Consider the following 142,568-nt stretch of genomic DNA (forward strand, 5'->3'; position numbering starts at 1 on the left):
CCTTTATAAGTACCACTGGTGTGTACAGTGTAGAGAGCGGTATTATTGTCTGACCCTTCACGGATGGTTGAATAAGAAAGGACACAACTGTGTCATTCTTAGTCGATCAGACACAGGACTGACAGCTGATGAACACTGAGAGTTGAGTACAGGAACCAGGAATGTGAAAATAAACAAAGGCTGCTGTGAAAAAAGAATCCTTCTATGGGATTACAATTTCAGGTGAAAGGTAAACTTTGATGTTTGACAACTATCTTGACTTTGAATCGTGATTTGTGTGTAGTTGTGTAGATGTTTTTGGTTTGGATGTGATGATTCTCCAAATCTAGTGTCCAGACAAAAGTATGATGTTTGTCCGAACCATATTAAGTGTAAGCACATACATAAATGGAGAGCATAACCAAATGTGGAAGACGGCTAGGTAATTTCTCTTACAAAAATATCCCTATACAATGCAGCAATTGTACTTTCCGTACATAGTTGAATTTTAGAAGCTGTGATTAAGGTTCCTAGGTAATTAAGTTACTTTGAAAGGAGTTGCATGACACTGGGTAACACTTTGAGTGAAGAGGGCATTGATAAATATTCATAACCTTCATAATACATTTATAATTTACATGTTCATTTTCCCTATTTAAATGGCATCAAAAGCTTTAAACTAAGATTCAGAGCTGAAGTAAGTCACCACCTGAGTGGTAGAGATTTTCTGAACTTTTGGAATGTTAATATCATACAAGGTAGACTTTACACTGTTAACTGTACATTCATTATCATAGCTCCTAATTGTTTAAGCATTAAACATCAAAATAAATTGATAAGCCAGTGACTCTTGAGAATACATTTACAGTATACATAAATATATGAACACTGTCTATAAAACTGAAGATATGTATCACAGATGCACAATAGAGATACAAAATGTAATATGTACACAGTTCTAGAATGTAGCTTAGAATAGAATAGACATAGATATATAACTATTGATATAGTTTCAGTTGTTGTTCTAGAAATAAAGAGCAGTTATGGAAAACAATATCATAGTGAAAACATCTGAATATATCATATTTAAACCATACCACTGCTTCCTTTGGATGTTATACCTCTTCAGGAAACTGCATTCTCCTCAACGCCCCTCGCTTGTCTGCACTGAATGAGTTAGTCTGTATTTTCCCTCATTCTGGAGTTTGCAGGAAGACCCTGTGTAATGTTTTCTTCAGGCTCAACCAGACTCAGCTTGTCTAAGACCCTGTTTTACTGTTTTAGATGTGAATATTCTTATAAGTGCTGTGTTTGAACAAAAGGTTCAGGTGCTGTTGCCCTGAAATTTTTTCCCGTACCTCAATTGTTGTGTTTGGCTTATTTCCCATTCCATGCTACAATAAGAAAACATACACAGCCCCTTTATTATTCTATAGTGTTTCTTAATTTCGAATTTGGATTCAGTTTCATTGATGTTATGGTTGACTGGTTCCAGATGTGCCACATTACGTAATTAAGAAATTCTATATGTTACTGTGTTCCACCACTATGTTCAGTATGTTCAGTAAGTATGTTCAGTATGTTCAGTAAGTTCATTATGTACAGTTTTTCACGATTGCTAATATATATTTCTTGAAACAGTCATCCATTTTCTCAAAACTGTAAACACAAAATCTCATCTTCAAGAACTATTTACAAAACCTCTGAATCCTCTTGCAAAATGAAACTTTCGCCTCAAAACTGTTTTACCTGTGCTCAAAATCAAACTTTCACCTCAAAACAGATTTACCTGTGCTCAAAATCAAACACTGCTCTCAAATCATAAACAAAATGATCAAAATGATATACACTATCAAGCAGTCAGTAAACAATACACCAAAAAATAGAAAACACATTGTTCAAAACTTATAGTTCTCAGGGGAAAGTACATTTGTAGTAATCTCAAAACAAATTTCATATTTATCCGTCATTGTCTTTTACGTAATGAACGAAAACATGTTCTATCATAGTAGCTCAAAATTGATCAGAAATTACTACTCTGCTTTGCTCTTTGCAATTTCTTTTGTTCTTTCTCCTCCTTGTACCCCTATACAGTGCTTTACCCTGCATCTCACGACTCACAACTCACTCTTGTTCTTTGTTGATATGAATCTGCAACCAGTCAAAATCTATTGAGCAGTCAGTACTGTTACTGTAACAAATGGAAAGCACAATGTTCAGGGCCATAGCATTTGTTCATTACAGCCTACAAGGCTGGGTCAGGCCAGAGCACTTCGTTGACATCACAAGCAATATTTTCCCACCTTCAACAACCTGTTTGCTCTCTGAACTGGCTTATATTGGTTGTGTCACATCATTTGAAACAAGTGAAATCAATTTTGAGTGGTTGTGTTTAGTCAATGACATGTTTTCTCTATTTGTATTTGATTGTTGCCATTTGTGTTTACCAGTATGGATGACATGTGAATTAGAGTGCAGAATGTGTTTTGAGAATGAGAATGTGTTTAAAGTTTTTCTGAAAAGTCTATGTGAGATCTGCAAATGTGTTTTACCATGTGAAATGGTTTAAGGTATTGACAACAGACTGCACAATTAGCTACATGAGTTCAGGCAAATGAGAACTTTGTTCAGCCAATGGGTTTTAATGTTTTAGCAATTGAGAAAAACTGTAACAGTCACAGTGAAGACACACCTTATTTTGTGTAACCTTTTTTCGAACAGCTTAGAAATTGTGTACACTTTTTATTGAGGACAAATCTTTCTCTTCTTAAATGCCCTCAATCTTTTTTAACCGCTGGTTACACTTTAATACAACCATCCTTTAAAAGCTAAGTTACGACAGCAAATGGTTAGTAAATGGTTTGAGAACAGTAATAAAGGATCAGTAATATAATGAAGTATTTACTTAATTTTCTAACCATCTGACATCTTCAGATGGTTGTTTAATTGTTTGCACATCATTTTTACATTACCTGCAAAGAATAGTTATAAAACTTAACCCAAACTTAACAAAAGAAGTGTCAACGCTGGACATGCAATACTGTAAATTTCAGACTGATTATTCATGACATTAAAAGGTATAGAGGGTCCAGGGTTGGAGAACCATTGATTACACTGACGACACTCACACAACAATGACGAACAGGCTCAGAGTGTGTCAGAGATAAATGGCCGTTGGGTTTGAGTGTTAGCGGGGTGAGTGGGCTGTCTGGATAATGGTTTCGTTGTTGTGGCCAGGGAGCCACAGTCTGCAGTTCCTCAAGCTGTGCTAAGTGCTAGCGTAATACACCAAATACTCTATTCAGAGAAGCAGAGAACGGATTGATATTTCTAGAAATATCACAAATTCAAGCTAATAATTAGTGCTGTCAAACGATTAAAATATTTAATCGCGATTAATCGCAATTAATCGAAACATTTTTATCTATTCTAAAATCTCCCTTGATTTCTTTTTGTCCAATTATTTTTCTCATTTTAATGCTCTTATCAACATGGAAAAGTGTATTGGATTGCTTGGTGCAAATGTTTTTTTTAAATTGAAAACAACATCAATCGCCTGGCTTTGACGAGGGGGCGGAGAATTCGCATCAACTGTGTGCTTGGCCATCAAGTGGTATTTCAGACTGGACGTGCTGCGATGATAGCTCAGTTCACAACGACAAAACACACAGATCACTTTGGTCTTGTCAATGGAACCATTTGGCAACTTTTTAAAAGTAAACTTTCCATTCAGAATCTTATTGGCATCCATTTCGGCGTCTCGCGCTCGCCATCCACTCAAAACGTAACGTTAGCCTACTACTCTTTAGCCGGCTCGCAAGGCCAAACAAGTGAGTGCGGCGTGCCTGTTGTTTTGTTTCCGGTCTAGCTAGATCTGGTGTGGTGTTGTAGTTTTTCTAACGTCAGTAGTTGTTGCAACAGCGTCTGAAAAAAACTACAACGTTTGCTAGGCCAAAAAGAATGTTAATCGCGCGCTAAAAAAATGTACGCCGTTAAAATGGGTTTGCGTTAACGCCGTTAATAACGCGTTAAACTGACAGCACTACTAATAATGTAAACAAATGTGTTGTGTATGCTATTCATTATCTATGCTATCACAATGATAAAAAAAAAAAAAGATTTCACCATTAAAAAAAGACTGCTCAATTCAGAGGTTGATGGTTATTACAGTTTTTCTCAGTCGCTTTGGTGCATTTCTCACATCACTATTTACATTTGCACAACAGTTAGTTCAACCTCCACAACATTTAGTCATTTGTAGTAGCAGTTTCTCATTCCTTCCAACAAATTGCAAGTGCGTTTGGACATGCATCAATTGCTTTCATACAACTCTCTGCTGTTTTATAACATTATCATTTGCTTATGTCATGTCAGTCAAAATTAACTATACTTGTGAATGCTGAATAGTCATTCCATATAAAACTAATAGTCCTCATTTCATTGTTTGAGTCATTATATATAAAAATGTTGAACTAGTTGTCAAAATCTGTCAAGCAAATTTTACAAGGTTTTTTTAAATCTTTTTTTTCCTGAAAATGTCTCCTAAATTGAACCATTTCTCTCAGGTGAATCTCAGCTTTCACTGATGAGAAGGGGTGTGTGAAGTATCAGTTGCAACCAATGATAAGCCACTTCTCTACAATCACTGTCAGAGCTGAGTCCCATAAACCCCCCCTTTACAAGCACATATGAACCAAGCAGGACATAGTGTGTACCATTTCTACAATACTGTTACACAGAAATGGAAGGTCAGCCTTGAGGAAGAGGGGTGAGGGTGCGGGGAGGAAGCGGACAAAACAAGGGAAGAGGAAGAAGAGGCCAAGTACGTAGGCGGATCCCTGATGTTGTTGTTGCATGTTGTACTGCAATATTGTTTATCGTTGTGCACAGCTGTACCCAAAGGGAGTTTATATTTGTTATAAATAAGGGTGTATTTTTTCGTTTGCACAATGCTGTGAACAAATTAGAATTGCAAAGAGCATATGCAGTAAAAATGTGAAACATACATATTCAGTGTCTTGTACTCATTTACCTCCCTAAATACAGTAATGTGTAACTTTACTGTATTTTTCAAATGGCTGTGCAAATAGTATATAGTGCTGTCTTGAGCATTTTCAGGTAGTGTCACCAAGATCTGACTTTTTTGCATTGGAAAATATTTACAGAGTAAACTGTCATAATGAAAACATGACAAAGCCATTTGACTATCTTGTTCATAAACAATGGTGTCAGGACTTTTCATCTTGATGACACTGACACTTTCATTGACATGAATACTTGCTTTTGAGGAATGAGTTATCCATTTTGAGCAAGTGACACACTTTTGCAGGTTATCAACTAGGTTTTGCAGTTTGTACTAATTGTTTTGAGAACTGCATTAACTGTTGTGCAAATGTAAATAGTGATGTGAGAAATGCACCAAAGCGACTGAGAAAAACTGTAAGTCAAAGTTTGTGTTACACCCATGATGTGTGATCACATTTTTGAGCTTTTGTTAGTTAGTTATTTTTAGCAATGTTTTGTGAAATATGGCCCATAGAGGCCAATAATGAGGAAAAAAACTGAACATTTCAGTGTTGTTGCCAGTAGGAACTAATGTGGCGCTGTGTTTTCATCAGGGACTCTGCAGACTGGTGTTGGTGCTTCCTCAATATGCTGAGCGGAGCGAGAAGGCAATAAGAAGCACCTCTCGTCTGGTCTCAATTATTTTCCTGTTTTTCAGGATATTCTTATCTGTCCATTGGTCCTCTGACCTTTAATATTTGCATTCATTGTCCTTTGCCTCATATTCTGTTTGGTTATTTAGTTATGTAACTATATTATCTGGAAGCTATATCGTCTCTTGCCCCAAGCTGTGCCCCTGATTATATCAGATCTAATTACCTGCACCAGAGGGCACATCTGATTACCTGCACCAGAGGGCACATCTGATTACCTGCACCAGAGGGCACATCTGATTACCTGCACCAGAGGGCACAAATCTGATTACCTGTACCAGAGGACACACATCTGATTACCTGTACAAGAGAGCACAGATCTGATAACCTGTACCAGAGGGCACAAATCTAATTACCTGTACCAGAAGGCACAGATTTGATTACCTGCACCAGAGGGCACAAATCTGATTAAATGTACCAGGTACAGATCCATTACCTGTACCAGGTAATCAGACCAAGACCTGGGGCAACATGGCACTCTGAAAGCCTGTGGATGTGAGGAACAACATTTCTATTGCCAGAGAGCTTTCATCCTGTCTGACAGTCTGATCTCAGCTATTACAGAGACATCCCTAAATAACATGGAGGATGTTGATTTTCATCATCTTCCATGATTTCAGGGTGGCAGTAAGTAACTTCTAGGGATGATGGATGCACAGGTGGCAGACAGAAGGTCTAATTATCATGAGGCAGCTAATGAGACATCTGATTAGGGATCAAAGTGATAGAACGGAATCTCAGGCATGTTATCAATTCAAGCTTAACTGTAAATTAGTATGGTTGAGATGGACCTCTGGGCAGTTTCAGACGAATTCAGAAAGGTGTTTTGCCTGGCTTGTTCCATTCAGGTGTTGTTATTTTTATCTTATTTTAATTAAGGTATGGCCATCTTGCTTAAAACACCATCAATTATTTAGTGACCTGGATATGTCTAAGAAATGACAAGGTCAGGTTTCACACCACTAGGGAGGTGGTTGTTATAATTCGCATAGTCGTGGCTGCCACACCAAGAACATCAATCCTTTTTCTTCCTCTCAGCCCTGAGGCTGTTAAAACAATTTAAACGTGGGGTGGCCTGGTGACACGTGCCATGTAGGCTGAGGCCTTAAAGCAGCGGCATGGGTTCCATTCTGGCCGGGGTTGTCTTCTCTCTCTCTCCCTCCTACGTTTCCTGTCTATTATCCAACAGTCTGTGCAATAAATACGTATATATGTACAGCGGTAATAAAGATTATATAACCAAATAACACCCTCCTGAGGAGGCTATCCGAAGCTGTCGCTGGTTCACAGGTTTAGGGTATTAAGAAAAAAAAAAGAAAAAGGAAATGTTCCCTGAATCCAAGCTACAACGAGCAGGACATCGTCTATGATAAAAACAAAAAAACAACGCTCATTAAAGTTACTGAGGATTTAAAGCAGTTTGACAGTTGACTGTTAAAAGTAAATAGAATAGGATAGAGAAAATGCGTAGACTACACTGGGAAAATTGCTTAGGACTCATTATCAATATAAATTATCCCCATAACGATCACATATTGGACTCTTATTATGATACTCTTTTTTGTGTAATAAGAACCCTTTCCTCTACTGACTTTCCCACACCCATGACTAGTCTGCATCACCTTCACAGTCCTTGGTGATGCCTCTACTTGGAAAGGCCAGATTTAGCATGAAGAGATGGATCAATAGGAAGATAGCATCAAAAACGTGGAACTGAATGGCAGGTTTAGAGGTATTGACTTTGGACGTTGGAAGCTTTTGAAAGCCATGCTTCACTAGGGCTTAGTGGGAGGATTTGGCCTTAGTGACTTCTTTAACAGAATTTAACAGGGTTCTAACCTATCAAAGTAAGAAAAAGCATTTGCCCCAGAGAGAGACATGGACAAAGCAAGTGAGGGAAAGCAAATGAGACTAAGTGCTTGGGGATAAGATCACATCAACATCTACCCTTGAATGAGACTACACACAGTTACATATATATTGGTGTTAAACATGGTCTACTATGCATTTACTCATTATCCATATCATCAGTACGACTGTCCTTCAAGACAATCACAGGAAAACTTGAAAACAAACAGTATTTATTGGAGTACGTATACCGTGTACATGTTGTGGTGCAGATCAATGTTTTTCACCCTTCCTGAACTGTGCTGAACTCTCGTGGGACAGTTCCAAAGTGAGTGGACATAATAGAAAGTAGACTGTCTCGTTGTTGTCAACAGTAGAGAATGAAGCTTATTTATGCAAGGCAGGGCCAGGACGCAATCCCATCATTCCACTAAGACAAATAAGTCCAAAATGATGGGATTTAACAAGATCAAGATAATACAAATTGTTTTATGTAAGGCAAATGCCATTTGACTAAATATATAATGTAGAAACAGCCCACTATGAACTTAGCATAGACTGTCTTCTCTGTTTAAGCTTTGTCCTCTGGGATTTATGATGGTGCACTTCTACACAGCCATCATTGAGTCCATCCTCACCTCCTCCATCACCGTCTGGTACGCTGCTGCCACTGCCAAGGACAAGAGCAGGCTGCAGCGTATCATCCGCACTGCTGAGAAGGTTATTGGCTGCAATCTGCCTACCCTCGAGGACCCTGAGGCGAGCGAGGAAGATTGTGGCCGACTCCTCCCACCCTTGTCACTCCCTGTTTCAGTCACTCCCCTCCGGCAGAAGGCTGCGGTCCATCAGGACCAATACCACACGCCACAAAAACCGTTTCTTCCCTTCCGCTGTTGGCCTCTTCAACAAGGCCTAGGGTTCACACTGACTTCATGACTCAATGCCCTTAAAACAACACTGCTTTTTGCCCTGGACAATACAATCCTGTACCATTTGTATTTTTTTACATTTTATTGTATAGTTTATTTTAATCTAATTCCATTGCTAGTTATGTATGTGGGGTTATATAATACAAATAAACGTACAATTCCTTTAATCACAACTTTATTACATTATGCATCAATGAGAATCTAACCTGATTCATAAAACACATTATGTTTACCATAACTTTTTATTAAACAGCCCAATGGCTCTAGTTAAGCAGTCAGATCATAACACTTTCCAACTGTAGCATCTTTCCCACACGGTCAAGACAGAGGCTGAAGTGTAGATGGTCATGTCGTTGCGTGGGATCGTGGTGTGGGGTCCTGGCGTAGGGTTGTGGTGTGGGGTCCTGGCGTGGGGTTGTGGTGTGGGGTCCTGGCGTGGGGTTGTGGTGTGGGGTCCTGGTGTGGGGTTGTGGTGGCGTGGGATCGTGGTGTGGGGTTGTGGTGTGGGGTCCTGGCGTGGGGTTGTGGTGTGGGGTCCTGGTGTGGGGTTGTGGCGTGGGATCGTGGTGTGGGGTTGTGGTGTGGGGTCCTGGCGTGGGGTTGTGGTGTGGGGTCCTGGTGTGGGGTTGTGGCGTGGGATCGTGGTGTGGGGTTGTGGTGTGGGGTCCTGGCGTGGGGTTGTGGTGTGGGGTCCTGGCGTGGGGTTGTGGTGTGGGGTCCTGGTGTTGGGTGGTGGCGTGGGATCGTGGTGTGGGGTTGTGGTGTGGGGTCCTGGCGTGGGGTTGTGGCGTGGGATCGTGGTGTGGGGTTGTGGTGTGGGGTCCTGGTGTGGGGTTGTGGCGTGGGATCGTGGTGTGGGGTTGTGGTGTGGGGTCCTGGTGTGGGGTTGTGGCGTGGGATCGTGGTGTGGGGTTGTGGTGTGGGGTCCTGGCGTGGGGTTGTGGTGTGGGGTCCTGGCGTGGGGTTGTGGTGTGGGCTCTTGTTCACATGGCCTGGCGGATCTTCTCTAGGCTCTTCTCGATGTTGTCGATAACCTCCACGGCTGCCTGGGGGATCCGGGTGCCCGGGCCGAAGATGCAACACACACCACTCTGGAAGAGGAACTCGTAGTCCTGCACAGGGAACATGGGAGGGGAACAGAACATAGGTTCTCAGATCTAGAGAACTGTGGATTTGTAGTTTGAAAGAGACAATAGATAAGCAAGACGTGTACATACAGTATAGGCTGGCTACCGTACATATGCTGTCCTGAATCTTATATCACAACCAGCCCCTAGAAATATCTACAAGGATATAATTCATCGACCAGATCAGACAAAAAACGACAGGGGTGCTAGAAACCTACAACTACAAATCTTGTTCTGTAACACCATTCTCTTCTCATAAAAAAACAAAATGACTACAACTAAGATTATTAATGCAGCCTTCTAAACAAGAGGACATCCAACATGAATACAGTGATGATTCCTACTCAAGTTGTTTACACTTTTCCCTTTGTAGAAGACAAATAAAGCTTCTTTTAAATTGATTACGTAGGTACAGCCCAGTCGAATGTTCTACTGACAAGAGCTAGAACAAAAAAAGGAGCATCAATTAAAGTAACATTGTTAGTCAACCATAGACTACTATCTATGACAACATGCCATTTCTAGGAAACTCCATGTACCCTTTCAGCGCCTAAGTACTTATCATGTTATAAAATGTTTTGGACTATGTCCATCTAACTATAACAAGTCTATAATTGACACATCTGTGTATTTGTGGTGTGGTGTGTATCACGAGGCTGAAACAGCACGTGATACCTTTCTATGAAAAACCACATATGAACGGGGAGGAAATCGCTGCTTTCAGCATCGACCCACAGTCCTGCAGACAAAAACACAGGTCGTCATGCATCACCCTTTTCGTTCTGGCAAACAAGTTTCATACTCGCAACATGTAATATCCATCGACCTCCTACCCAGGAATCAGAAGGATTATGTAGGAAGGAAGCAGAAGTATGGAGCCCAAGCCTCGCAGGGCACTCTGCAGGGGTGGGAATAATCACAGTGGATGCTGGTTCTCTGACCCATCCACCGAGTCCCTTTCTCACCAAATCTAAAGCTGACATCTACTACTGTAACACTATCCATCCTGAGATCCTGATTATAGATCTAGTCTGTGGGAGAGTAAGAGAGAGATGGAGAGAGGGGGAGTGAGTGGAAGGGAGAGAGTGACAAACTGGGGGAATTCAATTGATTCTGTAAATCAGAGATAAAAGCATTTTTCCAGGGTGCACTCACAGCTTCTCCTTAAGTTCATCATCTGGATTGGCGAGTGTGAGGCTTGGTGAAGGATCCTCTCCTACTTATATAACCTTCCTCAGCACACTGTCAAAGAACCCTTCTGAGACTAAAACCACCATTCCAGGGCTTTAACTATGAGGACGCTGTGTTGGAGAGTGCTATCCAGCCTTCCCCAGACAAGCCCCCCCCCCTGAGAAACAGCCGGAATGTAAGACTAATCCCAAGCTGGCAAAATATTGTTTCTGTTAAGGTAAGAGGACATCTGACAGGTAGAAAGAGAAAGAGAGCGAGAGAGAGAGAGAAAGAAAGGGGGGAGAAAGAGAGAGGGGGGGACAGAGAGAGAGAGAGAGAGATGACAGAGACCAAGCTATATCCGTCAGCGGGGAGACAGGAATTGACACGCGTTGATCCTCAGGAGGTCAGAGGTTACCTGTGGTGGAATGACGCCCCCGCAGATGACCAGGATGTCGGGGCGGTTCAGGTTCCTCAGCTCCTTGATGAGCTCTGGAACCAGCGTCTTGTGCCCCGCTGCCAGGGTACTGACGCCCACGCAGTGCACATCTGCATCCACCGCCTGCTGTGCCACCTCCAGCGGAGTCTGCTCTCACAAGGGAACACAGGAGAAAACCTGACTGAGACTCGCGCTAAGGATTTAAAGGTCCCATGGCATGCTGTTTTTGGATGCTTTTATATAGGCCTTAGTGGTCCCCTAATACTGTATCTGAAGTCTCTTTCCCGAAATTCAGCCTTGGTGCAGAATTACAGGCACTATGAGCAGTCCCACAATGAGCTTTCCTCAGGACGTGCTGTTTCTGTGTCTGTAGCTTTAAATGCCATGAGGAGGAGAGAGGCGGGGCTAACTGCCATGCTTCGGTCGTTTGCAAGCCATGATGTCTCGAGGAAAAATCGATATCACGCTTGCATGGTCGTAGTTCATTTTCTCATGGGCGCTCCAGATTCTCTCGGCGGGCAAAGCAGAGAAAGGGGAGGTAACCTTTCCTCTTATGACATAAGAGGAACATTTTCAAATCGGAGCGTTTGAGCTTTCATTTTCTCAAAGGCGGAGAAGAATACCCAGGGCTTGGTTTACACCTATCAACATTTTTAGCCACGTGGGGACCAAAGGCAGGCTAGGGGAACTCATATTAATGTTAAATAACCTCTGAAAGTGACATTTTCATGTCATGGGACCTTTAAGGACAAACTGTTCATGATGAAAGACAGTGATTTTCAGGTCATTTTATATTCTGGTCAGGGAGACGACAAAGAGAAGCCTGGAAAGGATCCTCAGACCAACTCAGTATGGTCCTTTACCAAGGACAGACCCTTAATCTGACAGCCGCCTTGAAAACTATTGGAGAAAAAGAGATCTGTGAAGCTACACAGGTGCAAATGAATTAGATTCCACTTAACAGCGATCAATACCTTAAGAAAAGCCTGTTTACATGTAGGTTCACCTGGAATGACATGTATTAGCCATAAAAAAAATAGCAGCCAGGTGTGAACCTACAGGGAAGCTGTCCCAAGGGCAGGCAGAGGACACAGGTTAGTGAGCGCTGGATGTGTGATGATGCCTTTTTATCAAGGATCCCCGAAAGGTGTAACAACAGGAGGAGGACGTATGTACATGTAAATACTGCCAGGTGAAGTCTTCAGAGAGATGACACACACACACGTGGCAGTTATGAAACACAGGTTCCAGTCATGTGAGAGACACACATGGGTCACACTCACCCATCTGAACAATCGTCTGACATTTCCCTTGGTCACGTACTCGCAATTTTGATGGCATTTAGGATTGATGGATTTTTCTGTACAAAAATAAATAATGACTTGGCCAGAGAAAGTTTAATCTTTGGCTGTGGTGGGAAGTAAAACAAGGTTGATGGATGACAGCAAGAGATTTGATTTAGACAAAAGTTGAGACTTATCTTGGGGACACAGTCACACACATCTCAACTGAATGTGAAGTCATTACACACTAGATTTGACACAAAGTCGTACAAAGACATGGTTCTGTCACTAACGTCAGCTAAGAGATAAGAAACCTAACAGACTGTCCGTATTGTACGTCCTGCTTCAACTTCATCCAAGACGCGTACGATTTCTATCAAAGTCGTTTATTAGATTTGCTGTCCAGACTCCAATACCACGTTATCGCTCTGTCACAGGCATGATACCGTTTAGATGTCTCACCCGAGTGTTCGGAGCAGACTCTACCGTACTAGCAGCCCCACACACACCATCAACTTGTGACCACACTCTGTAAAGAGACAAATGATCTTGAGTTCGTACTTAGGGAGCATCGTTCTAGAACACTGCAAAGGTCAATGTAAATATGAATGGAGGCCGTGAAATCCTGTCTGAGAGAGGGAAAGCAGTGAGACTGGGCTCTGGGGTAAGCAGCAAGAGATAGATTGCCATACTTCACTGCATGGAAGGTTTTCCCTTATGGTCCAGCTAATTGTCAGTCTCTCTGAAGAGGAAGAGGTTAGGGAGGCCGAGAATGTTAATGATACCTAGCCAGTAGACAAAAGGAAATGGGCACTTTTGCATGAATAAAAGGGAGGGATTAGTGATATTTTCCAAACTTGTGTGAAACAGTATCTTAACTCCAAGGTATTCTCCTTTGATCTGCAGAGCAGCTGTGTTCTTCATTTGTGGGGAATGTTTTGGCTTGGTCTTCAAAGGACTTCAGCCCTAGCGATACAACACTAGTTTAGGCTATTTTATCTTGTTAAACAGCATTAAACATGAGTATGGCTCTTTTATCCATATGTGTTTATGTCCCCACAGCTGCTCACTGTAATACAGAGTAATAAACAAAACCTAGTTGGAATAAATTTAACCTAGGGGCCCTCAGCGCCACAGATTATACAGGCCATCGATGTCTACAACATCACACAACATCTCACAAGGGAATGGGTATAGCTCAGAAGTGTAGCTTCAGACTGGACTAGACGTTGAAGGCAGGGCTAGAAATGAACGGCGTCCAGTAAATTTTCCCCCCAAAACCTTTTTCAAACCTTTTTTACCCCAGCCACACCAAGAATTGTGTTAGCCCCACCACGAAACAAGCAGGACAATTGTGTATTCTCTTGTGTATGTATTCAATTTGAAATTCAGACATTGATTTAAGCCCCTCGTCTGTATGGATTACTTAAAGTGTTGCAAATAACCTAGACCCATGTCAGAATGTCAAAATGCAAAAACACAAGAATTTACATTTTGGGACAGGTCACGTTTAGTTTGGGACGGTTCATTTTGCACTTCGGGACGGTACTGGGACAGTGAGGGGAAAGGTTAGTTGCGAGCCCTGGTTCCAGGTTCACATCCTAGTCTGGACATCCCACCTTGGACCAACTGAATCCATTATTATTAGCATTATTTAAATCAAAACCCATGAGCACACCATGAGCACTGTATGTGCTGACTCACCTGGAAGAGAGGTCCAATGTCCACATCAAAGCCCAGGTCAGCGAAGCCTGTGGCGATGACCTTTGCGCCCCTGTCATGACCGTCCTGGCCCATCTTTGCCACCAATAGACGAGGGTTTCTCCCTTCATGCTTTTTAAACTCAATAACCCTGGAAACGGCATGCAGGAAATGACACGGGCAACCTCATTAGCACATATACAGACAATGTCTGTGGTCAAGTGTCCCACCACAAAATGTCTGAATGAAAACTCATGACTCCAAATTACAAACATTGTACCGTACAAACATACTCTATACTATGAAAATGATGTGCATGATTATCTAAATACCTGACACAGCATCACTCAAAGGGATACATTTTCCTTTTAAATATAAAACCTCATTTACAAACCCCTTCATAATCAGATTAAAGAGAGGCTTCATGAAGCCATGTAACAGTCCTAGTCTCACAGGTAGTTGTCCATCTTACCGGTTGTTGGTCAGCGAGATTTCCTCGTTTTCTCCGTACTCGCTGCGATAGGCTCCACTCACCATCCTGGTGCTGGCTTTGTGCTCTCCGAACACAGTCTTCATGGCGTCTGTGATCTCCCCGACTGAACACCTGTTTAAGAGAACATGTTCCCTCGCAAGGATTATAAAGACAAACCAGTGGAAAAGGACCCAACTAGCACCATACCAAAACCATTCTAGAGCCAAGCTAGGAGCATTCTAGAACCCGACTAGAAACATACAAAAACTATTCTAGAGCCAACCTAATAGCATTCTAGAACCCGACTAGAACCATACCAAAACCATTCTAGTGCCAAGCTAGGAGCATTCTAGAACCCGACTAGAACCATACCAAAACCATTCTAGAGCAAAGCTAGGAGCATTTTAGAACCCGACTAGAACCATTCAAAACCATTCTAGAACCCGACTAGAACCATACCAAAACCATTCTAGAGCCAAGCTAGGAGCATTCTAGAACCCGACTAAAGCACGACGGGTCTGGGGTTTGAGGGCGTACCTGGCACGGGCTGCCTCTACAGCCAGGCCCAGGAGGTTCCCCTCCCGTGTGCGAGCGCACTCCTCGATGGCTGCCAGGCACGCCCTGGCCTTCTCTGCATCACGGCTCGCTCTGACCTGCCGGAAGAACCGAGCCACAACATTAGAATTACGTCTTGGACCAGCCTTTACAGGGAGGACATGGCCCGTGTCACATATTGAGACTGTATCCATCTCACAGTACACGATGAAGTGTGTAACTGTGTGTGTGAAGTGTGTGTTTCTAATTAGCCCCTGTGGCACAACAGCTGAAACTGAAATAACATCAGTTATTGGGCAATTAGGCTTGGCTGTAGATCTCTCTATTAAAGGGCTGTGCTAAATGTGTACGCCACCAGTTTCTATAAATCAATGTCCACACAGACTCTGCTGAAAACAGATAGGCAGACAGACAGACAGGCAGACAGACAGACAGACAGGCAGGCAGGCAGACAGGCAGGCAGAGAGAGAGACAGATGGACGTTCAGAGAGACTGACAGACAGACAGACAGGAAGCTTTATCACTACATAAGGAGGTTAGGTTTAATTTAAAACCAGTCTTTCTATTTCAAATCTCAACAATTAGTTCCTCAACCATCCCGCCTCTGCCTTCATTAACCGAACCTACACTTGTCTGAGCGTCTGAGCAGCCGTATCCCTGAGAGACAGAGAAGTGTGAAGAGGGAGGGATGTGAACATGATACATCTATGCTGCTCTTCTCTCAGGTCAACCCTGTTTGATTCTAAGTGACCTTTCAGGAGAGCCAGATAGACTGCAGCATTACCGTGGTAGAACCTGGCTTCCCAGGCACTGGTGCTCGAGTGCCAATGTGTACAGCTCCTAATGCAAATCAAATGGATTTGATTCTAAACTGCCTAATCCCTTTGTGCTCAACAAATGGAACAAGACTGCAAAAACAAAAACTCCAAACTTGATAGAATTTCGCCTGGAGGAGATAATCCTGCTGTTCATCCTGCTGTTCATGTCTGCCTCTCATCCAGGCAGACATCATGTAAAGGATATCACAACTTTGGCAATATGTGAAGCCTGCAGCTGTATGCCCTGGAGTAGATGTTGGCTTACAGACGCATTTTGAATCCCAGCAGTGGAGGAATTAAAATGATCTCATGTACAATAATAAGGTCAGAGTGGATGAAGCCATCTGCCTGCTAGCGGTCCAAATCCATGTTTCTGACACCAGATAGTAGGAAACAAAGTATTCTACCAAGGATAAACAGGTCAAGGCTGCAACACAAGAGGAGTACCCTTTCCTTCAGCGGATCAGATTTACACACATGCTGGACCACTGATTGGATGATTTTTATCTGATCTTTTCAGGGCCAAACAATTGCGTAGCTTTCCCCGGACAGATAAAGGACTTCATTAAAAGTAATACACAAACAAGTTTATTTCTAAAGAGCCGTTTCTTCTCATGTGAAAGCCGAACACCATAATCGGGTCTTATGATCCAAATGTATCATTGAACGGACAGTGCAATTTAGAAGACAGCATCAAGTAATGCATTGCATTTGCTATGGAGGGTTATGATAAAATGGCATTAAGGCTGAAAACATTTGGAGGGGTGCGGATTAGGTGAAATATAATCCAATCATCCAAATGATTTATTTCAGTTGCATTGCAGAGACACAAAGCCCTATTTTGTGTATATGTCTGAGTCCTTTGTATTGCTGATAATGATACAACCTCAATGTTCTAACTCAGCACAAATAATGGTATTATCTTTGTTGAGTTCAAAACCTCTTTTATTTTACTTCCTGACTCTTATCCAACGTTTCTATGAATATTTGTTTGTGTTTTTGTCAGCTGAAGTGTTGTAACTTCAGTTTAAGAGAAGACAGTGGCTTGTTGAAACATGTTTGGCTGAACCCTGTTAGAGAGACCAGCACTATATTGTAGAGCACAGCAATTCAATCTAAACCTCAATTCACCTTTCCACAGATAACCATCTGTAGCAAGGTTGACTCCTCAATCACCCTGAACCCTGATACAGCTGATAGCTTATTTTTTGGCAACATTCCTTTGCTGGTCTAATACCACAGATGGAACATATTATCTGGCGTGTTTGTTTGAACTCTTAACATGACTTCAAACAATGTTACATGGATGTGTTTGTGAGCAAAATGGTAAGACTCGTTGGAGCTGTGATGTGATCTAAGAAGACAGCCAGTCAGACAGACACAGACTCCTGTGAGCGTACGATGTTACTTACGTTCTTCAGTTTGTCGATCTGTTTATTGCGCACGCTGGTGTTGTCAATAGCCAGCACTTCCACCGTCTCCTCTGTCTCCAGACGATACTTGTTCACACCGACAATGACCTCGTTACCTGTGGAGGCCAATCATGAGGAGACACGTTCTGGATCAATGAGAGGACCAAGAACACACACACAAACACAGGTCTGCTACCTGAGCAGCACCAGCTACTGCCAGCTGAAAGCATGGGAACATCTGTGTTTGTTTTTGTCACAAATGACTAAATCCCTATTTTACACAGAGAACACACACTTAGGTGAGGTGGGTCACTTTCAAAGCTAGACAGTAGCCAGTTTGCTCCCAATGGGTTCACTTGGCAAGGAAAACTGACAGATCCCAAGTCACCTAATTTCTCCCCCTCCCCCTCCCCCCTCCCCTCCCCCTCCCCCCTCCCCTCCCCCTACACCTCCCTCCCTCCCTCCCTCCCTCCCTCCCTCCCTCCCTCCTCCTCACAGGCTCTGGCTCTGTGAAGAGGGCAGCAGCAGTTGGAAGGGCTCCCCTTGCGTGCCACACGCTGGCTAACACCTGCCATGTTCACAAGGCCAATCATCTGGCATCTGATAAGACAGCCTGGGGTCCTCGCTGGGATGAAGGGCGCAGATGAGGGAGATGGAGCAAGGAGTTCAAGCTACCTGAATGAGGCCTCCTGTGTGGGGGGGGGGGGTGGGGGGGGGGGGGTATGTGCATGTTTGGTCAAACAGGTGTGAATAGGGTGTGGGAGTCAGATGGCTGAGCGGTTAGGGAATCGGGCTATTGATCAGAAGATTGCCGGTTCAATTCCAGGCTGTGCCCATGACGTTGTGTCCTTGGGCAAGGCACTTCACCCTACTTGCCTCGGGGGGATGTCCCTGTACTTACTGTAAGTCGCTCTGGATAAGAGCGTCTGCCAAATGACTAAATGTAAATGAATACTGAGAAAACCAATGCAACCCCATGAAATAGTAAAGTGACATGATATTACAGTGATAAGAGAGAGGTTTACACTATTGACAGCACTGGGCAGAAGTCTTAGGCACCCAAGATTTGTTGCATGGATATTGTCTGTCTTTATCTGATTTTTGTCCTCTATATGTGTGTTTAGTGAGACAGGAATAAGAGCATGGATCTTGTTGCTATGGTGTTTGGATTTGGGATGTAATTTCCCAGCTGGTTAAGACAACATCACGTCGAGGCCCATTCTCCACAGAGAGCCAGAGAAGATAAATATATTGACAACTGAAATCCAACCAAATCCCTGAATTAACATGCACACACACTTTAGAGGCCCACACTTCAACAATTCCCTTATCATTAGCCTCCAAATCCCAGACACTTCACACCATCTGTGTAAACACACCCTCCACAACCCCTCAGCACACACCACACACGCACACACACACGCACAAAGTGTGTGACTCCTTCCATAGCAGGTCTTTGTAAGGCCAATGATGAACGCGTGAGACAAGGGAACAGAGTGTGCAGTAGGCAGAGCTGCTAGATTGCTTCTGCTCGGTTCCCCAGAGAGACCCCTGGAGTGGCAGGCCTTCAGGCCCTCAGGCCATGTTGCAGCTAGCTCGCGGCAACGAAATTGCGGTTAAAATTCATATATGCAAACTGTGTACAAAGGACTATGTGTAATTCCTATGAGAATGGAGAGTTTTACAGTCCACTTTAATACATATGTCCGCTTCGGCGCATTCAGGATGTGATTGAGGGCTGCTGTGGAATGTAATGGGAATCTGAACGTTTGAGTTGACGTGGGAAGACTCAGGGTCAGATCGCACACAGAGAAATGTGTGAGTAGCCTGGCGACACCTCTACCCCCCCCCCATCCCCCTCCAGTATCTGGGGACAGATGTCCCAGAGGGTGTGCTAACTTGCTGCTCTCATCCGGCACGTGTCCCACGGACAAGGCATAAACCGTTGGGCATCCGCAGCCTGCTTCCTGGCTTCTCAGGGACTGGCATTGTCAGCGACACTGCTGATGCCATCTGCTGAACGAGAGCAAAAACAGCTGGCAGTTCTGCCCTCCAACTCCGCTCTAAATAAGGCATGTAACTAATTGGTGGTTGTGCTGTTTTGGAAACTGTATGGGTCTGGGTGTAGGTCTGGAGGTTGTCTGGGGTGGGAACAGAGAGCTTGGGGTGCGCTTTAGGGCCTTATGCACGACTACACATCAACACGACTGACTGAAGAACACTCTACGGCCGCCAACTCACGACTTTCTATTGAATGTATTCGGTGGACAAAGGTCCTTACACGGTGTTCTGTCCCTTTCAAAGAAGAAAACAATGTCTTTCTAAAGAAAGACATTATCTGGTAAATATAGACATGGTTGGTGGGAACTAACCAGTAAACTTCTGTGCACTTCTGGTTCATGACTATCTGTTGTGCTTACTATAGGAGCTGCTTGTTTGTCGCTTTGGATTAACGCATGAGCTGAATGAAGCAAAATCCCCCCCCCCCCTTTCCCCCCAAAACAGTTTATTAAATATTGAGTGGATGCCTTCTGCCTGACTGGGGCCACAGTCTGCCTAGGGGGAAACACTTACCTTATAGGGTTGTGGAGGAGAGGAAGAGAGCAGGTGGGAGAGAGCAGGTGGGAGAGAGCAGGAGGGAGAGAGCAGGTGGGAGAGAGCAGGAGGGAGAGAGCAGGAGGGAGAAAGCAGGTGAGAGAGAGCAGGTGAGAGAGAGCAGGTGGGAGAGAGCAGGTGGGAGAGAGCAGGAGGGAGAGAGCAGGTGGGAGAGAGCAGGTGAGGGAGAGCAGGTGGGAGAGAGCAGGTGGGAGAGAGCAGGTGGGAGAGAGCAGGAGGGAGAGAGCAGGAGGGAGAGAGCAGGAGGGAGAGAGCAGGTGGGAGAGAGCAGGAGGGAGAGAGCAGGTGGGAGAGAGCAGGTGGGAGAGAGCAGGAGGGAGAGAGCAGGAGGGAGAGAGCAGGTGGGAGAGAGCAGGAGGGAGAGAGCAGGAGGGAGAGAGCAGGAGGGAGAGAGCAGGAGGGAGAGAGCAGGAGGGAGAGAGGAGGAGGGAGAGAGCAGGTGAGGGAGAGCAGGTGGGAGAGAGCAGGAGGAACAGTTAGGTCAGGGTGGTACAGTGTGCAGTACCTGAGTCTATGCGAGCCTGTCTGCGGGCAGCACACTCCTCTATGCGTAGTTTAGGAATGCCCTCAGCCACAGCCCTGGCCATGCCCCCCATCTCCTCAATCTCACTGATGAACTACACAGGAGAGGAGAGGACAACACACACACACACATATTAACATGGAGCAAAACTCTTCTAAACAAGTTGGGAAAACAATATGGACAAATTCTAAGCAGTGGAGCGCTGGCCCCTGACACTCCTGACCCCTGACCTTTAGGGCGGTGTTGTAGACGTCATCTGTCAGGGCCTCCATCATGTGGGATCCGCCCCAGGGGTCGGCCACGTTGGGTATCCCAGACTCCTCCTGGATGATGATCTGGGTGTTGCGGGCGATGCGGGCGCTCTTGACCGTGGGCAGACCCAGAGCCTCGTCAAACGAGTTGGTGTGGAGCGACTGGGTCCCCCCGAACACTGCTGCCATGGCCTCGATCACAGTCCTCACCACGTTGTTGTAGGGGTCCTGGAGGGGGGCACAGAGGAGACAGAGCCCTCGGGGTCTAGCACAGACACTCCACATGGAAGTGGCTCCATACAACATCCACATTCAGATCCGTCTGAATTCACTGATGCTGAAGACAATTGAGTCTGTTAGAACAGCTAATCTGATGTTACATGTCCCAGGAAGGATCCCATGGTGCCAGTGTTGGCTGCAGATACCTGTTCAGTGAGAGACCATCCTGAGGTCTGGCAGTGCGTTCTGAGGAGGAGGGACTTGACCATCTTGGGCTGGAAGTTCTTCTTGATCAGCGTGGCCCAGAGTCGCCGCCCAGCCCGCAGTTTGGCTATCTCCATGTAGAAGTTCATGCCAATGCCCCAGAAAAAGGACAGCCTGACAGGACAGAGGGAAGCAGGGAGTGAGTGTGCGTGTGACAGAGATTTGTCTAAAAACATGCATCTTCATGTCAGAGTCAAATCTTTCTGTCAAAACACACCAAAGAAACAAATAAATAAATTCAGGATTGACCCAGCCTCCAACTTCCAAGAAGATACTTTTCTCTGTGAATGACCTACGCTTGCCTCAATCAATGCCATTCAAGTTAAGGCCCTGTCACTGTAGACTGGATGATGAGGATGTTTCAAAATCACCGCCCTCCCACAAACCAGGAAGTGTCTGTGTGATTGGCAGGGGCAGCTTAGCTTAGCTCCAGTGTGCTGCAGGGAGCAAATGGAAGGAGGATAAAGGGATGATGAGGGAGGGATGATGAGGGCGGGCATGTAGTTTATGACGCATAACAGAACACTCAGAACAAAACAAAAGAGCCTGAGTGAGATGGTAAGGTCAGTGAATACGTCGTTCCTCTTCAGCACTTAGGGAGAGAGACAGATCTCACATCAGAGTTCTCCTCCCCAGAGGTCTGCAGTTCAATATCTGATCTGGAGGACTGTCACATGGCTCCCCAGGGCACAGTGAAGATGGGCAAACTCAAGACAACAGAGAGAGACTGTGGGAACATAACTGAGACTTTGTGACTATTCTGGGCATTATAAACCCATCCATTACTTTCACACATGGGTTTTTGTGAAGTTATGATCTTGATACAGATCTTATGACCAGTGCTGCGGGAAGTAGGGATGCTGAGGGCGAGTAAATAAATTAAAAAATTGAGTTTTAGACAAAAAAATGTAGCTGTATATTCGTTTCTCATATCAAGGTTGGCAATGAGCACCACGGACAACGTACAATCATTCCACACAGCCAAGCCACAATGACTAAATGTATATTTACATTTAGTCATTTAGCAGACGCTCTTATCCAGAGCGACTTACAGTAAGTACAGGGACATTCCCACCGAGGCAAGTAGGGTGAAGTGCATTGCCCAAGGACACAACGTCATCTGGCACGGACGGGAATCGAACTGGCAACCTTCTGATTACAAGCCCGCTTCCCTAACCGCTCAGCCACCTGACTCCCTATATTTGATCAGTGCTGTTAGTTCAGCATCTATATGCACACTCATTCCTGCCAGGCCCAATTACTTTAAGTCGCGGTCCCCACCCCCACCCCCGCCAACACCCCTTGTTACAAGGGGAGTCAGGTGGCTGAGCGGTTAGGGAGTCGGACTCGTAATCTGAAGGTTACCGGGTCGATTCCCGGCTGTGCCAATTGACGTTGTGTCCTTGGGCAAGGCATTTCACCCTACTTGCCTCGAGGGGAATGTCCCTGTACTTACTGTAAGTCGCTCTGGATAAGAGCGTCTGCTAAATGACTAAATGTAAATGTTACAAATTACCTTGCGACAAGGTCCCGTTACTTTTCTTCTTACCTGGGAGCAAACTCGTCGATGGTGAGGCCGGCTTTCAGCCCTGTGCGGCAGTACTCCAAGCCGTTGGCGATGGTGTAAGCCACCTCTAAGATGGCGTCTGCCCCAGCTTCTTGAAGGTGGTAGCCACTGATGGAGATGGAATTGAACTTGGGCATGTTCTGTTAGGGTTGGAAGGTAAACGCAAACCGAATTTGTCATTTGATTTGCAGAACTCAAATCGGAACTTCTACCGGGTACTTAATCAAGTTGGACAGTAAAAGTTACATAAATAAACTAAGTGGAAACAGTGGATGCCTACTTGGGATGTGTAGGCGAAGATATCCGCGATAGCGTGCATGGATGGTTCCGGGGGGAAGATATAGGTGTTGCGCACCATGAACTCTTTCAGGATGTCATTCTGGATGGTCCCTGTAAGCTTGGCTTTGGACACCCCCTGCTCCTCTCCCGTCACTATGAACATGGCCAGGACAGGGATCACTGCCCCATTCATTGTCATGGAAACGGACATGCGCTCCAGTGGGATTCCGTCAAACAGCATCTTCATGTCTTCCACGGTGTCTATGGCAACTCCAGCCATTCCCACATCTCCATGGACGCGGGGGTTGTCCGAGTCGTAGCCTCTGTGCGTGGGGAGGTCGAAGGCCACAGACAACCCTTGCTGTCCAGCTTGAAATAGAAAGAGAAACGTAGAGAGAGAGTGAGTTCGAGATGAAAGAGAGGTTACTACAAGCGGTAAGATGGAGGTGATTCAACCATAAACTACACTTGAGGAGATGACTTTAAGAGTCTTTCCGTTTTACATCAGGCGCTTATAAAATTATTGAATTTATCTTTCATTGGATTACGTTTATTTTATTCAACTGACCTTAAGAACAGAAAAGTGTATAAAAAGGCCTTTTCATTGCTGCACGAATATTTACACAATTTTTAGAGCTAATAACACCAAAAAGAACTGCAATTACTGGTTCAGAGGGTGACCACAAACACTGAAGGATGTTTACAGTCCTGGCGCTAGACGGTGCACGTGTGTCCGCGAGGTGTAAAGTATTTACCTTTGATATTATCCCTGTAAAACTTGTTGCTTTCTTCCACTGTGCTGAAGCCAGCATACTGTCTGATGGTCCAGGGTCTAGATGTGTACATGGTAGGATAGGGCCCCCTAGTGTAGGGGAAAACTCCTGGCAGTTCATCTGGGACCGCAGCAGAGTCTGACTTTGTGTAAACGGGCTTGATGTTGATGCCTTCGGGCGTGCGCCAGATCAGGTCCTCGGGGTTCTTCCCTTTGAGCTGCTTTTTGGCCAGGTTCGCCCATTCTGGATTGAGCTCCAGCTCGTCGCGACTGCGAGCGGCGGTGCGGAACTTGCGGGAGCGTGTGTGTGTGTCGGAGACGGAGGTTCCAACAAGTCGCCGAGCAGTCAGAGCTGCACATGCTCTCTGTGCGGTCAGCATGCTGGCGGCTGTCCGGAGGACTCAGTAACACATGAGACACCTGTGTAGGCAGAGGAAGAGAGTTGGTGATAATTAAAATAAATTAAAAAGTTGAAAATAGATTCACTAACAACTGTCTATATAATCTAAATATAACAGCACTCATGCATTCATTGGGGCATGTAACACACACGGTTAGAGGACGATTACATATGCGATTACGTATACCACCCCGCTAGCTTTCGCTACTATCTGTGTAAGTGTTGGTGTATTTCAAAGAATGGCTGGAAACCTGGTATAAGTCATTTGGGCGACTTTAAGTGACTTACAATAAGATAAACGTCGTGCTTGCAAAAACGTTATAACTTAGTTAAGTGACTTGCATGTTGCCAAACTGGCTGTCAATTTCATGACATTAGTTCTGTTCCTGCTTTAGCTAGCTATATAGCTAACTACCTACGTTAGCTATATAGCTAGCCTGCACTAGCTGTAAAATGCATTATTCAGCTTGAGTGGTGAAGAAACATGAAACATCCTACAATTGGATATGATAGAAGACTTTCACAGCAAGAGGGTATGTTTTCAGCTAACGCAATTGTATTAGTAAGCACACATTCTGACCTTGTATTTGTTTTGTTGTTGAGTGGCGTTGAAGTAAAGGCGTGTGTTTGCCTGACCAATAACGTTTCACAACATCAAAACTGACCAATCGCAAAGAAGTAGCGCTTGTTACACTCTGAACTAAGACACCGGATGTAAAAAAAGCAGCAAGAGAGTTTAGAATCTTAACGAGATGTATCACGCTCGCCGCTGTTCGTCTAAAAACCAAACACACGTTTTTCACTTCACATTACACTCTGCGGTTTACATGCTATCATCTAATGGAAGAACATTTTTTTTAACCAGGTATGATTTCAGCTTAGCGTCTCCAACGTAGTTGTTTAATAAACCGTAATGCAATATTCGGTTCTGACCAGATGAAGGAGGTGTTGCTTCCATTATTTATCAAACTGGTACCCTTTTAACCCAAAGATACATTAGTTTGGTTCACCATCTTACTTATTTTGACAACCATCCTTGGAACCATATATACTTAATGTTACTGTTATATTTGCTAGTGGAAGATTTAAATACATACGGCCATACATTAATTGATTGTGCCATATAGGGTTAGCTTAGCTAACCTGCTTTTCTTCTCATACAAACACACAGAAATGAGTCTGAAGTCAATTTCAACAAACGCAGTTCTCACCATTTTTTATTAAGTTGATCGATCAAATGGTTAGAAGCTGTGGCCGGTAGAAGTTCTGTACAGTACTGGATTTGAACGACCTCTGTTGTGCACTTGCATTAAATGTTTAGAAGGGATACAAAATATGCTTAACACAGCAATATCATTTATAGCATACAGCAAGATATATATTTTTGTTATCAAAGTGGCAATGCAGACAGTGGTTTTTGTTAATGCCCAGTTAAGATACAGAATATTGTCCTTCCGTAGTGTTCCCTACTTTTTTTAAACAGTAAGGCAGTATGTTTTGTTTGCAGTGCATTACGGCTTTCATCAGATAACTCTTTTGTAATTCGTTGATTCAATAAAATATACAACCTAAAGTGAAAGAAATAAACAATAAAGCCTAAAGACATAAAACATTAAGACAAAGAAGCCAAAGAAATGGTATCTTGAGTGTAAAACGTCCCAAAAAAAGAAGCTGCATCTACGTTAACAGAAGTTGGCAACAAAGCAGTATATTCTTTTAAGTGTTGAGTGGAAGAAGCTTTCAATTCAAGGAGGGGACAGTTGTTCTGTGGCGGGGTGGCCCAGTCCATTGTAAATCCCTCTTGTTGAGAGTGAGGAGTGGCATACATAGCCCCTGTGACCTTTGAACCACATGACCCCTGAACCTGAGACATCGTCACCATCACTCCAGTTTGAGCAGCTCCACATCGAAAATGAGTGTGGCGTTAGGAGGGATGACCCCTGGGTGGCCTGTCGCTCCGTATGCCATGTCCGGCGTACAGGTGATCTTAGCCCGTTGGCCCAGGCTCATCTGCAGGGTGTGGAGAGAGGAGGGAGAGGGGGTTATGAAGGTAAGGCCACTGTGCTGTGTGACACCTGTGTGTGTGTTCTACTGCAGGTGTCTTGTCTCACCTGTGCAACTCCCTCTTCCCAGCCCTTGATCACCTCCTGCCGTCCAATCTTGAACTTGAAGGGCTTGTTTCTGTCTCGAGAAGAGTCAAACTTCTTCCCATTCTGAAGCATCCCTGACACGGAGAGACCACAAAGTCTCATTCATCTTAACCATCAACAATATAAAAATAACTCTCATTGTACTGTCTAAACACCACAAACAGGAAATGCTCACACACAAGTCATTGTTACACACTAGTTAGATGTTTCTACAGTTAAGCATTGTGTGTGTTCCTGCTTCCCTCGTTTCCAAGACCAAACAAAGCCTCTCCTTCATGTCGGAAAAGCATTTCAACATCAAAGCAAAGATGAAGGCAGCTTTTAATAATTCAGGGATGTCCTAAAACCATGGACTGATTACACTGGTCCTACTTATTCTGATCTTGCGCTTGTTTCAGTGGTTTCAATGGACAAGTGAATGTGGAATATGATGCATTGGCCTGATTCAGTAGATTATTTCTGAAGTTAAGTAGGCCATTGCTAGCCTGCATCTAGACCACAGGGGAGCATGTGCTGGGTCCATGTGTGCATGTGCGTGAACTTTGCTGACCATTCAGGCATGCTGATACAATAAACCTCATTGGACACTTCCACAACAGAAAGTATGCTTTTAGCCACTGCAAAGAATGACGAACATGAGATATTTATGTATTTTTTTTAAGCACAAAAAAGAAGTGTGTTATGGCTGAGGAACCAAGTGCCATGTCCCTTAGAGGAGTAGCCTGTTATAGACCCAGCAGAAACCTTCACCTTACCCACGGTATCAAATATCAACCTGAACCCAGATACCCCAAAATATCCCGCTGGGTAAGACAATATTAATAATCAACACCAGCCTATAAGGCATGGCCGTGTATAAAGGTGGCGAGGGGATTTTAGTATCAGGTGGAACACCTCTTAATGAAGCCGTCCTTGGTCATTTACATAGTCACACCGAGATAGACGAATGATTCCACCACACGCAGACATAACATCAGCGTAAATAGTTGCCATTAAAACCAGCCAACTAGAGAGATGAATCTTGTACTGTACTGGCTGCTTCTCCCCTTACAGTCCTCCCTAAACTTAGCCTAGCAAGAGCTGATGCTTCCAGGAATCCCTGTTGCACAGATATCAGTGGGCTCCTGGCCTGGAGTCACAAGGGACATGCCTGCACGGGTCTTATAGAAACTCCCTGGTTCAGGTCTGGGTGATTACCATCTGTTAATACTCTCCCACTGGCAAACCACAAGCCCTCTGTTGAAGCCTATTTCTTTCTTAACCCTTGTGTTATCTTCGGGTCATTCTGACCCACCGTCGTATTGCGACAACTTTACCGCATACGAAAACAAATTGAATCATTTTCTTTTAACCGTTGGGCTGTCTCAGACCCCCCACATTGCAAAGGTTAAAAGAAAATTATTTTTATTTGTTTTTGTATTGGGTAAAATTGGGTAAACACAACGATAGTTCGTTATGAACCTTTGGGTCATGTGACCCGAAGGCAGCACAAGTGTTAAATCTGTCTGAGCTCTTTCATTTAGAAAAAGCCTTCACTGGCTTTTCTGGCTGAAACCAAACAAATGATCACTGTTGTGATAATTTTCAGTGGATTCTTGTTCCACTAGTCTCTGAGGGTCCAAACTGTACAGATTAAAGGGAAAAACAGTCGTGTGTCGGTGATCAGAAGACGAACAGAGAGCTCAGAGAAACGAGCCAACAAGCCCAGTGGTCGAATTGAACCGGAGCCGAGTTGGGGTGAGGTCCCTGCAAATGAGCTGTTTTGAAACAAGGCAGGGCCATTCCTTTCCTGCGGCTCAGCCCCGGTCCCAGACAGACTGTCTTAAGTAGCGTGAGAGCTCAGAGCTCAGTAGGACTCCGGCTCTATCTGGAAAAGCTGGGTGAAGGGGGGGGGGCTATTTTTACCCTGTTTACTGTATCCCTGTCTTAGCCCCTGTCTAGCAGGCTGGTCGGACAGCCTTCTCAGCCGAGGCCCGATGAAACCAGATAGCGCACGTATGCCATCTGCTTACGACACACTATCGTAGACGCGTTGGCACATCTCAGGGCTGCAAACGCAAATGTGTCGACGTAAAGAAAACCTGTTCGTGCGTCGTTTATCTTTCAGGAGATGGAAGATGAGGAGGGTGTAGGCTTTCATTTCTTCAGAGTTTAATTAGGCAACATGGTCACGGCTAACGTAGGTTATGAGCTCCAAAGATGTGCCTGGTTTAAACTTGAGCCATGACGCTTTGCTGTTTTAACTGTGAAGAAAAGAATCATAAAAAGTATGTCCACCTCTGAGGCTGTGTATCATATGTGGGATGGAGTGGGCAACAACTGCTTACATTTTTTGTCTAACTATTCTAGCTGTTCTGCTAATAGATAGAACCCACCATATATGATTCCCTGTGCGTACAACTCCTAAACTCACCACACCAACTCAGCCCTGCATTGCACCAATAATCCCCCATTAAAAACATTCCACATTCCACAGAAGACACGTTCAATCCTTGAAATGTTTGTTTCTATTTCAGTGCGACACCCTGACCAAGTGGCCGAGTGGCTAAGTTGTCACGTTTCACGGGAGCAGTGCTCAACTAAAACGTGGAGAGAGATGCCTCATTTATCTTTATGACATCATGACTGCGAGGTCCGGGGAGATCCTTGAGGAGAAGGCCCTGCATCATCCACAATACTATGATCACAAGTCATCACCTCACCCTTCCTCATCAATCACACCAGCATCGTGTTTAGGGTTCTTACCTCAACTAAACTCCTAACTGTCAGTCAGAAAGGCAGGAAGTTCCCACACTAAACCTTGTTCAGGTTCCTCCTACCGGCCTCTCTTTCCACTTAACGTTGTTAGTGTTGTACCTAGCTGTGATGACAGGGGAGTAAAAAGCAGAACCTCCAGGCAGATCTCAGTGTTTCCATGAATAGACCACCGGGCACGAGAGGGAGAGATAATTGATTTGTTCTGCCTGTTAGGACTGGGTGGGCCCTTCTGAAGGGCCTGTGTTTGACAGAGTGACCTCCAGGCTAATTTAGGTTCCTAACACCGTAGATGAAAAGCTGTCTAACAGACCACAAGGCCCTCCAAGTGCATGTTTGTATAAGCACTGAATATCTTGATGAGAAAGTAAAAACTCTGAAAAACGCTATGAAGTGGATCTGGCTGTTTCACAGCGAACCAACTATTTGCTTAGTTGCTCAGGAAGGTTATGATGTCACAACTGTGCTTGGTTTGGGATTTGAAGGATTCTCTGTTTTTAGCCATAATGTGAGTTGTTATGGTTGTCACCACACTAACACAGCGTGGTAAGCATCATGCTTTCGATAAAACCACCTGCTCCATAACACTGGAGACTAACTCAATAAGAGTTTGCAGCAAAAAAAGGTAGCTGTGTTAGGCTAATAAATCTACTTCCAGTTGGCTTGACAAGAAAGCTTCATTATTCCCTGGATCTGGCACAAACAGCTGAGCTGGATAGAGGACTGAGAGAGGCAGGGAGAGGGGGAGGAGGGAGAGAGGCAGGGAGAGGGGGAGGAGGGAGAGGCAGGGAGAGGGGGGGGAGAGAGATGCAGGGAGAGGGGGGGAGAGAGGCAGGGAGAGAGGCAGGGAGAGGGGGAGGAGGGAGAGAAGCAGGGAGAGGAGGGAGAGAGAGGCAGGGAGGGGGGGGAGAGAGAGAGGCAGGGAGAGGGGGGGAGAAGGCAGGGAGAGAGGCAGAGAGAGAGGCAGGGAGAGGGGGAGGAGGGAGAAAGAAGCAGGGAGAGGGGGAGGAGGGAGAGAGAAGCAGGAGAGGGGGAGGAGGGAGAGAGAGGCAGGGAGAGGGGGAGGAGGGAGAGAAGCAGGGTGAGGAGAGACAGACATAGAGGGATAGAGATAGGGAGAGGAGATGACGAAAGCACACACAGCATTAGCACTCCACTAATAGGGTCAACTTCCCTGCAGACATCAACACAGCAGCTCCACGGGCCTTAATATAGCCTGGTGCTGCAGTGCAGGGCCTCCGAGCCCACAGACATAGCTCTGCAGCTGACTCGCTGAGACCAATAGAGGAGCACTGCACGACAACCTCAACCAACCAAGACAATGTTTTAATCTATTAATTTAAGCAGAAACCCCCTTTCAGGTGATGTTTGGTGGGTTCTTGTTTTCTCCCTGTGTGACACTTAACAAGATCAAGTTTGGCCAAAGTGGAGTTCTAAATTTTGTGAATTGATAAAACATCCGGTCTTCAATTATGTCTTTTTGCATGTTCAGCCTTTAATCCAGATTTAATTCAGTCAGTTCCTTATGGCATACAGTCATGTAGAGTATCATCCGTGTTAGTCCCATGACCGGATTGTAACCATGGATCATGGCTACGGTAAAACTACCTGTTATTGCACATTTCTACTAATCAGAGGTTAGAATTCTAAAAAAGGTTGACGGGAGATAAACACTATCTGGGTTAACTTGTGACATGGACACTATAAAATCATCCTGTCTCACTGTAGGATTCATCCTTATCTGTAAGTCCTCTGTTCTAAGAGGAATTGTGCAGATAATTCCTTGACATAAGTTGATTAAACAGTCTGAATTTGTGTAAGTGTGGCTACTGTCCAGCTTTTGAAGTGAAACAAGTTATTGGGGCTAAATGTAAACATTATAAACAGATGGAACAACAGAAAGGAGTCTTGCTTGCTTGCTTTACCTGTGTAATGTACCACACATGTCTGGCCCTTCTTTGGAAAAGTCCTTCCTGTCAAGAAGAAAACACAGAAATAATTTCTGGCCAAGAAGGTCCTGGACTTGAATAAAAAAGATTGTTAATTCCCCCCAAATACCGACACTCCTCCACAGCCTAATCGAGTAAAAAACGAAACAAAAAATAACTGCCTTGAGACTTTCAGAAACTAATATAGCAACGTGTTTAAATCAATATAAAAATCAAACGTTGCCGAGGTACAACTATTTATATCAAGGGTATCTTTCTCGTGCGTTAGGTAAAGGTTTTGCTGGAGGCAGCATCTTGCAGAATATGCTTTTCGAGACTTCTGGAAAGATTGTTCTGGGCTAGTAGGACAAACCACCGCCGCTCACAACCGTCTAAAAAATTGTACAGGCTGTTACAGTGCGTTATTAGAGTGTAATTCCTTGCACCGCCGTCACTTGCACAAAACGCAAATTTAGAACATGAATATCGCATTATCAAGATAATCTGAAAACAATCAAACAAAAATTGCTGCAGAACAATCCCTATTCCCTTTTCATAACGAAACAGAAGCAAAGATAAACCAACTCACCATCTCCTGGAGATATTGTTTCGACGTCCACACCCATTTTGAAAAATATATAAACAATTGGATTTAAAGCAAACTAAAAGCAGGTTATATAGCTATACTGGTGACTACTGTGCAAGCTACAGTAAGACCATTCATGCACAGATCCACATCGGTCTGCGTCTGCGGGATTGTATTACACCACTAGGTGAAGATATCCCTTACTATGAGATGTTAAACGTCCGCTCAATGTCGTCGTAAACCGTACCGTTGTGAGCCAAACATTGGACAATTATTTTGTAAATAGCAAATTATCTCTAGATTAATATACACTTACGTATGGATTTGTAAAATGTACCTTATTCATAAAAAAAAAATATATATATGTATATCCATTACCTCAAGTATAATACCTTCAACAAAATACGATTTTCCTATCCTACAGCACCATCTTGTGGTTAACATCTGAATAACGTAGAAAAGTAATAAAACGTCAAATCCCATAATTCCCAGTTTTATCAAACTTTTCAGTTCCAGGTCCATCGAGAAACTATTCAAGCCGGGAAAAAGTAAACTAAACGTGGGAAACTGGTTAATGATTTGTTTTAGTAATTTGGTATTACCTGCACAAATGGGTTTATCATATTAATAAGAACGTTGACAGGTCGCAAGCCTCTGTCAAGTGTCAACGTCGTAAGTGCATTATTTATCTGTGTTCATGCATGGCTGTCTGCTAGCCGTTAGTTGCTGTCACGATGCTATGTTTATTAGTTACGAATCAATGTTCACTTCCTAGAACTTTTTAAATAAACGTGGTATTATTGCATTTGACATCTAAACAACCCCAACACAAAGTGAAGCCTTTATATTCAAGAACATCAACAGAAAGATTGGCTACGTCATACACTACGTTAGACGCTACAGGTATTAGCAACCCCGCTTGCTGTAGCCAACTGCAACGCCCCTTATGTGAGACACATCTATCCTTTACAGGTAATGTGAGGTTCCTCCACAGTGGTTCCCAGGGCACTAGTGTGTTATATACACTGATCTGCGTAGCTAAGGTCACACAGGCCTAAGCAGCTCAGTCCATTTCTCATGTAGTGGGGGGATTAAGGATTTCACCCTGACAAAGACACAGGGAAGAGGCTTTTCCTATTCTTAGTGTGTGATGGCAGCCGGGGTTGACTAGTTAGAGCTAGTTAGTCCCCTGCATGACAACCTCACCTAAGGCTTGGATTCTCCTTTCTCTTTCATCAATGTTACAGATTGAGTGATATCCTTTCATTTCCTCTCGTTTGTCGGGTTAACCTGTGCTCCCCTCTCTTGTCAGTATGGATCTGGGCAAAGCCAAGCTGCTAAGGACGGGACTGAACACTCTCCACCAGGCTATCCACCCCGTCCACGGGTTAGCGTGGACGGATGGGAAGCAAGTCTGCCTCACCTCTCTCTGCTGCGTCAACGGGGAAGTCAAGTTCGGCGACACCAACGTCATCGGGCAGTTTGAGCATGTGCTGGGGCTCTTCTGGGGCCCGCTGTGTTGCTCCGGCTCCGCGGCGCTGCTGGCCGTCCAGCACAAGAAGCACGTGACCGTGTGGCAGCTGCAGCTGAGCTCCCTGGAGCAGAACAAGCTGCTGTGCACCCAGACCTGCGAGATGAGCGAGCCCTTCCCCCTGCTCTCCCAGGGCTGTGTGTGGCACCCTAAGATGGACATTCTGGTGGTGCTGACCAAGAAGGACGCCTCGGTGCTCTTCTCCGTCCGGGTGGACAACCGCCGGGTGAAGGCGGAGATCCGAGCCAGCGGACTGATCCACTGTGCCTGCTGGACCCAGGACGGCACGCGCCTGGTGATCGCTATAGGCAGCGCCCTGCACTCCTACATCTGGAACGACATCCAGAAGAGTCTGGTGCCATGCTCTTTCTGCCCCGTCTTCGACGTGGCTGGTTACATCTGCGCCATCGAGTCCACGGGGGAGGCCCAGGTGGCCGTGGCGACAGAGCTGCCCCTGGACAGGATCTGTGGGCTGAACGCGGGGATGGCTTTCGACCTGCCCGCAGACGGTGAGCACCTGTCAGGGGAGGGCTCTCCCGTGGTCCTGCTGGACGAGGACGGCTGTCTGGACCGGAGGAGGTCCTTTAACTTTGACAGGTCCTGCATCTCCTCAAACTCAGGTCCCATGGACCTCACCCACATCCTGGCCAGACACCGGCGCTCAGACCCCAGCCCCCTCATCCACCTCCGCCGCAAGGACCACCTGACAGGCTCCGGGCAGGACTCCTCACACCTGATCCTGGTCACCTACGAACGTAAGGTCACCACCACACGTAAGGTGAGCATTCCTGGCATCCTTGTCCCGGACATCGTGGCCTTTGACCCAAGGGGCGGTACGGTGGCAGTGGCGTCTAACACCTGTAACATGGTGCTGGTCTACTGCATCATGCCCTCGGCCATGCCCAACGTCCAGCAAATCTCCCTGCAGAAGAACGAGAGGCCCAAGGGAGTGTGCTTCCTCACTGACAAGATGCTGCTGATGATGGTGGGAAAGCAGAAGTCCAACGACCCAGCCTTCCTCCCCTCCTCCAACACTGACAAGTACCTCCTGAGAATCACCTACAAGGAGCTTGTGTACGATGGAGAAGCCCCCAAAGCCTGCTCCCCGAGCCCAGGAAACCCCGATTCCCCTTCCAGCTTCCACCACGGGATTAGGAGACACTCGGAGTCCTCCAGCAAGGAGGAGCGAGAGCATGTGGGGGGGATAAAGGAGTTGGTGCTGCCTAGCGGGGCTGTAATCTCGTCTGCGTCACCCAGGAACAGCCGCAGGCTGGTGGAGGAGGTCAGGAGCCCTGAGCCCAGCCCCTTCGCCAGCTCCACAGACTTCTCCGACCGCGCCGCCTCCAGTGCCTCCTCCGTCACGGTGGAGAACTTCGACATGGATCACGTCCACCGCATGTCCTCGCTGGCCGTGTCTGGCCAGGCCAGCCGCGAGTCCAGCCGACCCTGCTCCCCGCGCTTCGACCCAGCGGACAAGTTCCACACCGACCCCACCCTGCCCAAGACCACCTGCCTCCCCAAGGAGCGACCGGTGGACCAGCTCAACAACAACATGGAGAGGATCTTCACACGGTTTGCCGACATGCAGCAGTGCCTGGCAGAGATCAGAGACTTCACCCAGAACGGGAAGAAGGCGCAGGGGGGCTACCCCAACGCTTGCGAGCCCCCCTATGTCAACGTCACATGCCAGGTATGCACTTAAGGGTGGCACATGTCTGCACATGTGGGTTCTTTCAGTTGATACTGTAGGCTAAAGACATCCTGAAATCCGAAATGGCTGAATGGATGTCACTGTAAAAGAGTTTTGTTAGAGTCTATTTGAGGTGAGACACAGGGTGAGACACAGGGTTTTTTAACCCTTGTGTTATCCTCGGGTCATTCTGACCCATCAGTCATTGTGACCCACCGTCGTATCGCGACAACTTTACCGCATACAAAAACAAAGTGAATCATTTTCTTTTAACCGTTGGGCTGTCTCAGACCCCCCACATTGCGAAGGTTAAAAGAAAATTATTTGTATTTGTTTTTGTATTGGGTAAAATTGGGTAAACACAACGATGGTTCGTTATGAACCTTTGGGTCATGTGACCCGAAGGCAGCACAAGGGTTAAGGTGAAGGTTTTATGTCATCGGATTACTGTCTGTCGGGATAACACAACGCTATGGAAAGACCTTGTATAGAAATACCTCAGATAATGGGATCATACACTTGCCTACGAGTGAATTGGTGTTTTGTCACATGTGCAAAGCTTGTACACCTGCAGACCCCCACAGGCCCACTGTGACAGCAGGTGCCAGATTATTATTTGTTAGCCAGATTAAGACATTGTTTGTGTTGCAAGGATAGTCTTCGCCACAGGGTCAAGCAAAGGAGCTGAACACCCTCATTTACCTCTCCTTCTCTCCCTCTCCCCCTCCCCCATCTCTCCTTCTCCCCCCTGTCTCCCCCTCTCCTTCTCCCCCCTGTCTCCCCCTCTCCTTCTCCCCCTGTCTCCCCCTCTCCTTCTCCCCCCTGTCTCCCCCTCTCATTCTCCCCCCTGTCTCCCCCTCTCATTCTCCCCCTGTCTCCCCCTCTCCTTCTCCCCCTGTCTCCCCCTCTCCTTCTCCCCCTGTCTCCCCCTCTCCTTCTCCCCCTGTCTCTCCCTCTCCTTCTCCCCCTGTCTCCCCCTCTCCTCCCCCTGTCTCCCCCTCTCCTTCTCCCCCTGTCTCTCCCTCTCCTTCTCCCCCTGTCTCCCCCTCTCCTTCTCCCCCTGTCTCCCCCTCTCCTTCTCCCACCTGTCTCCCCCTCTCCTTCTCCCCCTGTCTCCCCCTCTCTTTCTCCCCCCTGTTTCCCCCTCTCCCCCTCTCCTTCTCCCACCTGTCTCCCCCTCTCCTTCTCCCCCCTGTCTCCCCCTCTCTTTCTCCCCCGTCTCCCCCCCCTCTCCTTTTCCCCCCGTCTCCCCTCCTCCATCCTGTCTCCCCTCCTCCCCCCGTCTCCCTCTCCCCCCCTCCCCCGTCTGCAGAAGCAGCTGTCTGAGAACGTGTTTATAGACGAGAGGAGGCCGGTCCTGCTGTGCGAGGGGAAGCTGTGCCTGCGAGTCCTGCAGGAGCTCTTCAACATCTCCATAGTGGAGATGATGTATGGTACGTACAGCCAATCAGGGCTCACCTCCACTGCACACCATAGTGGAGATGATGTATGGTACGCACAGCATGTCAGGGCTCACCTCCACACCACACCATAGTGGAGATGATGTATGGTACGTACAGCCAATCAGGGCTCACCCCACAGCACACACTCTCCCAGCACAACCAGGGAACTGGAACCCATGTCCACAGCTTCCTCACACGTTTGTGCTGACGAGCAATTCCTCAGAAAACCAACCTCACTTGGCTTGTTTAATGGGAACTAGTACAAAAGAATAGTTGTTACGGTCAGGCTATCCTTTTCCCTTCAGGTAGGAATGGTGCATGTGTAACTAACACTATGGTGTTAGTCGTAGATGTACTTTTTAAACAGAAAGGTTTGACAGCAGAAATTGTTCTTAAGTCGAGGGAGGAATTTAATGCAGGCTATTACTGGAAGTGATTAACAGCCTTGATGAGATTACAAAGCCTTAAAAGCAAGCTGCTTACAGCTCCACACGAGAAGTTTGTGTCTTGCTTATAGAACTCTAAAATACTCCTGGTTGGTATAATCCCATCGGTCAACTGAGCAGTTTTGTTTTGTTTTCTGGTCGACCCGTTAAATTTACATTTATGCTTTTAGCAGACGCTTTTATCCAAAGCGACTTCCAAGAGAGAGTTTTACAAAGGTGAATAGGTCACTGATCATAACAACGAGATAGCCCCAAACATCGCGGGTAGCCAAACATGAAGCATACGTTGTGAAAACCAAATAAGTCCCAAAGGGAAGAACAATAACAGCATGTAGTTAGACAAGGTACAATTAAACAGCAAGAACCACAAAGTTGTGTCAATGGCAGTCATGTTGGCATGCTTTGTCATCGTACAGCGAGGCTGTGTTACGTAAAGACACAGGCGCATGAGTGGACTGGGCCATCTCTCCTGTCTGCAGGGCCGCTCTGGGTGGTGTTGGTTGCCGACGGGGAAGGCTTTGTGCCGCTGGCATTCAAGCCCAAGGAAGAGCTCACGGTCCGGAACGGGAAGAGGAAATCCCCCCTGAGGTCTCCTGGAACTCCCGAGGGGTCTTGTCCGTCCAGTCCCGTCCAGCGCAGCACCAATAACCACACCTCAGCCTCGATATAGACACCTCGGCCTCGATATAGACACCTCGGCCTCGATATAGACACCTCGGCCTCGATATAGACACCTCGGCCTCGATATAGACACCTCTGCCTCGATATAGACACCTCTGCCTCGATATAGACACCTCGGCCTCGATATAGACACCTCGGCCTCGATATAGACACCTCGGCCTCGATATAGACACCTCGGCCTCGATATAGACACCTCGGCCTCGATATAGACACCTCGGCCTCGATATAGACACCTCAGCCTCGATATAGACACCTCAGCCTCGATATAGACACCTCAGCCTCGATATAGACACCTTAGCCTCTCCTCTGCAGGGCCTCGTCATAGCACTGAGAACCCATCATCATCCCATTCTAACACGACTCTCCAACTTCACACACCCATGATCTCTGCATTTTGACACAAAAACAAGGCATGGCTGCATTCAAGGACTCTGATTTTATTTATTTTTTCGTTCACCTGAGGATATATATTTTTTTACTGTTCTGTTTAAGATGATAATTGTGCTTTTGAAATACCCACCTTTCGATCAGAATGTTTACATGTATTTTCTGAAAGGCAGTAATGAGATTACTGTCAGTGAGCAGGTAGGATGAATACAGTCATGTTTTTGCTGCTATAGCTACACTTTGCAACTCTGAAGGTTGCTTTCTGTGTTATATGACTATTTTAAATTAAAGTCTTTACATGTTTAAAAGGCATATCATTTATATACTAGATACTGTTCTATGCAAGTAGTACTACCAGTATGAGTGGCTAGGGAGGTGCGCTAAAGTGCCACTAGGGGGTGCAAGAGATTTAGAAATCAACCAATAATAAACAACTCTGGTGCAGTTTACATTATGTCATAATTGTTTGAATGGCCACAAAATTATGAACCCATGAAGAAGTCCATCTTCTAACCAAGGTAAATAGAATTTATTTTGGTATTATCATTAAATTCGATACCATTCACAGACACCAGCAATGTTGGCTTAAACACAGCAAATAGTGATATACATTCATTTATATAAATTAGGTAATCATATAATATAATACTCATGATGGTTATACATTACAGGCTCATGTGAAAATACAGAAACAAACTCAAATGTTTACATTAAAACAGGATAAAAAAAATTCTCAGTGTAACATACACTAATAGAAATCATTCCAGCTCCACACTGGAATCTGACGGTGAGGCTGGTCCAGACCCAGGTCAAACACTGCTCAGGTCCTCCAGTGTCCTGGAGCGGAGGCCTTGCTTCCTGTGGGGAACAATGATATTACATTTAGTCATTTAGCAGACGCTCTTATCCAGAGCGACTTACAGTAAGTACAGGGACATTCTCCCCGAGGCAAGTAGGGTGAAGTGCCTTGCCCGAGGACACAATGTCATTTTGCTCGGCCGGGAATCGAACCGGCAACATTCTGGGGGGGGGGGGGGGGGGCTGATGCCTTTCCAAAGCCCTGCCTTCTTAAACGTTAGGAAATGAAAGCGGAGAGCCATTTTGACATGGTCACAGCCGTGCCCTGCGAAACAGCCGTGCCCCGAGAAACAGGCGTCCGGGGCCTCGGGAGGCCTGGAGCATGCATGCACCCAGACAGATCAAACTGGCCTACTAAGAAACCATGTCAATAGAGAATCCCCACATGTAGACAATGTTTTCTCTCATCTGGGACTTAATACAGGAAGTTGGGCCCTAACCGCCAATGTGTCTCAGACAGGTCGGGGGTGGGTGGGGGGAGGGGGGGTGGGGGTAGGGAGATGGGTGGGTGGGGGTAGGGGGGTGGGTGTGTGTAGGGGGGTGGGTGTGTGTAGGGGGGTGGGTGGGTGGGGGTAGGGAGGTGGGTGGGTGGGGGTAGGGGGGGTGGGTGTGTAGGGGGGTGGGTGGGGGTGGGTGGGGGTAGGGAGGTGCGGTCCTCACCGCAGCTCCTCCAGACACAGCCTGTTCCTCAGACAGGATGTCCTCGCTGATGGGGTAGAGGATGAGGATCATCAGCCCTGTCACGATGAAAGCCACCGGGGCGGCGCCGATGAGCAGCTTCAGGGTGTAGGCCACCGCCGCTGGCTGTCTGCAGGCTCCCGTGTCGTACCCAGCAAACCTGCCGACGCGCACGCATTCAGTTACCACCGCCCACATTTACACAGATAGGGCAAAAGCAACAGCATTACACAGTAAAACGAGGGTCAAACTGTATTAACTATATTTGAGGAGAGTGTGTGTGTTTCTTCCCATTGGAACTTGGTTGCTTATCACAATTTATGCTCATGTTTTGGCTTTGTTTTTTTGTTTTTTTCTCTTTGTTTATGGTCATTGACCTCTGCACTTTTTGTAAAGCTCGCTCTTGGAAGTCGCTTTAGATAAAAGCATGTGCTAAATGAATAAATGTAAATGTAATGTAAATGTACGTCGCAATAAAGCATGTACTTGTGTGCTGTTGATATGAGTGTGTCTGCCTGTAGACTGTGACTCACTCCAAGCATAACGTGGACACGCCCAGAGAGATGCCAGCGGCAAACTTGGTGAAGAACACATAGAAGGAGTAGAAGATGGCCTCGTGTCCTTTAGAGTAGGGGTTAGCTAGCCTGAAGTCATCCACCACATCGGGCAGCATCGACCTGAGACACACACACACAAGCTAGTCAACCTAAAAGAGTTCACCTAATTCTTTTCTGGTGTGTCTGTGTGTATGTGTTAGTTGATCTGTTCCAAGGAAATGTCTACCAGGGCTAGTAAAGTAAAGTAGTAGGGAGTCAGGTGGCTGAGCGGTTAGGGAAGCAGGCTAGTAATCTGAAGGTTGCCAGTTCGATTCCCGGCCATGCCAACTGACGTTGTGTCTTGGGCAAGGCACTTCACCCTACTTGCCTCGGGGGAATGTCCCTGTACTTACTGTAAGTCGCTCTGGATAAGAGCGTCTGCTAAATGACTAAATGTAAAATGTAAATGTAATGTAAACCCACAACACTACTCCTTAATGGTGCGTGCTGCACCAGCAGCCAGGACGGCACCGTCTGTCTGACTGCAAAGGAAAGTTCAACTTTTACAGCAGGCTGAAAAGACGTCCCCTAATAACACGATTAGATGATGAGCGGAGCTCGGCCGCCCGCCACAGATGGGGATCACTGCATAAACAAACGAATCTCTCCAAATAGACACGACCCCTCAGGAGAACCTGTCATTTGGGGAGGCAGAGCGAGAGCAAAACAGAGGGCCCGGGGGAAGGGGAAGGGAGGGTTATGGGCGTCAAAGTACAGAGGACATGACTTCTCGCTGCGGTGTAGCATGTTGAGTTTATAGCCGAGGGCTTCACCGTGACATCATGGGCATGCCCTAGCGGTGTCATGGCTGAACGGATGAGGTTCAAGAGGCTCCACTACCAGTTTACCAGCTCACTATCACGAACCCGGCTTCTAAATATACTACCTGTCTGGAAATAACCTCTGTTTGCTGTACTGCTGTTGGCAGGTTTTTAATGTAATTGAATGTGTCTTTTTGCAGACACCATATCCAAAGCCTCTTGATCAGCAAGCCAATGCTCTAGCACCGAGCTGTAGGGATCTGCATACATAACTCACAAGTTACCAAAAGTGCTGCGTTCAACTGATTAAATGTAAACGTGGAACACTGAGATGTCCCAGACGGGTCGGTCACCATGGCAGCAGGAGCGAGGCGGCAACGCTGAGTCCTGAGGAAACAGCCACCACGTACGCCACCACCAGGTTAGGGATGAACACCAGCATCACTGTGAATGGCATGATCCACTGAGAGAGAGAGGGGGAGAGAGAGAGGAGCAGAGAGAGAGGGGGAGAGAGAGAGACAGAAGAGAGACAGAGAGAGAGAGAGAGAGAGAGAGAGGAAAGAGAGAGAGGAGGAGAGGAGAGGGGGGAAGGGGGAGAGAGAGAGACAGAAGAGAGACAGAGAGAGAGAGAGAGGGGGGAGAGAGAGAGAGAAAAGAGAGAGAGGGGGGGGGGGAGAGAGAGAGAGAAAGAGACAGAAGAGAGAGAGAGAGCAAGCAAGAAGAGAGAGGTGATTAGCAGTACTGGGCGAGGGTAATCAATAGTGCATCAGTAGGTATTCTTATTCACTCTCCCATCTCAAACACGACCAGCTAAAGTCAGGATGACGAGGCTTACGGTGATGCCACAGAAGGCAGCCGTCTTCTTCCCGAAGCGCTCCAGGAACCACTGCCACAGGGGATGCTCACCACCGCAGACACCTGGCAGAGCACAACACCTTCAGGAGATGCACTCACACACGGAGAACACGGGACCTTGACTTTGACCTTGGGATCGGGTGGCTGGTCAGTGGTCACGCATGCAACAGAAACGCCTTGGGGCCAGCACTCACCAGGATGGTTAGCACGATGTTCTGGAAGTGGTCGCGGAGGTCCCACTGCGTATGTGCAGAACAGGACAAAGTTGCTTTGCACCTACTGGAAACCAGACGTGAAACAGACTCAGAAACATTATCGTCTCTTCAGTTTTGTCTTTCTTTCTTTCTGCCAACTGTCGAGTCCTTGTGGAAGTTGCTGACTGGCCCTGAACCGATTCATCCTCACATTCCCTCTTTGATGAGTGGACAAGAAATGCATAAAATATACTGTAAGTAGGACTTTTAAAGGTTAAACTGAAACATTTAATCGGATTTTGAATACATCCTCATAACCACACGGTCATATATAAGCCAGGGAACATTGTGTATATTAGGTTATGTTATCATTACGTGATTAGCGTCAACATATATACAGTATAAGTAATAACATAATACGTAACTGTAAGTAGTTCTCAGATTTGAGGGATTATGTCAGCGCTTTAGGTCTGCGCTCGAGTTGAGATACTTTAAATACACTGAGTGCTTTCCTTCCACTGATCAAATCAGCATTGAACACTGTCTATTTCAGACAGCAATGAGTGCTTCACATCTATGACTGTGTGTTACGCCCATAGATATATATAAAGGGTAGATGTCTCGTCCGCGTTACCGAACAACGGAGTCGAACGTCCGCACATGGCGGCCATCTTGCTACAGTCAACTCGCTCACCCATAACATTGTGTTGATGCTACATATACTTTTTAAATGACCATAACTTGCTCAATTTCCAACCGATTTTTAAACGGTTTGGTTTGTTATCAACGTCAGAGATGTCGTTATGCCACTGCATACTTAATACTTAATAATTATGTTATTTTCTTCAAAATAGAATAGAATAATTATGTTATTTTTTTCAAAATAGAATAGAAGTATGCAGTGGCATAACGACATCTCTGACGTTGATAACAAACCAAACCGTTTAAAAATCGGTTGAAAATTGAGCAAGTTATGGTCATTTAAAAAGTACATGTAGCATCAACACAATGTTATGGGTGAGCGAGTTGACTGTAGCAAGATGGCCGCCATGTGCGGACGTTCTAGACTCCGCCGTAAGACATCTAGTCTTTATATATATATATGGTTACGCCTACCTGGATGGCCACGGAGATGAAGAGGAAGGCGGCCGTCAGGGTGAGGTACGGCCCATGCTTCATGACCAGGAAGAAGCCCTTATGGAAGGGGATGGGCTTGTCCGTCTTGGGGGCGTACGGGTCTGCAAGGAGAGAAGGAGATGCCCTTGTGTGTGGATCGAATGCAGAGCTGAGACCTTAGGAGTCATGAGAGGTGGGAGGGGGGGGGGGAGGGGGCTTGAGGAGGGTTGGTAGGGGCGGAGGCTGAAGGGGGGGGGGGGGGGGGGGCTTGAGGAGGGTTGGTAGGGGCGGAGGCTGAAGGGGGGGGGGGGGGGGGAGGGGGCTTGAGGAGGGTTGGTAGGGGCGGAGGCTGAAGGGGGGGGGGGGGGGGGGGGGGCTGTGATAGAAGGCGGGAGGTTGGGGGGAGGATTCGCTCCAACAACACTGTAACTGCCCCTGCAATGCAGTGTATGTTCTGTTAGTTCTTGATGGGGGTTTCCACACACAGAGAGCAACCCCTGACAGGTTCCCAGTCAGATCAGCAGCTCATTGACACTCATTTCACACAGGATGTGCTTTTATTCTGAGCACAGAATAAGACTGGAAAATAGTGTTGAAAGCACAAGGTAGACATTGGACCACAGTCCAGAAAGACTGTTTAAAACAGGAACAATAATACTGCACTGCACGATTCTGTAATGAGGTTAGAATGAAACAGGAGATTGGAAAGAGAACACACACACACACACATAGACACACACACACACATAGACACACTCACCATCTCTCTCTTTGACTCCCAGGAACATCACAACGGTGCAGATAAGAAACACTCCTCCTATGCAACCAGCAGCTATCATATACACCTCTTTCTGCAAGAGAACCAAAAAACCCTGGATGTGAACATATTTCTTGCTGTCTTCCTTAGGTTACACAGACACAAAGTCAGTTCTATTTCCAGCCTTCCCCAGCCTCCAGACTGCCAAACACACTTCCTTACACCTCACTTCCTGCTTGAATGTGACAGCTCAAATGTGTCAATGCTTTCCAAATCTGTACAACTGAACAAGTGTACCAGCACTTTAGATCATACTTCTCGTTACAGATTTAAGCATAAACAGGAAAGTGCCTAAATATAGATCAGATGGTTTTACGTCTAACCCCAACAGGAAGTGCTCTGCCCTAAACAACTTCATCTTGTTTGCTGTTTTTCCATGCGGTGCATAAATAGAGGAGTGGTTTATTATTATTTATTCCGAGAGGCTGGTGAGCAGACAGACTTTGTGCCACCCTTGCCCGTGACCACGGAGGAATCCAGCGGGTGACTGGAGAGCAGCTACCAAGCCCTCTGACTGGTGAGAGGTTCGCCTCCACAGGGGTTTACCCAGAATCCCATGGCACGGCACCAGCAGAGCCCCGGATAGCTGCGGTGCGACCGAGGCCAACGTGGAACAGTAACCAACGCTGATCTGGCATGATTCACCTCCCAGAAACACACTGAGGAGTTTCACTGGTGCCCCGGTCATGTTTGTGTAGGCAGGTTTACTGACCCCCAGACGGAGGTTGGCTCTCTGAGTCGGGGGGGCTCTGGTGTCGGGAGAGAGCCTCACTGTGGTCAGTGTCCGTACAGGCTAGGGTTGGGGGGACCTCACATATCAAGTCACCCTTCTCCAATCAATGGTTGAAAAACATGTGAGGCCTCCTTTCTCTTGACATTACAGACTGCAATAATAAACTACAATTCCTACGAATGCACATGAAACGGTGTTCTCGTGGGCTTCTGGACTGTGTTTTCCTTCTAACGGTTAAAAAAATTGCGTTCAGGGAGGGCAGCTTTGAAAAGGCAGACCTGATCTGGACACGAGATCACCGACGTCAGTTTCAGTCAGGATCAAACCGGAGCATCATAGGGACACCTGGGCTCAGGTCACCAACTGACACTCACCGCATGTGACAGGAAGTCCTGCGAGTGCACGAGGCTCCTGACGATCTCCGCCCCGCTGCTGTTGCCTAGGTGACCGGCAGACATGTTTTGGTGCGGGCAGTGCTTCAGGGTGTGGGCACTGGCCACTATCTGTCCCTGGATGGCAGCCCCCACTAGAGTACCCAAAACCTCCAATGTCATCCCTGTCATCAGAAAACAAAAACTAAACATTATTACCCCATGTCTTTGTGAGACAGCAATAGGTGGTGAGCAGGAAAGCATGAAGAGCAGATAAGGATGTTTGTCGGTCTTGCAGGTGGAGAGACATACGGTAAGCGGTGGCTGAGTCTCTCTCCTTCTGGTCCGTGCTCAGGAACATGGTGAGAGCAGAGTAAGGCACGTGGAAACACTGCATCCATCCGGCCAGCATCACAGAAACACACAGAGAAAACATAACTGAGTCATCGCAACACATAACATCGACACATAACCAGTAGAGAAAAACGTAGTAGTTATGACAAGTCACGTTTCTAACTTTTCTGGAAGTTCTAGACCTGGACTATTTTTCCTCTGAAATAAGTATCACTGTCGTGCACATATAGCCAATTGATATGATTTCTTCAAGATGCATTTCTCCAATGCACCAGTGGCTATCCCCTGAGTGGCCATGTCTGTGCTGTCCTCTACACCTCCTCCTCTCCTCCACACCTCCTCCTCTCCTCTACACCTCTTCCTCTCCTCCACACCTCCTCCTCTCCTCTACACCTCCTCCTCTCCTCCACACCTCCTCCTCTCCTCTACACCTCTCCTCTCCTCCACACCTCCTCCTCTCCTCTACACATCCTCCTCTCCTCCACACCTCCTCCTCTCCTCCACACCTCCTCCTCTCCTCTACACCTCCTCCTCTCCTCTACACCTCCTCCTCTTCTCCACACCTCCTTCTCTCCTCCACACCTCCTCCTCTCCTCTACACCTCCTCCTCTCCTCCACACCTCCTCCTCTCCTCTACACCTCCTCCTCTCCTCCACACCTCCTCCTCTCCTCTACACCTCCTCCTCTCCTCTAAACCTCCTCCTCTCCTCCACACCTCCTCCTCTCCTCTACACCTCCTCCTCTCCTCTACACCTCCTCCTCTCCTCCACACCTCCTCCTCTCCTCTACACCTCCTCCTCTCCTCCACACCTCCTCCTCTCCTCTACACCTCCTCCTCTCCTCCACACCTCCTCCTCTCCTCTACACCTCCTCCTCTCCTCTACACCTCCTCCTCTCCTCTACACCTCCTCCTCTCCTCCACACCTCCTCGTCCTCACACTATCAGGGCACCAGTAAGCAAGCACAGCCCTCAGTCTTCACTTTGTAATTAACACATCAGCTCAGTCAGCATTGTGGTCCAGCCAGCAGCATCCACACGCAGCCATGAGCAAAACACATGCAACCACCAGAGACAACTCAGGTCCTTTACCCTGGTCTGTCCCAGCACAGCATGTCATTTGTGGGGCCTTAATGGAATGCCATTTATAGATTTGAATGCGCTTAGGAACGACATGATACAGTAGGAGCAGGAAGATAACAAGTCAGTGACTAATCAAGAACACGATAAGACAATCAGATGATTATACTGGCTCTTGATGAAATATCTGTGTTCTTTGCATTTGTTTACTAATGGTCCACGGCTTTTGAAGTGCTAACAGCTGTCCTTTCCCAGATCCACATACACATAAAGACAATGGTGGCCCGCTAAAATTGGCAACCAGCATTTAGCCACCCAGCGGTCACTGGCCAGCCTGGATGTATACTTATCAAGTAGTTAGAATGACATGTCATTATAGGCCACCGCAGTGTGGATAATGTGGTCTACACGCTCCGGAGCACATGTTAGAGAGGTTAGCCCCACAGCCCAGCAGAGAGAGGGAGAGAGGACTGGGCTGGACCTTTGCAACAAAAGGAAACCAAAATAAATACACATCTCCCTTGAGGTCCCATATTTCAGAGCTTTGGTTTCACATCAGCTCCACCTCCCCGGTTCTTAGGTTTCCCCTCTCAGGAGCAGTTGTGGCTGTTGATGCCAGAGTCTAATACGGGTCAACAGAAACTCAAAATCATGTACTTCACTCCTTCTGTCCAGAAGGTTCCTATACCAGTTGGTACTCACAGTGATGAGGGTCTGGTAGAGGCAGTAAAAACCCAGGTACCACATGAACCTTCCGTGGGTGAAGGGAGGAACGAACCAGAGGTAGAAGTAGGACACCACCACAAACGGCGTGCAGCCAACCATCCTGCAAAGAGACACACAGTCACAGGTATCCAGGTGGTCATACACTTAACACCAATCTCTCTCAGGCAAACTAAGGACAAATATCCTGCAGAGAGGTGTGACAGGAGTTATGTCGTTTTACTATCTGGAGCCAAAGTCTGCTTTTATTTTTGGTGCGTGTCAGCGATGAATGGATGTGTTTGTGTATCTGACAGGAGGAATCTGTCATGGGTTTATGTGGAGACAGATCAGGAGAAGATGTACCACAGGATTGTCAGCCCACATGACCAGGAAAGCACTCTTAGGACAAGGCATTGCACACACACACGCACACAGATATTCCCAGCAGCGCAAAATAATTCTGCTGAGTTGTGCTGTTTGCAGGATGTGGAGGGATATGTCAGCTATGTATAATTCATATGAATACAACTAGTACATTTCATTATGGGCTAGGGGAACAGCTGGGCATGTCAAAGAGGGGGAGGAGGAGGAGGGGGGATGTGGATTAAGCCCACACTGACTTGTTTGTCAGTACACCACTGTAAAAGACAATGTTGACCTGCTTTGTAGTCCAATTAACACAGAGTTCTCCTCATTTCTGTTGCAGGTCTTCATACACAGAATGTAACACATCTAGAGTTTACCTGGTAATCCTACACTACCACTGTTGACAAAAACTTTGACACAGATAAAAAAATATTTTAAAAACTGTGAGTGAAATGTTGGAGACTACTCTATATGGCTACACCATAGGCCAGGAACTTTGACCTGATATGACCCTAAGGTGTTTGACCCCACCTGTGATTTCTACAGGTTGCCCCTACAGGTTTCCATGATCTAACCCCCTGCCCCTCTCTGCACTGCCATTCAGCCCAGGCCCAACAGAGAGAGAGAGAGAGAGAGAGAGAGAGAGAGAGAGAGAGAGAGAGAGAGAGAGAGAGAGAGAGAGAGAGAGAGAGAGAGAGAGAGAGAGAGAGAGAGAGAGAGAGAGAGAGAGAGAGAGAGAGAGAGAGAGAGAGAGAGAGAGAGCGAACAGGAAGGTAAGCGTAAAGAGAGAGAATGGAAAGACAGAGTGAGAAAGAGGTAGAGCCGGGCCAGGAGTGGCTGGTTCTAGCAGTGTCCAGCCCTGGCTGTCACACAGTGGCCTGCCCCCTCTGTCTCTCCGAGTGATTGTTCTGACAGACAAAGGTTGTGACATCACCGGGGCTGCAGAAAGGCAGCTCATGGGGGCATGAAAGGCCCACAGACTGAATGGGGACAGTTAGAATGTTCTGCAAGATGGCTCATAGGATGTGTGTGGGACATGGTGGAAAGGTCTATTTGTTGACAAAAACAGCAACCACATGCGTTTAAACACAGACTTTCGGAAATATTTGACTTTCCTATTCATGTTTATTAGACTGGTGTATTAGGTAACAGGCAAAGGAGGATTTGGAAAGATACACTGAGCGTCTATTAAAAAAGGACTTAGGAATGCTGTTATCTAAGTGTTCCTTTAGATGGGCATGGCGGTCTCTAAGACATCAAACACAGCAGCACCCAGGGGTAGGAGGCGGTTATCGCCCCTGTGTTCTGGACAAAGTGTAGATACTGATCACTTCCTGTCTGGGTGGTGATGTCAACCTAAGTTACAAGGGGACTTCCTGTAGAGAGAGGTCTAGGGGGGTTTCCTACATCCAAACAAGGGTCCTACTTTATGACAGCGGACATCACTGACACACACACCTTTCTCACCCTTCTCCTATAGTAAACAGCAGTATTTACAGACAACAGCATCTGTGTGCTGAGTGTGGCTCAGCTCAGCTCAGTGGACTTGGTCTGCCTCCAATGCAGTGATCCTGTGTGTAATCTATGGCTCATACAGCTCTCAACTCACAGATTCTCCACTAAGTACTTTCTCTGTAATTATAATAAGTGAACGGTGTCACGACAGTGTTCTAGCTTTGTGCTAACACAGATTAGAGCAGGCACACTCACTCAAATACACACACATACTTAAGGTAACAAAGATGTTTAACACTGGAGTAAGGCTGATTTTCATGTGTTGTAAACAAAAACAGACACTTATCTTGCATCTTATGGTGTTTCAAGATCATGGGTATATACAGCTTCCATGTAATCCAACTCAATGTGAAAACATTGACCTGAACCGTAGAATTAACTAACCAAACACTGAAGACACAGAGACGGAGTAGAATGAGACAGGGGGGAGAGGGTTCTCACCAAGGCATGAGTCTGCCAATCTTGGTCCATGGGGTCTTGGTAATGAAGAAGCCCACGATTGGATCTGTCACAGCCCCCCAGGTCTTCCCTATGAACAGCACCATGGAGGCTTGGAACGGGTTGATCTGTGGGGATACATTTACATTTTACATTTAGTCATCTAGCAGACGCTCTAGGCGTGAGTGAATCAGCCCCCCCCCCCCCCCCCCCAAACACGCACTCACACACACACGCACACACACAGTACCTGAGCAACATCGAGCAGGTAGATTTGGAGGAAGAACGCGGTGGCACTTCCAGCCACCTGATTGGGTGCTCCTCCGATGGCAAAACACAGTTTACTGCAGACAGACAACCTCTGGTTTAGGTCTGTCTGTGGAGACAGGAAGTAGAGAGTCAGCATGTCCAGTGCGGGAGGTTAGCACGGTTAAGATCAACAGAATCAGATGGGCAAGTGTATCCTTGATTGTATTGGCCTTGTGTGGACACAACAGATGGTGGAATAGGGTACAGAGGTAGAGTTCATGTTCTATACCAGGTTACCAACAGAACTCACATCATCAGCCATCCATTTGTAGCTCAACCTTTTAGCTCAAAGAGACATAAGCATGTACGTGTATTCAAGGATCAGTAGTCATTTGAATGCAGCCTAGATAAGGAATATTAAGTGGGAAAAAAGCTTTGTATATTGTGATGTCATCTTGGAATCATTTTCTTGTGTGTTTTTTTTACATTATGAGGTCAAATTAAGAGAGTTGCAGTCCTGTTGGTGGCATCATGGGATGGTCTATACCTTTGAGTCTGGTACAGAAGGGATACGTCATTAGCCAACATCAATGCTGGTGGAAGATGATACATCTGGATTCCATCCACCCCAAACCGCACCCCATCTCCCCCACCCTGATCATCTATCTCCCCCTGGTCCTCCGCCCTCTCCCCCTCCCTAGCACCAGAGCCTGACGACAGGCCCCTCCTGTGGTGTAGCTTCCAGTTGATGTGTGTGATATGGGATCAGAGAGCATCAACCCCTCTGCAGTTTAGACTGCGGTTATCTCCAGACACGATGGAGCACACAGCAAAGCCTGTTCCCTTCTACAGAGAGATCCACAGCATTGCTTCCATACCACCCTCTGCTAAAACCATCTCATGTGTTTAGTGTGGTATGGTATGGTGTGTGTGTTTGTGTGTTCTTGTCTGTGAGACGCTCTCATCCTCATACATGAAAAAGGACCCAAACCACCTCCTGGAATACCCAATATTTACGACTGCTGAATATCTCAGAGACAGACACAAACATCCATCGAAGCGCTAAATACGGCAGCACCGCTTTAGATCTCTTCTCCAGCGTCTCCCTCTCTTCCTCTCCTTCATCCAGCCACACTCTAACACTCTCTCCAACCTTTGTTTCTTACCAAGCATACAAACCACTAGGCTACACTCTCGGGCACACACACGCAGCATGTCGAAGACAACCCACGAAACGTCCTTTTAAACATCAAAGGAGAGTATCACCACACGACAACCACAGCTCGGACCAGAAGACTGTCATTATCGGAATCACTTTTTTTTCTTCCTGCTATCCTTCTCTCAACATAAAGCCATTGATGGTTTCTAGGATGACAATTACCAGGATGGAGCTGTGTAATTATTCAAACGGGCCAAGCGGGTCAGATGTAAGTAAAGAGTTGCACGTCGGTCGACTTCAAAACTTGCTCTGTCTCTTGTTTCCACTCCCACTCTCACTGCAATTATCTCTAATTGGAGAGAAAAATAAAAAGTCTTTGGTCTCCGGTGAATTCTGTCTAACTGATGATATGCAAAACTAGTCGACGCAAACAGCCTCTCTCACATCAACTATGGGTCCCGTGTCAAGGCATAGACAGGATCTTATTTGGAGAAGAGGTCCGTGTATTTACTTTAAAGAGGTAAAACAAGCTGGAGAGTCCTAAAGTACATATAATGATAGGATCGTTCAGTGCAGTTTACATGTCAGATGCCTTCTATATAATTTGAACAGAGAAAGAATATGCATCTCATTCTTTTACACCATCAACTGGCTTCACGTTTGACGCTGGTGAAGACATGAATCTCTCTCTCACACTCGTAACCCTGTCTTTCTCTCTGAGGCTTTATCTCCATAGACATAAACAGGATATCCCCAATGCTGTCTGGACACACATTATTTAACTCCCTCACTGTGCACACACACACACACACACACAGACACACACACACACACACAGACACACACACACACACACAGACAGACACACACAAACACACACACAGACAGACACACACAAACACACACAAACACACACACACACACACACACACAGACAGACACACACAAACACACTCACACTCACACTGCTAATTGCTCAATACTAAAGCAGATAAACATCCTCAAAAGTTTGAGCAGTCAGCAGAGTGGGGGCTGGGAGAAGTGGGGATAATTTCCAAAGTTAATTAGACTTTAACTGATTAAACGCAACCAAGTGTGTAAAGCCGTCGTAGACAACGTGCCTGGATGTTTCAAATACGATTCAGGCCAAGTGTGACGCAAACAGAGGATGAGTGCTAAAATGTGTCGTCCTGAATGTTAGCCAGGATATTTTATGTTTCGTTCAGCACCAGCCTCAGATAGTCCAGAGTGAATATGCGTGTGGTAGCATAGATAAAGCTGCTATGATGAAAACATTAACCAGTTTAAAGGTTTACAGTGAAAGGGATTTCCTGAGCCTTTTCTCATTAGACTCAAAACTGATGTTTAGCCTGAGCTTGTGTTTGCTTGTGGCCAGATGGGGGCTTTGACAAAACAAAAACACGCTGGATATTGACGTACATATACATATGTTGCAGATGAGTTTAAGGTTGGGGACGAACGTGGTTTCGCACGTAGGTGGTTGTCACGTGCCAGCCGACAAAAATAAAACAACAATCGGCAATACCCTGTGAAGGTTAATGTAAGATGCTCATCCCTTCTCCTAAATCTGCCCTGACAGGAAAGCGCAGGGTAAGTGCTTACGTTGGAAGCAGACACGGAGAAAAAGTCACATTGGACTACATAGATGCATAGATGCACCCTCAGCCTTTAAGAGTAACACACAGTTCATCACTCGGTTTGCCCCTCCTGCCTTAACCTGTCATCTTTACTCTACAGTGACCACAAGGGGGCTCCGGGTAAAGACCTTATTTTGACAAGCGAGCCATTAGCGGGCCCAGCATTGGCGTAGCCTATACGCTTCTTCATGCATAATTCACTCAGGCAACAAACCCTTTACACAAAGCCTCCATATGCTTCCACACAAGTTTGAAACTACAACTGACAGCTATTCCTCCTTGCATGTGCATGTTCATTCACACAGAAACACACACAGTTAATTGCTTTATCATATTATGGGAGTATTGCATTGGTAATCTTGCTTACATACCAGAGAGATTCATGTTTTCTTTTTTTCAATGTACAGCACAATAAAGTCATGACCAACAGTATCACGATCAACAATGTCCGGCTCCTTTTCAAATGTTCTGCCAATTCCTCCTGCCTTAGCACTGAGACCTCGGTAGACTGATCCGGAAAAACATTCCTTAGTCATCTAAACTACATTTACATTTAGTCATTTAGCAGACGCTCTTATCCAGAGCGACTTACAGTAAGTACAGGGACATTCTTCCCGAGGCAAGTAGGGTTAAGTGCCTTGCCCAAGGACACAACGTCATTTGGCCGGGAATCGAACTGGCAACCTTCAGATTACTAGCCCGACTCCCTCACCGCTCAGCCACCTGACTAAACTAAACAAGGTAACTTCAACATGACGTGTTCTCTGTATTCACAGGGAAAGTACACATAGACTGAAGATGTGACTCCCATCTGTCACTCTGCCTAGCTTGTTCTGCCTGTGGGCATATACTCTGGAACAGCATCAATAAGTAAGCATTCCATTTATTCTTCCAAGCCAACGGCTTCACATACCTTCACAGACATGGCACAGCACTCATGCTGGCTCACACACAGGCTCACACACACACACACACACACACACACACACACACACACACACACTATAGACACACACTGTTTCACATTCTTTTCCTGCTTGTACCTAGACAGCCATCATCAGACCTGCTTCTCCACAAAGTCACTCAAGGTGAACTTGGAGCTGTGTCACCATCCCCCCCCCACAGCCAAAAAGAGACAGAAAAACAACCACTTCTTGACACTGAGGCATTATGAACCTTCCCGAATGAAACCAGCCAGGCATTAGTCATAAACAACTAAACAATTCAAACCCCTAAGAACTGTAGTAGTAGCAGTAGTCCAGCAGTCACAAACAAACATCCCAGGTTGAGTTCTGGGGTGCTTACCTGGTTAGGAGCTTTGATGAAGGCTGGGTCCGGAGGCTTCATGAGCTTCCCTGCTGGGTTCTGTGTCACCCGCTCCCCTTTCGCCATGGCTGCTGTGTGGCTGTCAGCAACTCTCTGACTGGACTCCTGAGTGGGTGTGTGTCCCTGAGCGTACGTGTGGGTGTGACTGTGACGTCTGGCGTGGCTGAGTGTGCGTGCGTGCCTCTGTGTGTGTGTCTGCGGTTGGGTCTGGGTGTGACTGTGGCTCTGACTCCGAGTGAGAGTGTGTTTCTGTGTGCGCGTGCGACTCTGGTTGTGAGGGTGCATGTTTGTTTGAGTGGCAGGAGGAGGGCTGCTAGCGGGGAAGTCCTGTGCCTCTGTGGCTGTGCTCCTCTCTGCTGCCATTCACATGCTGCTCCGGGCTGGAACAATGCCAGAGATGGAAAGGCAGAGTCAGGCAAGGGGTCCCATACACATTTACATTTAGTCATTTAGCAGACGCTCTTATCCAGAGCGACTTACAGTAAGTACGGGGACATTCCCCCGAGGCAAGTAGGGTGAAGTGCCTTGCCCAAGGACACAACGTCAGTTGGCATGACCGGGAATCGAACTGGCAACCTTCGGATTACTAGCCCGATTCCCTCACCGCTAAGCCACCTGACTACCTACACATCCAGACACAATTTACCCTCCCTTAGAGTGTAGGACATATGCACACCACACCACACACACACACACACACACACAACCATCCCCCCATCCTCACAGTATAGGACACACACACACACACAAACATAGAGACCCAAACCTCCCTCTTGCTCCAGCTCCTCTGTTTATCAAGTACATGCATTTGCAATCTACTGTATGCTTAAAATAACAGAAATGCTGAGTTTCTGCAATTACTCTGAGTGGAGTAGTAGTCCAGATGCATTAATACCCAATATTCAAACAAAAACAGCTATAGAGGGTGATATTTGTAGAGTGAAATAAGTACAGTTATAACATGGATATTGTCCCAATTGTGCAACTGAACTAAATAATTAGAAAGGCTTCATAAAAAGATGGGTTGGCTTACCAGAATGTTGAGAAAATTGTTGTTTAGACAGTCAGCAAGTGCGAAAATCAGTCAGACTGAATCGGATGCTCATCCCAGCAAAGGAGAAGGAGACTGCAGAGGACGAACTGTCAGTGCGGTTCCACTTCAATGTATAATCCTCGTCTTCAACAGGGTACTGCTCCACTCAGCGGTGGCAACTAGGCACAACAGAGGTGATGAGATGACTGAATTATTGGCCATCCCTTAATTCTACTGAAACACAACCTTCTCAATCTAATGCAATTTGGATAAATACATTTTTTACGGAAACTGTACTTTCAACGTTCTCAACGTAATAAAAAAAATTATAAAAAACGTTTCATGTCTGTGTCGGGGTGACTTGCCGTCCAGTTTATAAGATAGTCATAAATTATTTTAATTCATTTCCCCTTTTTAGGCCACATTGCAATACAAAACCCTAATGACAAATCTCTCAGCAGTTTTACAGGTCTCGGATGACAGCTGTGGTGAGAAAGGAACGCTTAAATTGCAGTTTAATTTGTTGTTTTATGGTTGTCGTTTTACAGTGCAGTCGACAAAGAATGTGTTTCCCACATATAGGCCTTGTAGAAGAAACCGGTCATGTAAATAGCCATGCAAATTAGAGTTTGTGCAACTACTATCACGGCTCAGCTAAATAGTTAATCAACTATCCAATTGTTCCAGATTAGATCGAGCATCGGCTTCATTAACATCATCAACGTTCTTGACATAATGTATGCATATATATCTGGCTTGGTATGCATTTTTTGCGCCATCGTGTTCTGACCAATTACAATAAGATGTTGAACAACTTTGCACAACCAATGACTTCCTGCAGCTTTCCAAGTTACGTGACTATATCAGATTATAGACAAAAGAATGGATATTTAAAACACTTACCAGTGCATTAACTGCGACTTTCTCAATAAAAACTGGCCTATTGTAGACACCTTCCACCCATCCAGCGAAATGTGATTCCTGGCCAAGAAACAAATGCCGGTGTATGGCGTTAAATCACCTCTATTAGTCGGGGTGACCTGGATCAGGCAGACGAACAACCCTCATATTTCCTCCCAAATTCCAAACATTCATGGAACTCTGGCTAAACATTATTACTACTCCAAAATACGACCATCGGGAAATCAGGCATGCACGTTTCAGGTAATGCTGAGTAATGCGTGAAGAGGAACGCTTAAATGAAAGGTAGTAGCAAATGTATCTGCAAAGGTAAAAAGGGTAAAAGGAAGGGTTTTGAGATAGAGGAAAGAGTTAAGCTACAAGTTATTCCATGCATGCTTAGTCTTATTAAATATGCAGCAGAGGAAATATGTCCTATTTTGCTCTCTAACAGCCCCCCCGCTGGGTGCCCCGCCGAGCCAAGCAGATCCTTATCATGTCCTATATGCTACAGGCACTACATGTTCTACAAAGTAAACTAATAATTTCAATCTCGATTTTCAAGGTAGATGCTTGCGGTTGATACGTTGGATAGGACCATTTTCCCTTCTAACGTTGACCACCACGCTCATAGCTGTAGTGCATACAGCACTAGGCCCTAGGCCTGCATCCCACTCCCTCCTTAAATATTGAAGATGGATAATGGCATTCGGCTTCCCAAGACAAGGTTGCATCCACATACCGCACGAGCTGAAAAAAAACACTTTATAAAGTGCAGTCTTTAAAATGAAGTAGTCTCTATTTCACCCTATCTTTCAGTATTATACACCCTGTTCCATATTTAACATAATTTCTCATTAACTACCAAAGCACAAACTATCTACAATGCACTCAAAGAAATACTGTGCCGTTAAACAGTTCCAAGTTATTTAATGTGAAGTATGATGTTTCTTCTTTGAAATAAAATGTGTACATTTAAACTGAGTTCTATAACATAGAGCCACGTCCTTATACAAACAAGAAAGTTCTCATCTCAAATGCAGACAACACAAAATAATTTGTGGGTTTATGAAAATGGTTAGGCAAATCATTCAGTTTTCTGAAACAAATTTACTATAGCAAAATACTGTAAGAGAATACTGTAATATCACCCCTTCTCTATTCACACTTTCGACTTATTATTTTAGCAAATTCAAATGCCCCATAACCAGATGTGTGTTCTCATTCTAGTGACAGTCACAGTATTGGAAGACTTGCCATCAGTGAGGAGGAGTTTGTGGGAGATGACAGACAGGAACGTCTCCCTGGACATCCACGGTTAGATTTTTCCTTAGTGTTGCAAACTCTGTCTTGGCAATTTATGTGTGTGAGTCTGTAGGCACAGTGCAGTGTGTTTATGTTGATTGCCACTCTAGACCGACCAGAGGAGAGAAATTAAGGTTTCCCCCAAACGTTGCTATGAATGCAGACGGGTTTAATATCAGGGCCCTGTGTGTTTGTGTGTGTGTTCCCCAGGCCGGCTATGACTCGGGGTGCTTTGCAGTGGCTCAGACAAGCTGTGTACATTGCAGGTCTCAGTGAGCATTGTGATTGGTCAGGAGTGTCCGAAGGGGGGCTGTGTGTTCAGGGGCCTCTGGACGATGACGGCATGAGCCAGGTCGGCCTCCTCCAGACTCAGCTCCTCTTCCAGGAGCTCTCGGAAGGGAAGTGATGTCGTCAGTATGAAAGGGGGTCCATTCCTTTGGCAGCGAGACACAAAGTCCTGGACGTCACTGATCCTAGTGGTCACATTGTTTCACAGATGTATCATGTCATTGTTTTACACATTTGAATAACACATGTATCAGGGCTACCACAAGTTCAATAATAATACAACAGGGTGTTTTTCTTTTGGGAATAATAAATTAAGCATTGCTTGAGGCAACGTTGAACATTTTTTCAGACCCACACAAATTCTCTGTCCTCTACCTGTTTATTATTCACTACCCTCAAGCCAAGTCTATAGTGATTCTGCTCACATTTATACCAGCTTTGCGCTCTGGCCTTTTCCCCTCCACTAACCCTGTTATATAAAAGCTGCATCTTACGCAATCCCTCTCTAGGGATTTTATAGATCCACGCCATTGCCATCTCTCAGATTATGTTTTCTGCAGCCCTGTGCAGCAGAGGATGACATGCACAGTGCTGCACTCAGACCCTGGTCCACGCCAGGATCAAGCATGACGTCATCTCCAACCGTCATGTGTGCTTCAGCTTTGAATTATACAATATGATACCCTACAGAGTCCATGTTGGTAACATACACTGGGACAGATGTAGAACTACAATTAATAATACAAAATAATTGTATTACTTCAAGTGGATTATCCACGTTCATAAATCTCAATCGTTATAAACAGACGAATGCAAAATACTGTCCATTATTAAAAAACACTGTTACACAGTTGCTACCTACTATTGATAAAACATCTATTTATACCATAGGCATCTATCTAGTATTAATAAACCTAATTCAGCTGAATGCATAAATATTTAGAACAGAACCCACCGATGTGATAGGTTGAACCGCTGAACCAGCCTCCTGCCGTCAGCCAACCAGATCTGCAGCGAGGTGACAGGGAGGGCATGGTCGAGTGTCACCATGGGAACCGGTGGTGACTCTCCATCCTCATGGATGGATGGAGACCTTGCTACTACCCTGGGAGCAACACTATAGGAGCGGGTCAGAACATAATGCACCTTTAGGGAACTGTTGAGCTAGATGGACACCTAGTGGTAAGTAATAGTATTACACTCTCGTTAATGTTGTCTCATGACTTGGAGAATTCAATTCCAATTTCATTGGTTGCCCTTTCCGGAGATCAAATCAAATGTATTTGTATTTCCCTTTTTACAAGCAATGTCACAAAGGGTTTCGCATACGCCCATAAAACTGCCCCTCCACCAACCTAAACCCTCAAGACAGACGAGGAAAAACTCCCAGAAAAACTAATGTGAGAAAAAAATGGAAGAAACCTTGGGAGGAGCAATTCAGTGAGGGATCCCCTCCTCCAGATACGGTTGGTGAAAGAGAGGTGCAGAACAAAGGCTAAACATAGTCATACATCAAGAAAATTGCCAATGGGTGTCGAAACACAGGAATCAAAGTTCAACTCGGGTCAGAGTTGGCGAATGTCAGTTCAAGCAGTGGAAGCAACGTGAGAGTATAGGTGTCATTATATATTACTATATATATTATATTACATATATATAATATTATATTACATATATATAATATATATGTAAACTCTGCAACACATTTCTATCCAATCGCTTCAGATCTGTGAGAGAAAAGAAGCCGTCTGGGGTGGAAAGTACCTCTGAAGTTAAAAATATCCTCCCTGACACCATTCTGTCAGTAAATGCATCTCACCTGCCGAGTCTGTAGCCCCGCCCACTGAAGGGGTGGAAGGTCTTCTTTTTGGGGACGTACGTCTCCTCCGTCAGGTCTTCTACGTTGATCTCCAGCTCCTCTTCCTCCGCCCTGCTCTCCAGCTCCACAGGCAGCTCCCTGTGACACCGCACACCAGAGAGCACACCAACATGCGTCAATATAATGGGGTCAGATGGCTGAGCGGTTAGGCAATCGGTCTACCAATCAGAAGGTTGCCGGTTCAATTCTTGGCCGTGTCAAATGACGTTGTGTCCCTGGGCAAGGCACTTCACCCTACTTGCCTCGGGGGAATGTCCCTGTACTTACTGTAAGTCGCTCTGGATAAGAGCGTCTTCTAAATGACTAAATGTAAATATCGAATCACGTCCAGTTTCTCTTGCAGTGTTTGTCTGTGGCACTGCCAACTTTCCTCTTAAGACGGTGAGCGATTATCCCTCGCTTAAAACAAGTAAATAATTGATTGTTTGATTGATAGGTCTACAGTCACAGGTCCAGGCTCTACAGTGTTTTCTGAGTCGTATCAGAGCTCACCCTCGTTTGATGGCTTCCAGGAAGTCCTGGTTCTGTTGTATGGAGTAGCTACGAAACTCCTGGTCGTTGACAGTGAAGCCGTCCTTCCAGAGCCTCACCACCATCTCGACCTGAAACACAAACCTCCACGCTGATGCCAAATCCTCAATTACATATTTCACTTAGACTAAATTCTGTTTTGCTTTCCCCAAGGGCACCGAAAACAGCACTTGGCAGTCTGTTACTTCTTGTGATGCGTGTGAATTTGCAATGGTTGCACTGTAGCATTCTTTTTGTTCACTGTGCCTGATAGCTTAGATGTGGTTGATGGGGGGGGGGGAAATTAAAACAACATTAATGTATTCTTTACAAAGACTTCAGATTCCAGTTAATTTACAGAGAGAGGGCTGGTAGAACACACTTCTGTGCAGATACATATGTCTATACTGTATATTATTTCATGTAATGGTAATGTAGGTTTGGAAGTGTCGGGTATGAACTAAAAAGCAAAAAAATAATAATGAGGTGGTGTATGATTTTCTAACCTTTGAACTTCCTGAGGCAACATTGCTGATCTTCTCCACCTCATCCAGAAGATCCTCCACAGAGAAGCTGCGTCTGATAGGTGCCTCCTCTTCCTCCTCCATCCCTCTGCCATCAGCACTAGAAACTACAGTCTATTAGGACGCCTTTTCCTAAATTCACACGTTTATTTAGTACATCTAGAGCACCTGTTGTGTCAGTGACATATTGATATGTCTCTGTGAAGCAATAATATCCATGTATCATCAATGCATCTATTATAAGTTACATTGAAGGAATAATGTCTTATACCACAGTATTTTAATTTGAGGTAATAATGCTTTTTTTTGTTCAAAAGAAACATTGTACTCACAATCTCAGACTACTCACCTATTTCCATCTTTCTCGTTCTCTCTCTAAATCTTTCTTTGCATGTTTTGTCAACTATCTGGAATAATGAAATAGGCTACTATGAAAAACTGTAGTTCAATCAATTACAAATCAACATATCAACCTTGAAAGTCGAGTAAAATTTCACCATTCGAGTCATTACGTAATCACAGATCATAACACTACGTACGCAATTATTCACAGCATAAACATACACTTGTCCTCCACATAGGAAATCCGTATGACAATTCTATATAACAAGCCGCTGCACACTGAATAGACTGCATTACATTTTATTCTAACCACGATGTTTCCATGTTGCAGTGCAGTAGGCCACGCATCAAGATTTTATAAAGCACGTCAGCCGTACACAGGAACGAACGAATACAGTTTAAGCAGTTTAAATCAAACACTGCCTATACCTGCGATGACACGCCACTTATTTAGCAGATGTTCAAACATAGTAATACATAATCTGCAAACGCCTGCCATTTACCTGATCGTGTTTTATTCGTTCCATGAGCTACAGATACAAGGGCGTAAGTTTTTGTTTTGCAAGCGGTGCTGGTGACGTAGCAGCCGTTTTCTCACTTCAACCGAGAACGCCACAGAATGGGTGGGCTTTGAAAACGCTGTTCAATATTATAAGGAATTTATAAAGCGCGAACATTTTACTATGTTAAATATAGGCTATGTCTTATATGTCCAATGCCATATAAAACGATCTATATATATAAAGCCTAGACGTACTATGTTTTGTGTTTTTTAAATATAAATCTAATGATCAATATTGTAAAATAATAATATTTTACAATTTTACAATATTGATCATTAGATTTATAAAAACTAAATATATTTATTAACATACTAGACAGCAATGACAACAGTTCGATTCACATGCATTTATAAGAGCTTCTTTCAGTTTGCTGTCCTTGTGGGAGTGCGCGCGCTCGCGCCTGCTATTTACAAATGTGTGTACGCATATTATGTGGGCCCATACCCACCCACGAACGAAATTATTCACATAATACTTTTGTTTTGATTCTGAGTATTGCTGTGGAAAACAATGTACTCATCCCTATGTTGGTCTTGCACAGTATGCCATGGACCCTAGATGCTCAAATGTAAACAAACTTCCTCTTATGCGCACGTGGCTCGCCGATTGACACGATCTCAAAGTCCTCAGTGTGCATTGGTAGGCTACAGAAATAATGTGACTGCACTGTGATCCCCCCCTCCCCTCTAGCCTACCTAGTTTCATCTAGAGTGTCTTGGACTTGTGTTTTAAATGTGCATAATAACAGATTAGTTTCTGTCTAATCCAGTCGTCAGGACAACCGTTTAGTCTAAGTGTGGGAGTTCTCATAATCCAGGCCACGGTCGCGGTATGGAAGGGATCAGAAGGCTGTTCCCTCCTGCTACGTGACCTCGCGCATGTTCTCTCAGGGGTGTATTAAACTCGAGGAATGCTTAATTACGAAATAAAGCAAAGTTGACAATTTATAGAATTTATGGCAAATTGTCAGCCGCCAATAAGAGATATAACTGTTAAAAGAAGTAACTTGTGGCACTGCTCTTGGGCTGAGCAAAGCGGAAGAGGGCGAGCGAGCCAGTTTGCCTGCTGACAGGAGCGAGCGAGAGAGAAAGAGAAATGGCGCCTCAATGCTGTGCTCACTGAGGCAGTGTTTAATACAAATATATAGACATAATAACGGTAAAGACGAGTAGAAATCATGGTGAACACAAGAAAGAGCTCTCGGTTTGAGCCAAGTATTCCCTTTATTTCATCCAGGACCAGGTCGTCTGCCAGGAATCACCCGAACTCTGAGGAACATGTAAGAGCCGGGTTCTATTCTTTAGATAGTGCTAGGCTAGTTGGCTAGCTGGCCGTGTCCTCGGTTTGAGCTTTCTCGCGTTCAATATTCGTAAAAAACAAAATTTGCTGCATTTGACACCAACCAAATTAATTCGACAAATAATAAAGATATTGCATGCATTGTTGAAACAGCTTCTCACTTGCACTAGCTGCTTGGTACTGCTGACGGATTGGCCTGCTACCGAGCTAGCTGAATGCTTCAAGTTGAGTTCTCTTTGTGTTGTAGCTAGCTCAGCCGGTCCCGGATGAAGGGGGTGAATTAGCATGCTACCGCGTTGTAGCTTTATTGTGTCACTAACCTGAAAAACATTATAAAGACCGGAGTAAACATGGCCATATTCTGAAATTTTACGTTATGACATTGGTCGTTAATTTATGTCATCATAATAAATTCGATATCCTAGTTGCAAGAAGATAGCTGTGGGGGAAGGGAGTCCTAACCCCCCACTTGGCTGTCTACAGTCCTTTATTTAGCCAGTTAGAAAGTTGAACTCGGTGAACTTTTTTGTTTATATTGTTGTGAGTCGAGGACTGTTGTTGACAGGGGCTATCTACAAGCTGTGTGTGTTTAGGAATTGGTGTGATCCTATGGAGGACATGGATAGTGCTAGCTACCTAAGTTGGATAATAGTTTATCGCAAAGTACCGTTGACTAACTTGTAAGATATTATTGACTGATAGTTAGCCGGCTAGGCTAGCTAGTAGAAGCTAACGAAAGCTATCAGTTGTCAATTACTATTCTGAACATGAACTAGCGGCAGCTCGTTAGACTATCAATTCACAACACCATACGAATGCAACAACTTCCAATGAAAGACACATATATTAAACTATCTCCTAATTTTAAAACACACTCAAACAATAATAGTTTGAAAAACGTCTCAGCTGTTAGTGAAGGGTATATTGATATAATGAGAGGTCCACACAACTGTGGTGTAATAGACAAAACTTGCTCTCTTGCCAGCCTAACTGTCAGTCAGAATAACCTCTATATATACAGTCAGTTCTAATCTAAACCAACACAACATACTTGTTGTCGTATCAACAAAGAATTGTGACTGATGCAGACCATGTAGGACAAGGACACGCTATCTGTCCTCCATGTTATTTAGTGGAGCTGTGAAGTCTAGCTCAGTGTCTTATATCATTCTCAGTTTACTGAGAACTTCAAGACTGAGTTGCCTTACACTTTTCCAAGAATAAGTTCCCTCTCTCTCCCTGGTTCTCTTTCTCTTTGTGTGTGGGTGTCTGTCTCTGTCTCTTTCTCTTTGTGTGTGTCTCTCTCCATCTGTGTGGATTTTTTCCTGAGCACTGTACTTGTGTTTCCTCAGAAGGAGCCGGGCAGTGATGTGAGCAGTCCCTCAAGCCCCAGGATGTCCCCGCCCTCAAAACGAACACGCAGGCAGTCGATGCCCAGCTCCAGCGACACATCCCCCTCGCCACAGAGCAAGGGCCAGAGGGTGAGCTGGGACAGGCCCACCTACCGTACCAGGTAAGGGGGACAGGCGGACTGTGATGGGTCGTGGGTTCAAGTCCAGAATCTCAGATGTGTCTGTCCGTGCCGTTGAGGGGTTACCCTAAGCCTTGTACAAAATCTGCTGAAATTCTCACATATCCTTCTTTCTTCCCCAGGTTATCCTCTCGTACTTTGCAGAACGGACACGGTCAGTTTCTCAGCTTTCGTACTGTTGTTTCAGATGTTGGGTTTTAAGTGAGCCCTTGTCTGACCTGTGCCTTTTTCTCTCCTGGTGCTCCTTCAGCCCATAAGAGTCAGAGGGAAGAGGAGGCTGGAGGGGGAGACCGCGCCCACATGAACGGCCACGTGGAGCTGCAGAGAAGCTGCCGAGTGAAGAAGAGCCGCTTCGAACACCTCAACCAGAGTCTGCTGTTCGACCAGCTCGTCAACAGGTACACACACACACACCACACACACACACACCACACGCTCGGCCTATACCCTCCACCACAGGGTCCCCTGTTCGTGAGCAACGTTGTGAACCGGTTGTGTCACTGTGCGTCCGTGTCTCAGTACCGCCGAGGCCGTTCTGCAGGAGATGGACAACATCAGCAGTATCAGGCAGAGCCGGGAGGTGGAGAGACTCCGGATGTGGACCGACACAGAGGTGGTGAGTCTGGCACTGCACGCGTGCAAAGCCTTTAGCCATAACCCCCCCCCCCCCCCCCCCCCCCCACTCCAAGGGATTCCTACGACCATTTGATATGAAACGCTAGACCCCCTTCAGTCACGCGTCATGGATTAGAGACAGTGGGGCGCGATGGAAGACATGATTGTAGCTGCATCTGATGACCCATTCCTTTAGGAAAATATGGACATGTATTCCCGGGTGAAGAGGAGGAAAGCGATGCGCAGGAACACCTTCAGCATGCAGACGCACCACAAAGTCCTGAGCAAGACGGATGAGGAAGAGGAGGAAGAGGAGGAGGGGACGGAAGGTCAGTCTTTTATGTTTGTTGTCGGTAAAGAAAGAGATCTATGTTTTATTTACGCTGGCATTAAGGTAACCTTCCTTACGTTTGGTCTGGCGGCTCAAGAGTCCCACGAGGAGGAAGAGGAGGCGGAGGACGATGATGAGGATGACGAGGATGATGAAGGAGATGAAGCCGAGGAGGCTGGAGAGGGGGACGATCGGCCCTACAACCTGAGGCAGCGCAAGACAGTTCAGCGATACGAGGCGCCCCCTATTGGTAAACACAAAATCATCTTCCCAAACTCTGGATGTAACAACAAATTCCTAGATCTACAGAATTCATGAAATCACATTCCTAAACCCCACTGGGATTTCTATTCAGAGCCAGTGAACAGGAAGCAGAGCAACCCGTCTGTGTTCGACACCCACAGATCACCTGCCAGAAGAAGCCATATAAGGTAAGACGGCGATCTTGGGAATCTTTTTCTGTAGAATCTACTGCGTGAGATGGGTGTTGTCAACACACTGTGTTGACGGTGCTGTCGGCTCATTTCTGTCACAGAGTGAAGAAGCACGCCATCCATAGCAGCGACACCACCTCGTCTTCTGACGAAGAGAGGTTTGAGAGGAGGAAGAGCAAGAGCATGACCCGGGCCAGAAACAGGTGACATCTCACCTCCTTCTGACGCCTGACTGTCTGCCAGTCTCTTTCTCTCTGTCTCTCTTGCTCTTTCTCTGTCTCCCTGTCTGTCTCCCTGTCTGTCTCCCTGTCTGTCTCTCCCTGTCTGTCTCTCTCTGTCTGTCTCCCTGTCCGTCTCTCCCTCTTGTCTCTCTCCTTGTCTCTCTCTCTCTGTCTCTCTCTCTCTCAACCTGTAACCTGTGCTCTTCCTGCCTCTGCAGGTGTTTACCTGTGAACCTGCGGGCAGAGGATCTGGCTAGCGGGGTGCTGCGGGACAGGGCGAAGGTGGGCGCCAGCCTGGCAGACGTAGACCCCATGAACCTGGACAACTCGGTGAGGGCAAAGGGTCCAGACCCTGCCGTGCTTTCTCTCTCCAACAGGGCTGCTTCACACAAGTCACTCACAAACCAGATGGCCACTTTGTGTTTGTGTTGTAAGCTCACGCGTTACTTCTCTCCCCAGGTGAAGTTTGACAGCGTGGGTGGCCTCAGTAACCACATCCAGTCTCTGAAAGAGATGGTGGTGTTCCCTCTGCTCTACCCAGAGGTCTTTGAGAAGTTCAAGATTCAGCCGCCAAGGTAAGTACTACATTTCTGTTCCAAGCACCATATGTTGTCTTATTGGCTATATTTGTGTGATAACCCCACATTTGACCCCTCCACCCCCCTTCCTCCTCTCTTCCTGACTCTGCCCTGTAGAGGGTGTCTGTTCTATGGGCCCCCGGGAACAGGGAAGACACTGGTAGCGCGAGCACTGGCTAACGAATGCAGCCAGGGCGACAAGAAGGTGTCTTTCTTCATGAGGAAAGGAGCTGACTGCCTCAGCAAGTGGGTCGGCGAATCAGAGCGACAGCTGCGCCTTCTTTTTGACCAGGTTAGCCAATGGAAATACTCTGGGGGGGGATTACTAGACTAGACACATCATCTTAAGTGTTGACTGTGTGAGAGGTTGTGACGGCTGCGTATCCTTCCTCTCTTAGGCGTATCTAATGAGACCCTCCATCATCTTCTTTGATGAGATCGATGGGCTGGCCCCAGTGCGTTCCAGCAGACAGGACCAAATCCACAGGTAAGGCAGAGGGCCTAGGTGGGGTGACTACCCGTCCTGCTTTGCGTTGGATCACACAGCATTTTCACCCCTTGTCCTGCACGTCTCATATTGAAAATGCTGTGCGATCCAACGCAAAGCGGGACGGGTCACCCTAGGCCCGGGTGAGGGCCCGGATCCTCACACTACCGCACGGTTCATTAACTCACCCGAGCGCTCAGTGTTTAGTTTATTATAGCAAACATACAACCGTACTAACCATAGGGGTGGGAATCGTTTGGTATCTCACAATGCGGTTCGAATCGATTATTGGGATCACGAATCAATAAAAAAATCTGTTCGCGATTTTGAATCCTAAAAAATTATAAAAATATAAATAATACAATACAAAAATACGCAAAAAATAATAACAATAATACATTTTTAACATTTCTGAATCAATGTGAATCACTAGAAGACTGAATCGCGATTCAAATGTGAATACATTTCCCCCCCCCCACCCCTAACTAACCATGCCTGCTATTTCTCTCCAATTGGAACACGTGCTTGATCGTAACACGCTGTCGTACCTCCTCTCACCCCACCCGTCCGTCTCTCCCTAGTTCAATCGTGTCCACGCTGCTGGCCCTGATGGACGGGTTGGACAGCCGAGGAGAGATAGTGGTCATCGGTGCTACTAACAGACTTGACTCTATCGACCCTGCACTCAGGAGACCCGGGCGTTTTGACCGGGAGTTTCTGTTCAACCTGCCCGACAAAAAGGTGAGGGAAGCGGTGGAGGGGTGGAGGTCACGCCGCCAGGCAGCTCGGGGTCTGGCGTCTGGAGGATGTGCTCACGGGGAGGGGGGGGATGTCAGGCAGTTTTAATGGCCACAGGACATTTGCAGTTCTCGTCGTCGTGTTGTACGGGGGAGGGCAACAGAAGCACCACAACAGTGCCACGGGGGGGGGGGGGGCGGCACTTACTACTAGTAATGTTGTGTTTTCTTGCATGAGCCCCTCCCTTGGGCCTCCTCCACTGCATTCCATTTAGTGGGAGAGCAGAGCGCACGTTCACACCCCCAGCTGGAGCCGTATTGAGAATAGGTGTTGTGCTTGTAGACACGCAGCGGTTTCCCCCCTGTAAGGCATAAGTATCCACAGCCCTCCAGCTATTAGTGAGGCTCTGGAGACCGTGCTTGTGTTTTTGGGCCTGTGGTGCGCATGTAGACAACACAAACATTCACTGAACGAAGGGAGTTTGTGGAAGATTCATTCCGAGTTCTGTGTATCGACCAAGAAGGTGTGTGTGTGTGCGAGTGCGTGGGAGAATGATCCTTTAGTCCAGCAGTGCCCCACACGTTTCTCCTCCCGCAGAGTCCTGTCTAATTGGCTGCCTCCTGCAGTCCGTCCTCACAGTGAGATTGCGGGTAATCAAAGCCCGATCTCTGTGCCATCGTCGGTTCACCCCGGCAGCAGACCCCAGATAATCCAGGTCCAGAGTATTCACCCTCACTGTGGGGCGGGAGGGTTGCAGGCTCTAGTCCCACCCCAGCACTCGGATTCATTGATCAGCTGAACAGCTGGGTCGTGTGGTTCATCTCATTTCCCCCCCCCCCCCCTCTGAGTTTCTAAATTTTCTTTCTATCGCTTCAGGCAAGAAAACAAATCCTAGACATCCACACGCGGGACTGGAACCCCAGACTGGCAGAGCCGTTTGTAGAGGAGCTGGCAGAGAAATGTGTTGGTAAGACGTGACAGATGGAAGGATATCCGCTTTCCTTTTCAGTTGTGGGGTGGGGGTGGGGTGGGGGGGGTGTTACCACACCTGGAGGTGTAGATATCACCAGGGTTCACCGGTTGTCAGGCATCCATGTCTGTTCTGTTCGTGATAACCACCCGAAGCCCTTGGTCTCCCCAGGATACTGCGGAGCAGACATCAAAGCACTTTGCACGGAGGCGGCGCTGGCTTCGCTGCGGCGCCGCTACCCCCAGATCTACGGCAGCAGCGTCAAGCTGCAGCTGGACGTGTCCTCCATCGTCCTGGGCCCTCAGGACTTCAGCAGGGCCCTGAGGGCCATCATCCCTGCCTCCCAGAGGGCCCTGGCCCCCCCGGGCCGGGCTCTGAGCCCTGCCCTGAGGCCCCTGCTGGCCGGGGCCCTGGCTGATATCCTGGGGGCCCTGTTCCGCGTCTTCCCCCATGCCGAGCAAGGAGACAGAGACGACTCGCACGGTAAACCTGGGCCTGGCCTGGTCTCTTCTTCCTGGTCCCCCCTGCATCCACTAGTCTGTCCTCGATCCTCCGTCTCTCCTCTCACTCTGACCAGGGCTGAGCGACAGGACGCAGGGCCTGACGGCTCGCTCTGCGCATCAGTCTGACGCTGAGCGACAGGATGCAGGGCCTGACCACAGTCCTCCATCACTCCTCTCTGTCCTCTTTAAGAGAGGCTGTGTTTGGAGACTTGTGCCACTCTGCCCTCAGGCTCTCTAGTAGAGTGTGGAGCTAGGCGAGGTCTGCTGAGGAGCGATGGCGTGAACATGCCACCGCTCTGCAGCACTGAGCTAATTCTACTCACGTTTATGAAGTTTGGTACATTAGCTGTGGAACGGCTCATGGCCAGTGGGACATTTCTTAGGGGAATTCTATCTCATTTGCTACTTAATGACTTTAATTTACCACCCTGGCAAATCTCTCTAATAGCCAGCCTATGACATTTCCCTCTAAGTCATTATTTTATCTATTTTTGGGGGGGCAATTTCACCTCTATGGGTAGTTATAAAATAATTCAATTGGGAGGACATAGTTTGTTACCTGGGATTGAGAAAGTTGTTTTTGTTGCTGCAAAGACACTCACACACACCCCCACCCCCTTAACTTGTGTTCTCTCTCCTGACTCCAGTAGATAATCAGCTGCTAGAGGAGGAGTTGTACAGCGACGAGGACAATGAGGAAGGAACCAGCTCCATCTACGACTTCCACCCAGGATCCCCACAGAGACCCTCCCCCTCCACAGCATCTCACAGACCCTTCCTTCACTTCAGCACGTGAGTCTGCACTCCACCCAGGAACCCTAACACCTCCAGGCCTCTCCTCCACACACACACACACACAGACAGACAGAAATCAGCATCTTTGTAATCCAGATGAATTAGATTCTGTTGTCACTCAGTGCTGGTCAAAACCAGTATTGCTATATTCCTGAACCCTGAAGGCCTAATAACTGTTACAGCGTGGAGCTCGACGCAGTCCTCGCTCTATTGCGTCAGTGCCATCTTGTGGGCAGAGTGGTGGAGTGGAGTGACTCCGTCATGAAATCATTTATCAATGATCATTGAAGAGCTGTCATCAGTGTAGAAAAGAGATGATGAATGTTCCTGATCAAATCCACATTAACGTAAAAGGCTGCTTATCCGCCAGAATGATAAAAGGGTACTGCGAAGTGACGTCCGTGTGTCATATTAATCCGACATCCTTCAGTAGGACATGACAGGATCGTTTTACAACCCATCATCGTCATGTATCAAATGGATGGGAGATATGGACAGTGTGTGCAAGGCTGTGTGCAGTGAACAAGCGAACCCTGTTGACTGACCTGTGTGTGTGTCTCCCAGGTCAGCCCTGCTCCAGCCCACGGCGTGACCTGTGTGTGTGTGTGTGTGTCTCTCCCAGGTCAGCCCTGCTCCAGCCCACGGCGTTCCGTCCCCGCCTGCTCCTCTCCGGGCCCCCAGGCTCAGGCCAGACCTCTCACCTGGCCCCTGCCCTGCTGCACCACCTGGACAAGCTGTCTGTGCACTGCCTGGACCTGCCCACGCTCTACTCTGTCAGCGCCAAGACCCCCGAGGAGTCCTGCGCTCAGGTACAACACACACACACACACTCTCACTCACACACACACACACACGCGCACACACACACTCACACACACACACTCACACACACACACTCGCACACACGCACACGCGCACACACACACTCACACACACACACACACACTCATAACCAGGCCCAAACGTAATACGTGGGCGCAGAATTCCGACGAAAACCCGCGGATTTTCAAGTAGAAGGCATTGGTCTGAGGCAAAATGTAAATAAACTTTTCGACTCATATTACGTCTCTATTATTAAAACGTTAGCCAAAAATGCTAAGAATTGAAAAAGAAGCACTTATCCACCAAAATGACAGTAAGAGTCTGTCAACATTCAATTGACCATATTCGGCGTCAAACTGTTGTGGAACATCTTCGGTCGCTCCGACATAAGAACAGGAAGGCTAGCGGAATTCCGCAGATTTTCAGTGACTAACCGCAGAAAATGTACAAAAAATCTGCGTATTACGTTTGGGCCTGCTCATAACACACACTCATAAAACACACTCTAGAGTGTGTTTTATGAGTGTGTTATGTGTGTACTTCATATTACGTGTCTGACAGGCACTGATACTTAGCCTTCCCAGCTGCCAGTGTGTGTTGTTGAAGTGCGTCTCTGTGTCCAGGTGTTCCGCGAGGCTCGTCGGAGCGTGCCCAGTGTGGTGTTCATGCCGCACATCTCTGATTGGTGGGAGGTGATCAGCGACACTGTGAAGAGCACCTTCCTCACCCTGCTCCAGGACGTGCCCTCCTTCACGCCCATCCTCATCCTCGCCACCGCAGAGTCCAGCTACACACAGCTACCAGAGGAGGTGAGGACACACACACACATACTGAGAGTGTTCATAGTTCGCTGTCACATCTCCCTTCTTTGTTTATTTAGGGATCAGGGAGTTGTGTGTGATCATGCTTTGAGGTGTGGGATTGGTGTGTGTGAGTGCTTGGAAGTGTGTTTGGTGTTGTGTGTGCAGGGCCGGTCCTTCCTATAGGCGACATAGGCAGCTGCCTAGGGCGGCATGAAGAGGGGGGTGGCATTTTCCCAAGTGCATCCATTAATTAACCCTCCCACTCTACCAGCAGAGGGTGTGTGTGTGTGGGAGTGCTGGGAGGTGTGTGTGGGGGAGTGCTGGGAGGTGAGTGTGTGAGTGCTGGGAGGTGTGTGTGGGGGAGTGCTGGGAGGTGTGTGTGGGGGAGTGCTGGGAGGTGAGTGTGTGAGTGCTGGGAGGTGTGTGTGGGGGAGTGCTGGGAGGTGTGTGTGGGAGTGCTGGGAGGTGAGTGTGTGGGAGTGCTGGGAGGTGAGTGGGAGTGCTGGGAGGTGAGTGTGTGACTGCTGGGAGGTGTGTGTGGGAGTGCTGGGAGGTGAGTGTGTGTGTGTGGGAGTGCTGGGAGGTGTGTGGGAGTGCCGGGAGGTGAGTGTGTGTGTGTGGGGGAGTGCTGGGAGGTGAGTGGGAGTGCTGGGAGGTGAGTGTGTGACTGCTGGGAGGTGTGTGTGGGAGTGCTGGGAGGTGAGTGTGTGTGTGTGGGAGTGCTGGGAGGTGTGTGGGAGTGCCGGGAGGTGAGTGGGAGTGCTGGGAGGTGAGTGTGGGTGCTGTGTCTCTGATGGAGGCCCAGGTCCAGGGTGATGGAGGCCCAGGTCCAGGATGGCTGCTCCTGGGGCAAAGCTCTCCCCGCAGTCCCCTTCATTAGGACAGACAACACTGGAGGCCAGAGCAACAGACCGCTTTCTCTTGATCTCTCCCTCTTGTCTTGTGCTATGCTTTGAGGGGTAAGCACACACACACACACAGCATCTGCCACTTTGTAAAGCTTCCCTAATGCTCGGATCATCGTCGAGATGTTTCACCATATCTGAGCCGGCAACCTCAACACAGCAATATTAACTTGTGTGGTCAAGTGCGCTTCGAAGGGATTAACCATAAAAGGAAGCAGTCCCTTCATTTAAACCCTTCATCTTGACAGGTGGCCTGGCCTGGGCAGCTGACCAGTCACAGCTGTTCTCTGTGAGAGCGCTTCTCTTATATGTGTTGTTATTCTGGACTACACTCTGGGATTGATGCACTGAATCCAACCCACATCTTTGGCTGACCTCAAACACACGGATGTCGCTTCTAAATGTATTGAAGATTGATTCCTTTTTGAACTGATCACAGACCCTTCACAGCATCTGCCCTTCTCTGCATTGACCCGGTTGTCTTCTACCATCCTTGAACGTACAGGAGGAGGTGGCATGATATTGATTGGACCTCACTGAGGTTGGGGTATAGGTTTGTTTCTGTCAGGTGGGTGTCGCTCGCTGTCTTGCCTGTGGAAACGTGTCGCAATCAAATATATTCTCTGCTCCGCTAGAGCAGCAGAATCAATGTGAGCATTAGGTGCGTGCTTGCTATTTCTCTCTCTCACACACACACACACACACACACACACACACAGAGCAGGGGGGTAACACACTCCCTCTGCCCAGGGGGGATTGCTCATGCACTCACACACGGCAAGGGGTCCTCCATGTCTCCGTGGAAACTCGGGTCGATGGCTTAACTTGATAATAAAACATTGAGCACTTAAATGCAGAGAGCCAAACTACTCAAACCTGGTTGGAAGTTGGAGGAGTTAGGAGAGTGCTGGAGAGTTGTGAGATGGGAACAGCCTCCAGGAGGTGTGTGCAGGAGAGGCACGTCAGACAGTGGAGTGGAGGGTCTGGGCTAGAATGCAGAGGTTGCAACATTCAGAGAGAAACTACATTTGCAGAGAGAAACTACATTTGCAGAGCAAATGAGCCGTTTGTTGAATTTGTAGAGGTTTTAACATTAGCAGAGCTTCTGAAAGCTGCACTCGTACAGGACCTGCAAGAAAGCCCCCAGTGAGTGTGCTTGTACCCATTAGGATGAGGTGGAATAAATGAGACTGAAGTAGTGGTTTTCTTTTTTTGGGGGGGCGCAGAATGTAGGTTTGAGTCTGCAGACAGTGCGGCCAGGCTGTTAAATAGACACTCAAACCTGGTCACTTCCATTGTGTTGCTAAGAAGTAAAGAAGCTTTTCTTGGCGGTGATGAGAGCTTCCAGAGATGGAGGCTTAGTTTATCCCCCCCCCCGGTGGGCTAGCCTATGGTCTGGAACATTCTATTTAAATGGGTGTTGTGTCATCCTGGCATCAGCGCTGGTGGCAGATGTCCTCTCAGCACCCAGAAAGGGAGAGGTGGTCCTTCTGCCAAAATCACAGATCCCCAGAAACGCTCCCCCCCCTTCTATCCTCTCCCCCCCCTCCTCCCCTCCTCCGTCCCAGATCCGATTGAAGAACTACAGACACAGACGATAGATGGAAGAAGGGGGGGGGGGGGGAGCGGAATGTTCCAGGTGGTTCCAGCTGCCATTCTCCCCTGCACACGTCAGGGATTTGTGCCCGTGAAAACAGCATCTGTGCCGGGCTGTGGGTGGGCTGTGGGTGGAAGGCTGTGGAAGCATTGGGTGGCGAGAGATCTGTAAGGGCCTCTGAACCTGCTCCCAACCTGTTGTGAGCTGGGCTCCAGAGCCAGGGTGGTCAGAACCTCTGCCAGGACCCTCTGCCAGGACCCCCTCCATGGAGCCACACCCTCTGCTACCGGGACACATGCTACATCTCCACCTTTGCCAGCTCAGCAGGAATGGGATTAGTTGGATGAAAACAGCTCTGTGTGACTTAAACCTTTGGGTGGCTTCAAAAAAGAGTCCGTATTCAAACTGATTAAACCCCTATGACTGGTCACTTGCCATTTCTACACTGATGAGAAGGGCCAGACTGATGCAGTGTGCAAGGAGCAGCTGAGTTGATAGAACCTCTCTCCTGTCAGTTGGCATTGCATGTTATCTTGTCAACAAAGGCAGTGTCATCCTGCACGGACGTGCCAGTCTCTGTCTGAGTTTGTGAGAGTGTGAAATGAAGAGTGATTTTGGAGCTCAGATAGGCTTGAAGGCACTCTATTCACACTGACATGATTTAGGATGGATTTTAGGTAATTGGCCACTTTCAAGGGCAGATTAAAGATTCAATTCAATTGAGCAATAACTCCAGCTCTCACCAGCAGCCTACTGAATCTGCTCCTCAAACAGGGACACTTAACTTTTTCCACTTGTTTATTGATCCATCTGGCCTTCTTTCAGTCTTTCTTTTGTGTTACCTTCACCTCCTGAGAGGTTCTGGGCATTCTGAACTGGTAGGAGATGGCACAATGAAGAGAGGGAGGATTTTATTGTGATGTTTCTAGTCCCCTACCGACTAGTGGATTTGTTATTCTACCAATGGAGCGCTGGCCCCAGTTTGGCGTTGTTGCTGTAGCGGTGAGCTCCACTGATCTCTAGCCGGTGGGACCTTCCTCTTCTCCAGCCAGCCATCCATCCCTCCTTCCCTACCTCTGTGTCTCCCTCCCTCAGGCCCGGAGCGTTGATCAGGACACAGGAAAATCGTTAGTGCTGCACACGCACAAAGTTTTCCTCCGGTTCGTCCCTCGATCCCCTCTTTCATGCGTCTCCTGTTGAGGGGTCCAGAAATGGGGGCGCGAAAGAGCCAGAACAGAGGGAGATGAAAGGAGCGAGAAAACAAACTCATCTTGGGGTGGGGGGAGAATCGATGTGAGAGACAGATGGGAGGAGTGGGGCGCTAGGTCAGCAGCCGGATGCCGTCTCTCAGGGCCAATCTGGGGCTAGGCTTGTGAGGTTGACCTCTGACCCCTGCCCCCCGGCTGCTCCTCCAACCGCCAAGCACACCTGGAGAGATGCTGCTGCAAGCACAGCCGGGTCAGTGATGCACAACCACAGACGGATGAAGGCTATTTTCTTCTTTTCCTAATGGAACGGATGAAGTAAAGAAAAAAGAAAAAAAGGTCATTCTCAGTGAATCTCTCACACGTGGCTGTGTGGCGGTCAGGGTACCAGTGCCCATCAAAGGAAGGAGCAGGTGTTCTGTTGGATGAGCGAGTCGTCATAGTGACCCTGCTGGAGGGGCCGTGGAACCCTCTAAGGCCCGTTAATAATTGTCAGTGCTGTTGTATTTTTACCACAATGTCAAGGCCTCGCCATGCTGCTGCCCCTGGTTGTGTGTGAGGGCTGGTGCCCGTCGTCACCAACACAGCCTCTTTCCATTTGATTCCTCTGCAGCGTCAGATATCACACCTCATCAATACTGCAGGCCTACAAACAGCCCTTCTGATGTGGAGGCACACATACACACACCAGAACACGCAAACGCACAAAAACAGTAAACGCACAGCATTTCATTGTACACCGCAGGAATCCTACTTCGCCTTCTCTTGTGTTTAAACTCCAGGCTAGAGACAGAGATTAGCAGTCAAACCAGGACAAGGCTAAACAAACAGAATAATACATATTAAAAAACCCTAACCCTTGCAGAACCTTGTTGCAAGGGTGCTTGTCTGTTCAGCACTAGAGACTGGACTCAGACTTATTCAAACCATGGCAGTGCCTCGCAAAGCCCTTTCTTCATGTTTGGTAGACAGACATAGGTGGGGAGGATGGAGGCTTTGGAAGGACTGTTGCAGACATACCTTCTTTAAGTTAGCAGACCAGAACGAACTGCTCCCCATGAGTCCAGATGTAGCACACACACACATATATGGACAAGCTGGTGCAGGTCGATATCAAAACTCCATTGATTCGCTTCATGGCACAGTACTTGGTTTCTTTCCACTTATCCCTCATATGAAATTCAGCATTTTTCACTGTCAGAATATTGATATTGGGTTTGTCTTGGCTTTCCATAAATACAATGGGAGCTGCATGTTGAATCCTCCAAGGTTATTTTTTTTTGTGTATTTTGTTTTTTTGGTATATATTTTTTATAGGTGAAAAGAAATAACAAAACAAACTATCCACGGAAGATTGTTTTGTTTTCTCTTCCACCCTCCATCTATCAGATGGTCACTATTGACAGTCAGTCAATGTTTACTGCCTCTCATGATGTTGTTGTTGTTGTTGTTGTTGTTCAGGTGAGGAGTATGTTCCAGCAGAGCTACGGGGAGGTGGTGAGTCTGTCTCCCCCAGGACAGGAGGACAGGAGGAGGTTCTTCTCTGAGCTGCTGTTGGACCAGGCTTCCAGAGCGCCGCCCCGCAGGAGAAGCCCAGGTACTGCACAGCAACACCAGCAGGCTGGCCCTCTGACGAGCACACAGCAGACACACTCTGACAACCACACAACAAACACCCTAATAAGCAGGCTACACGCTTACACACTGCACCAACACACACACACACACACTCTTGTCTCCGTAGCTGATGGTTTTTATATAGTGTGAAGCCTAGAGGGCAGCATTGCCTGATGGTTGTCCTGATCATCCTCCTTTTTAACCTGACCCTGTCAGCTGCAAGCAGGGAAGAGATTCATGAATTTTTCCATAATTTCTCTCTTCTGAATCTAGTTACGTGAACTTTCACTTTAATGGTTAGATTTCCCTTTTCTCTGAAGGACAGGATTACCAAAGGAACCTTTTCGACATGCTTGAGGATTAGGACAGCAAGTCTGTAGCTAGCCGTCAGTCTTTCTCCTCCCTGCAGCCTTCTTCCCCCATACATCCCCTGCATACATCCTCTCCCCCTCATCCCATCACCCCTCACTCATCCCCTCATCCCACCACCCCTCACTTATCCCCTCATCCCACCACCCCTGCCTCTCTCCCTCACTCATCCCCTCATCCCACCACCCCTGCCTCTCTCCCTCACTCATCCCCTCATCCCACCACCCCTGCCTCTCTCCCTCACTCATCCCCTCATCCCACCACCCCTGCCTCTCCCTCACTCTCTCCCCCTCATCCCACCACCCCTGCCTCTCCCTCACTCTCTCCCCCTCATCCCACCACCCCTGCCTCTCCCTCACTCTCTCCCCCTCATCCCACCACCCCTGCCTCTCTCTCTCCCTCATCTCCTCTGCTTCTCTCTCTTCCTCCATTCACACCCCTTCACCTCCGTGTCGTCCCCCCCATGGACACCCATCAACCCCCCCCGCCCCCCCCTGTGCTCTGAGTCCCAGCTCAGTGTGAGGGAGCTGTCTGCCAGGGCTCTGGCAGCAGAGGCCTTTCAAATGGAAATCCCTCCCAAAGCTCCGATCCAGGAATCCTCCTTGATGCGAGGCAGGGGTCCCTGGTACTCCCGCTCCACACTCTTCAGGGTCCCACTGAATAAAACAGCAGCCCCATCTTCCAACAGGAGGCCGGAGGGAACTGGACGCTAGCTAGCTGCTGAATTAGCTCTCAGCCATTAGCTCTAATTAGACTCACGGCTCCCATGACTGGTAGCCAGCTATTACACAGCACAGTGGCCATTGTGAATGTGGATCTGAGGCTAGCCGTGTTGGCAGGCGCCTGGAGGCAGGGCTTGGTGGCTGGGGGATAGAGAAGAGGAAGCTGGAGGATAGGTTGGATGTTGATAAGTACTGGATATTATTCTTGCATGGAGTTGAGGCTACCCTCTGTGGGCTTCTGTCTTTTCACAATGAGGATGGAGACGGTTATTGATGGTGGGGGTGTTTATTAGGAGGCAGCAGAGGTGTGCTGTCGGAGAGATCCTAGCCGGCCCATCGCCACGCTAGTCCTGTGATGTTAAGAGGTGTTGACTGTTCGCTAGGCTCTACTGACAACCTGCTGTGTGTGTGGATTCAAACACATGCACAGACTATGCTCTTTATCTCACTTAACCTCGAACAAACTCCTGTCTCTCGCCAAAGTTGTCGTTTTGTGTAGCTTAAGGGGCTGTGTGTGTGTGTGTGTTTGACCCCCACGTGTTCCTGTACCCAGCAGGTGTGTGTGGAGAGGAGAGGCTGGCGGTGGCTGCGACCCCGGGGCCCAGGGTTCTGTCCCCGGAGGAGCAGAGCCGGTTGGCGGAGCAGGAGGAGAACACCCTCCGGGAGCTCCGCCTCTTCCTCAGGGACGTCACCAAGCGCCTCGCCACCGACAAGCGCTTCAACATCTTCAGCAAGCCGGTCGACATCGAGGAGGTAGGGAGAGAGAGGGGGAGACAACCGCACGCATATCGGAATTGGCATTCTCATCCTCGCTCGCCGCTGTCGGATTAGTTGGAGGTGGATGACTGGTTGTCAGGTGAATTGACTCTCTTCCTGATCCCCCCCCTCCTCTTTGCGTGTCAGGTGTCAGATTACTTGGAGGTGATTGGCCAGCCCATGGACTTGTCCGCTGTCATGACCAAAATCGACACTCACAAGTACCTGACGGCCAAGGACTTCCTGTTTGACATCGACCTCATCGTCAGCAACGCGTTAGAGTACAATCCTGACAAGGACCCTAGCGGTGAGGACACACACACACACACACACTCTCAGCTTTATAACCCCTAAGTGTTTAGTGCTGTTGAACTTAGATGCATGATGTATGCTAGATATTGTAATTCACCATTTGATTGCCAATTAGGCGGAGGAGTTATGCAAGTTGACATACTTCTGATCTTTTCATATTATCATTTATGAAAAGATCTCCTAGGTGGTGTAATTATAGAAAAAAACAATTTTACATCTTCAACTTTAGATTCAAATTGAATTAAGTGGGCTCCTATGACGTTTCCTTGCTTCTTCTTCAGCAAAGTTGCCTGCTCGTTACAATGTACCTGTTAGCTTCACCTGGACTTGCAACAGCAGATGATGATGATGACACACTGTCAGGATTGATGCTTCTGCTTACACACAACTGTCAATCTATTAACATGCATATTTAAAAAGCCTGTGTACATGGGGAATGGAATGTGTGAGAGCGTGTGTGTGTGTGTGTGTGTACTGGTCTGCTCATTCAAAGCCATGAATAATTCACCGTGCGCAGAAACCATGTAAATAAAAAGAGAAGTTCAGGGGCTCAGGAATCAAAACAGAAGCTATTTTCACTCAGAATTGAATAACTTTGCCTCCTGCGCTTGTTGAAAGCGGTATTGTTGCCCCACTTCAGACCGTTCAATTAAAAAGGAATTTTCTTTCTCAGTGTGCTGCTCTCGCACTCTCTCCCCAGGACCAACCTGATGCACCTCTAAAGAGAGACTTCACAGAGATGCCTTTTGACAGCCGGCACAAATCAATAACAGTATCTATGTGTTTGCAGGCAGAGGCCTGGGTCATTTGTATGAATGCAGGGTCTGCAAATGACGCTACAAAGGGGAGAAATGCAATTAGCCGGTGTAATAAGGAAGGCTAGCACGACCCGCGTTCCTCCAGCCGTCCCTGCGTGTCGAGGCCCATCGCCATTACCTCTGACGGAGAGTCCAAAGACTCTTTGAAGCACCCCTGATTCTCTCCTCTCCCTTCCTCTCATCCCCCCAAAACACTACGCGAGGAAAAAAAATCGAGACAAATCTCGACACCGTGCTACACTTTGTCAACCACACTCCAACGAATCCTCTCAGCCGCACCGGAGAGAGACGAGGAAAGGTCCGGAACACGTCTAAACAGGGAGGGCCCCCAGTGTCCTTGCCTGCTCTCCGAGGACGTGAGACAGGGAGGAGGACGACTCTGAACCCTGTCTACATACTGACCTGACCCATGTCCTCCTCTCTCTCTGACAGACAGGCGCACACATTCCGTACACACACTCACACACACATTCACACGCACACACATTCACACCACCGTAATTAGACCCGTCCTCCAATTAAGCATGGGAAGCTGGCAGATTGTGACCTGGCTGACCCCCTCAGGATGAGCCCACTCTGTGCATGGTGTAATGAGACGGCCTGTTTACACTCACAGGTTTTCTGGAAGCGTCCTCCTCTCCCCTTCTCCCCTCAGTTCTCCCCCCCCTCCCCCCTTGCTCTCCTCTCGATTCTCTCGTCTCCTCTATCTGCCTAGGCCCTGGTCTCCCCCCTTACTCTACCCCCCTCCTCCCTCTCTCTGCTCCTTTTCCCTCCTCTCTCTCTCCCCTCTCCCTCTTCGTCTTTCTCTCATCTCTTCTCAGTTGTTATTTCCACCGATAAAGGCTCCAGGGAAAGAGGGGATTTAATGATGGTGTGAAAGAAAAGGGGTGTGTGTGTGTGTGTGTTCAGTTGTTACCAAAGGCAATTCCAACTCAGATAAGTACACCTATCCCTTTTCTCCCAGTAATGAAGAAATGGTGTGTAAAGTGTCCAGTGGCTGAAAGGGCCCAGGCAATAGGCCGTCAGTTGGGATCTCACCAGCTCTAATAGATACCAGGAAGGCTCTTTATCGTGACCATAAACGATCCCCCCCTCACACACTCGGACAGACACCCACGGCTACTAAAGGTGTCTTCTTTTTCAGCCATTTGGTTAATGTGTGTGTGTGTGTGTTCCGCCCCCAGACAAGATCATCCGACACAAGGCGTGCAGCCTGAAGGACACGGCGCACGCTATGCTGGCCTCAGAGCTGGACCATGAGTTCGACCGCATGTGTGAGGAGATTCAGGAGTCACGCAGGAAGAGGGGTGAGGACACACACACACACAGTCATGCACATGTATACACCAGTGGCGGATCTAAGGGGTGACAAGGGGTGGCAGCTGCCACCCCAATAAAAAATACTGCCACCCCAATCTTTTTTTTATTTTTATTTTATTTTTTATTTAATGCATTTAGCAGACGCTTTTATCCAAAGCGACTTCCAAGAGAGAGCTTTACAAAAGTGCATAGGTCACTGATCATAACAACGAGATGCCCCAAACGAGATGCCCCAAACATTGCGGGTAGCCAAAACATGAAGCATACATTGTGAAAAAAAAGCCCAAAGGGAAGAACCATAAGAACATGTAGTGAAACAAGTTACAATTAAACAACATGAACCTCAATCTTCCCATGGAAAATATTGTTTGTACATTACAGAACATTTCAATAAATAATATTAATGTTACTGTTTAATTTACACTACAATGTTATAGCCTAATCATTTACCATAGGGAGTACTGTACCCCCCCCCCCCCCCCCCTACTTTGGATTTTGATTCGCCTCCAGGAGGCCACCAAACCACTTCCTTCTGCCACCCCATTGCCACCCTGAATGAAAATCTCTAGATCCGCTCCTGGTATACACACACATACACAAACAAAAGAAGAATGCAGATATAGGACCTTGTTCCAGTGTTTTCTAAAGTATCTTTGCCAAGACAACAATATGTCCTCAGCAGGCAGGCACGGTTGTGTGCGAGATGATTAGCTAACACGTACCAACACGCAAACAAGTACTGCACTCTCACAGGGAATAAACACACATCCAGTACAGGTAGTCCAGTAATCAACACACACACTGTATCGTTTACACACAGCCATAGACGACTGTACACACGTAAACAAGCTGGTTACGCAGGCTGAACCCGGGCGTCTGGGCTGGTTAGAAGAGAAGCATCGTATGCAAATCCTCACACGCTCTGAAGCACATACTCAAACACATTAACATGGATGAGCACGTGAAAACACATCACATAATACCAGGGTGCAAAATCAAGAATAATATACTTCCTGACTGAGACGAGACATGCGTAGGGGGTTCCAACGTCTGCCTAGGAACCCAGTAGCCCGCCATCTGAGGTTAGTCAAGGAGGGTGGGGGGCGGGGGCCCTGGGTGGGGGCCCTGGGTGGGGGCCCTGGGTGGGGGCCCTGGGAGGGGGCCCTGGGAGGGGGCCCTGGGCGGGGGCCCTGGGTGGGGGCCCTGGGAGGGGGCCCTGGGAGGGGGCCCTGGGAGGGGGCCCTGGGAGGGGGCCCTGGGCGGGGGCCCTGGGTGGGGGCCCTGGACAGAGGCTGATGGAGAGGAAGAGCCAGTGAGAACTAGAGAGCTTTTAAAGTCATCGTCCCATCCCCCATTTCCTTGTTCCTCACCATTTTAGTTCCGCTGCAGGGAGACACCGCAAAGCACTTTGTCTCTCTCTGTCTGTGTGTGTGTGGGGTGGGGGGGGGGGGGGGGGGGGGGGGGGGGGGGTGGGGGTGGGGGCGACCTTGTAGTGGTCAGCCATTGTCTTCTCCTCTGCCGGTGGTTAGGAACTTTGCTGTTCATCGTGATTCGCTGGTTGCTTCCCCAAACCTCAGAGCCAGCTTTACCAGAACATGGTGAAGCCTGTCACCACAGGAACTCTAGCAGGAAGCTAGTCTCTCGTTAGACAGGAAGTCTTTCCCAGGGCCCAACCGGTGTGAGAGAAGTCAAGTGCCTGAAAGGGAATACTGCTGTGAATCTTTCATGCACCAGAGATGCTAAAGGTATCGGTTTGTGCTGTTAAAGCTGGCTGGTGTTTGGCGGTGTCAGCAAACCACATCTGGGTAAATGTCTGTGGTTGTTCCCAGGAGAAGGGAATGACTAGAGGGGGTGGATGGGGGGACTGGAGAGAAATTTATCAGGATGTGTTGAATATTGCTCAGAATCAAAATGTCTGCTCCCCAAGGACATGTTAGTTTACAGCCTGGCATTCATCCTTCTCTCTCAGCTCAGCAGCACTAAGATGCTTTTAGGAGTAACGGCTCTCACGCTCTCACTGCTCAGTGGTCAATCTCTCACTTCTGCTCTGTATTACATTGTCGATTTGTCTGCTTTCCGCGTCAATACAAGTAGGTCTGCCTGGCCTGTTTACACGTCTGGTCTGTGTCACTCTCAACATACATTCTCACACGTTGCTTGTGCTGCTGCTGTGGTGTTGTGTTTGTGTGTGTGTGTGTGTGTTGTGTTGTGTGGTGGTAACCGATCTTTCTCTGGCGCCTGCAGACTTCCAGACACCGGCCCAGACGACTGTATCTTCCGGCGCCGTGGCAACCAGGAAGCCCGTGGGAGAGGAGCATGCTGGGAGCAGCACTCAGGGCGAAGGAGCCGACAAGCACTGCAGCAGTGAGCACACACACACACACACACTGATACTACATCTTCTTCATACCTAAATATGTGAAGTCAGTTTGGGAGGACCAGAAGCAGCTCTTTAAGACCATCCGGGGTGTGTGTGTGTGTCTCAGGTGCTGGGGGTCTCAGTTCACCGCATGTAGAGCACAGTCTGCTTAGCTGATTACAGTACTCTGCTGTCCTGCTGAGCAGCAGCCTCACTGCATTAGTACAGGGCACACGCACACACACACACACACACACACATGGTACAACATGCCGCAGAGCAGAGAGACGGTACACTAGGTCCACACGCCGTGTCCTCTCAGCAAGCGGAGATGCCACGCCAGCCGGCTGCCTCATTAGAGGCACGCGTCTCTCCCCGCCTCTCGGAGCGTGACCACGCCATGGAGCGATTGCCAGGCCCACCTGCGGCCGCCGGCCTGTGTGCCGGGGGCCAGGTGCGGGCAGGGAGCAGAGAGATGAGGTCGTTACCTGGATGTGACAGTGGCTGGGCAGGATGTGTGTAATTGGAGCCGATACCGAAGGTCTCTCGCCCCGGTGAGAGACGGCGGATGAGATATGGTTTATCGGAATGTCGGGAGACTTGCAGCGTGACTTCACAGCACGGCCAAGTTCATTATTTTTTTTATCTGTGAGGTTGAAGAAACACTTACTGGATTCAACCAACCAGCTGATCGTTACAGGTGCTGTCTCAGTGCAGGTCTAGAACATCTCCTGTTGTGTCCTCGGGACTGGATAACCCACGGGCTCCGTGTCCCTGCCCTGCAGTAGCGGTCTGAACCACAGGGTGGCGCCTGTCTCTCAGGAGAGTGTCCTTAATAGGCCCCCTGCCGGGCGAGTGAGCCATCCCTTCTTACGTCGAACGTGGGCAAACTTGAGAGATGAGAGGCCCTCTTTGGCACCATAAATACTGTAAGAGGCTGTTTACTTCATGAACCTTCAGTTTACTGGGATTCATCTGGGCCAGGCTGGGCTAGGGAACTGTGGCCGTGTGCTAGCGAGGTGGAGATCTGGCTTTGCTGTACAGTGACTCCTATCTTAATAGAGCGGCAGGCTGTGACCCAGCTTGGGCAGGGGATTGATACACAGCGTTTCTCCCCAAGTTGATATGGGAGTCAGGTGGCTGAGCGGTGAGGGAGTCGGGCTAGTAATCCGAAGGTTGCCAGTTCGATTCCCGGTCATGCCAACTGACGTTGTGTCCTTGGGCAAGGCACTTCACCATACTTGCCTCAGGGGAATGTCCCTGTACTTACTGTAAGTCGCTCTGGATAAGAGCGTCTGCTAAATGACTAAATGTAAATGTAAATGTGATATAGAGCAGGTTGAAAGCTTTCCATGTGGTATGGATGTAACCTCCAACAACCATACTGGGCTTCTCTTTAACCATAACTCTTTAACCATAAGATTCTATCTCTATTTCGGTTTCCTTCGTCTAAGTCGAGCGTGTCGCGATAACCAATTTATCCACCCGAGGGATTCTGGTTATCACAGGGTTACAGGACCTCATTCATTTCCCCCAGTAATTAATTATAGGCTTAGTCATTGGCAACCAATTCTTACCTGGAGCACCACAATAGGGTATCTGGAATGTCCAGTGAACTGACTACATAGGATTGACTGAGCTGAGGTCTGGGAGGGAACGCAGGCCTGTTCCCAGTAGGGGAGTGTGGCCGCTGGCTGGGGTGCCTAGTTCTCACTTTTGTTTACAGTCCCCTTGAACACTTCATCTAAGGTCAGGTGTGCGTATGCGTGTGCGTGCGTGTGTGTGTGCATGTTTTCCCCCTCGGTGATAAAGTTAGGATGTGAGCTGAGTCAGCAGATCCTAGAACTGTGCCAGAGGAAGGACACCAGTCTCCTGCTCTTATTGGCCACTCCACTTTCTGTGAGGCGTTATCTCTCTCTCTATTTCTCCATCTCTCTCTCTCTCTGTCTTCCTTCCTGGGCTTGCCTGGAGCCAGGGTCCAGGGTTGAGATCCAGAGATGGGGGAAGGTGAGGGGATGTGGAGGAGGGGAGCTGGAGAGGCTGGCAGCAGCAGATAGGGCCTCTTTACCCTTGCTCGGCCGCCCCTCTCCCCTTCATCGTTGTGGCTGGGTCAGGGTAGGAGCCAGAGAGAGAGTGGGGGGGGGGGGGGGGCAAAACAGATTGGCTCCTGTTACAGTTGCTTTTGTGCTACGCCAAGGACCAGGGTTGCTTCTCAGGGCAGAGCCAAAGCAGTCTGGTTCACCTACAGTACCTTCCTTTCATCCATTATTCAATCCGTTTGGCTTTCTCACTGTTCTCTCTCTCTGTCATGTGAGGTTGAATGAGGCCGAGTGGTCTGTGAATGCCTTTATGTGACCACTACATCTCAATCCATCTACACGCGAAAGCTTTGTTGCATACAAGTGAAAGAAACTCGATGCCTTAGCACATGCCCAAAGCGAGCCATCTTCAAAGATGCATACTTTCTCACCTCGGCCGAACAAAAGTGTCTAGAAGGTTTACGTTGGACTATAAACCTTTTTATGGAGCAACACATGCATGCATACGTCAGCAACCGGTGTTCTTCAGCTTGACATTTATCATTACTTACTGTTATAGCCAATGACAATGTCAGGAAATATGTTTGGAGAAAAGAAAAACAGCCCCAGAAACAACATGCAGTGTGCTAGCTACATTGTCTGTGTCCTCCATAGAGCGCCCCAGGTTATAGACTAGGAGGCGGTGTTCATGTGGAGAAACTGAGACATTCCCTGCCTCTCCTCTCATCACTCAAACATTCCTCCTTTCTCTCGCTCTCTGCTGCCTGAACCATCCACAGACCTTGATGTAGAAATCTCTTTTATTGTCTTTCTCTCTCTCTTTTTTTATTTCTTCCTCTCCCTTTTCTTTCTGCCTCACATTCTTAAATAAAGATTCCAGCTGCTTTTATTGAGGCTGTGCACTCGTATTTACCAGAATATGATCTGATTCACCTCCTTAGATAGGCAGTGGGAGACCTGAACATCTGGGCGTTTTCCTTTGTGTTGCGGCCGAGACTTCTGGAGACCCCCCCCCCCCCCCAAACAAAACGCTATCCGTCTCTTTCAGGATATATCACACTGAGGCGTTGCTCAGCGAGCTGAGCGTTTAAAAGACTGGACTAGTAATCTGAAGGTTGCCAGTTCGATTCCCGGTCATGCCAAATTACGTTGTGTCCTTGGGCAAGGCACTTCACCCTACTTGCCTCGGGGAGAATGTCCCTGTACTTACTGTAAGTCGCTCTGGATAAGAGCGTCTGCTAAATGACTAAATGTAAATGTAAACAAAACGAAAACGCATTTAATCCGAAAGCGCTGGTTATGCTGGGTACACACTAAAATATTTTTTAATTCTTATAAGATTTTCAAAATGTGAGAGACCACAAACATGAGGACAAAAAAATCCTAGATGTAACCGTTTTGCTCCTATAGTGTGTGGTGTCCTCAGGGTTCCCCCCACACATCAGGACTCGCGATCGGGGCGGCTCCGACGTTCTTCCGATCAAGTTCGGTCACTCTTAACACACCTCACACCAAAGGAAAATCTGATAAAATAATCTGTAGAACCATCAAGATAATCGGAACATTACCTAGGATTGTCGAAAGGGGGAAATTGCCCCGATTATGCTGTGGGGTGTACCCAGCATTACTCACCTGTCCAAACACACACGTGATGTACTTTTACACAGGTGAGTGGAGAGGAGCATCATGTCGATATTGTTCTTCAGAAGAAGACTAACCAGATATCAGAGAGGTTACAGGCTGCAATCACGCCAAACCACAGGTGCACCCGTTTCTCCTCCCCTCCTCTTCACAAAGAGGCCCTCAGCTTATGAATTCACCCAGGGTGGAAATTGAAAAATTTAATTCGCCAGGAATGAAACCAGTCTTTGTCCCTGTGGGAAGATGACTGTGAGTGCTAATGTTATTATTAGTTATTAGAAGCAGACCTGGACATTGTGACCCACAGCTGGGTCTACAATGGGAACGTATCAGAGACGTTCCCTCTCCCACACCCTGTGGCCCTTGCTAATGAAACCCCCTACAGCCAGCAGCCAATGATCGCCACGTTTTAGCTGCCATTTTGTGGGCACAGATGCCTTCTGGAACATTGTGGCACCAAGCGTGAAATGAATGTAAAATCAACCATGATGCCTCTTTCTTCTGTTTATTGTTTTAGGGTGCAGATGAGCCAAGTACAGCGAGAACAACTCTCAGGGCTCTCTTTGCGCACCCCCCCCCCTTGTCTCTCCATCTCTCTCTCCATCTCTCTCTCTCCATCTCTCTCCCTTTCTTTATCTCTCTCTCCATCTCTCTCTCCATCTCTTTCCCTCTCTTTCTTTCTCTCTCTCCCTCTCTTTCTTTCTCTCTCTCCCTCCCTATCTCTCTCTCCCTATCTCTCTCTCTCCCTATCTCTCTCTCTCCCTATCTCTCTCTCTCTTTCTTTCTCTCTCTACCTATCTCTCTCTCTCCCTCTCTTTCTTTCTCTCTCTCTCTCTCCCTCTCTTTCTTTCTCTCTCTCTTTCTCTCCCTCCCTATCTCTCTCTCCCTCTCTTTCTCTCTCTCTCCCTCCCTATCTCTCTCTCCCTTTCTTTCTCTCTCCCTCCCTATCTCTCTCTCTCCCTCCTTATCTCTCTCTCTCTCCCTATCTCTCTCTCTCGATGGCATCTCATTCTGAGCACGTCACGCAGCACAGCCATTTGTCTTGCTGACATGTGTTAAGTGTACACTTGGCAAAGTTGGTGCCTGTCCTGGGTTTAATATCTGTTGTTTATTGTCGGGCTATGCAGATCTGTGCAGATATCACTGTAAACGGCTCGTGGCAAACCTGCTGTTGTTGGTGTTGGGAGTGATTGAGCGTCTCCGGTTGAACCCTGCAGGCATGCAAACTCCTCACCTTTAGGTGAGACTCACCTTTTTGAAAACCAAATGGATCCCCTACGTTATTTGTGCAGATCCGATGAGAAAATATTTGGAGGGGGGTTGGCCTTGGCCAACACAGCATTTTACCCGTGCTTCGCAACTTTACAACAGGCTCTGGAACCAATCGTCACTCCTAATGCCTAAACCTCACAATCAATCAAGGGCAAAATGAGGAGAGATTTTCTACATTCATCTAGCCTCTTAATTTTGCTCTCAAAGTGCACTAGATTGGTGCGTTTAACTTTAAAATTGAAGAAATTTTCTTCCTGGGGAGCATGCCCCCGGACCCCCTATGGAGGTCGGGGGTTCGCTGTATCGTTCTCACCTTTTTTACCCCTGACCTGTTTGCATGCCCAACGAGGCGAGGTCGTTTAGCCCGAGGAGCAGGGAGGACGGCGGGCAGGGTTGGCGTGAGCCGCGCCTAGCTTTACTGCCAGTGCTCACGGTGGCCTGTGAAGCGTTGTCTTGGACAAGGGGCTTTCGGTGTGCTGTGCTCAAGCAAATGAGTTTGGTTGGTGTCCATAGCGGAGATGCTGCCAAGTTGCCCAGTTCAATTTGTCAAGACAATAGCTGTCTGGATACCTGTGTTTCCTCAAGATGAGGACAGTGTTGGCAACAGACAATAATTCTGAAGTAGTTCACCCTCTTGGTTCTTTCGTGTCTCTTCACACAGCTCGTCTGATTGATCTTGGCAGTTGCACTGTCTGATTGAATGACATGTTTATTGTTTTGGGGAGCACTTCTTCTCAGTTTAGGGAAATCGCCATCAACTTCAAATTGCATTTCGGAAGGTTGACTGTCAGGGACGGTGGATGGACGGTGGGTGGGTGGTTTTCCAATAAGGTTTGGCTTCAGCGCTTAATTATATCAGGCAGCCAAGACTGTGGAATAAACACTCTGCATTCATGCTCTGCAGACACACACCCCTCCTGGGCTTTCACGCTCTCAGTTAAACTGTATTGCAGCGCGTTAGCCAATCACGGCACACGGCTGAAAGCACCCTACCCAGAGCTAAGGCGGCTAATGCAGAGAGAATTCCCCTTTAGCTTCAGCCTGGTTAAAATCAGTTCTGATTGATCGGGACAATTGCACAGACATGATCCGCTTGATCAGGTGGAAATATGTTTTTGGTGGTTGTAATGTCAAGGCCCAAATCATCTTCATAGCTGTATAAACAAGAGTTCCATCTAACAGCAGGTCAAGAATGTTGACACAAAAAACTGGTGTCTTGGGTCCAGATATGAATCATCTCTAACTGTTAGGGAGTCAGGTGGCTGAGCGGTGAGGGAGTCGGGCTAGTAATCCGAAGGTTGCCAGTTCGATTCCCGGTCATGCCAACTGACGTTGTGTCCTTGGGCAAGGAACTTCACCCTACTTGCCTCGGGGGAATGTCCCTGTACTTATTGTAAGTCGCTCTGGATAAGAGCGTCTGCTAAATGACTAAATGTAAATGTAACTGTTATGTATAGCAGTGGGCAATTTCAAGTGGCATTAAGTCATCATGTCTGATAACTTGTGCTTTTCAAGCCTTTCCCATGCACACAGAAACAGATTGTGATCTATTGAGCGCTAGCAGCTAGCATGGGCATTATCATTGCGGTGGTGTTGCAGGCTGAGGATCTGTCTCTGGTTATTAATGCTGTGTCTGCGATCAGTGTGTCCTCCATTGCTCTTGTTTCCTGTGTCTGAATAATAAAAGAGCTAATGTCGCTGTGTTCCATAGAGCGTATTAACTTTCCTAAACCACACACACACACCCACGAACACACACCACGACTCCATGGTTGTCGGAGAGGAACACACAACTTTTGACACAAGTTGCATTAGGCCTCTGACGGAACAGGAGCTGAGCCGTGAGCTTTTTAATTATATAAAATGACTCCTGAAGCTGCATTCTGCAGGACTAAATGCCATATCTCCATTAGTGGGCGAAAAGACACATTTGCTTTAACAGAGAAGCATTTTCAACTAACAACTCATTAGACCAGTCATCTTCGGGTTCTTGGGCAGAGCTGTAATTTAGTGTGTGTGTGTGTGGGATTTAGTTATCCACTCATCTGGTCTGTAATGTTGCGTGACTGACGGTGTGGCAGCCCAGTGTTCCTGTTGAAGAGGACGAGCGCCTATGTCTCCTCACAGGGAAGTGGTTCCACCACACCCGTCCTGCCCTGTAGGGGCTCCGGGCAGATGTGTGTCCCCCTGTAATGCCATTATTTACATTTAGTCATTTAGCAGACGCTCTTATCCAGAGCGATTTACAGTAAGTACATTTACATTTAGTCATTTAGCAGACGCTCTTATCCAGAGCGATTTACAGTAAGTACATTTACATTTAGTCATTTAGCAGACGCTCTTATCCAGAGCGACTTACAGTAGGTACAGGGACATTCCCCCCGAGGCAAGTAGGGTGAAGTGTCTTGCCCAAGGACACAACGTCATGTGGCATGACCGGGAATCGAACTGGCAACCTTCGGATTACTAGCCCGACTCCCTCACCGCTCAGCCACCTAACTCCCCATAAGTACAGGGACATTCCCCCCAAGGCAAGTAGGGTGAAGTGCCTTGCCCAAGGACACAACGTCATTTTGCACGGCCACACACTCGCTGATCCAGCTCTGGGTGAAGGACTGTGGCTAGCTTACACACGCCAGGCAGGTTGGGCTTGGAGACACGAGCTCTGAGCCCCACCGTTGTGGGCCGTGGAATGAGGAGTGATTTAATACGTGTCGAGTGACAAATGCTCTGTCACTCAGTCTTTTTGATAAATGTTTTTAGCCGATTGGGGACACAAACTCACAAGTGGGGGGGGGAGTCAGATGGCTGAGCGGGAAGCGGGCTTGTAATCAGAAGGTTGCCAGTTCGATTCCCGGCTGTGCCAGATGATGTTGTGTCCTTGGGCAAGGCACTTCACCCTACTTGCCTCAGGGGAATGTCCCTGTACTTACTGTAAGTCGCTCTGGATAAGAGCGTCTGCTAAATGACTAAATGTAAATGGCATCGTAGGGTGTGGCACTGTGGGATCCTTTTTCTTGATCAAAGTTTCTGGAACAAAATGTAAACAAACCGAATATGTGCGAGAATCTCATTTTAATGTGCGACCGTTTATGTAGACAAAAGGATAGATTGGACCTGACATTGTTATTGAATATCTCACATGCCTTATCGGTCACATCTGTTGCTATTATCCATTCACGTCCGTTGATATTGTTTAGCATTGTTCCACTGGAAACCCGGCTATCCTGCCTAATCATCAAAGCTGGAACACGTAGCTTCAGAAAGCGATTTTGTTCAGCGTGGTCTCCACCAACCAGGCGGCTCTTCTCAGAGCTTCAGGCGGTCGTGCAGCAGTCGCCACGGTACCCATGTGGGCCCTGGGCTGTCAACCTGAGCTTTTGGGCAGAGAAGTCAGCTCCACAATGGAGAACAGTAAAGCAGACCTCTGGCTGTGGAAATCCCCATTTGTTCCAGAGTATTGAACTCCCAGCGCCTCGCCTCATCCCACACTGAGCAGGTCAGAGCAGGGCAGAGCGGGGGCGGGGGGTGAAGCTGCTAGTCAGTGTTCTACGGAGTCAGATGGCTGAGCGGTTAAGGAGTCGGGTTATTAATCAGAAGGTTGTTGGTTCGATTCCCGGCCATGCAAATGACGTTGTTTCCTTGGGCAAGGCACTTCACTCTACTTGCCTCGGGGGGAATGTCCATGTACTTACTGTAAGTCGCTCTGGATAAGAGCGTCTGCTAAATGACTAAATGTAGTCAGAGTATTTTGATGTGGGATTCTGGACCCCGTTGTGTGAAGCAGCCTGTCTGTCAAACCCTCAGCCTCTCCCTTCCCTATCCTGGTTGGTGTGTGTGTGTGTGTGTGTGTGCGTGTGTAAGGGAGTCAGATGGCTGAGCGGTGAGGGAGTCGGGCTAGTAATCTGAAGGTTGCCAGTTCGATTCCGGGCCGTGTCAAATGACGTTGTGTCCTTGGGCAAGGCACTTCACCCTACTTGCTTCGGGGGGAATGTCCCTGTACTTACTGTAAGTCGTTCTGGATAAGAGCGTCTGCTAAATGACTAAATGTAAATGTGTGTGTGTGTGTGTGTGTGTGTGTGTGTGTGTGTGTCGGTCTGTGTGTGTGTGTGTGTGCCGGTGTTAGAGAGCGTGGGGGAGACTGCCAGCCCTCCAGAGCTGTCTCACCTCTCCCCTGCCTCCTTGTCCCTGGTCTAGGGGGAACACTTACCAGCTCTTTCAAGGGCAGCCATGTGAAAGTGTGTGTGTGTGTGTGAGAGATCACCAACACGGCTGAAAGTCTAGAGAGAGAGATGTGTTGACATCTTCATCAGTGCCGGCTGCTTGTGTTGCAGTGGGACATATCTGTCCTTAGAGAGAGGGGCACCTGAGGCACTGTCCTCCCCACTGGTCAGTTAAAGGGCAGTCTGCTGGGATTGAGGAGTTAGAGCTGTGTGTCCGTGTGTGTGCCTTTCCCCTCGTCCTTCGCTTTGTGGGTCGTCACTAAGCTAGAATGTCTTTTGAGTGTTATTGCGGTAAGCTACTCAGCTCTCTCCCAGTGGGGTGTGGGCCTTGTAGAGTACCAAATGCCCCCTTGCTGCTTGTTCAGAGCAAGTCATAATGCTGCCAAAGGCCTCCTGACCGTGCTAACCCTTATCTCCTGGCCGTGCTAACCCTTACCTCCTGACCGTGCTAACCCTTATCTCCTGACCGTGCTAACCCTTATCTCCTGACCGTGCTAACCCTTATCTCCTGGCCGTGCTAACCCTTATCTCCTGGCCGTGCTAACCCTTATCTCCTGGCCGTGCTAACCCTTACCTCCTGGCCGTGCTAACCCTTATCTCCTGCCCGTGCTAACCCTTATCTCCTGCCCGTGCTAACTCTTACCTCCTGGCCGTGCTAACTCTTACCTCCCGGCCCTGCTCTCTCTGCCAGGGACTTGGTTGCTTTTGCCAGCATTATGCTGTTAGTCAGCACAGTCATCAAGGTCCACCTCAATCTCATCCTCCATCTCTGTCTGCCTCTATCTCTCTCTATCGCACTTGCCCGCTCTCTCTTTCTATCTCTCTCTCTCTCTGACATCACACATCTTTTTTTTTTTGTAAGATATGCATCAGTAGTTACCCATAAAGACCCACGTTATGCGAGGCAATTTAATCCAGGCCACCCTCTGTGTGTGTGTGTCTGTGGGTGTATCTGGACAGAGAGAACAGTGACTGATCTTACTCATTTCCAGGCACAAGGATGGGATCATTTATTGATCTGGACATTTCATTAAGTGTCAGCGCGTGGTGACACGTGAGGTGACAAACTGCCATCCCCCTTTCATCACCCTGATGCACCCCGAGGCCTGCTGATGTGACTAGACCCTCCCTCCCTCTCTCAGCCTCTCTTCTCTCACTCTATTCTGTACTACTCCTCTCTCGTCTCCAGTCTAGCTTTACCCCTCTGCCCTTTCGTCACACAAGGATATTTTCTTTTAGACTTTTCCTAGTGGTTTTCATTCTTGTCATTTTGACTAAAAAGACATTGAAATCAGTTCCCTGCTCAAAAATTCAATTTGTAAGTAGTTTGAATAGTTTTCATTCAAGCAATTCATGTCTCCTGAACTTCAGCTGAGGTTGAGGGGATGTTACCTTGAGTTCTCAACTTTGATGCTGCGCACAGTTCACTCTGCTCCGTGTATTATGTGTTTTATGTTGAGAAGTTTGTCTCCTTCAAATGTCACAGACCTTGCAGTACTCCATATGTATAAGTTGGTTTCTAACAAACCTATTTTTCATTCAAGCGTAGCAGAGCACAACCAACGTCGAGTTTTAAAGATGTCAGTCCTGACCTTTGCCCCCTGCTTTGAGTCATCGAGGACAGCAGGTCACTGAGAATCAATACTTCATTAATGTTACAAGATTGAGGCAGCTCCACCAGTCGATTCCTTTGTCTGAAACATGATGGTAATAAAAGCAGAAGGTCACAGAATCCTGTATGTGTGAGGATGTGTCTGTCTGTCTGTGTTTGATAGGCTGTCACACACAGACGGAAACATCCCCACTGTCAGTTTATCAATGGCGTAGGTAAGAGAGAGGCTTCGTAGAAGGTCTGCATGTCCGCGCTCGCGTCGGAGGGAAAATGAGATTAGCACGTTTCGAATCAGGGTGTGTTCTATTTCTGGCAGGCTGGACTCCCTGCTGTGTGTCAGGTGAGTAACTAGAGGTGAGACGTTCGCAGGTGTGACCTACATTTGGAAAGAAAGGCACTATACTGTGACAGCCTCCTGGTTTCCCCAAGACTTCCTTTCATACGAGGCAGTGTGGGGTTGAGGCCACACACAGACACACCTCCTTCCGGCTCCAAATCTTTAATATTATTCCCAGCGTGGACCCACAACGGCTGTTGCCCAAAGTCGTGCACGCTTCTTAGCACAACCACAAAATGGTATTAAGGAAAGGCGACACTACTGCAGGGGAAGACAGCAGCTCTTAGCTACACACACACACACACGCACACACATGCACACAAACACATGTGCACACACACACACACACACACACAGGAGCTGGTAAATAGGTTAGTTAGCGATGGGGGGTCTGTTTGGTGTGCAGGGCAGTGGAGGAGCCTGTGGCAGGTTTCTGGAGCCAGGATGAAGTGAGTTTACACAGCTTCCGCTGTCGTTTGTGGTAACATCCAGTTAGTTTCTGCTGTGTATGTGGACGTTGGGGTTTTACATTCTGTTTGCTAAACTAGACAAGGTGGTTGCCAACAGATACGAGAGCAGGGTGCAATGAGCTGATGAGCTTTTAGATAAACACTCCTGGCTCTGTGTGTGCGGGTGTGCGCAATCCCATTACTAAGTATCGAAATACACCCTTATGACTCTTATACGATTCTATTTAGATATAGCGTTTTTATATGGCTCTATTTTCTGGTCATTGTAATAAAGGGAATATGTGCACCATTAACCTCCCTTGTAAAGTAGAGGTCATGAAATTCAGCCAACCTCCCTCCAGTGGCATTCAACTGTATCAGAGCAGGTGGAGGATAGGAATGGCCCAGTGATAAAGTAATAGGTGAATCGACTAATAGATAAAGTTTACCGTCCTTGCGGGAACCCCTTTGTGTCTGAGTTACAGGGATGGGTGCTGAGCCTTAGTTGGTCTAGTCGAAGTGTGTGACCAAGTTTAGCTCATCCAGACGTCATCATGGCGTTGATTGGCCCAGGGCTTTTGGGACCCCACTGACAATTGCTTACAGTACAAGTGTTGCTTAGTTGATTTATTTATGGAACATTTAGGAATATCACACTTTGGAGACTATTCGCCTGTGGCCATTTGATTTGTGTGTGTGTGTGTGTGTGTCTCAGGGAGAGGAGGAGTGTGCGTGTGTGACAGGGTCTGTCTGAGAGGAGGGGGGGCTGGGGGTGGGAGGGGGGGGCTGGGGGTGGGAGGGGGGGGCTGGAGGTGGGAGAGGGGGGCTGGCGGTGGGGCTGGCGGTGGGAGGGGGGGGGCTGGCGGTGGGAGAGGGGGGCTGGCGGTGGGAGGGGGGGGGGCTGGCGGTGGGAAGGGTGAGTGGGAGGGGGGGCTCTAAACATGTCTGCCGCCGTATGAATCATGCATGCGTTTGTGCTTTTAATTATTACAAAGTGCTGTGCTATTCCAAGCAGAGGAGTCCCTCCCTGTGTGTGTGTGTGTGTGGGGGGGGGGAGGGGGGGGGCTAGATGGCCATGCTCCAACAGTTCCCATGCATTATTTAAGAATCTGAAGATGACGACTCATTTGCTGCCTCTCTGTCTCACCCTCCCCTCCCTCCGAGGCTTCATACCCACGCCTGACCCTGCCACGCCGTCCCTTCTCACACGCTGTGTGTGTGTGTGTGGTCCCATCAATATTGATGTTACTAAGTAAAAAAAAAAAAAATAGGATCACTCACCAGGAAGCGGTCATTTCTCAAACATCTGAATCGCGGGTTCTCCTTAGCTGCATGAGGTGAAAACAGCACAATGAAATCAAAACAAGTTTGCAGTGGATAGGAGTCAGAGATAAAAAGGTTACCTCTACTGGAAAAACCCAAGCCGAGTTATGACTAATAACTGTGTTTCGGAATTGTGACATTTACGAATTAAATCTAAATTCTGAAGGGCATGAAAAAGCTGTATGTCTTAAACAGAGAAGATGACTGGCCCAAGGCGGTTTCTTTCTCTGGTGTTTCTTCACGGTCTGCACGCCTGGATGAGGGGCTTGTGCTGACTGTATAGGTCACAGACATGTGTTATTGTGCGACGGTCTCAAGTCTCAACATGTACACAAGCAAACAACTCAGAGTAATAGTGTTGAATTCTGCTTCATTTTCTATTGGAACAGAAGCATACTTTCACATGGATGGCTTTCACTCTAGCCTGAAGGATACGTCTGGATGTGAAGTGGGGTTTTTTGTCAATTGCAAGAAGAATAGGAAGCTATGTGCATGCTCACATCTTTACAATTTTACTGTACACAGACGCTCGCTTCACACGTTGAATGACCTCTTTCAGAGAATCTAAGATGGCTCTGAACTCTTCGATCCAGCTCCCTTTCCTCCCCTCCTCCCCCTATCTGTCCCTTTCCTCCCCTCCTCCCCCTATCTGTCCCTTTCCTCCCCCTATCTGTCCCTTTCCTCCCGTCCTCCCCTATCTGTCCCTTTCCTCCCCCTGTGTACCTTTCCTCCCCCTATTTGTCCCTTTCCTCCCCTCCTCCCCCTATCCGTCCCCCAATTCCAGCAGAGCGAGTGTGTCATGCTCCAGTCAGGCGTAAACGAGAGAGCAACTCTTTCATTTCTTTATTCCCCCCCCCCCCCCCCCCGACACATCTTTTTTCCTCCCCCGGCTGCAGCCCCGTCCTCTGGGGTGGTCAGCAGGGGTGTAACAGCCCGGCACCACGCCCCGCCTCAAACTCATCATCCTGCCAGCGGCCGCCCACCCTCGTGTGGCAACGGACGCCACGCGGGCGTCGCAGTCGCCATGGGCAACAGTCTCTGGTCGCTGTGGCGCGCCTGGCTCAGACACTTCTCTCATCCCCAGTGTCATCCCGGACGCCTTGCGCGCGGTGTTGATGTGAAACCCAGTGCCTTTGTTATCTGGTGCCAGGTCTGTCGTGGGGAAGATAAGTGGTGGTGGTCTTAGTGGGCCCCCCTGCGCTGAGGGGATGAAAGAGGACCAGCCCTCCGTGTCCTGAGGAGGGCTTTCAGAGCTGCTACATCTCCAGGTCTCCAGCCGGACACTCCCCGCTCTCTCTCGCTCGCTCGCTCGCTCTCGCTATCTCCCTCTCTCTCACCCTCTCTCCGTCTCTCTACCTCGCTCTCTCCCTCTCTCTCTCTCTCTCCTCCCGTCTGTCACCCTCTCCCCGTCTCTCTCCCTGTCTCTCTCCCTCCTTCTTGGAGATGACTCATCAGGTCAGCTGCTCATTCCAAATGGCCCAAAAATACGGATACAATGTTATGCACAACAAATGTTTAGCGTAATGTACTTTAAAATGCTGAGGTTACGTCCGACACCAATGCAATACCCTGTACTCCTCGTTCGCTACCTCGTAGCATTCCAAAAGCTAATTATGAATTTAATTACGTTAATCGTTCATTTTGATCAACCGTTTACATCCCAGTTATGCGAGGAGAATTAGCGTTTAAGAAAGTAGCCCACATGTTGAGTTGCATGTTTGTTCTGTAGCATTTTGAGCCAGACGGAAAGTAGCTAGACTAGTAAACTGGCAATTTCCTATGTTCCGCAGCAGAATACACATAGCCCACTTCTCGGCTAGCTACCAAGCTGCTTAAACGGCTCAGTGCTTAAATTAAATAAACAAATTCGTACAGTCAAACGTTTGTCCTTAGGTTTTGAAATATTCACTTTTGCCATAAAATTTGCTCTAACTTCAGCTTCTTGAGTAATATTGTGGTTTAGAGGGTCAAATTCATACGGCGATAGCTTTTTTGGCTATAGAGTAGAGCTGAATGGTTTAATCGCTTGTGACCTTTCTTCCTTGAGTTACTGAAACAAAACATTTTCTGCCTTTAAGCTCCTCAACTCTAGCTACTTTATGCTTTTGACTGGTAATGTTGGCTGTGTTAACTTTTGAAGGATATAATTTTTTTTTTTTTGATAATGTATTCAGTTGATTTCAACTTTCAGAAACGGATTCTTTTGAGTGTACGTGCTTGCGCGTGTTCAGTTGGAGACGCTGGCCCTAGAGTTGTTCGGCAGAGACGGGAGAAGATGAGGAGGAACTAAATGATGTCTGTTTTACAATGCTGCCTGTTTAGTTACCAAGGCAGATGCTTAGGAATTTCAAAACCCAAACTCAGTCAATTCACAGGTCAGGTACTACAGATGTTATGCCCTCTGTAGACATGTTGTGTAAGCTAATGAGGCCCTCTGAGAATTTGGCAACTCAGACAGCTCAGAGCCAGTGGATTTATTATTTTTTATTTGTAGTGGCCTGCTGCTTTCCAGCCAATCATGTTCCAGCAATCCTGTTCCAGCCAATCGCCTTCGTTGATGCGAGGCTTTCGTCATAGGCTCTATTTGTGAAACCACTGTCAATCAAACTCCAGCTCTAGGAAAGTGTGGCTCATATTTGTTTTGTTATTTATTATGTTACCTATTGCAGCCCGAACTGGATGAAGTAGTTTGTGTGTTCAGCCTCCGGCCATGTGCAGCATATGTGAGCCCTTCGTTAGGCTTGTCTTTCAGATTTTTTGGAACAATCAGATCCGATTAATTGTAAACATGTTTACTCTCTGACTCCATCCATATTTCAACAGAAAATAGAAACACATAAAAAATTCTGAATCCCCTAACTTGGGACTTCATTAAAGCAACAACTGACTTCTTTCATTCTTTGTTTAAGTTATTCATATACTTTTAACAATGCCAACACTATCGATTTGCAGTCTGAATCAGGGCTTAAGGATGTACTGTCCCTGTTATATTATTCTACCAACTGGTGGTTTAAAAAGGCTCTGGCAGTGTGGACTGCAGAACAGAGCCTGCGTTCTCACGGTTGTTGAACACACACACACACACACACTTTGTGGTGTTTGTGGCAGTAATTGTGTAGCGTCAGCCAGTCATGAGGGTGAGAGCAGTCCTTGGTGCGATGTATTGTGACTGGGAGGAAGGCTCCAGTCAGCCTGCCCTCTTATCAGGGTCAGTAAGGAGAAGCACAGCCCACACACACACACACACACACACACCCTCTACACAGCCCTTAAGACAAGAAAGATCAGTCACAGATCAGTCACATACACTTTTTTTTTTATCATGTAAAAGAAATGGCTCTCACTGAATGTTTCTAGATTTTCTGGTAAAAATGTCATTCTTGGAATGAAATAGACAAGACCACCTTGTCAGCATTGTTACCAGTCAAACCCCATAGTTAAGTAAACGGGGTGGAAAATATTGCGAAAGCAATGTCATTTTTACTAAAAAGAACTTGACAGAACATACAGCTTCGTCATGAAGTAGTGGTAATGATTCATCATTCATCGTCTGTTTCTGAATGATGGATTTGGTTGGCTTGCTATTTCACATTTGTTGCATCAGATGACCATTCTCCTACCTCCGCGTACGGTTGCTAACATCTCTTTTTAACCCACCGCTCCTCCTCTCCCTTCTTCTCTCAGACCCTCTGAAGCAAGCATGCTGGACCTCCTCATCCACAACAGAAAGATGAGAAATAGATGAGGATTTTTTATTTTATTTCACATTGATCTCACCCATGTTGTCATATCTCTCTGGGTTAGCTGGTTCAATAGCTGGAGTGGATCTGGATAAATCTAAAGACGGCTTTTATAGTACTGAGACAAAGCCCTGCAATCCTTTCTAGGTATAAGATAAAGAATGTGATGGGGCCTTAATCATTTACACCCGTGAGGTCTGAGGTGGTGAGGTATTGATTCTGCATAAAGTCCCTCGGCTGTGCAGTTAGATCACTCTAGTGGACCTTGACGCTTATTTAATGACGCTTAGGTTGGAGTCTTGCGTCTAATAAGGGAGTCAGGTGGCTGAGCGGTGAGGGAGTCGGACTAGTAATCCGAAGGTTGCCAGTTCGATTCCCGGTCATGCCAACTGACGTTGTGTCCTTGGGCAAGGCACTTCACCCTACTTGCCTCGGGGGAATGTCCCTGTACTTACTGTAAGTCGCTCTGGATAAGAGCGTCTGCTAAATGACTAAATGTAAATGTAATGAGTCCAATGGCTCATCTTTGATGGGACAGACGGGCTGTGTTTAGGCTAGGCTGTCAAAAACACACATTACTACATATACACACTACTACTACACAAAATCACATACTCACCCACTACCACAATACTACACGCTACACACACACCTGAGTATACACACTCAATCCTCCTGGCCTGGACTACCCCCTGTGTGCGGTCTGGAGAGGGTGTGCATGGAATCAGCCCTGTCGAAGTTTCACTGCGTCAAGCTCTCCCGCCAGCTCTCCGTGACACTTTTACTGCACTTTCTCAGACGGCAGTCTTGGCTTTCTGTCGCTCCCTTCCTCTCCCCCTCTCACCATCTGGTGTCAGCCATGTCCGTGCAGCACTTGGCTCGCACCTCAGTGTCGACAGCCTCTTTCTCCCTCTCTCTGTCTCTCCGTCTCTCTCCATCTCTCTCTGTCTCTCAATCTCTCTTTCTCCATCTCCCCTCTCTGTGTCTCACTCTCCCTTCTCTCTCTCTCTCTCTCTCTCTCTCTCTCTCTCTCTCTCTCTCTCTCTCTCTCTCTCTCTCTCTCTCTCTCTCCATGTCCCCCTCTTTGCGTCTCTCCCTCCCTCTCTCTCTCTCCGTCTCTCCATCTCTCTTTCTCCCTCTCTCTCCATCTCCCCCTGTCTGCGTCTCACTCTCCCTTCTCTCTCTCTCCATCTCTCTCTGCATCTCTCCCTCCCTCTCTCTCTCCGTCTCTCCATTTCTCTCTCTCTCTCCATCTCTCTTTCTCCCTCTCTCTCCATCTCCCCCTGTCTGCGTCTCACTCTCCCTTCTCTCTCTCTCTCCATCTCTCTCTGCGTCTCCCTCCCCCTCTCTCTCTCCGTCTCACCATCTCCCCCCTTCTCTCTCTCTCTCTGTCTCTCTCTCTCTCTCTCTCTCCGTCTCTCCGTCTCTCTCTCTCTCTCTCTCTCTCTCTCCGTCTCTCGGCCTGTGCTCTCTGATTATGGCCAAAGGGCCACAGAGTGCAATGCAATCAGCATCTCCCACTCTCAAAACAATTTCAAGCTAGACTCCAGTGCTGTAGTGGCAGAAGGGTGGCCAGTCCATTACTGGGAACCTTTTGACTGGAGCATGATGAGAAACCCCCCCCGTGAGAACAGGACCGGTGAGCACATCCAGTTTGGCTCTGATTTATGGTGCACATCTGGGGCTGTTTTCAATTGTTTCCAATTAGACGTTTGAGCTCTCTCAAACACACTCACACACACTCTCTATTCCCTTCTATCCATCTCTGCCATATCCAGCATCTCCCCACCTAGCAATTAAGCCTTGACAGGCTCCCTCTGTGTGGCTCTCTTTCTCCTCCTCCTTCTGATGAAAATGTGGACCACTGCACTGACACACACTCACACCCCATACACACTCACACACACCACATACACACTCACACGCCAAACACACAAAATAGAAAATGGACCACCTCATTGAAGTGGACATTTGATGTCACCCTGGCATTTGGGTAGAACAGCATTAGGCAAGTCAATTGCTAGGTGTTACATGTCTGTTGTCAATTCAGTTCAGCAGACGTGATAATAATGACTGCTTGCCCTGCATTGCCCTGAATGGTCAAAGCACAGATCTTTGTCCCCTGGCTGTCTGGTAGAGTTGAACCAGGGTGTAGACAGGGTGTAGACAGGGTGTAGCTATTGGCACATTTATAGACACTGGATACCGTCTTGTCTTTAGTTATATTACAGTGTTTGCCACAGAATGGGATCATATTTGTGGCGGTAGGCAGGGGCGGAGCCAGATGTTGTAAAACAAATTGGGCTCAGCCCAAACCTATGTCCTAGAGTGTAGAGAGGGACTTCAATAAGTAATGCGAGCATGCATTCATTTATTTGTCATGTTAAACAGTTAAAAAAAATTGTTCATACATTTATGGCAGTCAATTTTTAATTGTGATGGGTCCCACAAATAAATCATTGTATGGGAAACATTATATGACACATAATATCACCCATTCTGTATATTGTATTTCACCATACTGTGTTATTCATGTTTTTTTTTACTATTTGTTTTATTTTCTGCTTTAATATTTGATTGAAAAATACTAAATCCCGTCTTCACGTTCCAGATCACTTCAAGCGCAAAGCTCGCCGGCGTCCATCTTGGGGGCGGGGCATCATCCGCAAGAAGAAGAGCTACAAAAAGGGAATGGATGAAGAGGAAGAGGAGGAAGGAGGCGAGCCTGAGACGGCCGGGCCCAGCGACTCCTGCCTGACCCAGGACGAAGACTCCTCCTGCGACACCACAGGGCCACAGGCCAACGGCCACCACGACCCCTCGCACCCCCTGGGCCCCTCCACGGAGGAGGAGAGCTCCAGCGAGCTGCCCGTGGCCTCCCCTGCCTCCACCCACGGCCCGAAACCCCTCACAGCCCCCCAGCCCAAGGAGGAAGAGATCCAGTCCAAGGACAGAGACCACCAGCCAGACTCCAGAGGAGACCGTCACCCCATGGACGAGGGCAGCACCAGAGTAACGCCCAACAGCCTCCGGCTGAAGACAGACTCCAGTCAGCCCCTGGTCGTGGAGGCCCAGCCCAAGGCGGAGCAGTCTCCAGCCCCTCAGCTGGAATGCGTCAACGGGGACGAGTCTATGGACAGCCTGGACTCCCAGGGCAGGGGGGCGGGGCCAGACAGGGCTCAGGAGGCGGTGCTTGGAGAGGCAGCAGCTGAGAGTGGAGCGGGCGGAGACCGCCCTCCTTCAGACGGGAGGACTGGAGCAGAACTGCAGGAGGAGGATCACACCAGAGAAGGTACCAGAACCCCACACCTCCAACCAGCTCAGACCTCCAACCAGCTCAGACCCTCACACCTCCAACCAGCTCAGACCTCCAACCAGCTCAGACCCTCACACCTCCAACCAGCTCAGACCCCCACACCTCCAACCAGCTCAGACCCTCACACCTCCAACCAGCTCAGACCCCCACACCTCCAACCAGCTCAGACCCCCACACCTCCAACCAGCTCGGACCCCCACACCTCCAACCAGCTCAGACCCTCACACCTCCAACCAGCTCAGACCTCCAACCAACTCAGACCCCCACACCTCCAACCAGCTCAGACCCCCACACCTCCAACCAGCTCAGACCCTCACACCTCCAACCAGCTCGGACCCCCACACCTCCAACCAGCTCAGACCCCCACACCTCCAACCAGCTCAGACCCCCACACCTCCAACCAGCTCAGACACACTCACCCATCAGCTGTGTAATGCATAGATATGGTCCACAAACCAATATCAGAGAGTCTAAACTAAGTCAGACGTTATACTTAATGTGTGAAAAAGAACTTACATTTACATTTAGTCATTTAGCAGACGCTCTTATCCAGAGCGACTTACAGTAAGTACAGGAACATTCCCCCGAGGCAAGTAGGGTGAAGTGCCTTGCCCAAGGACACAACGTCAGTTGGCATGACCGGGAATCGAACTGGCAACCTTCGGATTACCAGCCCGACTCCCTCACCGCTCAGCCACCTGACTCCACCTAGGGTGTAGTATGGTGTGGTATGGGAAAATGATGCCACCACCAGTGTGCACTAGTCACAATATCCAGTCTGCTGTTCCTGCTTGGTCTCAAGGCCAGGAAGGCAGTCTGCCTCCTAGCTCTCTCACATACCAGGGTTTTATGTGGTAATCATAAAGTATTATTCTGGGATCCAAGACCAGGATGATTTACACTGCCTGTGGCTTGTAAAATAAGACCTGGTTAAACAAGAGCCACTATCAACACACACACACAAACCCTCAAGTCTTAGAGGTTCTTGTCAAACACCGCATGTTCGTAAGTAATCCAGCTTTGTCATAACACCAATATTTTACTCAGAACATCATCTTGGTACGGTAAATCCATACCTACGTGCATTGTCGTGTATTGACTAATGGAATAGCGTTGAAATTCACAATTAGTCTCTAATTGGCTCCCCTCATCTTTAGTCACTTCTCTGATATGCCAGCACAGGTGCAGTGTGACAACAATATTAGTTTCAATTAACCTGGAAGAATGATGAGGCTTCCGTGAGTGCCTCTTCTCCCGTTGTCCCAAGCACCCTGTGTGGCCCACACCTGCTCTCTCTTCCTCTTCCAGGCGGGGACAAGAGCAGGAAGTTGAGAAAGAGCCAATCAGAGCAGAGCAAGGGCTTGACTGACGGGACAGAGGAGGTGGCCCCTCCCCCTCCACCCTTAGTGGTCGACCACCAACGATTAGAGGTAAGGCCTGGAGAGTGAGAGTGTGTGTGTGTGTTTGGTTGAGTTTTGCACGTGGTATCTTTGTGTCTTGTTTTTATTTCCGTAATTTCCAAACAGAGTTTTAATCTGAGAGAAACAGAGTAGCAGTATGGGGGATAGCAGTAAAAGATGTTGTGTAGCTCCAGCACAATGCTCCTCTACTACTGCCTAGGACCCGCTCTCTTTGAGAAGCAGCCGTTCATGTTATCTACAATGAGCCAGTTTAGGTAGTGCCCCGTCTTGTCACTTCCTGCAGGCATTAGAACTGGCAATGTCCCCTCCCTAATCCCAGTCACACACGACGCACTCATCCTTACTCATCCTGCTATACAGGCTTGCCTGCTCTATGCTTTAATCCATCCTCTCTCCTCAAGCCCACAGCTCTCTGGGCCTGGAGCAGCACTGACGGAATTAACCCATTCTGGGTCTCGGGTGAGGGGGAAACCGACCCACCATTTTAATGGGCCCTAGTCAGTGCTGTGAGCCATCTGATGAGGGGGGGGGTGGGGTGGGGGGGGGGGAGGGGGGGTGGGGTTGGGAGGGGAGGGGGAACTGCCCTGAGGCTCCCCCAGCTCTGTTGCCTTTTCCTAGAAGCGCTGGTGTCATTTTACCCTTCTCAGACGGATACTTCTGATTCTCCAGACTGACATCTCCCCCCACCCCCCAGCCTCCAACCCACCCTTCTTTGCATCTCTGCGATCTGGCTTCTATATCTGAGGGCCAATTTAACCGTCGGCGTGCTAGCGTCTCTCAGTCAACAGGTGTTGTTCTGTCGGCCTCTTAAAGGATGCAGTTCCATGACTCAAACATGAGCCTCTCTCCACGCTCTCTGCTCTGGCAGACTTCCCTCCAGCTGAGTGACAGGTTGGGTAAAAAGGAATATCCGAGGCACTTTGCACGGTCACGCTGGGGGGTCCACCTAATACCCCGGCTGTAAATTGGTACCTTGCCCGGGCGGAGCTTTCTTCGCTCCTCCGCCCCCGGCTCACCCGCGACGGCGCAGCTCGGTTGGAGACGACGCCACGGCGCCGTCGTCTAATTGGTGTAAAAGATGCGCTCCTCTGACGCTGTCTCCGTTCCATGACGCCCATCACTCCATTATCTCCTCACCGTTGTCCCTGCCTTGGGGGGGGGCTGAGAGGTGGGAGTGGCAGGGGGGGGGAGGTGGCAGGGGGGGGGGGGGGGGGGGGGAGGCGTGTCTGGTCTGACTGACAGGCCTGGTCTCCACTCGCGCCTCCACCACTCTTCTGATCTGACCCTCCTCAGAGCTTCCGCTCAGCTGGCCGCCCCTGTGAAGCGACACACGCGGCGCTAATCTGAAGGCTTATTTGTTAGCAGGGGAAAAAGAGGGAGATATCTTTAAAAAACAGATTGTGAAAAGAGGGGACTGTGAATAATTGCTTTTTCATCCCTGGCTTACGGAACAAATTGAATTTCCGGTGAGCGGGGTGAGTCGCTGTTTAGGCAGATATCAGCTGGCTAGTTTGGGGCTGGCTCTCTGCCTCGTGCACATTAGGAGAGCAGTGAGTTCTCTGTCTCCCCGTCTGGTTTCATTCATATTCATTGATTGTAGAAGTCTCATTACTTCTGACATTTAACTCAATGGCAAGGCTCAGGAATCCTTTTGGAATTAAATATTGTTAGAGTAAAGGCAGTTATTTTCCAGACCTCACACTGAGGTCATGGGCCTGGGATTCCAAACACGAGCATTTTCCCCACTTCCTGTCTGAAGAAACCACTCGACAGGTGCCAAGACCCTCACCTCCTGCAGGTGAGTGAGTGTGGATGCGGACTGGATGCTGTGAAAATGCCGGTGAACAGAGAGAACTCAAGCAGCTGTGTGCTCCTCCTAATGTTCTGTTTTGCTCGTACGTTGTCTGCGAACAATATGCCTCATCACATGTTCACAGATGGACTCAAACAGACGGTATCTCGTATCAAGGAACCAAATCTAGTCCCATTATTTCCATCCACCTCACCAGAACACGCATGTTGCCAGCTGGTCTGCAATTTTCTCTAGATTTGTTTTACGTATCTGCAAATGCCAAGGGTGTTTCTGGGCCCTGTCACAGTGAAGAGTGCTTCTCTTGATGCTGGCTATTACAGCATGTCAAGTTTTCCCATCTACAAGCCACCCGTCCACAGAAATAGCCCTATTTTCAGTTTGTCACCCAGCCTCCTCCCCACCCCCTCCTCCACCATCTCTCCTCCCCACCCCCTCCTCCACCATCTCTCCTCCCCACCCCCTCCTCCACCATCTCTCCTCCCCACCCCCTCCTCCACCATCTCTCCTCCCCACCCCCTCCTCCACCATCTCTCCTCCCCACCCCCTCCTCCACCATCTCTCCTCCCCACCCCCTCCTCCACCATCTCTCCTCCCCACCCCCTCCTCCACCATCTCTCCTCCCCACCCCCTCCTCCACCATCTCTCCCCCCCACCCCCTCCTCCACCATCTCTCATCCCCACCCCCTCCTCCACCATCTCTCCTCCCCACCCCCTCCTCCACCATCTCTCCTCCCCACCCCCTCCTCCACCATCTCTCCTCCCCACCCCCTCCTCCACCATCTCTCCTCCCCACCCCCTCCTCCACCATCTCTCCTCCCCACCCCCTCCTCCACCATCTCTCCTCCCCACCCCCTCCTCCACCATCTCTCCTCCCCACCCCCTCCTCCACCATCTCTCCTCCCCACCCCCTCCTCCACCATCTCTCCTCCCCACCCCCTCCTCCACCATCTCTCCTCCCCACCCCCTCCTCCACCATCTCTCCTCCCCACCCCCTCCTCCACCATCTCTCCTCCCCACCCCCTCCTCCACCATCTCTCCTCCCCACCCCCTCCTCCACCATCTCTCCTCCCCACCCCCTCCTCCACCATCTCTCCTCCCCACCCCCTCCTCCACCATCTCTCCTCCCCACCCCCTCCTCCACCATCTCTCCTCCCCACCCCCTCCTCCACCATCTCTCCTCCCCACCCCCTCCTCCACCATCTCTCCTCCCCACCCCCTCCTCCACCATCTCTCCTCCCCACCCCCTCCTCCACCATCTCTCCTCCCCACCCCCTCCTCCACCATCTCTCCTCCCCACCCCCTCCTCCACCATCTCTCCTCCCCACCCCCTCCTCCACCATCTCTCCTCCCCACCCCCTCCTCCACCATCTCTCCTCCCCACCCCCTCCTCCACCATCTCTCCTCCCCACCCCCTCCTCCACCATCTCTCCTCCCCACCCCCTCCTCCACCATCTCTCCTCCCCACCCCCTCCTCCACCATCTCTCCTCCCCACCCCCTCCTCCACCATCTCTCCTCCCCACCCCCTCCTCCACCATCTCTCCTCCCCACCCCCTCCTCCACCATCTCTCCTCCCCACCCCCTCCTCCACCATCTCTCCTCCCCACCCCCTCCTCCACCATCTCTCCTCCCCACCCCCTCCTCCACCATCTCTCCTCCCCACCCCCTCCTCCACCATCTCTCCTCCCCACCCCCTCCTCCACCATCTCTCCTCCCCACCCCCTCCTCCACCATCTCTCCTCCCCACCCCCTCCTCCACCATCTCTCCTCCCCACCCCCTCCTCCACCATCTCTCCTCCCCACCCCCTCCTCCACCATCTCTCCTCCCCACCCCCTCCTCCACCATCTCTCCTCCCCACCCCCTCCTCCACCATCTCTCCTCCCCACCCCCTCCTCCACCATCTCTCCTCCCCACCCCCTCCTCCACCATCTCTCCCCCCCACCCCCTCCTCCACCATCTCTCATCCCCACCCCCTCCTCCACCATCTCTCCTCCCCACCCCCTCCTCCACCATCTCTCCTCCCCACCCCCTCCTCCACCATCTCTCCTCCCCACCCCCTCCTCCACCATCTCTCCTCCCCACCCCCTCCTCCACCATCTCTCCTCCCCACCCCCTCCTCCACCATCTCTCCTCCCCACCCCCTCCTCCACCATCTCTCCTCCCCTTGCACTAATGACAGCAGTCCCTTCCTGCAAGGTGGCCATTCCACATGTCTGCCGGGGGCACAGCACTGCTTAATGGCTGGGCTGGGGCCAACATTTGATTGTCAATAAAAAAAAATAACTTTTGGAGTGCTCCTTTCATTTTTATTCATTCCCGCTGATGCCCTTGACAGTGCGGCCATTTGCATGTGATTACAGCCCGGGCTTTTCTTTCTTCCGTCTGAAAGACCTCCATCCACATTCTCAACAGCACTGTCAGCACATATCACACACACACACACACACATTCACTCACTCACACATGCCCGAGCAAGCAGTCGCTCCTCATTTCCACATCCACTCTGCTTCTTGAGTGACTTGCACACTCCAAGTTCCTGCAACCCTCCTTTCACTTCATTAAAAACATTTCTGTCTGAAAACATTTTTTTTTGAGTGGCATAATGTGTTAATTTGTGTCGTCTCTTGTCAGGTTAGCACCACGTCCCAATGGTCTGCCTTTGGCAGAAAGAGTTTTGCATTTTCCTTTTGACAAAAGAGAGGAGATGAGAGTGAAAAGGAGTTGAATAGATTGGAGTCTGATGTGTCCCCAGGTAACAGACATCAGAGGTGCTTAACCGTCGGACTACAAAGGGGCTAATTGCTGACCTCAACCACTCTGAAGCCTCTCCCAGCGTCATGGAGACGTGAGGTCCAGACCTGTGTGATCTGGCTCCCTCTTCACTGGCAGGACGCACAGCAGCGTTGCACTTCACTGCTGAGGACTCCATCAGCCAACTGGAGTGAACTGGAGTCAAATGGTAGATCTGACCCCGACCAGAGAGAGCGTGATGTTCCTTCTCAGGGGGTTAAACGGTCTGGTATCTACCTCCATATTTCCTCTGGGAACAGCTTTGCTCTAAATCCCCCCTCCCCCTGTCACATTTTTTAACATGTGAGTGAGTGTGCTAAGTGTGCACACAGGTGTCCTTACCCCACCCCCTTCTCCCCCCTCCCCCCATCACAAGGTGAGCTTCCCCTCCAGACGACTGCTACGTCTAGCATCTGTTCATCGTTTGCTAATTACCCCAGACGTGTCCCTGTCTCGTGCGCCGCGTTGATGAAGTGAGAGTTCAGCTCCATGGCATGTCTCGAGGTCGTCCATCATGACTGGTGTTGGAGGTCTCCTGGCTGGGTGTTCACTAAGGGTGGGAATCTTTTGGTACCTCACGATTTGAATCAAATCGATTCTTGGGGTCACGATTTGTTTAAAAATCGATTCACGATAAAAACAAATTAAAAAAAAAGTGCCTTTAGTCGGCTGGGACTGCAGTTCCTTCCTAAGCCGCTGCACCATTTTATTTCCTGCTCAATGTTTGTCATGACAGGCCAGAAACCTTTGGGGGGGGGGGGGGTCTGTCTTCCTTCTGATGCTTTATCTCTCCGGCGTTACCAAACCGGACGCGTCCCCTCGCTAATCTGTGTGACCTGACGCCCGCCTCCCCTCATCACATCTCGCTCCGTCGTGGAGATTGGAACCTGTGTTGCTGGAGTTGTAAATCACCCGCCCTCCGTGACCAACTAGCTGCATTTGTCTCCCTGCTGCAAACCCTCCCGCAAAGCACAAAGCATTTATAATTCATCCTTTTTGTAGCGTTGGCGAGAGAGATTTAAAATTAAACGAGATGGGGAGAAAGGGTTGGGATTGCTCTCTTTTTCAGGATGCTTCTGTGAAGAATAAGATAATAAAATAAGTGAATCCCTAGTGATGGAGAATGTAGAACATGTTTCTGCTCAGACCTGGCTTTGGTCTCTCCCACACGCAGCTACAGACCTACGTCCAAGTACACGTCAACTTCCATCCAGACTCTCGTTTCATCCCTCTTTAAATCTTTAATCACATCCGAAATTTAGACTTGGGCCAGGATTTTATTTTAATGAATTTTTTAACTAGTAATTGAAGTTTTACGGCCTGGATAATGTCCTCAAGAGTTGGTCGTGCAGAAACACATGACAACCTTTTGAAACTGAACTCCATAACGATGATGTTTTTGCCCCTGCTAAGCATCGTCAGCATGAGTTCATTGCTCATATAATATCAACACATGACCCTCATCGTGTTCATCATCACACTTGGCACGGCCCGCCAGTGCAGGATAACACCATCATGCCAGTGTAGGATTTCATCGGTCAAAGCTGCTTTCCCAGTGAAGGATTGACGCTGCCATGATACAACATCAAGTATCAACGCTAACATTTATACACTCTCCACCTCCAGCTGGACACACAGCGTTTACGCTGATGTAGCTGTTAACATCATTTAAAGTCATCAGAGCTGAAGTTCAAAGGCTTTGCACTAGCGGCTCGGGCTATTTCGGTGTCCCCCCCCCCCCCCCCCCCCCCCCGTGATGAGCTTGTGCTGGGTGTCTGTTTCAGGCTGCCGGGTGGAACAGGGAAGGGCCAGGATTTAGACGTTGGTTGTGACTTTCCGGACTGGGTTCAGATTCTCACCATCAACGGGACGCCTGTCAAGAGATCTTGTTAGCTTTTTGGCTGACGCGTGTGGAGAATGTGGCCATGTTAATGGAGTTTGTGTGTGTGGCACGCTACGGGAGTCATGTGCCTCATAGGTCAGAGGTTAGATGTCATCGCTGTGACACCTCATTCCCGTCCCAGCCTCCTCCCTCCACCCCGGCCCCAGCCTCGCTCCGCAGGGCAGGACCGGGATAGAGATGTGAGCCGGGACAGTGGGGGGGGAAGGGGGTAAGGGGAGGTGTTGGAGGGAGGGTGGGGGGTTAAATGGACCATGTCACTAGCACCCTTTAACAGGAAGGATTACGGCCCTTTTGTGTGCCATGAGCTCATTCGTTCACTCAATAGCTCCACTAACTCATTCCCGTCAGCGCACACACACACACTCCACTTTCCCCACTGTCACAATCGCCCTGGTAGAGCACACAAAAGCAGTAGGCTATTTCACCCAGCGTGGTGCAGGGATACAGGAGAGAGAGGAGGGGAGGAGCGCAGGGTGGAGAAGGTAGACAAGGAGAGGGAAACTAGGAGGAGAGGGAGGAGAATAAAAGGAAAGGTGCTGCAGGACCTATGATTCATCAGACTGTCACCAGTCCGTTCTGGAACATGTTTACCTCCAGACTACCTTCCAGGAGATTTTCACTGATTCACTGTCCATGTCAAGGCCTTTAAAAAAAAAAAATGCATTTATTTTATTTGAATACCACAACAACAACCTGGCAAGAGACAGAAGCCCTCTGATGGTGACAGTGAATGGAATTGTAAAAATACAAAATAAATAACATAATGGACAGAAGAAAATAAGCGTACCCATCACACAACAACAGACAAACCAGCACATTCCAACCAGAGCTATTACACTTGAACAGACCCTCCTACAGTTACAGCAGCACGTTGTGTGATATAGGTGATACGTGTGAAAGGTTCGATTAAAAACCACCCTGTCTGACGACTGGATGGTTTAAAACTTGGGAGCTGAGTGGAGGGTCGTGTGGAGGATGGATGTGTGAGCTGTGCCGAAGACCGTCAAGGGTGCAGAGTGATTCACACCACCTGTCTGTTCCTTCAGCGGCACCTTCCAGTGTGTAGTGTCTGTTCAGAGCTCAGATGTCGCTGTGCAAACGCTGGCTTTTATCATCTCATTGTTTATGGCTGGGAGACGCTTCTGTAAACATACCTGCTGTTAGGCTGGGGTGTCCTGATGTTCACACGGTGCCACACACACACACACACGCACACACACACACACACACACACAGCACTCCTCGTCACATTTCTGTTTACTCAGTATCTAATGACTGTAACTCTACTCGTTTTGAGATTGGCATTTCAGTCTATGCATTTTGATGAGCCCTGGGATCAGACAGACACAAACACACACACACACACACCCACACGTTGTCCTTAACGTTGGTAAACTGAGAGGAGCAGGTCAATTGGAAAGGCCTTTGACTGTCCAGAACGTTTTAATTAAAGTACCAGTGAAATGTAAACTGTGCTAATTATGATTAGCCTTAATTAGCTGTCACTCTGATCGTAATTGCTTTTGAATGTAGCTGACCCCAAAGTCCTCTCTTTGCTGGTGCATTTAATGCGTGTCTATGTCTCTATCTGTGTGAGAGAGTTGTAAAAATCAGTCCAGCAACTAACGTGTGTGTGTGTGCTCCCCTGCAGGCTCTCCTGGATGTGGTGGTCAGGAAGACTGAGGGCTACAGTGTGGATCAGCTGGAGAGGCTGTTCTCTCTGCTCAGCCAGTGTATCTACCAGCACCGCAGAGACTACGACAAGACTCACCTACTGGAGGTAGACACACACACACACACACACACACATAAATACACACAGGCGCACACTCACACACACACACATACATAAATACACACAGGCGCACACTCACACACACACACATACATAAATACACACAGGCGCACACTCACACACACACACATACATAAATACACACAGGCACACACTCACACACACACACATACATAAATACACACAGGCGCACACTCACACACACACACATACATAAATACACACAGGCGCACACTCACACACACACACATACATAAATACACACAGGTGCACACTCACACACACACACACACATGAACACACAAACCCAGACACCTGCAGACTGACCCTGGGCAGACAGGTGGGGCAGCTTGTCTGGTGTCAGGTGAGTGTTGGTGTTTTGGACCGAGTGTCTGTTTTCAGAGTTAAGTTTCTGTGCTCTGCCAAGCCTCTGTGGTGGACAACCAGCCTAACTTCTGTCAATCAATCAGACGCTTTAAAGCAGACACACACAGTCAGTGACAGACAAAGCTATGTTTGCGTCACACAGGCTTTACACACACACACGTTTATACAACAGTTAGTTCCAACCAAGATATATGTCCACGATTTGATTGGACAAGAGCTAATGCGCTGATATTTAGTAAAACAGCCCTAGGACTTTTCACTAAACATGTATCAATCCAGTTATATTAACGATCGTTATCTATCTTTTATTTTTATTAATATTGTAGCAAACTTCGTGCCGCAAAGACGAACATGTTTCCACAATTAATCCTGAGTGATAGTCAGGAGGGAAACATCCAGATACATGTAAATGATACAAAGTAGTCAGTATTAGGAAACATGTATAGTAGATCTACACAAACTACCTAGTCACTAGTGTGCAGGAAAACGCTTGTGTTGCTTGGCAACAGTCCAGTCCCAGTGCAGTTGTGGAAGTATTGGTGTTGGCGGAGCCAAACTAAATGATCAAACAAACACATTTTTATATTACTGTTAACTAATACATGATGCTTGTAGAAGTGTTGGATAAAAGCGATATCACACTTGCGGGCGTGTCGATATACTGAACATCAGCTCAGTTGGGCTCATCTTCAGCACTCGGCCTCGTACTAAATCCCAGCCGTGCTGATGTTCAGGAGAACGGCACTCCGTCGTGTGATACTGCTTAACACTTGTGTTATCTTCGGGTCTTTCTGACCCATCAGTAATTGTGACCCCAACTTTACCGCATACAAAAACAAATGAATCATTTTCTTTTAACCGTTGGGCTGTCTCAGACCCCCCCACATTGCGAAGGTTAAAATAAAATTATTTGTATTTGTTTTTGTATTGGGTAAAATTGGGTAAACGATGGTTCGTTATGAACCTTTGGGTCATGTGACCCGAAGGCAGCACAAGGGTTAAATATACAGCAGGTGGAGGAGAGGACAGGGCTTTCTGTAACATTTAGTCATTCAGCAGACGCTCTTATCCAGAGCGACTTACAGTAAGTACAGGGACATTCCCCCGAGGCAAGTAGGGTGAAGTGCCTTGCCCAAGGACACAACGTCAGTTGGCATGACCGGGAATCGAACTGGCAACCTTCGGATTACTAGCCCGATTCTCTCACCGCTCAGCCACCTGACTCCCAGCGCTGTGTAGGACTGTCTCAGTGTAGCCAGCGCTGTGTAGGACTGTCTCAGTGTAGCCAGCGCTGAGACAGTCCTGCCCTTCACAGGTATACAGTAGTGTCCTACACACAACTTTTCTCTCTCTGTTTCCATCTACACCTGATAACAGGGGCTTGCGGCTTGCTGTCGGAGCATTAGTTCATGCTCCTGTGTGTGTGTGTGTGTGTGTGTGTCTGTGTGTTGGTCAAGCTTCAGTTCAGTTGAAGGTGGCAGCCCCTCTAGTCGAGGCTGTCCAGTTATGCCTCAGTGGAGGTCAGTGAAAGGGTGTTAGGCCCAGAGGCTCTGGGTATCAAGGTGTTGTGTGTGTGTGTGTGTGTGTGTGGAGGTGTGCTGGCCCTGTGTGACAGCCGGAGACAGCCGGGTGTTAAAAGCTGTGTGTGTGGAGGAGACGGGTGTGTGTGTGTGTGTGTGTGTGTGTGTGAGAGAGAGACAGGGGTGTGTGTGAGAGAGACAGGGAGGGGACAGGTGTTGAGAGCGGGGATGGAGCACTAAAGGAAGTTAAGGTTTCTGGAAGGTGCTCTCAGCACTTTCCACCAGGACCTCAGATTCAGATTGTCATGGTCTTTCTACACACTCACGCACACACTTGGCTCACACACTCACTCACACACACACACACACACACACAGAGAAGTCACCCCAACACACATCTCACACAGACACATACTCATAGAGCTTGGTATTATTGGTTTATTTCATTGATCCTTTTTGTGTTGGACAGGACATGGAGAGGAGCGTGCAGCATTTTGAAACATTCCTGTGACACGTGGCCCATCAGGTGGACCCTAGTCTGACTGACCACAGAGAGACACACACACACACACATGGAGAGAGCAAATTCAAAATCCTGGTCTTAATACCGACAGGCGGGAGAATGGACAGAGAGGTAAAGGAGGAGAGAGACATTCTATGGTGCTATTGTCTCAGGTACCTGGCCCAGTCTACAGAACCAAACACAGACTCCTGGAGGAGTAGGTGTTGTCGGGTCACACAAACACGCCAATGTGGCCAGGCAACCCTGGTGCTACTCGGGTGCTAACCCTAACCCCCGGATCCTTATCCATGCTGCTCTCGGGACTCAGAAACTCAGAAACCAACCAACCAACAGATTGGGTGATGTCATATCGCAACCTGGCCTCTTTCCTACGGGGAACTGGCTGTGCACACGACCACACAGTCGCACAAGCATGCACGCACACACACACACACACACACACGGAACTTGGCACATGAATCGTCACCAGCAGTAGTGCGACGGTGTGAATGCAGCGCGCAGCTAGGAGGCGGCAGAGTCGGATGTCACGCAATGTCTGAACTACATCGGGGATACATCTTAGCTACATCTACCCTCCATGGCTGAGCCCTCATCATGTCTCAGTCCATCGCAGGCCAGTCATCTCAAACTTTTCACAAAGGCTAATCTTTTTTCTTTCCTCTTCTCCCTCACCTTCTCCCTCTCTTTCTCAATCCTGACTATTGTAACATCTGAGTGGTCTCTTTCTAAGCTACCCTGTAGCCTTCACGCCCAGAAAAAAACATGTTTCCCCTCTATCCTTCACGCGCAGAAAATGATTCCCCTGGATGTTTTGTAGTGGGGAGATGCGGTCGAAGGTATGCCTTGGAACCACTCAAATCAATCAGAGCTCCCCCTAAACCCATTAATGAAACGGCATCATTATGAGTGCAGAGCTCTTGGAACCTGAGGCTTCAGCATTCAAACAAACGCAACCTTGGCATGGCGTTCACGGGCCTGGCAGAGTGACGCGCTGGTTCTAGTGCTGCAGAGCTGCTTCTGATTCCCAGAGCGTCGCTCTTCCACTCCAGCTACGCCCCGCTAGATCCCCTTCTGTTTCCGTCTAGCTGGAGTGAACTGGAAGCAGTACAAGTTTTGGGGAACGTCTGCACTGCCTAGCGTGTGCCTTACTTGCGCCTCAGATCATCTCTGTTTTCTGAATGGGTTTTAGTCTTGTTACGTTTACAGTGAGTGTGCATAGAATGCGTAGCAGTTCTGTGTCGGGTTCCCTGAGGAAACGCTGGCCCAGATGTTGACCACACCTTTAAGTTCACGGTTCTCACTGTCAGAAGAGCAGGTCTTACCTGTCCATGGTCTTACCTGTCCATGGTCTTACCTGACCATGGTCTTACCTGTCCATGGTCTTACCTGACCATGGTCTTACCTGTCCATGGTCTTACCTGACCATGGTCTTACCTGACCATGGTCTTACCTGACCATGGTCTTACCTGACCATGGTCTTACCTGACCATGGTCTTACCTGACCATGGTCCCGGTGCTTGTGGGACGTCACCTAGCCACCTGTGGAGAGTCACACCCAGCGCTAGGCCCGACCTGCAGGTGATGCCAGTGTCTCATCACACATACAGTCTGTGTAGTTTCCTCACCTCACCGTTTGTTACGCTTTCATGTGGAGTCTCAAGTCAAGTCACAGCAGTCTTTGTGCCAATATTACCTTCTCAATCTCTCTCAAAAAACAAACAAAAAATAATAGGTGCTGAGGTCTGACTTGACTGTGCCTGTCTTGAGTCGACACAATCACAGGAATATAAAAGATCTACGCAAACGTTATAACCTAACATCTATTGTTGTGCATTTATTTGTTTTGTGTTTTTTTTTTTTATGAATTTTTCATTTTTATATGATTCTTCAGAAATGGTGTGCAGATTGATTGTGAGTCCTGTGAAGAACAAGGCCATTCTAGGCATTGCCCATTGTTAAGGTTTAACCAGCGTTAAGCCAGTTTGGTTATTGATGCATATGCTTGTTTGATGTCCTGCTACTAAGACGAGTGGGGAAACCTCTGCTCCCTGATCATCACTCAACACACATAAACCTGGACTGAATGAGTGACTTGTACTTGACACAGGTGACAGGACAGGGAGGAGAGGCACCTGTAGGGCCTGATGCTGCATCAGGTGCCACTTCTACACTCCTATATCCCTGTCCTTCTAAAGTTGATTAAAACTCCCCTCCTCACCTCAGCCTTTTCTTGGATTATAGGTATAGATTCATTTAAAACAGAATTAAGTTTAAATCGTACGCAAAGTAGAATTTTGAGTTAGCATTGGACAACTACAAAAGCTACCTCAGCTTAATTTATTTTAATGCTAATAAGACAAGCTATTAACTGGGAACAAACAGTATAATCACTTTCCATAATGTGATTTTCGCAACTCGTGACAGCTACAATACCTGGTCATAAACAGCACGGCCGCAGAATTAATCCAAGAGTTTTTTTTTTTTTCCTGTGATTTTTAATTTGCGTTTTGAGCCAGACGAAAAATACATAGCATTAGATTTCTAAGGAAATTCTGTTCACTGTATTTCTTTTCACTGTCCTTTTTCCCTGCTTTTGTATTTTGATGTCCTGCTTGAAGTGCTTTTCTGTGAGATGGCACGATGCTTTCTCCCCGACTGTCGAGATGGCACTGTTGTCTTGTCCTGAACATCCAGTCTCCCTTTTCTCTTTCATCATAACAGATTGTGTGTTTGCAGATTTTCATCTCTTTCTCTCGTGGTGCTCTATTTCATTTGTATTTATTTGCATAATTACTGAACTTTTACATCTAACATCCATAAAATGTTCTTTTTGTACATTTTTTTAATTCAAACACGTTGGGGAAAAGTGTTACTTATGTTTTGAAAGCCGATGTAGCGCTTGTGTAGCAGGGTTGTGTTGTTATGGTGTGAAGGGGAATAAAGGGTTTACAGGTCTCTCAGGTTCCACACGCGTATACATAGAAACAACCCAATTTTCTATTTATTCCATTGTGGTGATGTTTCTGTTACTTTGTGGTTATTGACTGTGGCGTACTGGATGAGATTCACTGGGCTTGACTTAATTCACTCAAGTTTCATCAAAATGGGTTTGTAGGTTTAGAGTGGAAAACAAGTGACAAAAAAATATTAACGTTTGTAAGCATTTGCTTTGTTAATGTCGGTCTGTCCACCTTTAGCCAAAATATAATTTTTAGATAAAGATGCATTGAATTTGGGAATAAAGGATGGGTAGCAAAATGTCATACATTATCATGCTCTCTTGGTATTCTTTATTATACATTTCAGTTAGTTTGGACACACAACCAATTTTTGTCTGGTAGACGATTTAGTCCAGTATGCAGAATGAATGGAGGTCATCACAACTTAATTGTTTTTTGTTATGTTTACCTTAAATTGAATACTCAGTTTTTCCACCTTTGAAATCTGGTAGCTTTGCCATGTTTTGGGATTTTATTTTGACATAAAGTGTATTTAACAGCCCTTTCTTCCCCTATTCGTATTACTTTTGTGGAAGTTATATTTGAAATGAAACATTTACTGTATTTCAGAAATGAACTGCTGTGATATACTTGAATAAAGGTTCAAATTGTACTTTGTTGTTAATGCATTCCTTATTTTTCTTCAAGCTAGTGAGACTTGTTGTTTATAGAGAATAGCTTTCTGCTTATTTAATGAGCTTGTTTTCAGTGTTGAACCATATGTTGCCTTCATTCAGATGAAGTGTCGGACAGCTTGACCTCCACAAGGATTCAAACTGCCATGTTGAGATTTGGTGTGTGCCAGTGTTGAGTTCAAACAGCCCCTCTAGGAGGCTTCGTGTCAGAAGAATGACTCCATTCGATTCGATTCACTTTGACAAAACAGACGACTCAAGCCATTTATCATATTCTGGTATATGTATTATGTTTCAATAATAACAATTGTTAATTTGTCTTTTTGGGTACAGATTTACAGACATACCATTTTAGTCCAACCTATCCCGATTTTTTTTTTCTAAAAACATTTATACAGAATCACCTTTAGGTTTTAAAATATACATATTTCCTCCCCATATTTACAGAATGTCCCCAAACCCCATGACCGTAACCAACCCAACATGGTCACCTGTGGGTTGCCAGGCTAATACGTGTTTAAAAAAAAGAAAAGATGGGATGAGAAGACAAGAAACACAGTGAGTCAAAATCCAACTGAAATCGAGGTCAACCGTTAGATGGCTGGAGCCACAGGGGACTTTTGTGCTTTGTCGGGGTGGACTGTCCTGACGGAAGGTTCTGGAAGGTTCTCTCTCTCCACCAGGCCCTCCCACCGGGAAGTCCAGTATCAATATATTCTGTCTCTGACCCAGAGACCGTGAGAATCCTTTCCAAATCAAGGGATCACATTTAATGAGACACCCCACCCCCATATCGGGTTAGTGAGACGTTTGTTTCCTGAATTCTACGATCCTACCAGCTTGCTCCGGACCCTGAGCGCATCGTCCTGTCCTGCAGATGTCACTACTGAACAAGCCCAGAAACCACAAAGACAGCTTGTTTCTCTCAACAGTGGAGCAACAATCTACATGACAGACAGATGCCACAAACGAGGCGTGAAGAAAACATCCAAAAAAAAAGGCTGCCAGTTAAAAAAGAAATTTCAAAGGACGTTTCACATAAACAAAACCGCAATACCGATCAAACTAGGCAGATAGTGTTGGATTTTGCTTGTCCCTGTGGCTGTAAGGTGAAGGATCAGCGACATCATGGAACAGACAGTCGCTCAGGCATCTGATGCTGCCTGACACGGCCCCCTGGGCCAAGGAGTTTACATTCTGCACAGGGTGGGTGGAGGGGTCGGGGGGTGGTGGGGGTACGGCCGGGCTGGGTTGTGGATGGGCACACGCTGGACAAGGGGCCCTGGTACGGCCTCCTAGTTTCATTCTCAGGGTGTCCCTGAACCAGAGCCAGCAGACGCTGTCAGCAGACGGGTCCGGCCGGAGGCCGTCTCAGCCACTCTGGATGTACTTTTTGATGACCACGCAGCCGTGTCTGAAGAGAGGGCAGGGCAGGGACTGGAGCAGGGTCCAGCTGTTGGAGCAGGGGTCAAAGGTCTCCATGTTGCCTAGTGCAGGACCCTCGCTGCTCACGATGCCCCCTGTGGCGTAGATCTTCCCGTCCAGGATCACTGCACTGCGCAAACACACACACACACATTAATATCAAAGCTTTCAATCTGAACACATTTCACAAACACATCTCCCCCCTATAACAGGGTTAATAAAGTTGTGTAAACAGTATTTGTCAGACCTTAGAACTGGAAGGACAAAAACAACCCCAACTGAAATATGATGACAGATGCACTTATACAGCCTCGCAATAAAGTTACACAACCGTGACATTCCCAACATGCCAGAACCACAGCAAGGCAGAATAATTACCTCTTATGTAGGGAGAGAAAGTTAATGAAAAAGATCTTTACAAATGCACTCATTTGAGCAGAGGCAAAAGAGCATTTTTTTAAGCAGGGAGGATTAAAACTTTTAGCTGTAAGCTGATTACTGCTTTGTATCCCTGCTGGGGTTTGGAGCGATCTTTATTTACATAAGATACACACACACACAAACACACTCGGCCCACAAACACACCACACTGATGGGTCCCAAGAGATTATTACATAAAAGCTAAATCCACAAGGTTGCGGAAATGCTGGTAAAACCACCCTGCTGATAAACACACACGAGGGCGAAGGGAGGGGACAGCTGTAGTTTAGAAGGACAGTAGGTGACTTGCTATGCTCTGTCTAAAGAGCTTTGTGTGTGTGTGTGCACAGCCTGCCTAGTGTAGGCGAAGTAGGTCTCAATAACCCCCCCCAAAAAAAGATTTAAATTTGACATTCGATGTTCACACAACCTTTACCGTCACCCACTGCATGAACACATTTTAGTTCTCACTTTCCACTCCAAATGTTGAGTATTTTCTTACAGAGTAAGTCAACAGAGCAGAGACAGGTGTGTTTGTTGTAGAGCAGAGACAGGTGTGTTTGTTGTAGAGCAGAGACAGGTGTGTTTGTTGTAGAGCAGAGGTTTGTGGGTTTACCTGCAGAACTGTCTGGAGTGGTTCATGTTGGGCCCGGCCTTGATGTTGCCTTTGTCAGGGTCGTAGATGGTGGTGGCCCTGGCATAGGCCCCGCCCAGGATGAAGATGAAACCATTCAGACTAACCGCAGGGGCGTACTTGTTATCTACACAAACAGGGGGAGAGGGAGAGATATGCATGGGGGTAGAGAGGGAGAGATAATAAAATGGTAGAGAGTTAGAATAAAGAGAAACAATGGCTCCGTTCTCACAGCAGAATCTCCATGCATTGTAATGGCATCATTTTGTATCCCATTCTTCCTCGTCTTCAACAGTATACAGACTCTCATGCTAGTTATCACTTTGGGAGAGTAGTCTGGAGATGTGAAAAGGGAATTTTAAACAAGAAAGGATGGCAGCTGAAAGAATGGAGTTCATAAATCAGCTTATAGTTTTTGTGTTGTGCTCCAAATGTGTTTCTCCTAGCTTTCAATAAAAAGAAGCAAAGTCTCAATAATTTACGAGGGTATTAGGCCCCTTGGCTCACCGGCGGGTGTACAGCGTGTGGATTGAAAACGTATGAGAGAAGACTTGGGATATTGCATACAGTCATATTTCATTAATTCAATCCGGTCCGGTTTATGTGGAACGCAGAGAAACCGGGATTCTGAAGCCATGCTGCAGTGGAATTATAGATGACGGGAACAGAACTCTGTCTGGTATTGAACGCACCCATTCAAGCACGCAGGGCCTCACCAAATAAGAGAGGGTGCTCTCGGCATGCTCCCAAGTCTGACTGAGCAATGGCCTGTCCATTGACTACAGCAGCGCCAATTTACTCCCAGCATGAATTATGCACGCATGCATTTTCTTGCAGCTCCCGAGGCCTGTGCTTTCTACGGGCTCGTTCCTGATCCGGATCAAGACTCGTAGGAGTGTGGAACTAAAAGGTCTTCTGAGAGACGTGACTCCAGAATCAGAGCCTGGGTGGTGTAATGACCGCGTTCACACTCGGGGTTAGGGTGGTGTAATGACCGTGTTCACACTCAGGGGATATGTATATGAACACGGGTGTGCACGTGTGTATGTTGGTGTGCCTTTATGCGTGTGCTTTTGTGTGTGCGCATGTCTGTGTGTCTGTCTGTGTGTGTCTGTCTTGGTGTGTGTGTGTGTGTGTGTGCGCATGCTGCAGAGAAAGACTCAGAAGTTATTTTTCCTGACTCTCTCCAGAGGCAGAATAAAGGGATATTCCCCCAGGAGAACAATTTTTCTTTCACTATAGTAACTGTCTCCTCCCTCTGCTGTAACTGGGCCTCTCTCCTGTGGATACACCAGGTGATTTGAGCATTTGGAAAAAGCTTTTACATTATATATCTGGTACAGAGAGACTCAAAGAGCCAGCAGTTGAAAAATATGTCCTGATTCTCCTTCCTCTCTTAATGGTGTTCTCTGTCTGATCTCTCCTCTGATCTCTCCTCTGATCGCAGGGTTATTGACTCAAAAACACACTTTAACATATGAGAGTGTGCATGCAGTGTTGTTCACACCAGTAATGGTTTTCATGTTCTGAGGGGCCAGTCGTGTCCAGGGGCCAGTCATGTGTCCAGGGGCCAGTCATGTGTCCAGGGGCCAGTCATGTGTTCAGGGGCCAATCATGTGTCCAGGGGCCAGTCATGTGTCCAGGGGCCAGTCATGTGTTCAGGGGCCAATCATGTGTCCAGGGGCCAGTCATGTGTCCAGGGGGCCAATCATGTGTCCAGGGGGCCAATCATGTGTCCAGGGGCCAGTCATGTGTTCAGGGGCCAATCATGTGTCCAGGGGCCAGTCATGTGTTCAGGGGCCAATCATGTGTCCAGGGGCCAGTCATGTGTCCAGGGGCCAGTCATGTGTCCAGGGGCCAGTCATGTGTTCAGGGGGCCAGTCATGTGTCCAGGGGCCAGTCATGTGTCCAGGGGCCAGTCATGTGTTCAGGGGCCAGTCATGTGTTCAGGGGGCCAATCATGTGTCCAGGGGCCAGTCATGTGTCCAGGGGCCAGTCATCTGTCCAGGGGCCAGTCATGTGTCCAGGGGCCAGTCATGTGTCCAGGGGCCAGTCACAGACAGCCAGCCTCTCAGCAGGACACACATGTTTTGGACCAGAGCAGTAGAGAGCCCCTCTTAACATGAGTTTGTATGGTGAGTTTATACAGTAAGAACATGTGGGTGAGTTTACTGTACTGTGTGGGTATATATACTGTCTTAGAGGAGGGTTCCTGGGTTTAACCCTTGTGCTGCCTTCGGGTCACATGACCCAAAGGTTCATAACGAACCATCGTTGTGTTTACCCAATTTTATCCAATACAAAAACAAATACAAATAATTTTCTTTTAACCTTCGCAATATGGGGGGTCTGAGACAGCCCAACGGTTAAAAGAAAATGCTTCACTTTGTTTTTGTATGCGGTAAAGTTGTCGCAATACGATGGTGGGTCACAATGACTGATGGGTCAGAATGACCCGAAGATAACACAAGGGTTAAGAAAGACGCTGCTGGATTGCTTGAGTCTCAAGACAACACATGTTAGCAGATAAATGAGCTTTTGGATGAAACCATGTTCATGAGTTTGAGTTCTTGTTCACGTATGATATTCAGGGACACTCAGTGATAGAAATCCCTTTTCATCTAATACCTGTTGGTCCAAGCAGATATACAAAGCACACATGAATGTCCGCACACACAAACACCTCAGCCTGTATCAGCTGATAGCCAGAGCATCACGAGTGAGAGATGAAAAGAGATTAGAAAGAGAGGAAGAAATGGAGAGACACAGCGGGTTTGAAGGAGGAGCGCTCCCCACCGCTGCACTGAAATCATTGGCGGTCCAATTTTACAGGAAGCACTAAACCCGTCCATTATCCCCCGGCTCACAGCCTGTCAGACACAGGCTCGTCTACACCCTGACGGATCACTCATACACACGCACACACTCACGCACACACACACACTCACACAGATTGAGCCCAATGTCTATCGAGAACAGCTGCCCCCCTCCAGTTTCTGTCAGTTCCATCAGCCATCCCGTAACTCCTCCAGATGCATGCCTGCTGCATGCCTGCAACCCAGGGTGGTATGGGACAGAGAGAGAGAGAGAGAGAGAGAGAGAGGGAGAGAGGGAGAGAGAGAGAGAGAGAGAGAGAGAGAGAGAGAGAGAGAGAGAGGGAGAGAGAGAGAGAGAGAGAGGGAGGGAGGGAGGGAGGGAGGGAGGGAGGGAGGGAGGGAGGGAGGGAGGGAGGGAGGGAGGGAGGGAGGGAGGGAGGGAGGGAGGGAGGGAGGGAGAGAGAGAGAGGGAGAGAGGGTGGGAAGAAGAGGGAGAGAGAGAGAGAGAGGAGAGAGAGAGAGAGAGAGAGAGAGAGTAGGAGAAAGAGAAAGTGCTTGGGAGACAGAGAGGAACATAGAGCATGTATGTTTGTGTGACTGTCATTTAAGGTCATATACTGTAGCTCCACCCTCCCTATTCATATTTCCTAGCTGTTGCTCCTTTACATAACATTGCTGTTGCTCCTTTACATAACATTGCTGTTGCTCCTTTACATAACATTGCTGTTGCTCCTTTACATAACATTGGATCATAACTGTCCTGTCATCATGAACACACTCCACCACTGGAAGCGATCACAAATGACCTTTCTCCCTCAGATATTTAGAAGAGACTAACTGTGTACAGCATGTGCATATATGTATGTGTGCGTGTGGGTATGTGAGAGTGTATGTCTGTATGCGTGTGAGCTTGCATGCATCCGTGAGAGCGAGCGCGTGTGTGCCTGCATGCGTTTGTTTGTGAGTGTGCGTGTGCGTGTGTGTATGTGTGTGTTGCAGCCTCACCTATCATGGGCGACTCTATGAAGCTCCAGGTGTTGGTCTGGGGGGCGTAGGACTGCAGCACCCCCGCTGACCTGCCGGCCTCGTTCACGCCCCCGAACACAAACACCTTCCCCCCGCACACGGTTGCGGCCGCAGAGTGGACGGGTTTGGGCAGGGGGCACACCGTCTCCCACTGGTTGGTGATGGTGTCGTACCTGGGACACACATTAGTACATTTACATTTAGTCATTTAGCAGACGCTCTTATCCAGAGCGACTTACAGTAAGTACAGGGACATTCCCCCCGAGGCAAGTAGGGTGAAGTGCCTTGCCCAAGGACACAACGTAATTTGCACGTCCGGGAATCGAACCAACAACCTTCTGATTAATAGCCCCCCTAGACTCCCTAACCGCTTAGCCATCTGACCCACACAGGAGAACAGGCCCTGTCGGACACACCCGGGGTGGTCTCGGCCTCCAGAGGTCATCGTTTGAGAGATGAATCAGGTGAGTTGGGTTGGATGGTAAACCTAGAGGAGGGAGGTTCCTGGAACAGCCTCATCGCTTTCAGAGAGCGCTGCAGACATCTTAGCACTGACAGCAAAGCGAAAATACTTCTTTAAACACTGGCAGAGGAGGGTATTAGATGTGAGGGGTCCGTGAAGGCATCAGACTGTATTACTATCACAGACCTGGCCCCAAGCATCTCCACTCCACAGAGCTGACACCACCAGTAGTGATGAAACACGCCAACACACACACACACACAGAGACAGCAATTACAGCAATTACGCAACACAGCATATGTCCTAAGCTATGAGCTATTAGCTTCCACTGTTTCAGTGCATGTCCATTCAGTTTGGACTACACACTGAGAGAGTTGTCTGGCAGAGACTTCAAGACAAGACTCACAGTAACAGGCCAACCACCATAGAAGCAGCTGACACAATGGGTGTGTGTGTGTGTATGTGTGTTTTAAATGTGTGTGTGTGCGTGTGTGTGTGTGGGCATGTGTGTGTGCATATGCATGTGTGTGTGTGAGCCTGATGGCTCCATCAGTGCTCTGTGTTAGCAGTGTAATCCTGTGTCAATGGGCCACTGATCAAAGACAGCAAGCAGCCAGGCTCCCAGCTGAAGAGGCCCTAATTAGAGAGCCGCAGGCTGATCTGGGATCTGTGATTACCACACCAGAGCATTCAAGGCAGGCCAGACCTTTCTACCAACACTGTCCTTGGATCTGTGATAAAAAGATTCCAGGTATTTAAGTGAAACTCTCCGACGAGAACAGAAGCAGAAATGAAAAGGGGTAAACTGGAAACTTGGGTATTTGAGATGTTGCTAGCTGTGATTCCAGAAGTGCAGAAGCAGGTTGGGATCAAGAACACGGTCTGTGTGTCTGTATAGGATTTCTGTCCATAAGACTAGTACACACACACACACACACCTGCATGCAAGCCCAGACCCACAAAGGTAAAGTATGTGATGTCTGATGTGTCCCCACATAAACACCTGCATACAGTGAACACTCACAGTCACTCACACACACCCACACTTCACTGCATGCACTTCACCTAACACGGTGAGGGTTGGCACAGAGAAGGAAGTCAATGAGACATCAAGTGGAGGATGTTGATCAGTAGCAGTGCACCAGACCATAATGATCTATCAGCCACCATCAGACTGGGTTGGCAAATGGGAAGATTACTACTGAGTGTTGCTAAGGAGGGTTGTCAAGGTCACCAGGGTGATCACAGAAGGCAGAGTGAAGAGTCTGTCTGTCTTTCAGCCTGTCTGTCTATCTTTTAGCCTGTCAGTCTGTCTGTCTGTCTTTCAGCCTGTCTGTCTGTCTATCTTTTAGCCTGTCAGTCTGTCTGTCTGTCTTTCAGCCTGTCTGTCTGTCTATCTTTTAGCCTGTCAGTCTGTCTGTCTATCTGTCTGTCTGTCTTTCAGCCTGTCTGTCTGTCTTTCAGCCTGTCTGTCTGTCTTTCAGCCTGCCAGTCTCCTTGTCTGTCAGCCTGTTTCAGCCTCTTCCCTCCCCAGCCTCTAAGCCTAGCGGCCTCTCAACCTCCCAGCCTCTCAGCCTCCTCCAGAGGTCACAAAACTGATTGACTTCATTAGATCCTTTGATCCACCGTCAAACCTCCCATATGAACCATGAAATTAGGACTGTCGCTCAACTGATTCACAGCAATCCTGCATGCGGCCTGATTATATCACTGAAGAGGTGAGAAGGGGGAGGGGTAGAGAGAGGAGAGAGAGGAGAGAGAGGAGAGAGAGTGAAGATCATCATCAGGTTTATTTCTTTCCTCCTGTTTCTCTACAAGGTTATTAAATGGGGTGGTGAGAGGCAATCTGACACATCCTTCATTTTGAAGTAGGAATTATACAACAATGACACTACAGTTGGAATCCCTCATAAGTAAGTTAGATTTAAAATTCTGCTATCTACAACTGGCTGCAGGTCTGCCCGTGGGTCACATTTCTTTCTCATGAACTCTCCAAGTTCACTCAGCTATGCTACTTTGACCTAGATAAGCACACACACACACCCACCCACCCACGCAATCTAATCACGCAGAGAGAGCCCAGGGCAAACGGCCGATGCACTGATACGGTTACCTGCAGGGGGAGAGCAGATGATGAGCTCCCACACACACACACACACACACACACACACACACACTCACACACACACACACGCTCTAACACACACGCTCACACACACGATAGGCAGGGGTAGATGTGGTGCCAGTCCTGAGACACGCATTTCCCAGGAGAGGTAAACTGCAGCAGAGAGAGAGATGGAGGGGGAGGGGAGGTGGAGGGGGAGGGGAGGGGGAGGGGGGGGTCCAGATAACAAACCCCACTCCGTGGCACAGCACGCCTGGCCGCACTAAAACACTCCCCTCACATGAAACTCTGCATCAGGGATTCGGGGCCGGACTGCGATGCAGAAATGATGGTGATCATTCACCACAACAGTCAGAGGCACCGCTCAGACAGACATGCAGCAAGATGAGGACGACTAGATAAATGGAGTTTACCAAAGGTCAGATAACAGCCGCATGTAGCCTCCAGAGACAGATGGACTGGAGTGCTCTGGACTCCACCTAATTTCTCCATTCATTCACTTGAATTCCAAATTTAAACCTGTCACAATCACTAATAAGACTGGAGTGCTTGAGTCACCATGAAGGAGGGTTTACATGCTCAAGAACATGCAGGAACTACTAACCATGCCCAGGAAAACAGAGAGAGGAAGAGAAGTCAGACAGAGAGAGAGAAAGAGAGAGAGAGAGAGAGAGAGAGAGAGAGAGCGAGAGAGAGAAAGTAAGAGGCTCTGATCGTCTCACTTACAGCAGAGATTACAAGATTAGGTGTGCTATTACATTGTAAAATAAGGCTGCTCTGGTTCTCGTCTAGCCTAGACTGGTCAGGCCTGATCTGGTCTGGTCTGGTTTGGTCTAAATTATAGATTCCATCTAGTCCTGGACAGCAAGAGAATGCTGTAAAAATATAGAGACAGAAAGAGATACTTCTCCTCTCCCACCAGAAGAGACAAGCCTTGTAACGCCACACACACATCCATCGCAAGATAACACACTGGCCAATGCAAATTCCTCCTAAGGTAAGAAGAGACAGGAAACAATGGATGATTCATTTTGATAAGCGTGTTATGACAAAACTCCCTTCACAATGTCAACGTGAGGCGGTTGCTAAGCAACGCACATCCCACAACTCCCCCTATACTTGACCTTTGTCAGAGAGTGCTGTGTTAACACACACACACACACCACTGCCTGGTACGATCCTGTTGACAATTAGAGCACTGTTTACATCTGCCCTTCTCATGACTGTATCTTGTAACATGTCCTGTATGTGTGTTGATATTTGTTTGCATGTGTGTGCAAAGGGTGCTCAGTGAGCCAGTAGGCTTATCCCTGTCTAAGAGAGGACAGCCTTACACTGGTGTCCAAGGACTCTGCGACACTCTGAAACTTTAATGAAGGAGACAGGATCACACCAGCCTGCTCTGTTAGGAGACGCGTGAGGCCGCACTCACCCTTCAACAAGGAAGAGAGGAGAGGGGGGAGAGGAGAGTGAGGAGAGGGAGGAGAGGGAGATGGAGGAGATGGAGGAGAGGAAGAGGAGGAGATGGAGGAGATGGAGGAGAGGAGGAGATGGAGGAGAGGGAGGAGAGGGAGAGGAGGAGATGGAGGAGAGGGAGAGGAGGAGATGGAGGAGATAGAGGAGAGGAAGAGGAGATGGAGGAGAGGAAGAGATGGAGGAGATGGAGGAGAGGAAGAGATGGAGGAGATGGAGGAGAGGGAGAGGAGGAGATGGAGGAGAGGGAGAGAGAGGAGAGGGAGGAGGGAAAGGAGAGGATTGGAGACACACTTAAAGGAGAAGAACATGCAAAGCATTTATGCTCATCTTAACATGAATGGACTCTCTGGCAGCTTATGTTGGCTGACATCTGGCAATCTTACGCAGGCTTGCGTTCTCGTAAATCATTGGTGCTGAGAGCCAAACGTGTGTGTAAGACTAACCCAAGGTCACCTACACACACCCCGCTCCACAGTCAGCTAAGCAGCAGAACACACACTTCAGTAACAAGTATAAGCTCTCTTACAGACCCAAACTAAATCCTGACCAGGCACACACAAACACACACACGCACTGTATAAACTTGTCACCTTATAGTCACCTTCATCTAATCCTATGCTGTGCGAGTGGTCCTCACAGATTTACCCCGTAATCCCTGTGAATAAACTCATTTACAGCTGTGGCCTGCATCCTAGTAAGTGTGTGCATGTGTGTGAGTGTGTAGAAGGCCCACTTCTACATCCTTGTTCATGTAACATGCTATAAGGGACTGAGAGGGCACCTTGAAACAGTCAGGAGAGTAATGATAGGGAGATGGAGTGTGTTGCTGTGTGTGTGTGTGTGGGGGGGGGGGGGAGGCGGGAGGGGGGAGATGGAAGGGACAAAGAAAGAGAAATAGAGAGTGATATTGCTGCTTGTATACTATATGTGTGGCGTTCTGTGGAAACCCATAGGATGTCACGGCTGCCCATTGGCTATAAACTATAAAAGATTGACAATCGTTTTCTGTGTCAAAATTTAGATTTTTGATGTTTTGTATAGTTAACACCCTAAAATTCATTGTAATGTACAAAAAGTATATGATTACTTATGAAAAACAGTTAATTTCAACGGTTTTTGGACATGTTAGCTAGCAAGATTCTCAAGCCATTTCAAATCGAATTATGAAACGGAGTGGAATCTTTGAATGCAGTTTTCTCCCTTATCACTCTTGGACACAGGTCAACTTTAAAATGTTGTAACTTCAGTTGTGATAAAGATATCTAAGTGATTTAAACAGATTTGTATTCAGGAGAGTTTGTAGTTTATATGTATAATATGTATAATACCCAAAAAGTCATATTTTCACCATGTGAAGGGTTTCCACAGACCGTCACACATGTGGCCGTGCCTTAATTGGAAGCAGCGTGAAGCGGGACAGGGAACATTATTGCTAGTCTTGGAGTAGGTCACACACCAATTACTGCTCCCCACACTAACACACACCTGGACACACACACACACACACACCTGGTCACACACACACACACACCAGGCCACACACACACCTGGTCACACACACCTGGTCACACACACACACACCTGGCCACACAGACACCTGGTCACACACACACACCTGGTCACACACACACCTGGCCACACACACACACCTGGTCACACACACGGACCCCTCTTCATTATCCCCCTGGACCCCCGCTTGGCTCACTATTAGGAGATATCCCCTTTCAGTCCTCATCTTCATCCTACTTACACACACACACACACACACACACACACACAGAGCACACACACACACACAGAGCACACACGATAGTCTTGTCAGCTGTGCCACCATCTCTCAGTGCCAGCGTGGTGGTGACTGTTTTAAGATAATTTGGCACAGAGCTTTCCTTTCTAAAGGTCAGGTGTGTGCTTTTCCTGTAGGGTCTGTGAGGACAGATCCTGGCTCAGCATCCATCACATCTCAGCCCCAGGTAATGAAGCAGGCCCGACACACTCTTTAACCTGTCTGTCTGTGGGGCCTGCACCCAGCCTCACCTCAAGCCTCTTTCACACAATCTACAGTCTGCCAGGGGCCAGGGTAGGAGAGAGAGAGAGGGAGACAGAGAGAAAGATAGAGGGAAACAGTGAGAAAAAAGGGGGAGAACGATTGAGAGACAGAGAGAAATAAAGAAAAAAAGAGAAACAGAGAGAGAGAAAAAGAGAGAGCGAGAGAAAAATGACTAGCCTGGCGGTAAAACCTGGAAATCACCCAAAACGTCAGGCAGTCGTTTATCAGCTAGGTGGAAACACACCCAGCCTGCTCTGCTCATTACGAACAGCCCCTACCCCTAATACCCTCCCCAGGCCCAGCCCAAACCCACCTGCCTATGCTTCGCTTGTTTCTGTAACTGTCAGGCACACACACACACACACCCACATTCACACACTTCCATAGATAGCACAAACACACCGTTAGCAAACAAACATGCACAAGCCTAAACACAAACTCACACAAAGTGTCGGTTACATAAACACTGACATACACACACATGCATACACACACACACACAAACACACAAAGCTGAGACCTCAGGAGGAGAGGTTCATCATTATTGATGCAGGTTGGTTGGCTGGGTCTGGAATTGTTCATCAAACTAATTCTCACTGATGTGGGAAGAGAGAGGGAGAGAGATAGATAGGGAGAGAGAGAGAATGAGAGGGATAGAGAGAGAGAGAGAGAGAGAGAGGGAGAGGGAGAGGGAGAGAAGAGAGAGAGAGAGAGAGAGAGAGAGAGAGAGAGAGAGAGAGAGAGAGAGAGAGAGTAGAAAGACATTAAAAGAAACACACCTAAGACCTGGAGATGGAGATACAGCAGAACAGGGCCAATTAGCTTCTAAGCAGCAAAGAACCAGATGGAACACAGAGGCAGAGAGAAACAAGGAGGGAAAGGAGTGAGAGGAGGAAGAGTGAGATGGGCTGGCATGTGTGTGTGTACGTGTGTGTGTACGTGTGCGTGCGTGTGTGTGTGTGTGGGGGGGGGGGGTTATGAAGGGGGTAATCCAGAGCCCTGACAGCGCAATGGGGGACAGGGTTGTGAAGTTGCTAAATCCTGGGGAGTTGGGGGATTAGCCCAGCAGGGGGGACACCACAGCAGGGGGCTCTGGGAGCCTGTTCCCCCCACCACGGTGTTCCGCTGTGGGGCAACCGAGACCTGGACACCTCCGCCCCCAACCCCCTGCTACCACCACCCCCCGCTACCCTCTCCTCGCTGTTGGAGATCCAGGCACTTTGCGCCTCATTGCGTGCACACACACACACACACACACACACACTGCTCTACAGCGTGGTTAGCTGAGAGGTAAGGGGGGAGCTGACAGGAGAGGCGAGAGCAGAGGAGACGAGACATCTGTAGATGAGCGGTTCCTCCCAGGATGACTAATTGTAGCTGTGGAGAGCTAACGCGGCTGGGCTTCACGTTCACGCTGATGCAGCCTCTCCACATCCATTACCATCGCCACTATCTCTACGTCTCCAAGAGAGAGGGCTGTTGGGAAGGTAGAACACCCAGAGGGCAATATGATGGTCTACCAGACCGCTGTCTTTGTGTGTGTGTGTGTGTGTGTGTGTGTGTAGATGCAGGGGTTCAGAGGTGAATAGACACCAGTGTAGGTTGAATGAGTCTGAATGTGTGGGGGCGTGCAACACGCTGTGGGCTTGACAGCTTCCTCTGGACTGCAGACAAAGGAGAAGATTACTGTCAGAACGCTTCTATGGAGGCTGGGAGAGGAGGAGAGAGGAGGGAAGAGAGAGAGAGAGAGGGAGAGCGAGAGAGAAGGAGAGAGAGCGAGGGAGGGGAGGAGAGAGAGAGAGAGAGAGAGAGAGAGAGGGAGGGAGGGAGGGAGGGAGGGAGGGAGGGAGGGAGGGAGGGAGGGAGGGAGGGAGGGAGGGAGGGAGGGAGGGAGGGAGGGAAAAGAGGGGGAATGGAACCACCACAATGTCAGACTGAGCACAGGAGAACAGGATGACAGGCCGGGCAGCCAGTGTTCAGTCTCCAGGTGGGCTGTAGTGGGCCTCCCCTTCCCCTCTAGTCCCACTGACGGAGACTTTACTCTGGGTAACTGGCAGCTTCTCACCCCCCCTGGCTATAAGTACATGGACCTCTGTAGTCACTGATGGCTCCCACAACCAGCATGTCTGACTGCTGACAGACTACACAGCTGTGAGCAAACTGAATTCTGAGGTGAAGTAAGTTCAATGAAAACAAATTATGTCTGTGAAGCTGCTGAAGAATGTAAGTAACATTCTTTAAAAAATGTTTGCACAGAATGCATGAACAACTTCTGATGACTCCCTGCAAGGACAATCCATTAAAACAGTATGGTTTCATTGATACTTACATGAAGTAAGCAGACAAGTTGTTTTTGGTGAGAGGAAGTGTTTCTAAGATGCCAAAGTACAGTACCCTGCAAGGCTGTAGGGAGGGATGTCTGACTGCTCCACGGGAACTGAATAACCTTTTCAGAGATGCAGGGAGAACATTGGCAATGCCAGGGTCATCTGTCTGCCTGCCTGCCTGCCTGCCTGCCTGTCTGTCTGTCTGTCTGTCTCTGTCTGCTTGTCTGTCTGTCTTTCCAGCAGGAGTGTGTGTATCAGTGTTGCCATACAACCTCATGTGCCGGTCTGTTCACCAAGCCCCATAAATAAAACAAAAACAAGTGATTGACACATCGTTAAAGTCTCATGAATTATTCAGTCCAAGCAATCATATTGGGTGGCTCAACAGGCTGTATGATGATACACAATCCCACATATCTGATAGGTCGGCACACTGCTGTTAAGTTATTTACCAACCCTGAGTGTTATTAGTGATGAAGGCGAGGAGGGCGTGGACGTGAGGGGCTTCAGATATCGGTCAGGTTTGACCCCTGCTGCTCTGGGAGGCAGGCAGACCTGGGGGCAGTAGCCCGCTGGGAGGCAGGCAGACCTGGGGGCAGTAGCCCGCTGGGAGGCAGGCAGACCTGGGGGCAGTAGCCCGCTGGGAGGCAGGCAGACCTGGGGGCAGTAGCCCTCTGGGAGACAGGCGGACCTGGGGGCAGTAGCCCTCTGGGAGGCAGGCAGACCTGGGGGCAGTAGCCCTCTGGGAGGCAGGCAGACCTGGGGGCAGTAGCCCAGACATGGGACTGATGGAGAACATCATTGTGAATGTTGGTGAATTTCACGGTTTGGAGCGTACCCAACATGGGGTGGACACAAATTAGTAGTCAGCACATTGTTTTTGATTGAGCGTAGCCAAAAATGTGTACATGCACACACACGCACACACACACACTGACACACACTCACACAAACACTCTCTCTCACACACACAGACACACACACGCAGGCATGCATGCTCACACACACTGACAGACAGACAAGCCTTCTGTAAACGAACTCCCCATCAGCCTCGTCAATCACAGTCTGAGGGGAGAAAATCGACTTGGCCTCCCTCAACCTGCGTTCTCTACAAGGATGGAATACACAATCCCTCCTAGACGTCCACATATCAGACAACCCAACAGACAGGCAGACAGACAGACATACAAACCACTATAAATACAAACCAAAACACCAAACAGTACATTTTACATTTACGCATTTAGCAGACGCTCTTATCCAGAGCGATTTACAGTAAGTACAGGGACATTCTCCCCGAGGCAAGTAGGGTGAAGTGCCTTGCCCAAGGACACAACGTCAGTTGGCATGACCGGGAATCGAACTGGCAACCTTCGGATTACTAGCCCGCTTCCCTAACCGCTCAGCCACCTGACTCCCAGTATGACACGGACTGTGTTCAAACACAGATTTGACAATGACAACCTTCAGATCACCGAACTGCAAAAAGACGCGTCTCTGTGTGTGTGTGTTTGCAAGCATTGTTATGAGGTACAGTCAATGTGTGTAAATGGCTTAATGATGCTTGCTGTGTAAATATAGCTCCTCACACAGGAAGCAGTCGCCCACCTTGGGAGCAATTCGGCGCTGATGTCAGAGTCACTGAGCCAAGGAGGTGACGGCTCTCTCCTCTTACACAGCCTGTGTGACCCAGGAGCAGGCAGGCAGGCAGACAGACAGACAGACAGACAGGCAGACAGACAGGCAGACAGGCAGATAGGTAGACATGTACAGTATGTATGCTGCCGTTCAAAGATGAACTCCTATTTCATGGATTAAAGCCTAATATCAACGCGTTTTTAATTTTGAGTGTGTTTTGAAAGTCAAACCTAACCGATAAACCCTCAATTTAGATTTTGTTTAATCGGTTTGAATGTGGTGTTTATAAAGCACATCCTCTACTTCTTGTAAAAAGTGGAAAATATCTGAGTGGGGCATTTTGGCACTCACTGCACCGGATCTTCACTTTGGTTTGGAAAATGTTTCTGAGTGACGCCATGACAACAGCCGGGACTCCGGAGTTGTCTGCAGTTTGATTACGGCGATCCACACTTTTCTCCTCCAACTCCTCGTGACTTTTGAAACACTTAGATGAGACACCCTAAAATATAACCCTTGTCCTTGTTTTCACAGTACGTCTGTCCAGATGGAGTCGTCTGCTGCTGTTGGAGCCATTAGCAGTTCACAGGTCTGTGGTCTCTCTCTGAGCCTCGCGTCCACAGAAAACAGCCCGCAAAGAGCACTCCGGAGTCCACGAGAGAAAGTGAAGAAAGTTTGTGATAATTGAGTCTGGCATGCTAAAGGGTTCCAGCTATCTTTAGTACAAACAAGTGTAGTGTGCAGACACATAACACACACACATACACGTTTTGCACATGCAAGCACACAATTCACACAAACACACATTCGCACATCTGTCCTTTGTTTGGCAGTGAAGATGCACCCACTGCCAGCTCCCCAATTAAGGAGTCCAGAGGCAGGAGAATCAAATGCGTTTCCATTAGCAAGAGAACAGTCCTCTGAGGCTTCATCATAATGACACAGCACGGAAGCATTATGGGGAAAGATCAAATTAGGCTTTTTCATTCTACAGACTGTTGTGCATTGAGAGGAGCTTTCTGGAGATCCATTCAGTTAGGTAATGAGCAGCGTCGACCAGATCTAATATGCTCTGTAATGTTCTTTTGATTGTTCCGTTTAATCTGTCCCTGCCGTGCTGGGAAGAGAGGAGAGGAGGTGGGACAATGTCCAGACGCTGTTGTAATCATGAGAAGTCAAAGCTCTGCTGCTCTCTCAAGTCTGACTGTATCCACCCTCACCTGCCCTGCCTCAGCACACCACAGACCGCTACCCTCACCTGCTCTGCCTCAGGACACCACAGACCGCTACCCTCACCTGCTCTGCCTCAGGACACCACAGACCGCTACCCTCACCTGCCCTGCCTCAGGACACCACAGACCGCTACCCTCACCTGCCCTGCCTCAGGACACCACAGACCGCTACCCTCACCTGCCCTGCCTCAGGACACCACAGACCGATACCCTCACCTGCCCTGCCTCAGGACACCACAGACCGCTACCCTCACCTGCCCTGCCTCAGCACACCACAGACCCCTACCCTCACCTGCCCTGCCTCAGGACACCACAGACCGCTACCCTCACCTGCCCTGCCTCAGGACACCACAGACCGCTACCCTCACCTGCCCTGCCTCAGCACACCACAGACCGCTACCCTCACCTGCCCTGCCTCAGCACACCACAGACCGCTACCTCACCTGCCCTGCCTCAGGACACCACAGACCGCTATCCTCACCTGCTCTGCCTCAGGACACCACAGACCGCTACCCTCACCTGCCCTGCCTCAGCACACCACTCACCGCTACCCTCACCTGCCCTGCCTCAGGACACCACAGACCGCTACCCTCACCTGCCCTGCCTCAGGACACCACAGACCGCTACCCTCACCTGCCCTGCCTCAGGACACCACAGACCGCCAAAGAAGTTACCAAACCTAGAGAACTTCCTAAACAGACTAGTCAACACAGACCCACACCCTTTCCTCCATGACGCTTTTAAACAGTCAAACAGCTCCTCACAAGACTTAGAGACCTCCCCCCTCCCATAGCGCTCCAGGACCCCCCAAACCGCCCCGCTGCATCTCCTACCTCTCCACGTGGTCCAGGTTTCCAGACACGCCCAGGCCTCCGATGGCGTACAGTTTCCCATCATACACCAGGCTGTTGTGTCTGCAGCGGGGCACCGTCATCCGGGACACCAGGTTCCAGTTGTCCAGCAGAGACATGTAGCACCACACGTCAGCCACCGTCACGCCCCCCTCCGTCCCTCCTGCACGCACACGGACCCACGACACGCATGCATCAGGACACGCGTGGGCTACAGCGCGCTGGTTTCAGCCGTGCTGAATGTTGTGCAGCACTGCTGATCATATAAAGGGTTCTGGGGATCGCGTGTTATCTTACAGAGCGCTAAGCACTGGCTATTAGAAGTGAACTCACTGAACTGAATTCGACTGGGTCAATCTGTCTGGAAGGATGACAGATGAATGGAGGTTGATAATAAACCAATCAAAGAGGGGTGAGTGTCAGGGTAACGGCCTCCATCAGGGTTGGTGTTCTGTAGCTTTTAGGGTGAGTGTGTGTGTGTGTGTATGTGTGTGTGTGTGTGTGTGTATGTGTGTGTGTGTATGTGTGTGTATGTGTGTGTGTGTGTGTGTATGTATGTGTGTGTGTGTGTGTGTATGTGTGTGTGTGTGTGTGTGTATGTGTGTATGTATGTGTGCATGTATGTGTGTATGTGTGTGTGTGTGTGTGTGTGTGTGTGTAAAGGCCAGCCCCAGACCCCAGTTCACACCTCTGATTTCCCTGCAGAGAGACCAGGTCCCCACAGTGCAGGTCCACAGGCCCACACACACATTTACATTTATATGAACATAGGAAGAGGAAGGAATATTCAGCACCAATCGTGCTGCATTTCCAATGTCAAAGTCTGAGCCCCATGTCGGGGTACCGTAGAGTTGGTATATGGTAGGAGCAATGCATCTCTGATGAGCAGGAATGTACTATATGACAGTGTATTGTTATAATAATGGCAATTCTGCTGGATACTAGAAAATACACACTACAGGGCAGCACATCGAAATGAGAAAGATACAGAGAATAATAGAAGGTAAAACATAAATGTGTATGTGTGTGCACGTTTGTTATGTGTGCGTGTGTGTGTGAAAAAGCATGTGCATATGTGTGTGTGATACAACATGTGCGAGTGTGTGTGTGTGTGTGTGATAAGGCCTGCGCCTACCTGACAGGTAGATATTGTCGTGTGATAAGGCCTGCGCCTACCTGACAGGTAGATATTGTCCCCGGCAGAGATGACGCTGAAGAACTCGCGGTCGTAGAAGGGCAGGCTGGCCAGAGGGTACCATTTACTGTTCTGAGGGTTGAAGCAGGTGACGGCAGTGAGAGAGCGCTGGTTCATCCCGATGGCTTGGCGTCCCCCCACCAGCACGATCACCTCCGCTACGCCTTCGGGGGGGGGAGAGAGAGATAGTTACGTTTATGTAAATTAATGCAATAAACCTTTGTGAGAAGAAGGTATCTTGAGTTTTGAACCGCAAATTAAGTGAGACGTCAGTGCTTGTTAATTATCAGTAGACAAAGGAGAGTGAAAGTGAACTCTGAGGGGTTAAAAATCGTTGACTTCATTCTTAAATGTTCATTTTCACAAAAACAACCCAACACACAGAAACGAACAGCAACTATTTGAAATAGTCTATTGCCACTCAGAGAGGCAGCATATGCTAAGTAAGCTCAAGGTAGACCCAGACTCGATAGTTCCCCTGTTTTGAATTCAGCAGACCACGGCACTTTCCAAGTCAATAAGCTTGCAGAGGCATGCAAAACCAAATGCAAAATGGTAAAGTTTGCTCTCAGTAGTAGCAAACTCTAGTGTGTGTTAGGAGGAAGTATAACTCAATTATAAAGACTGATGTGGCTGCCATCTGCACACACGCACACACACACACACACACACACACACACACACACACACACACACACTGGCAAGCACACAGACACACACACACACATAAGTCCCAGCACAGAAAGACTTGCCAAATCGATAGTCAAATCAATCTGTGTATTTACGTGCATGGGAACACACACACACATACACACAGCATTTGAGTTGTGTCTGGTCTGTAGGAGCTTGTGTGCCCTGTTGTGTGACGCTGCTCCAGGTTAGCTCATCCCTCTGGGGCGGGGGTCTTCCACTGACTCAAGGATTGTCGACACATTCTGTGTTCATCCATGTGTTTACTACACTGCCCTTGTCATGTCTCCCATCCACGCACACACACACACACACACCACACACACACACACACACCACACGCACACAGGGGCCCACTGTCGAAAAGTTCCTGTATGAAGACACCAGTGATCCAAAACACACAAACAGATTGGCGGCCTGCCACATGTGCATCTGTGTAGCCCTCCGCTTGGAGACAGGCAGGTAAGGAAACAGAAAGAGAGGGAAACAGAAAGGAAGGGAGACAGGCAGAGAGGGAAACAGGCAGGGAAACAGCCAGACAGGGAAACAAGCAGAGGGGGAAACAGGCAGACAGGGAGACAGAGAGAGAGCTTGCAGGCAGGCTCCAGTAAGCTAGCGAGCAGTTCAGCTCACACACAGAAATGTGTTCTTAGTTTTGTGAAAATTGAGCAGGCAAGCTGAGAGACAGAGGAAGGATGGAGGGAAAAAAAGAGAGAGGGAAAGGAAGACAGCCGGAGAGGCTGAGGGAGAGACAGGGAGAATGAAAGCGAAAGAGATGGAGAGGAAAAAGAGAGAGAGGTATTCCTTAGACAATCCAAAGCGAGGCTAACCGCCGGCTCATCTGCCCGGATCAATACTCTGCCGACGCTCCCTTGACAACCACATCCACAGGCTCATACCTTCACCAGCCTTCTTTCACTTTTTAAAACAGTGTCGTATTTTTGTATGAATCTGCTCTTTTTTTTGTTGCTCCGAGGCTGGTAAAAAAAAAACACTGCTCAAGCTTTTTTTTATTAAAAAAAGAGAGAGAGAAAAGTAGAGAAATAAGGACCCACAGAGGGCTTTAGAGGGCTGTGTAGGAAGTGAAGATGTTCGCTTCAGACACGGGTCTTACGGGGGCGGGATAGTGGCAGGACGGCGGTGGCCCGGCTCATTGCTAGGACAGCGGCCTCTCTCGTGTAAGACCAGGTGACTCGCTGAATAAACCGATAAAACAGTAGAAATAACATGCTCCTGTACGTGTGTGTGTGTGTGTGTCCTACTGGAGATGAGAAGCACACAGGAAGGCTGTCAAACAGGGTTGAGACGGCAGCAGGGGGAGGCGGATGGAGGGATGGGGCGGATGGAGGAGAAACGGAGGAGGAGGGGGGAGAGATGACAGCCAGTGTTTCTCCTGCGGAGTCGTGACCATGACGACGAGGAGGAGCTGCCCACATGCAGAGGATGGTGTCTGACACACACACACACACACACACACACACACACACACATGAATCAGTGTGTCAATAACATTTCAGATTGATTTGATACATTTGCAACAATATTAAATGTTAAATTCACTTTGACACTTTGACCAGTCTTATATTTTAACTCAGTCAAATGACAGCAATGTCAGCTTACTGTTTTGCAAACTCACTCAACTTTTTGTTCTCTCCAGTAAATGCCTTAAACCCTTTGGACGAAAAGATGAGAAGTGGAACAGAAAGAGAGAGAGAGCGAGAGAGCGCATATGAGCGATGGAGAAAGAAAGGGAACTTTTTTCTCTGTTCAGTTTTCCATTTCCTTCGTTCAAACATTCTATTCTGTGTCGTCCTCTTCTCTGTGGCTCTGCTCGCTCTCTCTCTCTCCTTCCACCTTGCACCCCGCTGTGACTCTCTTTATTCTCTCTCCCTCTCTTTCGCTCCTATCCTCTACCTCTCTCCACCTCTTGCTCTGTCCTTCATCTCTCCATCCTCCTCTTTACCCTGTGGGTCACCTCTGCTCTTTCATTCCTCTCTGCATCTCACCCGTTTGATTTTTCTCTTCCTATCTCTCCGTCTCCTCTCCTCCCCTCCCCACAGCTCCCTTCTCATCCCTCCATCCTACGTCAGCATGTTCTCACTGTTGCTAAGCTCCATGTTCTTCCTCAACATCCTCTTCCTCCTCTTTCCATCTCCCTCCATCCCTTCATCCCTCCCTGGGTGTTCATTTGACATGGTGTGGATCAAGGGGCCGTGGGCCTCAGCTAGTGTCACTGGGGTGTGTGTGTGTATGTGTGTGTGTGTGTGTGTATGTGAAGTTTGCTTTGAGGGAGAGAGGCATCCTGCTGGGATCAGGCCCTGGCATTAGCAAAGTGACTGTTTGACACACACACACGCGCGCGTGCGCGCACACACACACACACAGCCCTGCAGTCCATGGTAGCGGAACACTGCTCAGCACGCACCTCACTCTGGCCAGTTCTGACCGTTTGACCTACGTAAAACTGGTTTAGCTTTAGACTCATGCAATATTCATCTGACATATCCTGCCTTGTTACATGAACATCATTCAACACTGTTCTGGGTTCGGGCAGATTGGTTTGTGAGGCTGTTGACTAGATTACTCTGTAATCTTGTGTTTGCATGCATGTGTGTGCATTTAAAACTGTGTCGAACTGAAAGAAGGGAACAGACTTTTCTCACATCTGCCCTGTTTCTTCTTCCCCCAGCGTGCACCGTCTGAGCGAGGGAGTGCGGCTGCTAGTCAAAAGGTCATGCAGGCTGAGGTTTAATATTCACCGCAGACGCTGCACATATTCAGCCCATGGGTTATATCATCTGGATTGACTGGATTCATGTTCCAGGGCTGAGCTAGGGATGGATGTGTTTGCTCTAGATCTGTGCCAATAAGCCCCAGACACACCAACCTACCTCCAGCTTCATCCTCAGACCAACACCTCTCTCTCTCTCTCTCTCTCTCTCTCTCTCTCTCTCACACACACACCTCCTACAAGCCTCCTTATTTATCTCTCTCTTTCTCTCTCCATCTCTCTCTCTTTCTCTCTCCATCTCTATCTCTCTTTCCATCTCTCTCTCTTTCCCTCTCTCTCTCTCTCTCTCTCTCTCTCTCATCATTTCCTAAATGAGATTCCTGCAGGGGGTTTTCAGGGGGGAGTTTGACACAGGGAGATGTCCAACCTGCAGGGTCCTACTTTTCTCCCTCTTAGACCGTAAAACAGAGTAATCGCACGCTACATTTGTCCCCATAGAGTTACTGGCCTGCATAATT

General features: G+C 48.1%; 7 protein-coding genes across 8 annotated transcripts in view; 2 read left to right on the top strand and 5 right to left on the bottom strand.

The window, feature by feature from the left end:
- Positions 1-8,631: 8,631 nt before the first annotated feature.
- On the bottom strand, positions 8,632-24,967 carry mmut (methylmalonyl CoA mutase). The gene is made up of 13 exons (XM_067242162.1): positions 24,922-24,967; positions 23,925-24,361; positions 23,171-23,538; positions 22,873-23,030; positions 21,266-21,437; positions 20,820-21,068; positions 20,572-20,683; positions 17,451-17,566; positions 15,203-15,318; positions 14,666-14,797; positions 14,197-14,344; positions 11,189-11,356; positions 8,632-9,585 (listed from the first exon to the last, which is right to left on the bottom strand). The coding sequence occupies exons 2-13, from the start codon at positions 24,319-24,321 to the stop codon at positions 9,457-9,459; spliced, it is 2,265 nt and encodes a 754-aa protein (XP_067098263.1). The 5' UTR covers positions 24,322-24,361; positions 24,922-24,967; the 3' UTR covers positions 8,632-9,456.
- A 563-nt stretch (positions 24,968-25,530) lies between these two features.
- Positions 25,531-31,936, bottom strand: fkbp1b (FKBP prolyl isomerase 1B). The gene is made up of 4 exons (XM_067241379.1): positions 31,763-31,936; positions 31,171-31,218; positions 26,453-26,565; positions 25,531-26,351 (listed from the first exon to the last, which is right to left on the bottom strand). The coding sequence occupies exons 1-4, from the start codon at positions 31,797-31,799 to the stop codon at positions 26,223-26,225; spliced, it is 327 nt and encodes a 108-aa protein (XP_067097480.1). The 5' UTR covers positions 31,800-31,936; the 3' UTR covers positions 25,531-26,222.
- A 431-nt stretch (positions 31,937-32,367) lies between these two features.
- On the top strand, positions 32,368-38,351 carry wdcp (WD repeat and coiled coil containing). The gene is made up of 4 exons (XM_067241978.1): positions 32,368-32,431; positions 33,072-34,980; positions 36,293-36,413; positions 37,348-38,351. Exons 2-4 carry the CDS (start codon positions 33,073-33,075, stop codon positions 37,536-37,538), a joined length of 2,220 nt encoding a protein of 739 aa, XP_067098079.1. The 5' UTR covers positions 32,368-32,431; position 33,072; the 3' UTR covers positions 37,539-38,351.
- A 315-nt stretch (positions 38,352-38,666) lies between these two features.
- Positions 38,667-54,126, bottom strand: mfsd2b (MFSD2 lysolipid transporter B, sphingolipid). Its single transcript, XM_067241501.1, is given in 16 exon segments — positions 38,667-38,794; positions 39,455-39,486; positions 39,488-39,632; positions 40,006-40,149; positions 41,183-41,292; positions 41,665-41,730; positions 41,861-41,920; positions 41,922-41,963; positions 42,995-43,116; positions 43,755-43,845; positions 44,919-45,100; positions 45,228-45,306; positions 47,050-47,173; positions 49,375-49,499; positions 49,622-49,747; positions 53,743-54,126. Coding segments are annotated over 16 exon segments (1,881 nt in total). The 3' UTR covers positions 38,667-38,745.
- A 2,486-nt stretch (positions 54,127-56,612) lies between these two features.
- On the bottom strand, positions 56,613-61,129 carry ubxn2a (UBX domain protein 2A). 2 transcript variants are annotated; one of them, XM_067241927.1, is made up of 7 exons: positions 61,048-61,129; positions 60,552-60,609; positions 60,185-60,309; positions 59,661-59,770; positions 59,109-59,246; positions 58,245-58,406; positions 56,613-57,474 (listed from the first exon to the last, which is right to left on the bottom strand). In XM_067241927.1, exons 1-7 carry the CDS (start codon positions 61,069-61,071, stop codon positions 57,291-57,293), a joined length of 801 nt encoding a protein of 266 aa, XP_067098028.1. In that variant the 5' UTR covers positions 61,072-61,129; the 3' UTR covers positions 56,613-57,290. The 2 variants fall into 2 exon arrangements, with proteins under 2 accessions (XP_067098028.1, XP_067098029.1); XM_067241928.1 differs by lacking the exon at positions 61,048-61,129 and having other exon boundaries at positions 60,185-60,302; positions 60,552-60,601.
- A 1,095-nt stretch (positions 61,130-62,224) lies between these two features.
- On the top strand, positions 62,225-116,640 carry atad2b (ATPase family AAA domain containing 2B). Its single transcript, XM_067241400.1, has 28 exons — positions 62,225-62,386; positions 63,759-63,919; positions 64,060-64,091; positions 64,188-64,335; positions 64,457-64,553; positions 64,749-64,881; positions 64,981-65,133; positions 65,239-65,314; positions 65,419-65,520; positions 65,757-65,868; positions 65,998-66,113; positions 66,234-66,408; positions 66,515-66,603; positions 67,185-67,344; positions 68,218-68,308; positions 68,483-68,794; positions 69,465-69,606; positions 70,232-70,418; positions 71,055-71,240; positions 76,403-76,538; positions 78,206-78,402; positions 78,553-78,712; positions 80,720-80,842; positions 83,100-83,219; positions 102,462-103,142; positions 104,475-104,596; positions 112,744-112,872; positions 115,264-116,640. Exons 1-28 carry the CDS (start codon positions 62,285-62,287, stop codon positions 115,303-115,305), a joined length of 4,284 nt encoding a protein of 1,427 aa, XP_067097501.1. The 5' UTR covers positions 62,225-62,284; the 3' UTR covers positions 115,306-116,640.
- A 2,592-nt stretch (positions 116,641-119,232) lies between these two features.
- Positions 119,233-142,568, bottom strand: part of LOC136947384 (kelch-like protein 29) — a 94,836-nt gene continuing 71,500 nt past the window's right edge. Inside the window, exons 9-13 of the mRNA XM_067241442.1 lie at positions 138,611-138,793; positions 137,417-137,597; positions 125,252-125,445; positions 121,413-121,557; positions 119,233-120,506 (exon numbers count right to left, since the gene is read on the bottom strand). Coding sequence (XP_067097543.1) covers positions 120,323-120,506; positions 121,413-121,557; positions 125,252-125,445; positions 137,417-137,597; positions 138,611-138,793 — 887 coding nt within the window. The 3' untranslated portion in view covers positions 119,233-120,322. The remainder of the gene's footprint in view (positions 120,507-121,412; positions 121,558-125,251; positions 125,446-137,416; positions 137,598-138,610; positions 138,794-142,568) is intronic.

The sequence above is a fragment of the Osmerus mordax genome, chromosome 8, assembly GCF_038355195.1.
Source record: "Osmerus mordax isolate fOsmMor3 chromosome 8, fOsmMor3.pri, whole genome shotgun sequence".
Lineage (NCBI taxonomy): Eukaryota > Metazoa > Chordata > Actinopteri > Osmeriformes > Osmeridae > Osmerus > Osmerus mordax.

What these genes read in the sequence shown, in the direction of transcription:
- ubxn2a (XM_067241927.1), bottom strand. Translation starts at nt 61,071, where the DNA reads ATGGAACGAATAAAACACGATCAG. An exon ending in AACGAATAAAACACGATCAG is followed by an intron (nt 60,610 to 61,047) that starts GTAAATGGCAGG and finishes TCATTATTCCAG; the next exon opens with ATAGTTGACAAAACATGCAA. An exon ending in AACGAGAAAGATGGAAATAG is followed by an intron (nt 60,310 to 60,551) that starts GTGAGTAGTCTG and finishes AATAGACTGTAG; the next exon opens with TTTCTAGTGCTGATGGCAGA.
- wdcp (XM_067241978.1), top strand. Translation starts at nt 33,073, where the DNA reads ATGGATCTGGGCAAAGCCAAGCTGCTAAGGACGGGACTGAACACTCTC. An exon ending in ATGTCAACGTCACATGCCAG is followed by an intron (nt 34,981 to 36,292) that starts GTATGCACTTAA and finishes CCCCGTCTGCAG; the next exon opens with AAGCAGCTGTCTGAGAACGT. An exon ending in CATAGTGGAGATGATGTATG is followed by an intron (nt 36,414 to 37,347) that starts GTACGTACAGCC and finishes TCCTGTCTGCAG; the next exon opens with GGCCGCTCTGGGTGGTGTTG.
- atad2b (XM_067241400.1), top strand. Translation starts at nt 62,285, where the DNA reads ATGGTGAACACAAGAAAGAGCTCTCGGTTTGAGCCAAGTATTCCCTTT. An exon ending in TGCGCCTTCTTTTTGACCAG is followed by an intron (nt 66,409 to 66,514) that starts GTTAGCCAATGG and finishes TTCCTCTCTTAG; the next exon opens with GCGTATCTAATGAGACCCTC. An exon ending in TCCTGACAAGGACCCTAGCG is followed by an intron (nt 78,713 to 80,719) that starts GTGAGGACACAC and finishes TTCCGCCCCCAG; the next exon opens with ACAAGATCATCCGACACAAG.
- mmut (XM_067242162.1), bottom strand. Translation starts at nt 24,321, where the DNA reads ATGCTGACCGCACAGAGAGCATGTGCAGCTCTGACTGCTCGGCGACTT. An exon ending in TCTACAACACCGCCCTAAAG is followed by an intron (nt 20,684 to 20,819) that starts GTCAGGGGTCAG and finishes TCTCCTGTGTAG; the next exon opens with TTCATCAGTGAGATTGAGGA. An exon ending in ACAGGCTCGCATAGACTCAG is followed by an intron (nt 17,567 to 20,571) that starts GTACTGCACACT and finishes TGGCCTCCACAG; the next exon opens with GTAACGAGGTCATTGTCGGT.
- fkbp1b (XM_067241379.1), bottom strand. Translation starts at nt 31,799, where the DNA reads ATGGGTGTGGACGTCGAAACAATATCTCCAGGAGATG. An exon ending in ATGTGTGGTACATTACACAG is followed by an intron (nt 26,566 to 31,170) that starts GTAAAGCAAGCA and finishes TCTCCGTGTCAG; the next exon opens with GGATGCTTCAGAATGGGAAG. An exon ending in GGGAAGAGGGAGTTGCACAG is followed by an intron (nt 26,352 to 26,452) that starts GTGAGACAAGAC and finishes CACACCCTGCAG; the next exon opens with ATGAGCCTGGGCCAACGGGC.